This window comes from Anopheles nili, chromosome 2 (genome assembly GCF_943737925.1).
Source record: "Anopheles nili chromosome 2, idAnoNiliSN_F5_01, whole genome shotgun sequence".
In the NCBI taxonomy this organism is placed as follows: domain Eukaryota; kingdom Metazoa; phylum Arthropoda; class Insecta; order Diptera; family Culicidae; genus Anopheles; species Anopheles nili.
The window spans coordinates 26,537,066-26,667,859 of record NC_071291.1 but is presented as its reverse complement, the minus strand read 5'-3'; the positions used below and the strand labels follow the sequence as shown (position 1 = coordinate 26,667,859).

Sequence of the window (130,794 nt, the reverse complement as noted above, 5' to 3'; positions counted from 1 at the left end):
TGTGAACGAAACTGAATGTAGACATATGCAACACTGTAACGAAACAAAGCTTTCATATCTTCGATGATGAAAATTCAAATACAACAGGAAAACGCTCGGTGAAACCAGAAAAAGCAACGATCCGCAAGGCTCGTTAATCCCAAGTATAGCAAGTAAATCAGGACAGAGCATAGTAAAGACATGATCCGCACTGTACTAACATCAGCCAACAGCAACAACACTCTCGTTTAAAGCGCTAGATATATAATTAACATTGTATAGGGTCCAAAGAGAAGGCAAAACCAGCAGAGGGAAGTAAAGAATAATAGCCGTTAGCAATCGGTTCAAGAGTTAAGCAAAATAAAAGCAAAAACCAACAAACAAAACATGGAATCGATACAAAGATGATGGAAACATTGAAACAGTAAATAAAGCAGTAAATTAATTATGGAATAACTTTACACAGCCGGTGATTCTATATTTCCTCTATATTGATTAAATTGATTGAGTGAAAGAAAAAAATCCACTAAAATCCTAATCCTAAAATCCTTTTTTTAAGAACTCAAGTGTGAATTGTGTGTGAGTAATAAAGATCATGACCTCGTGTTGTTGTATGTAAAACTGCCAATTGTCCGAGATTCGTCTTAATGTACATGGTTTCCTTTTATCAAATTGTTTTCATTATATATTTCTTTATTTGAGCACCGTTATCTTTTTAGGTATGCTTATGCTTGACTGCTTGAGAAGAAATTATATAATGTTGTTAATTCAATATGTTTATTTTATATTTGCATATACCCCTTGCTAAATTTAACGCATTCCTTGTATTATTCCCATGTCTTTTATCACACTCTTGAAAATAGTAAGTACTGAACCCTGATATGTAAACATTGGAGGAGAAATGAAATGAAATATACTCTCTTTTATGCTTCCCTTTTTATTAGATTTGCAACCGCGTTCTATCTATCTCCCTTTTGCATCTCCTTCGGAGGCTGAGCTCACTACATGCTAGCGCAGCTGTCAAAATCGTCAAATCTCCAAAGCAATGCAATGCAATTTCGTAGGGACTTTTGTTTATCATCATCCCTACAGTAGCGTAATTCGTTGCCAATTGCCAGGAACAAAAAATCGATCGGTTATTGTGTTTACATAATCAGTGCGTATCTGGAGGTTCCCATCTGCTCGGTAAGCCAGGTTCTGGCTATCCTACGATGGATTCACCGCCAGCGAAACCTCCGCGGGGTGTTAAATATACCAAAGAAACGGTAAATATTAGTAGCATAACGCCAATAGATCAATCATACCACGAAAAAAAATGATATGGATGATAGTGCATTTCGAAGCTTTGCTAGAATTCACAGTTTGGATTGAGTGCATGGCAAGAAAAATGAAGTGTTTCTTTCAGTAGTGGGTGGCAATGATTCAACGTCCTATGCTGTTGGTTATGTTAGATGATGCGTCATCCCCTTTATCGAAAGTGGGCCGCACCAAACCCCAGCACTAACCGTTAGATGATATGCGAGTAAGCAGGATAGAATGTTTGAGCCATCCTCTCTGAGATAGTGAAAGAGCGAGCGACTGGGAGAGATGAAAACAAACGTACGAACCGCCGGTCCTACGCATAACATAAACGCAGCTGTCAAACGTCAAAATCGCGATGCACATGCAGTTTGGATGACACTTGTTTATTATCGTACTCTTGCATTTTCCCTGGTGCTAGTTTCGTTCTCTCTAGTGGAGTGCGTTTTTCAAAAGTTTTCTTGCCACACGAAGTTTTAGCCGCCTCATCAAGTTCCAGCGCGGCCTGCATAATGGTGAGCGTGGAATATGATTGAGCTAAGTTGTCCAGCATAGCAGTGACATCATCATTGTGGCAGGCCACTCGGAATGGCGAAATTCGCGATAAGATAAACGACTCGTCCAGTTCAACGTGGCAAACCACTTTACGCTTCCGTTTTTATCATCTTCTTTCCACAGAGCGGCTGTGGGCTGCTGGTTTCCGTGATCAAAACCCTCGATGCTAGTGAAACGAACGAACAGCGCGAACGGGAAAAGCTAAAGATCGAACGAGAGTTCCGTAAAACTGATCAACGCTTGAACGAACTCGTTTCGCGCAGCGATGGCGACCTTACGCGTGTCATGCAGCTCTTCGGCAAGGTGTCGACCGAGGTTACGGCCTCCCGGGAACGGATCCACGTCGTGAAAGAAAATCTGCAATCATGCAAGCAGCTGCTGCGATGCCGGCGCGACGAGCTGAAGAAACTCTACACCGATGCCATCCAGCACAAGTACGTGCTCGAAATGCTGGATCATATCACCGAGATTCGTAAGGTTCCAGTACAGCTGAGCGCTTACATGGCGAAGAAGCATTACCTACACGCCACCAAGCTGTTAATGGCATCAATCGAAACGACGGACGGCAAACTGAGGGGCGTTGAAGGGTTGAACGATCTACGGCAGGACTTCCAGAACCGTCGCCAACAACTGTACGCCAAGCTGCTAGAGGAACTGAATAAACATCTGTACGTGTCGAGCACGGTTGACGTGCTGCAGAGCTTCCAGCGACAATCATCCGGTCGAAACAGCCAGTACGCAAATGGGACATCGCCGTTTCAGAGAAACGTACTGCGCCGCTCCGCCGAACGGGTGGAGGCAAACACGAAAGCTCGCAAGGCGTTGTTTGAGATCTCCAAAAATGGTAGGCATCTCGCCGGATTCCTGGCCTGTAGGTGTGACACAATTTAATCGTTTGCTTGCTGAATTTACAGGATTCCTGGATGCGGATAAGAGCGAAATCATCGAGGACACGGAGCTGCTCGATCCGGATGTCAATTCGTCATATTTTTTGAGTATAATTGTTGAATGCTTTGCATTATTACAAAAAGTGCCTGAATCGATTGAGGTAAGCGTACCGGGTTTTGCGCAAAAAGCTGTGTGTCTAAGCATCCCTCACGTGTTACGTATGTTTCTTTACAGTCAATAAAAGTACAAATGCAAAGCGAACTACTGGCGATCGTCACAAAATCTACTCAGCATATTAACTCGCTTGAGCATCAGCAGCAGATACAGCAACAGGCGGCTATCGGTGCGCCAAACACTCCATCGTCTTCGACTGCTATCGCGTGCAATGGTACTTCGACCGTAGCAGCGATTGGCTCAGATCCGGCGCAACCCACCCAGCCGGTACCGATTCTCGAACTGCTCGAGCTAGTCTTTAAGCAGTTCAAGCTGATCGCCAACGCGCATCAACAGACGCTAAGAAACTACGGCAACGTCATACAGCGTTACAACATTCCGCAAGTGAAGCCTTACGACATCATCGAGTACTGGGGCCAGGCGCAAGCCGTCCTAAAACTCGTCCTAACCGACTATCTCGATATCCAGAACGACAGCGGGGACGAGGCACTACTATTGCGTGGTCAATTTACGGAGCAATCCACCAACGTTAACGCGTTCTTCAGCCGTCGGAAAACCCCTGGCAAGAAGCTGCTGTTTCGCTTCGACAAATCTTCGCACACGGCCGACGCTGGCGGATCGCTGGGGTCTGACGCCGAAGCAAACCAGTCGAAAGAACACCGACGCAATCTGTCGAACGTGTCAAACAGTACGCCAAAGGAGGACGTGCTGCTGAATAGCTCAGCGGTCAGTGCGAACTCATCACATCTGCTGAACAGCAGCTTCCACCAGCATCAGCCCTACTATTCCGGAGCAAAAGATGGCACGGCTGCGTCGGCGGCAGAGCGCAGGAAGCGAGAACGTGCGCTGGTTTGTCCAGCCGATGCGTCGTTGGTGCGAAAGATATATCTTCCGCTGATGGGCTACATTCAGGAGATAGAGAGTTTCATGAAGTGCAAATCGGGGTACGTTGAACGTCAACAGCCAAACAGCTGTCTGATGCACATTTATTGCATTATTGCCACTGTTACCTTTGCAGGCAGCCGTGCAGTTTAAATAGCTTCCTGGCGAACTACGTAAAGGACGCTTATCTGGCTCGTGGCCACAACCGGAATCTGCAGTTAACGATCGAGTCACTTTCGAAAGCGCAGGATGCGTGGCGAACCATCATCAGCCCGGAGGAGATGAAACGTTTGGGATTATCGCGACCTCTGCTTCAAAACACTCTCATCGTCGAGAATCGTATGTAGCCGTATGTTGATTACCTCGACACGGACTACAATTCTTGGTTATTTGCAGGAATTGCTGAAACCAAGAGGCTTATTCAAGATCTTCCCACCTACTCCGACGAACTGCTGAAAATGGTCTGTTCGCTGCTGAAAACGTACCGCGAGACGTGCCAGGCTGCCTACCGGGGCATCGTGCAACCGGAAACGGAAGACAAGCGAATCTACAGCGTCGCCTGGCTTAAGGACGACGATATAACGCGATTCTTGAAGTACGCTTCGTTGAGGCAGCGCTCGATGGGTTTTCTTTGAGGTCTTTTGCATAATTGAAATTGATTTTTTTTACTCGATCGTAGATCGCTACCGAACTGGACAGATCTGAAGCTATCGAACGCGCGATTGCGACAGTTGCAGCAAAAGCGCATGATCAAAACGGAACCCTCGGAGGAGGAAAGCCCAGCGCAAGTGCAGCAACGCAACGTCCGCGAGGCGGAAATGCTGACGAGCAATCTGGGTGAGGGTGGCATCTCCCAGCAGGAGATACTGTCCGACGTTGGCGTGCTGAAGGAGCTGGCCATACTGCAGGAAAGCATGGAGTGGTTCGCTAATCGCATTACCGAGTTCGCTCAGGATCTCAAAAAGCCGATCGTTAACGGGATGGTAGCGGCCTCTCCGGTGTCCACGCCCGGATCTCCCCTGCCAGCCGGAACGGCCACTATCGTCAACAGTCCGGTGATCGTGAAGGACGGCATGATTAAGGTGTTGATCAATCTGGCACTCGAGTTCGAAGAGCTGGCCAATACCTGCCTGTTGGTGTTGCATCTCGAGGTGAGAGTGCAGTGTTTCCACTATCTCCGCTCGAGCCCATCCGATCGGTACAAGGCGAACAATCCGAACAAAAATGATTCGCTCGAACCAGACGCCAAGGTGCTGAAGCTAACGAAGGTGCTATCGGATATGGATGAGGCGCTTAGCTCCACGCTGCATCCAAGGAAAACTAAGGTACCGTCCATTCGAATCGCCCATTTTGCACAGCTTTCACTCAATGGGTCTTTTTGTTTTGTTGTTGCTACATTTTAGTACGTCTTCGAGGGTCTTGCCCATTTGGCCGCACGTATTCTCATCATGGCCGCAAACTCTATGGAGTACATCGACCACTCGGGCGTCCAGCGGATGTGTCGGAATGCGTTGGCGTTGCAGCAAACGCTGAGCAGCATAACGGCGTCGCGTGAGATTGCTCTCGATTACGCACGATCATTCTACGAAATGTTTTATCTAGATCCTGAGGTAAGATATCCTGTTGATGCTGTCCGTACGTTGACTCGCAATAACGCTCGCCATTTTGCTTGCTTTGCAGGAAATTCTCACCGCAATCGTGGAGCGAGGCGCCCAGTTTACGGAGATGCAATATCTAAACGCGCTGCAGCTGATCTTTCGAAATCGAGGCATCGTCGATCCGGCAGTCGTTGGCACTTATCAGCAAAAGCTCTCGGATCTGCTCGGTACGAAACCTCCACTCGGGGTGACCGTTTAACAGACAGCGGTGATTGAGCGGAACATATTTGTACTCTAGCAATAACTGCCGTGATGAGTGATGTACAGACGATCGTTATTTAGCGTACCAAGAGTGTGAAGCAGCGACCTGTTGATAGGACGAGGTGGAATAAAAAGTTGCAATGCTGCTTGCTTGGCTCCGGTTGTTATATGCCTTCAGATGGCGAGCGGCTTGTTTTATCTGCTCTTGCTACATCCAAGTTGAGGTGAATCGCGACGATAGGTTAAACGAGCAACAATAACTACTAACGAAATCTACTACTCTCAACTAATGGTAGCGTTGGCTGTAGGCAATGTGCGTTATTTCGTGAACTGTTCGTGGTTCCTTTCTAATAGAATCGTTCCTTAGTGCCCGCTTTACAAAACTCCTACCATATGAATACATGCAGAAACCCGTGGATGATTTACTGTGATGGACGAAGAACCTATTCCATTGAACTGTACGCTCTCAATAAATCCCATTTCGTTTCGAGATGCATCACTGACGCGCTTGTTTCATTACCAAATGAGTATTACTACTTTGGTCTATTTTATGTTAATTACTACTTCCTCGCATCCGAATCTGTACACATATATTCGCAAAGAACATGCTAGTTACGTGCGATATCACATCAGCGCATAAAAACTTAAAGACAAAATAAAGGGGAAAAAAAACGTTTCGCTGTTTGGACGGGCGAGAGAACGAAAATTTTTCGCAAAAGTAACAAGAGTGCATACCAGCTAGGAGGTTACCTTCCGCCAGCTTGCAAAACTGACTAATAGATGGCGCTGTTAATTATAGCGCATGAAACATTTCAAAATTTGAAATATTTCAAAGAAATTTTTTTATTAGCGTCATCTATGAGTCAAAAAACCAACTAAAATTTCTCTTCAACGTAATTAACGCCATCTATTGGTGAAATCGAGAACTGTATCGAAAATTTGAAAAATTTCATTTTTAAATATTTCAATGATTAAAAATTTGAAAAATTTCAAATGTTTCAAAATTTTGTTGGTACCTCTTAGCTGGTATGTTCTCCTGTTACTTTTGCGTGAAAATTTTGATATTTTGCCTGTAAAGAATGCGAATAGTTTTTTCTTCTCAATTTGTTTTTGCCATTCGCAGCGCTGTGCACTCCATGGTTTTTTTGCTTTGCATGATCATGTTTTGTTCGATGTACAGACAAACGCAGTACTCATCAAATGTAGTCAGAATTCGATCGAAAACACTGAAGCAACAAATCAAAGAAATCATCAAAAGATCAAAAGGATAATCGAAAGGAGTCACCTGTGCCTGTTCCATGAACTAATTATTTGCCACAATTTTATGCTCAAACATTTTTCAATAAGCATTGGACGCTTCTTTTTCCTTCACCAGTAGGTAAGCAAAGCGGGTGAAAACATTCTGAATCATAATTGCACTAATTTTAAAGCATTTCCGAAGGTGTTTGCCCACAACTACAGCGAGATTAATTTCTATTTAGATGAGTAGAGATAAATTAGGGACGAAATATGAGCTTTTTGAGTCACAGACCGTAGTATATTCTGTAAGGAAAAATGTCCTTATGACCGTAAAGATGAATAAGCGTTTGTTGGATTTTTTTATATTTCCTGTCTCGTTCACACTCCTATTAGTGCTGTTATCATTCTGTCTCTTTTCATCATCAAATTCCCAGGATAAACATAACATGTTGTTTACTTAAAGTGGACTTTGGCGTTCAATTAAACGTTGCTTCCGCTTCAACAAATTGTATCCTTTCCTTCTCACGCCGAGCTGAAACTAATGAGATAATAAACGAATATTGGGACGAAGCATAGAGCATGCTATTAATGCTCAGTTTCATGCGGTTCCATCGTTTTCCGCAAGAAAATGCCCCAGGTGAACTGACCGAGCGTAGTTTGCGTAGAACAAATAAAAACACACTCTCAAGTAAACTCAAAACAGATCGATTTGAGCATAAGACAACAAATAAATCAATCCGATGCGCGTGATGCAAACGTGGAGTTTTCCCCCATGCGTTGATCCTACGATCTCGACGATTGTGAACGTGTCGTGAAGGTACGTTGTGTAAACAGTGCCACAAAATTACCGCACTATTTGTAGGTGGAAAACGCAACCATTCCCCCAACGATGACGATTGCGCCAGGGAAAATTCCACCCATTCCCGGTGTGTGGGGTTAACACGTGCAGCTGGAAATGCGATCGGACTGTGCGATCGACTCGGAAAAGTTGAGAAACTTTCGTTTGTTTATCCCTGGTTACGGTTCGCTTGGAGGAAGTCTTTCATTTTGCTGCTGAGCTACGGCACATCTTTGTCAAGGTCGTATAAACGACAAAACGATCAACGCCAACCGTGCCCTTTGTTAACCATGCTGCCCTTTCGAGACTTTTGCATAAAATTGCGGCCATATTTATAGAACAAGCTTATTTGCCCGCTTTCGTTCGGATTGATGTTGTTTTAAGGGAATATTTACGAGAGCATTCTTCGATTTCGATCTGCATTTACTTTTATTTTATTAATTTACAACTTCATTTATAAGATCATTCATTGATCAATCTATTACTAACGCTCGTGACACAGGCTTATCAATTTGTTATTCCACACGTTTTCAACTATCCTTTCAATACACATAGCTTTCTGCACTTCTGTTCCCTGCCCAGAATATCATTTTAACCAAAGGATTTCAACGTTCAGGATCAACACGTGAAACACGATTCATTTTTCCTACACAGCACCGAAGAATACCGTTGTTTATTCCATGTAATTTATCTTAAGTTGTAACAGGAGAACAAACCTGCTTATAGGTACTAATATTTCCTATCAAACTGTGGGAACTATTCCATTTTTCCAGTTATGATCTAGAAGAAAATATCCCAAATCCCGCTAAAGGAAAAATAAAAGAGCATACCTCCTTGCAGGGTAGTATTTTTGCCTATCGTATCGCGAAAACTACCCCTTTTTTTCTCAGCAAGATCGCGAAGAAAAACATCCTTGAGACCATGATTTGTTTTTCTTTCTTATCTTTCTCATTTAGTTATTCGTTTGCTACTTTTTATTCACTGACTCACCGTCGTCGTCGGATTTTGCTACCGAAAAGAAGGCAAATGATAACAAAAGAATGCAGGTGATCTCGTTTGTCACTCAAGAGATATATCGAATAATCTCCTCTTTTCGGGGGTCCTAAAACTTTTAAAAATTAACCACCAAACTTGGACCATCACAAACCTATGTGGAAAATGTGGGTATATACAAATATTTACACACAAAAATATATATCCTTATACAAAAATTCATTAGCTTTAAAACCTTTTCAAAATTACCTAGAGCAGTTGCTTCGCCACTTGACTAAATCGCATGGTCGGAAGAGTTGCAAGTGTATTCCTTAAACATATGCCATTCTTGCATGGTAGACTTTATGGTTGAAACACATTCCACCAACACCCAGTTTTTCCACCCTCTCATACGCACCACCATAAATCATCGAAGCGGCACAGATTTACGCAAAAATGAGCATTCATTTCCGGCCAAATGTTACATGCTGTCGCTTCAAGGCCAATTCCAGCGTACGCTAATACGCCTTGCGGTGGTTAAAGACGGTGTCAAGACATGCCCATTTTGCCAATTGAAGAACGAAATGCGCCTTTAAACGTGAGCCATCGTTGTTGAACGGCTTTCGGTGGCAAGAAAAACAAAAAAACAAAAGCAAAACCACCCCGCCAAATGATAAAAAATGCCCATAACTGAACGATCCCGTAGAAGCGGGAAAAACTCACCCACCCGGGTTTGGAGCGGCGAGATGAATATTCCGAGATAAAAAATATGAGAGGCCGTTTTTCATTCGAGTCAATTGTTCTGGCGTTCGGTGCTTGGAGGATAAAAAAAAGCATCCTCAAGCATTGTAACCATCGGGACCGTTTTCAACGTTACCAAGCTCAGAAAGCATTACCGGCGGTGGTTTAATTACGTGAAAGTGGAAATGCGCTCTTTGCATCCAAAAGAATATTGTACATAATTTACGCAGCAAAATACATGCTACGGTGTAGAGGAAAATGCTGCCCGTATTTATGAGCACAATTTATGATTGATCCTCACATGACAGGGAAGCCATAACCCATCGCATCCGATGCTAAATTACGGCGCTTCATTGCACACAAAAAAAGTAAAAACTTCCCAAGGTTGGAGCAATGTTGATTCAGTGCGCTCATCGAACAGGTTGGTTTGATTTTCCACCCTCTTCGCGAGTGCATCAGGCAGCCGCGGGCAGCACAAACGACTTGCAACGGAAATGCAGTGAAAATGCAAATCAAAAAGAAAACGACAAACAAACGAACCACGCTCAGGCTTTCCAGCTGGCGAAAAGGTGGCATCGGTAATCAACGCCGAGAAGGGAAATAAATTTTACATTAATCATGACTCGCGCAAATACCTTCTGAAGTTTGACGGCAGGTTTTTCTTTGTCCATTTTTCTTTTCCCTTGTTGGCGAGCTGTCGTCTAGTGGGGGAGAAAAAAAATGTATATTTTCACCATTTCCACTGCCCGGAGTAAATCGCATAAATCATACTTACTTGCAGCTTTTCATATTTTATTTTTTTTGGTTTCTAAAATTGCATACAAATCCAAGCTTTTGATGGACATGAGTTTTTGAGAGGGTGTTTCTTCTTGAATGATTTTTTTTCCATGTTGAATAAGTTGTACTTATGAATATTATCACAGCATTTTAAACTTATTGAATTGATGTATTGCAAAGTAGGTGAAAATGATATGCTCTAAAACAGCTTTATAGTATAAATCAACATAAATTGTAAGTGTGTATTTTTTATCATTAGCGTGTCCTTTCTAACATTTGATAGTTTATCGAAATGATTATAAGCATCCTTTCCAAATGATAGAAGTAACCCTTTTGATCCGTTCGTCTCTAGAATCTTAAGGTTCTGATAAACTAATTAATATTATATAAAAACTATCTTAAGGTTACTTTGCACACATAATTCCCAACGGGGCTACAACTGGCATTTAAATTGTGCTGGCACGAAAAGTGCTCAAATATCGACCCACACAAATTGCTCCGGGTGTCAAAACATCACTAAGGGTGGTATCAAATTTCGGAACCCCTTCGCGAAACGGGTGTCCTTGTTCGGGTCGCCCTTTATCGCGAGAGAAATTGCTCGTCCATCCCAGGGTGTACTTGGGAATGAAGCAATTATCGGTGGCAAATCGAAGGGGAAGACGCTTCAAACCCGACACCCGTGACGAGCAAGCGTGCAAATGTGTACCAATTTAGATGCAATTATTACTTTTCCCTCCCACCCAAACGCACCCAATGGCGGAGTTTATGAGACTGGTGGATTATTAAAAAAAAACGGAACCACTCGATGTTACACGCTTTCATTTGCTGCCAAATTGCTAAATTCAATAAATTACGCACGGCACGTTCGTGTGTACACAAAAAAAAAGGTCGACATCATGCTGGCTGCGAGTTTAAAGGACGAAACATTTCGCTTTTGACTTCTATGGACCGTAAATTTGCAGTCCTACCTATCAGCACGCACAATCTTGAGCAATGCTGGTCCTACGTAAACACACATTTCCTTTTTTTCTTCCTTTTTTATTCATTTCCACCATTCGTTTCTTATCTGCCGTTCTGACACTCTACATCACCGTCTCCTGGGTATTGGTTGCTCCTAGCAACATACGTGAAAGGACAAACGTGCGCTGTTATGGGTTTCCTTTTATTTGTTCCGTATTTGTTGCTTGTTATGATCGAATTCTGCAAGGTGCAGAGGCTCGGATGCTTTACCTTCAGAACCAGAGGCACTTCTAACCGGTCGGCTTCTAACCGTGCCAAGGATAAATGCCTTTAGAAAAGCTTATGCCATAAAACAGCAGGTGCATAAGCCGACGCTCGCCAGTTGAGGAAAACAAAAGAAATCCACTCGGTAGAACGCGCTCAAGGTCCCACTCTGAACCGCGCGGGATGGCGAGCTAAACTGGTCCAATTAACTTTAAATGCATAAATTTCAGCTTGATAAAAACTTGCAATTAGAATTATCGTCCACCGCGAACGTGCAAAATTCATCCACGTCCATCAATCTCGCATTATCACCTCGTCCTCGCGCAGGTGCCCGCGCGATTCGAGCATAATTTAAACATTATCTTTCACCATCCTCATGAAATCAGATGAGCCCGAATCGGCCGCACAATGAGAACTTTCCCATGACGACGTACTGCAGCCCGTTTCGTTGCATAATAATGCAACTCTGATTCGCGTGATGCCTGGCATGGCCTACTACGGTGGAAGTCCAGCACTCGATGCTACTTTTCTCTGACGCAAGGACGATGGTAACATTTTAATGAAACCCATCTCATCATCTCGGCTCGGTGCGTTGGTTTCCGTCTCATTTTCCCATTGCCACCGACGGGATATGTCCGCTGCATGTAAACCAAGCACGTGTTCCTGGTCGGCTCTCCGAAATAAGGGCTCATAAACTGAAAACGCGCAGTCGTTTTCAAGCAACCCAAGCACCCCCTGGGAGGCGACATTTCCTTTGAAGCGAAGTAGGCCATTTCAAAACGAGCGTACGGTCGGCAACGGGAAAGGTGTTCTTTCAAATGAAGTAAAAGCTGATTTTTCTCCTGGGACAAAGGAAGAAGTGCGCATTTGTCACCGTGGAAGCGCTGAGGGCCTGCGGGAAAACAGGAAACGGCACTTTTCAGCGCCAACGGTGGCGTCTGATGGCGTGAAAAACCCTTCTCGAAATCGCATTCCCAGCGTTCAGTCCCGCGGGACTTGCGTTGCGTAAATGTGTGATGCGTTCATGCGTTGACCTACTGCTCCGAAAAGGGCTGTCCAGGGCGCATTCTTTCACCGATTCCGTGCGCTGGAGAAAGCGGGACAGAGCGCAATGTGCCAAAACATGCTACATGAGGAAACTTGTGAGCCCTAATTAAATCAGGCAACGATGCACCGCCACCGAATCCGATGCTCGCGAGTCCGTTTATTTGGAAACATGCGTCACTTCCTGGACCATTTGCGAGACCGGGACCGGGCGTATGTTGCACAACCGATAATTACCAACAATTACGCCGATGGGAAGCACAACACCGCAAGGAAGGAGACACCTTTCCCTCGGGCAGAAGCGCGGTTGACTTCAATTATTCGCATCGTCGAATCGGCCCACCTGGCCCGGACCTGTTGTAATCCGACCCAGAAGCCCCTAACGAGCTGGAAGACACCGGCAAGGTAATTGTTGACATTCACGGTATTCGCGCTTTGGCCAATTTTGCCCGGCACGTAACAGAATCCTTTTTGGATTTCGTGGCCACGAACTGAAATCAGAAATACCACCGGGCCGGGTTCGGGTTTCAGTGTGCGTTTTCGGCATGATCGAATGATGAAGCCACAGAAATTGGCGGCATTTGGAGGCCTGCCAAAAATGCGAGAACAAACCGGTACTCGAAGACGTGCGTCTACGTGGCGTTTCGTTTTGTGTGGGAACGCGTTCTTTGTGTGGTTGAGGGTTTCACGCGGGCTTAAAATTAATTTTGACACGATTTACGGGGCATTTAATCGAGGGAGCGATTATTTTTGTCCGGCAAGTTGCATATCGTAAATGCGTGATCTCTCGAACATGCTCGATTCCGTTTAATGATCGTGTCGGGACTTTTCGATAAAAATCAAAGGTTTAATCAAAGAAAAAAAATGCTCCTAATTTAGACGCTCCCACAACAAAATAATTTCCCTCAACACCTCTATCAACTGGTCGCCGGTTGTCTGGGCTTGCGAACAACGAAACTTTTACACACCACGCCAGAATTACGAATTTCATTAAATAACTGAAAATCACCCATCTCAGGCACGGGGCGATGGAATAGATTTCCAGCCGTCGAAAAACCCTAGTTAGTTAGCGGTTGCATATTTATTCCGTTTCTCCTTTTTTATGCTTTATCCTCGACGTATCAGGCTTTGAGTTTCCCAGCATCTCGCTCCCGCATCGATTGGCTAATGCATATGCAAATACAACACTCCACCGTGCAGGTTGCATCGTGCTACTTCAGCAAAAAAAAAACGAAGGAAAATTCGCCAAAAGTAGTCGAATCAGCGGCGGTCTAACAGATGGCAGATTTCTCTCACCATCACGCTTCACGATGCCGAGGGTTTCTATTTCGCGTTGTTCCCTTCCATCTGCCTTGCCCGGGCGCGCTTTGGTTCATTCTCAAACACCCCCGGTTCAAGGATTCGCTCGCCACGCGAAGGATGCAAATGCAGAATGAATGCGCATGAACTTGAACTCCCTTCGCGTGGAAAACCGGCCCAACCCTTGGCAACGGAACGCCGGCGGAATTCAATAGGGGCGAGAGTGAACAAGGACACGGTCGCGCGGACAGGAGCCAGCCTCACGCGTGGGAGCTCGCAGAGATGAGAGCAAGATAAAACAAAGGATCCCTCTTCGCCGTGCGGCTCTTCGAATCGAGTTTAAATCTTGCGAAACCGTAGCCGGCTCGTCCTTGTCCGGTTCGGTTTGTTTACCGGCAGTGTACGATGTGGCGCACGTTGGTGAGAATGGGAAGGCAGCATAACACACCGGCGCGCAGGGCCAGCAGCATAAGCATAATGTGGCAAGGCCAAAAACATCGCACACACAATCCCTTAAAGGGCGGCGGTTTGTTCGCTCACGCTCTCTCTCTCTCTCATTTCAGCTCATCCTCTCGCGATACAAACAAAAGCGAGAGAATAGAGCTAAGAGCAAGAATTTCGTAGATCTAGAAGGTGCACGATGGGTTAACTAATGTGATTTGAATTATCGTTTAAGCATTTCTATAGCACTATATAAGCATTCATGATTATTACGGTACTAAATTATCTTTCTTTCAAATGTAGGACAGTAAATTAAAAATACCAGGCATTGAATTGCTTTTTATTTTTACGTGATACATTTAGGTAACATGTTCGTGTTTAAAGTTTAATTTAGTATAAAATTTATGTTTTATACATACACAAATAAAAAGTCACTGTTTGAATAAAGAAAAACTACAACCATGTCCATTCACCTGGACGACTCGTGACAGCTGTGCCGACCGGGCGATGTTTTATGCTCCCGCGGTGTATGCTCACACTCGCTCATGTTTATTCTTCCACCGTACAGCATCGTGAGCGGGCGCACGGACGTGGAGCGCAAATTTTCCGCCGGCCATCAAGCATACTTTCCGTCATCCTTGCGCGCTAAGCAACGTGTATTTGTGTACGTGTGTGAGTGTGCGTGGGCGTGCGGTGAAGGTGCGCGCGTGTGTACGAATTCGAGTTGCCATCGTGGGCCAGCGTCCTGGTGGTCGAGTTTCGCGATCCTTGCCGGGTTGTGTTCGCGCACGCTCCCAACGCCAGCGTCCAGTCGCCGTGGGAATTCGCCGACGCATCCTTGACGGGGGTGGAAGTGACCGTGTGCGTGCGTGTGTGTGTCCGGTGGCGTGCCGGATTGTGACGACGTAGAAAGGATTCCAGCGCGCGGTGGCCGCCGTACATTCCGCCGTTTTGAACCGGGCATTTTTGGCTTCGGTTCGTTTGTTTTGCTAGCATTTTTTTTGTGGTATACGCGACGCGATTTTTGGCATCAACCAAAGGAATTTGGCTCCGATTCAAGGCAGTCACGGCAGTAGTAATGATGTGCGCGCGTGAGGGCGTGTGTGTGTTGGAAGTGTGATGTAAAAATCGACCGAATGTTTGCGATTCACCGGAACATCGTAGTAACACGTGAGTGCTAGTGTTTTGGTTGCCGAATCGCTCCAGATTGTGTAAATCCTGTGAGTCGGTAGAAAAAAGGCTCAACATCGCCTGCTTAAGTTTGGCGTTAAAAAACCTTGTGAATTTTAACAAACCTCTGACCAATTCCCGCCGGAACAGAGTGCGTTCGACAGTTCGTTCTGATTTTGCAGCTCGTTGCACTTGGGTAGTTCGCAAAAGTTCTTTGCATTTTTGCCAACATGGGAGGGTGTTTCCCTGCCGTCATCGAAGAGTGCCGTTGCCATGGTGAACCGCGTTTCGGGTAGGATTGATGGCTGATCGCATCGGGGCAATCTAAATTTACAACAAAACAAATAGCGAAAAAGTGAAGTGTCACGTGCCAGTACTTGCGATTTGCGTTCGCTTCCGTGACACCCGCGCTGACCTTCGGCGATATCGATTTTCCCAGGCAGGTGGTAGGGTCCTTAGCGGCTCTCGAAGCGACCCTAACCGGTCCGGTTCCTCAGCTCGTGCGTCATCATTTTCGATTGGATGGTGCACTCGACTCGAAAATGCGCAGTTTTTCCGTGCAGTGCTAAATTTGCCCACATGCCATACATTTTGTGCAAAAATTACTAAACGTCCACGATTCTCTTAGTGAATAGAACACACGGTAAAGCATTCGTAGTGAAGAACTGCACTGGTACATTGCAGAAATATAATCCTTTACACATCATTCAAGGAATACTAACTTGTGTAACTTTGTGATTTTTAAAAAGTGCATGTTTTGTGGTGGCATATTGCATAGGTGCATAGTTTAAGTTCAACATAGAAGCATCACATTTCGTGTTTTTAAAAACGTGAGAGTGCAGTTTTAGCGCATTTCCAAAGATTTACGAATGTTCTGTGCTTCGTGACGGATATTTCAATTGCAGCAATCGTTCTGGTATGTCTTTTGTTGTTTTTCATTGATATTTTAAATAGTTTACATGATTTACAAAGCAATTGCATGGGTCAGCAAGTAAGTCAATAACGGTGTCCTTCATGCATCAGCCATTTGATCTTCCACGCTCTATTTAATTGCAATTATTCACGAACATCCACAACCCAGTCACAGCGTGCAGGATATTGGAATTTCTTTTAATTTTCCAGATGTAATGATATCCCAGAGAGCGATTAATATTGCAGCGCAATTTAAAAACGCATCTTTGCGCATGCAAATATGGGAAACTCCGATTGCCGTACACGGAAGTGAATCACCAATTACCGGCACGTAATCGGTGGGATGCTTTTTATACTCAGAATGGTTCGGATTGCCCATTTTCCGATGTGGGTCATAAATTATTCCTCAGATTCCATTTCATTGACCAATTGAAATGTGACGGTGCTGCATGCAACACATAAAAGTGGATAATAAATATTGATTCGGAACAATTCAGGAAAAGTTTCATCCCCAGTGAAATAATTACAGAAGGGCAATATTTTATTATACTTCGCGGTAGAGCGATTTTTTTAAAAGCAAAATAACCCATAAGCGTTTTCCGCGTCTGATTTATCCCTCTGTTGTGTTGTGAAGGGGATTATTTGAATTCTACCAGCTCAAATTTTCTTCATTAACCCGATATTGGCGGGTTATAAAACAAACTTTTTCCACCGCCCAAGCACATTTTTTCCTTTGTCAATTTGTTACGTCGTAGATTTGCTGACGAACGCACTCAATGGTAATAGTGCGTTTCCCCTGGCAGGTGTGATGGACGATTTCGTAACTGATTCCGCCGAATCATACTCGAGATTCCTCGGGTCGCCGGGAAATTTGATCATGGCACTTATTGGCTACCATAACAACACCGGCGTGGCTCGGGTTCATCTTGAGTGGACGCTTTCGTCCTCTGCATCCTGTCGGCAAGCATTCCACCGCAAGCATAACACTCCAGCGTAATTCCGTAACTGATAGGACTGAATAATTTATTTCATTTGCCGTGGAGCAAAATGGCGAAATAGCGGCGGTCAGAAAATACGTTTGCGAGACGATAAGCAGCTTGAGAGCTCGGTGGCTCCAACATCTCGTACCGGTGAAAATATAGTTCCCGATCTCGCCTCCCACGCGGAAGGACCGTGCTTTATATTTCCACGTATTTTCTGACAGGACATCTTGCTTGCTTTGGCCAGCAAAAATCACACCGAACGCTCCCCCGGTTGTGGTTTATTTTGGGTCGTGAAATAAATTTCCGTCCCTCAATCCGAACGCGTGGAAAGCGAAAGAAGGCCACAAACAAAATGTTACGATTAGGCGTGCTCCATTGAAAAGGAAAATAACGCCGACAGCTATGAGGCACCGAAACCCGTGCCACAAACCGTAACGTACGGCTCGTGAGTGAGGCGTCTTGTCCTGCGAGGATGGAAAATTGGCCAGAATGGGATGGGAAAACACGTCTCACGTGATCGGCGGTTGGAACGCGAACGCCACTATTAACGAACACGTACCGGCACTTTTACATGTGTTTCATTAGCACGCCGCCTAAGCGACACGGCCACGGCGTGCCTTCTTTCTCCAATGCCATAGTTTCACCGCTCCGTTAGCTACAAATTACCCTTTGGCAAGGCTCCGAATGGGTTTTTGTTTTTGCTCCTCGGCCGAAAGCCTTTTTTCTTCACGAGGTGCCGATCGGACTCTCGTGATAAAAGTTGGCAAAAAGGAAACCACGCCGTCAAGAACGTTACGCGCGTGATAAGGCAAGCGAGGAGGCACTTCCGGTCTTGGCCAACCACACCAAATCCCATCATCACCATCAGCATCGTCATTGACAGTTCGTTTCGAGCGCGGAAAAGCGAAGTGCGCGCAAAAATGGCGTGCGCGCTTTCGACGCGGTAGATCTGCACCGGTTTACGGGTCCGGCATTTGCGCTAATGATTATCTTCGCAGCTGATAAGCGAAATGGAGATGGATATTACGCTCGCTTGCTTCACCATAATGGCGTTTTGCCAATTGTTTCTGCTTTGATGTCTCCACCGCACGACATGCTCTTCGAGGATTCTACGTTTCGGCCAATTTTTTCCTGTGTAGAAGCACGACGAAAATGATCCTTTTATCTATCAATAAAGGCTGGATTTCGTACACGTTCCATTCCGTTCAAAAGTTTACTATTCTCCTGTATAAAAGCCCTATCCCCATTGTTTTAAATCTTGCCGAATATGCGTTTTTGCCAAACACTCATGAAACGAGCTTTAAATTTCATTTATTTCACCAGTTAGGCTACGTTTGCATTTCACCACTACTCGGCCATTTAGGTGGAGTGGAGCGTTTCATTCCATTTGTCGGTTTTCGATTTAACTCCATTTAACAAATGCATACATGCGTCCTGCCTGCGTTCGCACACGCAAAAACTAATTATTCTCCACCGCTTTGTAGTACCGAAGTTCGCTCCACCCACGACAGCTTGTACCATATTGAAATTGGTTTTTGTTACGATTGTGTGTTTCCTTTTTTCGTGAGCTGCAATCTGCTGCTGCTGGTGGCCAAACAAGCCGTTGCGAAATAAAACGCATTCAACAGCCCAATGCGTGCGTCGGTGGCGAGATTATGCCCACCATCAGGACCCCATTCCATATCCCGACCGGTACAAAATGAAACGAAATGGGCAAAACAAAAGCTCCGCAATCGAAATGATGCACCAGCCAGAGCGAGGCCAAGTTGCGTCGTTTTTTGGACCAGGTTTCTAAAAAGTGCCACAATGTACGCCTGCCAGCTCGCCTTCCCGCGGATGCTCGTGCAAATGCATCCGATAGGCGGATTATCGCCGGTGCGGAATTTAACAAATGAATGAGTACGTCCGGTGGCTTGCCTGAGTGTCCGGCCGTTCTCCAATGCACCAGCAGATGGAGGAGAAAATGGTGTTTGGAAAATGCCTCGCGCGTCATCATACACTCACTCTCCAATCCCCCGGTGGGTGGTGCTCGAAGCATCACTTTAAATGTGACTAATTAAACTACTCGCTGACAGGTTGCCGCTCGAAAGCTGTTTTCGTCGTCTGGTTGTGTGTCGAAAGGCTAAGCTAGGCTAATTTCATCATTTGCTACATTTAGTGCACCATGTTGCACCACCCGTCGAAAGGACGAGCCACGAGGAATGGAGATGGAAAAATTGTGTAGTTCGATGTAAATGATGTTGTTTGTCTGGAAGGGCGGGAGTGTTTTAGGCATGTTTTGGAAAATAAACCATTCAATCTCCTCCTGCAGTATATATTAAATGGAAGCGAATTTTGGTTTATGTATAATGGTATTCGTGTTTCCATAACAAAAAGTCAGCATGCGTGTGATAAAATGCATAATGAAGCTGTCCTGCAACGATCAGCTAGTCAATTCTCAGAGCACTGGAAAACCGTACGCCCATTATACTTCGATTTTAAGTTTGAAAACTTTAGTTAATGGCTGTTCGAAGAAAAAAAACACCAATCTTGGTTGAGACCAATTGTGCAGAATAATTAATTCGATCGTTATATTGCGCCATTTATTTGCAATGTGCTCTCTTTGTGCAAGTACGATTTAATTATTTTCGCACCTTTTTAAAATTAGACAAAATAGCAAGAGAGCTCTTTCAGCAAGAGCTACATCCATCGCATGTATTGCTGTATGCTTTAACAGCATACTTCAAACGATCCCAATGCGCATCAATGTTCTACAGAACAATAACATCTATGAAACAGTAGGCTACATGAACGAACGTAGCCTTGGCAACAGGAATTACGATGAGCAAAACCAGCTGCCGGGACTTGTTTTTATCACCTTTTCGAAGCTTTCGAAACACCACCAATGCCCAGCCCATGTTTTCACAAGCTTCGTTCGATCCGTTACCCTCCGACCGGAGAGATGCGCCGGCAAATGGAGGACTATCGGACAAACCGGACGTTGCTGCACCTTGCGTTGGTTGAAAAGTTGCGTCGAATAATCGATCTGCAGGACTTCCGGCCAACACATCACCGACCGGGTGCACCTCTGACAAAGCAGGAAAAGGCTCACGACTGCCTGCCGGAGCTCGTTGTCGTATGGATCATGTGATGATTCGATGGTAGAATGTTGCATGCCCACAGCCCAGCCTTGAACGGTCCGGACAAAGTACGAAAGGGGTTTTATGGGAGGATGCGCTGCTGACACGAGCATAAAGGTGTGAATATTTACGAACATTGGCTCTGGCTGCCTGCATGCTGGAGAACTTCAGGCATTTTCCAGCCCACCGATTGGCGTAATCATTATGCATTCCTTTTTGGCCTGTCTTTAGCCGTGTCAATGTTCCTATTGTTTGCTAAACTTTTCCCAGCATGAAGTTTAAGAACAGTGTAGCATATTTTTATTCGATTTCGATGCTGAATTTATGTGATGAAGCAAAAATGGACATTCAATGAATGTAATAGAACTATTGATCTGTTTCGTTTCGATGATTCGAAGGGCTAGTGGCGATCGGATACCCACCATGAATGTCGGCAATGCGCAGTTTTTGTCATGCAGTAAGCTCTATCTAAATTGAAATCTTAATTAAACCAGTTTGTGAGCATGTAACAATATATATATATGTCATCTTGTTTCTCTTTTCTCCGCGAATCACTCCGTTCTCTACTCCGTGAACCTGAATAATACATCAATTTCTTCACAACGGCTGAATTTTGTTGTTACTGTGTTTTAACGATGTGCCGTTGTTTCCTTATTTTTAGCAAAAATACTCAATCAGAATGACCTCTTGAAACCACCCATACGTATCACTTGCTACGCCTATCCGAATTTGATACGTTGATGGGGTATTCCAGTAACATTTTATGCTGATCTCAAGCTGATGATATTGCCCGCATATTATTCGACCAAAATTTATCCGCCACACTGTTCGACCTCGCCGTTTTTTCCTCGGTTTTCGCTTCTTTCAATAGCTGACCGGCGTAACGAAAACCGTGTACGTAAGCAAAACCCACCGAGTCAGAGAAAGCCAGATTATCCAACGAAGAATGGAGCATCCAATTCCTCATCCTCCTCTTGGCTGAGCTTATTTTCGTTCCTGTTCGCATCCCGGCCGGTCGCTTCTGGCCGGAAACCGGACGTTCTGGCTGGAAAGGCACGACCAAACGCGCCCAGCCGCTTCCGCCTGCTGTGGCAATCGATTTTCCATCGAGCAGCGTCTTTAGAACGGCAATTTTATCTTCCTTCCGTGGTGAGAATGCAGCGCCATCGGTTCGCCTTTTTCTCCGTTTACTGCGATCGATTAGGAAAAATGTGTCGCCCTCCAGTGCGCTGCCATCACACGGGTCGTGGCTTCGGAAAATTCCCAGTGAAATATAAAAACAAGGCCACACTTCGCCCTTCTACGGCTATCCCGGGTTTTGAAGTTTTTCGGTGAGGCTACCAACACCCGGAATCGTTTCCGATCTCTTATCCCTTGAATAAATATTGTGCTATCTGCACGTTTTCCCGGAGCATTTCGGGGAATGGAAATCAGCGAAAACCTTAGGTTTTGCTCGACTGCCCTGCTGCTCCGGGAGGACCCGCATTAAAGGGAGTGGGAAAAAGTTTTGGCGAAACAAAAAAATGAACAAAAACTCACCCTGACACGACTCATCCTACAACAGCACAAACAGAAAACACACCGTCGTCGTTCCGTTCTGTTTGCCGTGCCGTGCCGGAAGGGCCCGTGGTGGCGTGGCCAAATTTTCGCGTTTCACACGTTGCACAAATGCTGCACAAATTTTAAATTATGTTTCCGCTCCCGCATCGCTTCCGGCGCGTTGATTCACAGCCTGAACGAATCAGAAACGGTGCGATTTTCCAGGGGCAAATGACGAACCAGCAGCCTAGCTCTAAAAAAAAGGCAAACCCCTTTTTTGCTATTGTTTCTGTTTGCCAATTTTCTGCTCTCACGTGCGGGAAAGGCCGGCAAATGTGAGGCAGATTTTGATTCACCCCGTTGTTCTTGTTGTTGTTGCATTCGTCCTTTCACCTCCCAAACCTTAGCGACTCGGCATAGAACTGTACCGTCAGCCAGGGGGTGGGTAAATTATCACAAGCCGGTTGAACCCCACACTCTCGCAACACAATGCGCACAATAAGGAAACAGGCGAAAAAAAAGAGCCCACCATTTATTGCGCCATGCGTCGCACCGTACCGGGGCTAATGTCGAAATAAAACGCCCGGCAGAGGAAAATTAAATTCGTCCTGTGCAAACTCGCGACCGGTGCCCGAGGTGGCAAGCGGGAAAATCATAAGTGAAAAGTCACGTGAAACATACTTTTGCACCACGCCGGTACATGGCAGGATCGGTGAAGTGTGCGTACGTGTGTGGGGCCATGTTCTGCACTTGTTTCAGGTGTGTGTTTTTTTTCGTTCGTCCTTTTTTCTTACGTGTCGACCGATGTTTGCACGCGTACTCCGACGGAAAGTTTAGCCGGCGCTCGTTTGAAGTTTTATTATTCCACCGAACCCCAACCGGCATAATCACGTGGACACATTTCGCCGGTAGATTACCGCTGCCATCGCGTAACTTTCCCTGGTTTGTCATTTAACCGGGGTGTGCTTGGGGTTATCGTGGAGGACAAAAAAACGGCATCGCAGCTTTCTCGTGTTGCCGTCGGCTTATTCCGTGCCACCGGAAATGGTGGGAGGTCGGGAAGATATTTGTATGTCCTGTTTTCGACAGCTTCGCCCACCAGCGCCCGTTGATGGGAATAAAAGTTTGATTTATGCTCAACCACCCGTGCAAATGTGTTGGCTGGGGTATGGTTTCCTAAATAAAAAAAAAACAAGCCATCTAACTCTGTCGGAAACTCCGAAAATTCAGCTGTTTTTTTGGTTCATTTTTTTTTTTGGATGCGCTGTTTGGAACGAACAAAGGTGGTGCATGTTCCAATTTTTTTCACCAGCTTCATTTGTTCCAGTTCGTTGACTTTGCGCCTTCGCGGTCGCTCGGAAGGTCCTTCACATTGGGTACAATTATTGATATGAAGTGCAAGTATAAATAATATAACCGACGATGATTGGCGTCATGGTAAATAAGGTCATTTTTTATGTTTCTCCCCAGGTTGCCAGGCTTCGTTACCAGCCACTGCTATCTGAACCAGCAGGGAGAGGAATTGAAATAGTTCACCTATGCCACTCGAGGGTTTCGTTGAAGTGTGCGCATTCGCGTTGGCATTTGTCAAGTATCCTTTTCCGACTGCATGTGTACAAGGTACCGCAATACACTTCAGCACGAGTGCTTCGGTCGCCTAATTGTTACTGTTTCGGAGCTGTGCCAGCGTTGAAAAACAATGGTTGAATACAATTTTTAAAAAGTTAATGCTCTTCATGCTAGCAACGTGCTTGATTTTTGGTGAATTTTAATGTCGGTACTTGACGTAAAACTCTCATACATTTGTCTATTGTGCTACAGTATTTAGGGGAATTAAGCAGTAATAATTAAATCATATGATAAGCATGCGGAAATTTTCTTCGGCCAGCATGCATGAATCATCGACTGCATTGCACAAATCATACGGCGGTTCTAACGGCACCGGACGGAACTTCACTGCCATCGATAGCCGTTTGGGCGGATGCGAGGGTTTCATTTCATTTCCGGTGAAAATTCATCCTCATGCTCCCCGATAGGAGCTCTGCAGGGGGTTGGGGGATAGAACGTCAAATACTCCCAACCAAAAGCGACCCCGCCATTTAGCCTCATCAGCATACTTCGCCATTGCACGAACCAAACCTGCGTGACCTTTTCTGTGATCCTTTTGTGGGTGTGATGCAAGTATAGCCTGAAAACGACAAGCCCTCGATTCAATATCCGCCACCTCCCAAAGGCTCGGTGTCCGGACCTAATGGGGCCGGATGCTCGGTTGACTTGCCGAGCCGCGCAATCAGAGACTCTCAATTGATTTCAATTTAAATTCGATTTCCTCATTTATTGGGCCCCCGAGGGCATTAAATAGCACGGCCCGGCGTCGGTTGCCAACTTGCTGACGCACCAGGGTCCTGCGACACTGACGTATTCTCGGATGCCGGGTGATTAGGGCACCCGCAAGGACGCTCTCCGCGCTTATGCTCGTCCTGACGATCCTGATGGAATTCGCAACGGCAACGCAAGAGAGCCAAAGAAAATCGCGTTAATTGGGATCTACTTCGGGCATTTCTTGACCTTGCAACGCCGCTTGATCGAAAGGATGCCTTTTGGTATGCTTTTTTATCTTTTTTAATTTCGTTAGCTTTGAAAGAGGAGTTATGAAAAAAATCTCTTTTATTCTTGTGCAAAAACCAGAAAATAACAAGGAATCGTTTTCTCGGGACAGCAATCGAGATTATATTTTTTTGGTAATCCCTGTGGTATTGAATCATCGATTTCTTTCGCCACTTTTAGGATATTTCGATTATTATGTTTGACCAACGCGTGTATATAAGCTGCAAGATGCTGAAAAACGCAGGGCAACCCCTATTTTTTCCGTTCTTGAAAGAGAGAATCGCTGCCACAATACACTGTTAGCGTGAAGATTCTCCCCTCCGAACGATACGGTATCGTATTCTTATCGTTTATTTTTCCGCTCAATCCCACACTCGAGAAACGAACACACCATCTACGACAGCTCGTGGAACAAAAAGAACTTTTCGATCAGCAAGTATAGCAGTCGTCACGGTACTCTCGTAACAACTCCCTTCCTAAAAACATGCCAACAGCGTTGAACTTCCAAGATCAAAAGTTAACGTCTTGCAATTGCTCCGCAGCGGGAAAGGAAAACACAGCCAGTTAACTCCCGACTTTTCCTGACAGGAATGGTTTTTGTGATGCGCTTGAGAAGAGTCTTTTAATTTGGTTAAAATTTCAACCATTTTGACAACACCACACACACCCAAACACCCGCATCACCATCAAAGCGGAGTGGGTGATGAACCGTGCGGCTTAGTTGTCATGCTTTCTACGGGGTGTGTAAGGACAAGAGGACTTCAAATAAAATGGAATCCCAGCCACGAGTCAGCAGCACACTCGGTGTCTAAGTGCCATCCCTTCGTTCGTATTAGATCAGAAGTATCGTCCTGGCGTATTCTTCCTGCCTTCCAGGTTTGGGCTTTGGGATGGTACTGAAGTGACGATTCCGGTTTACCATGGTTCCCCTCCGTCGGTTCAATATTTGCACAAGCTATTTGTAATGCGAAATTGCAAAACTCGAGTGGATGCTATCGAAATTTCATCAAGTTCTTCACCCGCAGGATGTTTTCTTTTTTAAACCTTCTGCAAGAGCCGACTTTCTACTCTGGCAGAAGTCTGGGCTTGCAGTCGGATGAAATATTCATTTTATTCCACACCGCCACCCTGCTGGATGCTGCAGCAACATCGGTAGTAACAAGAGCTGCTCCTCCACATCAACCCCAGCTTGAACTCGGTGAAACCGCAAGGGTAACCTCAAAACGGTAAGCAACGAACTGAGCCTCCGAAGTCTGCCTTCGAAAGCAACACACTGGCATTGGCTTACCTTTTCGTGCCCTGACAAAGGAGTACCGTCTTATCCGGTCAGCACCGGACATACTGCTTCTCGTTAGGCAACTTTGTAACGGAGAAGCGAGTATTCGTCGTTGGTCGCCAACGACAGGAGCAGAGCGGCATCGGGTGCCGTACAAGCTCGTTTATTGACTCATCGGAATGGTAACGCAACCGATGCATGTGCATCAAGGATGCACCACAAACAGCGTTGCTATTGCGGACGATTCCCTCCAATCCGGAATTCTGGAGGTAGGAGCTGTCCAAATGCACATCCAATAGTGAGGTGGAGATAATTCGTTTATTCTGCACCCAAACAAATTTGCGATGAAGGCTACCAGTGCTTTCGTGTCCGTGCTTTCGATGCTGCAGGCGTTTTAAAGTGGGCAAGAAGTTGTGGCTTTAAATCTGTGCCTGCAGTGCTCCATAGGATCTACAAATATCTTGATGAAGTCCTGGGGAATACGAGCATTTGCGTACGTATCCATCAATTTCGTTAGCCCGATAGCCTGCCAATTACTCAGCAACATTTACTCGATATCCCCCGAATCGATTCTCTTCCGGTTCCGGCGCTCGATCACTCTTAATTAGGCTCAGAAACTGTGAACCGTGTGTCCCTGGAGGCTGCTTTCATACAACACATCCTGATGCCTTGTTCGGTTGTACGGTTCGCAATCAATCATTTTATTTAGAAAAGTTGTTCCAACCCACCCATGCTTCGTTCAATGGCAAAGCTGTCCATTCGCCTACCGGAACCGACCTTTAGCAGGACGAAGATAGATTTGCCTGTGACTGTGACTTTTAATGCGCCCTACGGCCAAAGACGGGTGTCATAAGTCTGAACTAGTGCGACAAAGGGCTGTGTGGAAAAGTCAGACTGTGGCGTTTTTGCCAGTCATGTAGCCAGGACCGGAGCGCTGTAAGACACGAGCGAGAAGCACTTGTTATGGTGTCGAATTCTGGTCCATATTGGATTACCTTCCCGAGTGGCAGTTGGGCGAAGATGGACCGCTTTTGCACACATACATACACTCGGCTCAATCCGACACCGGGTGGTTGGGTGGGCTGCCAGATTGACGGGACGATGCAAGAGCGCAAATACGCACCATTTGCATACGAGGTGAGCAATCCCTTCGAGGGCGTTCGTTTGCGTTACGCAATACAGCCGGCGCCGCGTGTTGCTTCATTACCACCTGCGAGGAAGAATTTTGATTGATAAATGGCTTAATTTCAGCCGTCAGCGCCAGGACAGCGTCGTCCTATTACACCACGGTGTCACCGAACCGTGGCTCGTAGCCACGCGAGCGTTTCGTGTGCGGTAATTGGATCGATGTTGAGCTAAATTTTCGTTAAATGGTCATTTCCCTGGCCGATCGCGTCGTTACGGGTGACATCAATCGGACCTCGCAGCGGGTTCGGTTACCAGCGACAAGCTCGTTGATTTGTGCGGAACAATTTCTTACGAATTAGTTGACATTTAAAGCCAATTCGCGTTCCCCTAAGGCGGTGACATTTCACGTTATCTTTGAAAATAACTCAAAACATTGTACACTGTTTGTGTTCGGTTCATTGACTCTACAGAACCATTCCTCGATTTGAATGGTCTTTCGGGGAATTGTGACATCCTAATTGACGTTGATGGTCGGTTTATTTTATAACACGATCAAAGTAGGCTCGCATTCAGAATACAAACAGCGTTCAATTTTCTCTCGCCCCGTCGCAGGCTTGCCAAAAAAAAAGTCCATCCTTCCCTGAGGGGCCCGTTATTTATCGATGCCACAGGACGCACGGATCGGATCGGGCAACAATTTGCTTATTTTGTTGTTACTTTTCCCGCATAAATTATCCTACCGCATGGAGAGTGGCAAAAAGAAAGCACCAAACGTACCAGGGTGTACCGGCTCGATATGATAACCGGTCGTTGGACCTCGCGACCGATGCTCAAAAACATTGTACACGGCCAGTTGCCTGCCCCAGCCAGCTTCAGAGGCAGCATAAACACCGCACACAACCGTGTGGCCAGAAAAGGGTGGCTTTGGTTGGGGTGTGGTCGGATGACCCCCGCGGACTTTGCGCTACTCGCGGGCGCCAATGTTGTAAACAATTCCAGCATAATTAATTTCCGGATGCTCTCTCGCGGTCCGCCCCGTTTCAATACTGGGGTGGCATTTTCACCATTCGTCCCAGCAACTGGATCGTGGCGTGGCGTAGGGCATGGTACGTGGATGCATATTTTCATGTACGGCTCAAATGTACGCGTGGCGCCCTCCCACTCGCGATGCAACATTAATTTCCTAGCACGCGCTCTGGGTGGCGTGGGTGGGCTCGCGATGTCAAAACAACGATTCGCACCCACGATTCGGCTCGAAACGAGCTAAACAAAACATTAAAAACCATGGGCAAGCGTGCGGGAATGAATAATGCGCTTCGTTCCGGCGGGGGAGAGCGAGCACAAGCGAAAGCTGGATCGCGGGCGGCGGAAAATGATCGAGCAAATTTGTTCTTGCCGCCATTTAATCGTGCAAGGATGGGTTCGGTTGGGCAAGCGTTAAACGCACCAATAAACTGTTGTGCTGCTTCCCCGAATCACCATACGCCGAAAGGTTTATCACCGGGATATGGAGGGAATTAAATTGTTTTATTTCGATACGGGTATTAAATTTCATTTGCCGTTTGATTATAAATTCGGCCGGACCAATTGAACTGTCTAAGTTATTACGAGTATTTTACACGAAATGGCGTATAATAAAGCATGATTTAGTACGGCACTTTGTTGCTGCTACCGTTAATTAATATTATTCTTGCTTTTTTTCACTTATTTAAATAACCACATTCTACTTAATGCCTTCAAGCGTTAATTGCAATTCAAGGACTCAGATCCTTCCACAGTAAACCACTGAACAAAAGTAAAAACATATCGATTTGCTTCATGAGCCGCCTTCATCGGCTTAATGATTAATTATCCCTTTTTTCCAGTCATCCGTCCACTCACTAATTACACCCCCAATTCACCTGAATGCCGCCCACCAAAGCGTCATATCTGGCATTATCTTTTTTTTTAATCAACTCACCGGTTCCGCACTAATTGTATTCCGCTTAGATGTCATTTAAATAATGCTTTCCTCGCACGCATGACGGCTGCCCAGCGCGGACAATGGCATAAATTTTAAACCAACCTCGACCGGCACTCGTGGTAAAAGGGTCCCCACTCGAGCCTCCGCAAACTATGCGCCACTTCCGGTTGTTCGTTGTTTCGCTTCGCAACAACCCAAGCCCGCTCGTTGGTACGCAGTCAATGTCCATGGTCCTGATTCGTGCGCGGCATGGTTTCGCGTGTAATGACTCCCCAGGGAGCAATTGAACGCCTGCTCATCGTTGGCACGTCCTCGCATGGGACGCGTTCGTGTACGATTTTCATTACCCAACGGCAGCTTCCGACCGCGGGTGGTGCATTTTTGATGTCGGCAAAACCACCAACCGACTGGGCGGCCAACTCACTTAAGCCAGCCCACGAGAGGCGACATGTTCAACTAATGGCTTGTTGGGGACGGGTTTAAATTCGAACGTACCCTGCCGTTATGCGGAGCAATGGCAGATGCACGTACACCGGTCGAACACTCGCAGGATGCGGGTGCTTACTCAAAGACGGCCACATTTTGAAGCCTCGCACAGAACTATCCTCTAGAGCTCGCATGAGTTGCCAGTCGAACGCTCGAACACCTTTTGCTTTCCGAGAATGCTGCTCGTGACTAACCCGCTACGTAAGGATTAAAAAAGAAGGTGTAAAAGAAGGGAACCAATCCTCGATATTGGTCGAAATGAAAATGCTAACAACCGATATGGGCAGCACGTGAACGATTCTTTAAAAACGGTGTTTCCAAGCGAACCGTCAGCTAACCTCAAAAATATGTGCGTCATAAAATAAAAACTCTAAAAAAAAGGCCACGCCGATCGTCAATCTGTACCGCGCTGGAGAAGCGAGATCTCGAACATCTGCTCTCCGGTTTTGTTATTGCCTCGATGTTCTGTTGTCCTTTCCCTTCGTACGCTTTTGGCGGACCTACGCCTTCTCCGGCAGGACCGGTCCATCAACACGGCGCTCCGTCGTTTGCGTGCTGCCTTCGCACGGATCGTACCGAGCCGTTTTCGATCGAATCTGGCTCGAGAAATCAGGTTACACGGTGAAACGGTCAGCAGCCGTTACATGTTTCTTTTTTTTTCTTATCTTCTGGTGTTCTCCTTCAGGTCGATTACCTGTCCGGCAAGCGGCACAGAAGGAACAACCAAAGCAGAACCGCCGGAACGAATCGAATTCGGCCGCAGCATAAATTCACCAAAACCCAGAAGCGCAAAACGGATTCCAAACGAATGAAAAAAAGCGATTGAAGGCTTCGAAGGATGCTCGGTCGGTCTCGTCAATCGCGGCCAAACGGGCTGACTTGCCTGCGTGCAGATGAACGAACGCATCTCGTGAAGCATCTCGAGGGCAAGCGATTTTCGCATGGGGCTACAATTGGCGACCAGATAGCGTGTTGGAAGAAGTCCGTCGCTTAATTGGTACCTTCAGGTCGAGATACACGTCCGGTGGACCAGGTGTACGTCCGAGGTTCTCTGTCAAATATCACGTTCTGCGATCGCCACTGGCGTGTCCTCAGCTCCAGCTCATCACAAGCGGCACATGAGATGGTGTCCAGGCTGTGGCTACCGTGGGGAAATGTTGGAAATTTTAACGAAACTATCAAACGATCACGTTACACGGCGCACCGGGTGCCGTAGATGCCTAATCCTTAAATGGGACCCACTTCAACGCATCCACACAGCCGGCAGACTTCGGTTTGTTTGCCGCCCTGAGGTTACCGGCAGATGGCAAATGAAGTGCTCGCGGACGGACCCAGGTAGCTGGCTGCTGCGTTGGGCGCAACAGTTGGAAGGCGTACGTGAAATAGGGATGTGCGATTTTTTTTTGTGTTTTCTCCGCTCCCTCGTTTTTGTTTTCGGAAGACCTTTTTTGTCTGATTTAAATCAAACTCTACGAGGGTCGGGTTGATGCTGTAGGGTTTTCTGCCGCAGCACGGCCTGCTCTCGTTATCACCGCTGATTTTTGCATCACTAAACAGCAAGGGGATTTTTTCCTGAGATGAATCGCAAACTCCTTTCGATTATGCCTTATTACGTTTCTCCTTCGTGCCGTCTGCAAATGAGCTCAATATCACAAATCCCCTTCATCTCGTCCGATTGATCGTGAAGGCATGACTCACCATCCGACATGAACTTTGGTCCACCCGACAGGAACCGAAGAGTCCTTCATTGCGAGTAGCCCTGGCACAAACTTTACACATCACCTTCCGAAGTTTCACATCCTCGAGACGGTTCCCTAATTTACCGAATCCCCACGCTACGGACCCAACCAAACAAAGGCTCTTTGCCCATTCGACCAACCATTCTTTGGCATAATCAAAATCAAGCCGCCAAAGCAGCGCGCAAGGACTCGTCCCACCGCATACATTACGCTCGGTTGCGTTGAAGTTGCTCCGTTTTGGTCTCGTTTCATTGCGCTTCCCGAAACCTCGCAACTTCTCGCATTATGCTCCAATTTGCAGAAGCGATTGAATTCATTTGGGTGCACCGATGGCAAACGGGCGAACTTTGGCCGTTTCAGGGTTTCCTTTCGAAGGCTCCGTTCGCATGACAGCCTCCTTATGCGTTCCTTACGCCCTTCTTAGCCCACGGCGGTGGCTTAGCTGGAGATTCACCTGCACAAACACACACACACACACCCCTCTCTCACTCACCAACCGTTGCGTCCTTCACCGGCATCCGTTTCGCAGCCGTTCAGTTGGAACGCATTTCCATTATGCTTTTGCTCGTCGCCCTGCCAAGGAGCCAGGTTGTGCTTCGCCTCACGCTACTCATGCTTTATGCGAGCCTACGCTTGTAATCCCGGTTTGTCGGATTAAGAGTGTAGTTTTGGGCCGTGGGCGTGTGCAGACTGGCAACACATCTACAAGCATAAACCCCTTTCCAAGGCACAATAGAGCTCGCCCGCCCTCGGGGTGAAATCTTCGGTGCTTTTTTTTTTCATTGATCTCCTGCACGTGCACGGTCCGTGTGCCGTGTCGGTTTCTTATCACTTTTTTTGACAGCTTGCAGCGGCACAAATTGATTCCGGCCTCGATGGCGGCAACGAAAATGGCGGGGGTAGAAAATATCAGAAGTCGAAGGGTCAGCCGTTCGTTTCCTTCTCTAGCACACCACGCACGCAGCTGCCTGTGGGCTGATAAAAACGGCCTTTCGGATGGCCCGCGGGTGAGCTATCATCACGAACGCAAACCCCTTGGCACGTGCTCCTGGGGAGGTTTGCTTCAGTGCACGGTACGGACTTTTAAAGTAATTACTTCTTGTTGCCCGGTGGCCACGGAAATGCAATTTGTGTGCCGAATTCCGTCTTTCCGATGGGCCGTTGTTGTTTATCGCTCACCGAAAATCGACTCCTGCACTGAGCCCCTTCAGAACGAAGGAAGATTATGAAAGTGGGACACATTGCGTGGCCAATAAAATCCGGAACAGTCCGTTCGATCCGACCTCGATTGGCCGCTTATCAACTAACCGCGTGCACGGTTTCGGAAGTTTCCGGGCACGATCAATTATTCATCCGCCGGAAGGAAGCAGAAAACTGCGGCACACTTCGGCAGCCGAGGCGTAATCCGTTTAGGGACCGACCATGTGACAATCTTCCGCCGATCGCCCGGTGACGATTGTTGCCATCGATGGCCCGAAGGAGATGAATAATTTATGACCACCTTCCTTCGCCTCATTACGCGTGTTCTTCCCTCGGCGAGGCGTTCTATCGGCGGAGTTATGGTTGTCGTTTGGTTCACACAAATTCCTGTTGTGCTCCGATTCCGAACCGGGAACCTGGTGGCCCGTGGAAATATTCTCGACCTTACCCTGAATCCCATCGCCCTTCGTGGATGTGGACGCGCTATGCCACACAGCTCGAAGAGGGGCAATCTAGTTCATCACACCACATGACATCTGGTTTGGTTGGAGGTGCTTAAAATCGAAACCCTACGACCCTAGATCCTTGCGTTCGGGGGGTTCATTTTTCCCATTCGCATCGTGGGCCATATTTCTCTCGAAAAGCGTCTCCCATCCCGAAAACGGGTGGTTTGGAAATTATAGACCGATGTCACCCGCGGACCCGCATATGTCATCACCCGGGAAAACACTTGGTGCGATCTTTCCTGATAGGGAGTCCTCTCGCGGTTCGGTTTGAGCCATCGGTGGGCTTCCATTTTTGACGCCCTTGGCCAGAGAGCTACCCCTCAAGTTAATCCGCACGTACACCCATATGCATTAGAACACGGTGTGGCCTTCCGGACGCCCTACCGTGCCAGCGTTGATGCCTATTTTTAGCCGCTCGTTTTAGGAAGCACCACCCCGTGATGTGGCACAAGGCAACAAAAAATAAAAAAGAACCGTGTGCTGGGGCGTGAATGGTCGTGAATGACTAACTAATGACCATAATGAATGAGTTGTCACAGTTGCGTGGCTTACAGGGAACTTCATCGCACGTAAGGACATTAGCTGTCGGAGCTATGGAAAGGCCGGAAAATGCAACACGCCGAGACCGACTGATTGTCCTGCCGGCGTGCGATGGTAACCGTTTGAATGGATTATTTGATTACCACTTTTAGCGGCATGCGATCGTTGCAATGGAGTTTGTATGTTCCGATGATAATTGACAGCGATGGCCGGGCGAATATCTTGTTTTAATTCTCGCAAAAATGTATAAAACATACTTTGAATTCAATTAACTACCCTAGTTACAACACGTCTTGAATGGATTGAATTATTTTAATCTGGTTTAAAATGTCCCTTTACCAACCTTCGAGTGATTTATTCTCCTACTCTATGGATCGCATGATTTATCTTGTTTATGATACCCTGGCCAGAAGGCTGCCGCTGTAAACGGCTATAACCATTCCAACAATGACATTAACGTTATGGTCCGCAATAATGGCCGCTTTGAGGCTGTTGGCGTTAAAACCAAGTCACCTCGTGTTTGCTTCAGTAAATAATAAGAACGTACAAAATATGCCTTCATCCTAAACGAAGGCAATCAAGGCTTCTTTCCAAATAAGCGTCCTGGTAAAGCGTGAGGTAAAGACATGGTGGAAAAAAGAAACACATCCCCACGAACCAGCTTCTAGATCCGTTTCGGAAATCACCTAGCAGGTACGAGAGCTGCGCGAAAGTGTGCACCTTTATGAGACGGTGAATAAGACCGCATGAAAGCTACCGGGGGGCCAATGCACAAGGATGCTTTCCCTAATTTTTCACGAGTCTTTATTATCTTGATTTTCTTTCCTTCCGGGATGTTGTAACGAGTGAAGCATCAAAATACCCTGTGGCAACGACACAACCGGCTAGAACTGCCTGCTCAATTTTGTGAGGGCGTTATACCTATACACCTCGAACTACCGGGAACGACTGACGCATTATAGTGCCTAGGTTTGGACGATGACTTGCGATAAATATACTGAAAATTGCACGCATCCGCGTCTTGCTTTCGTGTAGCAGTGCTTGAGAGGACGAAGCACTAAGAAGCGATATCCGGTTGTATTCAAACATTTGTGCGTCTTTTATCCGTCTTTTCGTTTGAATACCTTCTTTCTCCAACGCAGCTGTTGCCATTCACAACAGTAAAACTCGATAAAGTCCAAGTGGCACTTTATCGTAGGGTGCTTGGGAAGAATTAATGGAAATTGGAGCTCAGAGTTTGTCTGCTGTAAGAGACATTGATAATGCACAAAATCGTTTGGATTAGCAAAAAGAGAGATAAACAATTTTATCAACCCAACCAGGACTATACAAACCAGGACCAGGAGAACAAAGAAATAACGAATGCGCGAAAATACTGCTCCGTTTTCATCGTTTTATCTGCAGTGCACAACATTTCGGGGTTAACGGCACAGGAAATCAACTTTTCCTTCCAATATATACTATCAAAAACAAGAACAGCCTGCCAGGGCAGATTTCATGAATACAGATGACCTTATTTCGGTCCTTATCTAATCGGATGCCAACATGGAACAAAGCGCCAAATGGAAGAAGCCTAATAGCTCCGAGTCAAGGATGAGGCACCGATGCGGAAGACACGTACCAGGTCCTGAAGGTTTGAAATTATCTGTAGCCAATTTCCGTTCATTTTGTCACGTGACCGGGAGCAGAACATTGCTATGCCATGTAACGTTTGGTGAGGAAAAACTTCGGTTCTTTCCCACCGTGCGGTTATAATTTGCTTTGCTGTCGGAAGGTCGCTCCAGAATTCGTCCAGTGGGATGAAATTATTTTGTCCGATGTCGTAGGTCGAGTAAGTGAAATGCGCGATTAGTTGTCAACAAGATTGATAGCATCAATTGAAGCCTTCTGGGAAGGATAATGGAAATTTAAAGTCGATCTCATATGCATTATATGTCTTTGACCTACGAAATTTACATCATGGGATTAGCAAAACCATAATTCATCAAGATAATCGATCAACGTAATAGATAGCTATTAAGATAAGTTTTCAATTCCTACCCCACTGTCCCGTTTCTTACTGCAAAGCTATAAACAAGCATTCAAAATATAGAACTGCCAAATCGTGCTCTTTTTTACCGCTGTGCACTTGCGGGATATGGTCAGGGTTTGCCAGTCATTAAGACGAAAAATGCGTCCCAAGTGTGTTTAAATATCTGATGTTAAATTTTATGTCTCTTCTTGTAAGGCGAAAATCTTCCGTGGCAAGAAAATGTTGATAGCTTTTTTGCTGTTTTTTAATTCCCATTCCGGAGAATTTTCAAGGGTGTAATTTATGCAATATATTGGAAATTATTATCCTTGTTTTCTATATCACTGGAGCAGTTGGCATTTGGCAATGTTTTAATGAACTGTGTTTTATTTTTTTTCTTCAATTGCAGCTCCATTTAGCTGACCATTCTTTTGGGTAACTATCAATATCATCGGTAAGTATTATAATGTCTACCATAATTTCTAGAATTTATAGAAAATAATTTATCGTTCGTGAGCATCATCCTTTAAATGTGCAATTTAGTACTTTATCTTTCATATTCAACTATACTATGCTGTCAAAACTATTGAATCCCTTGTGATGTGTTGAAAGTAGAAAACAGAATATCGAAAAAGTTGTTGTAGTAAATGGCTTCGTTTCGAAACTGTGACTTTCTTCATCGGTCCCAGAGTGCACATCATTAAATAAAACACTCGTTCGATTCGTCCACTTAAGACAAACGATTCAATTACCAAAACACTACCAAACCACGCCAAATAGTCCTTCTCGCATGGGAAAACATGCATAATGACCGCCAGCAGCGCCATAAGTGGTGCCTAAAGAAATATTGTTATTGCATCATTGCGTCGACTATTTGCCACTTCAATCGAAGCGCAACACTCCTAGCATAAGCATATGCGAACATCAGAAGCATCCAACGTCCACTTGAATTTACCATCCGTGCTACTATCGTGCTGCTCGGGGTGCAGCAGCGTTTTGCACCAACGACGCAGACCAACAAGTGTAGTGTCGAATTTATGCTTTCCTTTCGGGTTCACGCTGGTCAACCGATCGTTACCCTCATAATGGGTCTCGGTCTCGGGCGCGGTTTCTTCCGAAACCATTTCGAGTGGTTTTCCCTCTGTTCCAATAGCTTTACCTTTTCCAAATCTCACCATTGGAAGTTCTGGCGGTAATCAGAGCTTCTTTTTTGTCGTAACATCATCATGAACAGTCCTTAAGCCAAAAATGTTCCCCAAAGATACAAAACATACTCCCAGGTATTTTGAATACTTACGCATGCGACCTACCACGTTCAAACGTCCGTTACTGAGTCTACGATGCGTCTGTTCGTTGTACTCAAATGTAGTACATGGCAGTCTATCTCTTAACAGCAAAGAATTAAACAACTTTCGATAATTTTTTGCTCGCTCGTTGTTCGGTGCTGGTAAGGTGTTCTTTTCTTTTAAAAAAATCCCGCATAATCCCATCACAATCTATTTGTGTGACACATACGAATCGATTTTTCGAACAGTCCCGGGCGCCATTTTGCTAATCTACAGCCAGCCATACGGCGCAGCTCGCATCCAGCGCCATCACCGAGAGCATGGCGGGCGCCACATACAAAGAGCGTGACACCGAACAAGAGAACGTGTGTAGAACAGCTCGCGCGCGCCACTCGAGGGGTTGCTCAATATGAACCCCATCCGGGAGACCGACCCTGTCATGGATTCACCACCATAGACTCCCTCGTAGGGTGGAATCTCGCGCACCATCGACGAGAGAGCAAAACATCTCTCGCCTAATAGTGACCATCGAAGCAGGCTGAAAAGCAACCCCTGCTGCAACCCCTAGCGACCGGACGAGCGAGACAGCACACCACGGGGGTGAGATTTCGCATAAAGAGAGCGAGAGTAAAACTCACCCTGCAAGAGCACGGTACACGCGAGAGAGAGCCCGGTCGCCTGACAGCAGTAGCACAGTTTTGACGTCTTCGAACCACACACATTCATCTACCTACACTGGTGCGGGTTTACGTGATTCCGCCACTTGGAAGGGCGAATTTTCGGGTGCAACATTACGGACACCCCGGTGCACGGACGCGCGCCCCTCAGTGAGTTTCGACGTCGTCCAGCATCTTCCGGTTCCGGTTTGGGGTTGTGGGTGGTGGGCGCGTGCTGGTGCAGTGTTGCTCGCGAAACAAGCTACCGGAACCAGCGCGATTGGTGGTGCGATTTGGCTGCGTGGCGTTGGTGTTCGTGCCGTGCCCGGATCGGGGTGGTTGCGCTCATCGATTTTTTGCGCCCCCGTATCGTTGGGTTTTGGGGCTACGATTGCGTCCAGGGGCAACTGAAAACGGTCGCTCTATCCTGCTGATAGGCTGGTGCAACGGCATTCGGGAGCCAGTGGGGCCAAAGTCAATTGGGTGGTTGTGCGTACTGTGTGCGTGTGTATTTTTTTTTGCGCCTGCCTTATTTCGACATGGACCTTTTTCGGGAGATTCGTCGTGCGTGTGCGAGGTTACGTCGTTCAAGTGCTGCAATGAAACTGACAACGAGCGTGCAGTGGTGTTGTTCTGCTGCTATCTCGAAACATATGTGCCCTTTAAGTGAGAGCTGCATTGCAAGCATGTGCTGAAGAAAATAGGTGTCATGTATCAATTAAAAACAATGCGCTCATTTTCAAGCAATGTGTCGCCTCCCTCCTAGCGGGTGTGTTTGTGTGTTTCCGTCGGTTTCGTTGTATGACGGTTTCGTGGTGTACTTTCGGCCCCCCAATTATGCGCGATTGCCACCCCCTGTACAATATGGATGAAACCCGCAGCGGTTAGGGTTCGGGGCTCATGTGTGACAGTGTTTAATAATGACGATAAATAATACAATCCATCATTCCACCGTGCAGTACACAGCCAGCAAAAAAGGAGTTCAATAGACTAGGGAAAAAGTACACACTTGCACACCACGCCGCGGTAAACGAGCCGGTCGTCTAGCCGGCATCGGGAAAGTTCGCGCGATAAATTTCCCCCACCACCCAGCCTCCCTAGCATGGCATCCTTCGATCCGTCAACCTCCCACCCCATGATGCCGGCTTCCTTCTGTCATCGATGCAAACCATCGAGAGCGGGAGCGACAGGCCGCTCGGGGGTGGCCTTAGAAGGGTGGCTATGCTGTGCGTTATGATGTTCCAATATCGCACACCTGTGGTGCGAGGCCGAGACGAATGCTATCTCTCGCACATGTCGCCTGTTGGGGAGGGTATGGTGCGAACTGCGTTCTTTCTATTTATTTGCTTGCGAAGACTATTTAAAGAAAACCGCAACCGTCCGTCGAGCAGACGAGCGAGCGAGCATGTAAAGCGTGCAAAAATATAAACGCACACCCATTTACCGCCTGTGACGGTTTGTGGCTGCGGTATCAAGATGAAACCGGACGTGAGAGAGGAAAGTGAGAGAGCGAGAGATAAAACTGGCGCTTGAAAATGAGCGACTGAGCATATTATGCTTCGCACGGAACGATGCTAAGAACGAATCAAATGTGTTTTTGTTGTTATCTTGTTTGAAAAATATAATTGAATTTTCTAAGTACGGCAAGGCCGTTTTTATACAAATAACAATAACATAATTGATTTTTTTTATTTAAATATAAATAATGTAAAGAAAACATAATATCAATAGAATTCAATCCAACTGAAATTCAACTCAAATTTCTACTAAAGTCTATTCAAAGCTAATTTAATATGAAAGTGATTAATACTTTTAATAATATAAAGGCTCAACTTTAGTAATGCTAATATCGTGGACAAAATGTTCAATCTCCACAGGAAATTATAGTGACATATTTTAAACCCTGGAACATTGTTGTGGGAAAAATTCAACAATAAAACTTGCTTCAACATCATCATAAAATAATTTCCAAGGTAAAAAAAGGCAGAATAATAGCATTGATTTTGTTCAATTCCATCGGCGCTATCAGAATGAAAAAAAAAACAGTATTTTTCCCTCGAAAAACGTAATACATATGTTCTACTTATTCAAAATGAACTGTTATACGATCTAACTGTTATATAACCTATTTCAAATTTACTTTTGTGATCCTTTGAATGGAATCTAAATATTTATCATATGTGAAGTGTTCCATCATCAATATTTAAGTTTTATGTTTTTTTTTAAATCGAATGTGATCATTTCCTTAAATTATACTTATCATAAAATTTTTACAATATTTTATATATAGCTCCAGCAAGCATAAAATAAATTTGAAATACATCATTTCTTATATTTAATAACTAATTTATTGTTACTATGAATATAGGTAATAATATAAACACAAATTTAGGAAATTTGCTGAAATTCAACATATCGCGTTGAGTAACTTTCGCGTATACCAAAAATGTCATTATTATGAAAAAAATATATCATGCTTCTTGGCTATCAAGTTTGCCATCAACACTAATGCAGATTAAGATAGCTATTTTAGAACGCTCTTAAAGTATCTATTGGATTTGCTTTTATTCGGTAGAAGATTTTTCACACCGAAATAGGCTAAAGCTATCCGCCCTCGCTATAGCCGCTCCTGTGAATGTGCTGATGCAGCCTAAATCATATTTATCATCTTGGCTTAGCCATTAAATATGAATTATCACGTTCGCCGATATGGAGCAAACAAGCCCAAGAAGCGTATGAAATATCGTGCACCAGTCGCTGATGCACTCGGCGTTAAAATAAAGGCAAAGTAACATCTTCATGCAGTGCGCTTATTGGAACCGACGAACCGTTGCGAGCGTTGCGCGAAATTTCATTTTTCATCCACCGCTACTTTAAGATCCTTCTCGTCTCAAACCCGAAAGGTCTAAATGCAGGGCACGCTTGGCAAGCCAGTAGCATTTGGCAGACATTTGAAATTAATGGCCATGCCAGAATCGTGTGACACGCGAACGGAGAGCCCTTGACAAGGGCTCCCAATTCCCCAAGAATCACACCGATCCGTTCGTGGACTTATCATGATACGAAGCACTCCCTTTTAGATGGAGCCCACGGAGGCTGGTGAGTTTGAATGGGTTCGGAATGTTTCGTTCGGAAATTCATCACCTAAAGAAGCTTGCAGGACGTGTCATTTAGTTCGCAGGATATTGCCAACGCTATCGCACCAAAGCAGCGTTTTTGGAGAGTATGTTTTTCAACGACTGGCCCGTGTAGCGTTAGAAAAAAAAATTATTTCACGATTCGCTTTTTGCAGCAAAAACGCTATGAGAATGCTAATAAACGATTGAAAGAGTTATATTTATTGCTATTGGGAATGAATTTCTGTACATTTTAAGTGAGGTACTTTTCAACTCTTGTCTAAGTTGTTTTTTCAATGATTATAACAAAGTTAATTCAAATTTACCTAACGAATAATCGACGAAGAAACGTATGATCCGCAGAGGAAATTTATGTTCAGGTAAATCAACATCGCGTTTTATTAAGCCCGCGTCAAGTATTTTTTTTTGTTTCACCCATTTTATCTCCCCCAAAATAAGCGTTAATCGTTCTTCCTTCCGGTTAGGACGATTGGTGCGTGCCAGTGACACCTAAATTAAAGTTTCTCGTTTAGTAAAAAGCCACTACACGAGTATGGCGCACGTTGACACAGCGGGAACCTTTCGTCGAAGATGTTAGAGAAAACGTTGCTAACCGCAACTGCAAATGAAATACGAACTGGTCGAACCGAGCCTGCGTACGCGCGTGCTGTGCAACAAGGCAAACAAACGAAGAAAAATAATTGAACCGAACTTCGATCGATCACGTCGCGTTGCGTTTCCACGGACGTCAAGACGGAAACTAGCGTCTGTCGCTCAGAAGAAGCGCTTTGCGGGCGAGCAATCAAACTTTCCTCGAGAGCCCTGCGTAGGGAGGAAAATCGAGAAAAGAAATTAGGAATCGGGTCTGTTTGGTATCGAGCGGGCCCTGCCAGATTTGTGCGCTGCACCTAAATGTTTGATGTTGCGAGGGCGTTTTGGTAACGCAGGCCTTCAGGGTCGTTGCGTTTAGTTTCCCGGTGAAGGTGTGTCCCCCCATGGCAAATGGAGAATCGGGAAGAAAACAGCGCACCTTACTGCTGGAAACCCGAGCGATTTCCCCGCCTAGCAACGAAACTAATTAAATTTCCCATAATTAGCCCGCCGTTGCCATCGTTGATTGCACAAATCTAATTTTCGCTCCAGAAACGGCAACGGGGGACGAGTTCCCACTGGGAGCGGAATCGAAGCGGAAAAAAGGAAAGCAACTAATCCATCCAGCGTTTGCAGCCGTGCAATGCAGTGCGCGCGCTGGACGGTCAAACTTCGTCCTGACCGCGGTTGGGGGTTGGGAGATTTATAGAATTACTCATCCATTCGAAGCTCCCCCCTTTTTTATGGTCTCCCCCGGAAATGGCCCGAGAGAGTGCCCTCAAATGAACCGGAAACGAGTTGGATATTTATGAACCAAGCGCCGGCCCTTAGCTTTCGTAAGAGCGGCGAACGGCGCCCCATCGCTCACGGCCAGCTCATTTCCATTGTTTTTCGCGTGTGCAATAATGCTTCGTTTTTCCATGCCGATCCGTACACCGAAGCCATTGACGTTATTAGTGAAAAGGGTTTTTTTACTGTTTTGTTTTATCCACTTTCCTGCGGCCGCGTTTCGCGATCGCGTGAACCAACACCGTTGAACCGAGAACCGTTCCTGTCGAGAAGAAAAGCGGCTCTCCACCGGTGAGGGAGAGAGATAAGCTTCGTAGATAAAGTTTTTCCTTTTTTATTGCTTCTGTCTGAGTTTTCACCCCTCTCGGTTACCGGCCGGTCGCTCGGAAACACAGTGTCCTTTTCCGTGCTCCCGTTCGAGCACGTTCCTAGTCGGGTTGGATGGAAACCCTGGGTGATTAATGCATTGCTGTAAACAATAAAAGGGTTCATTTGTCGGGTTATCCCGAGACGGAGCGGAAGGATAGAAGGAAACTTTACAGTTTCTCCTGTCCGGAACCGGTGTAATAATTACCGGGACATATGAAATACCTGCATGCTCCGCCGGTAGACTGGCATTATCGTCCGGAAAAGCGTTCGAAAACCCTCGCGGGAGCTGTCGCACGACCGTTTGTTTTTCCAGAACCAAAACACGGCTCTCGGGGATTGTGGCATGGAGTGGGTACGATATGGTACAAGCTAATTTTCATTCTGGTACGCCGCGGAATAGAACACTATTGCGCCCCCTTTCGGAAATCATTGGGGGTAGAATTTTTCATTATTTTTTGCATGCGATCCATTCCTTTCTTACAGCTTGCTGCTCCGACGGCCATTTTGGACGGGGCGTAGGTGCCCACCCATTTTCTCCGTTTTTCTTGCGTTTTGTCGTGCTGTTTCACTCACACAAACAGAATGTCCTCGGTGAAGGATACGGCGTCATTCTTCACGCGAGGCAACTCGGCGCAGTTCGAACACGTGCTCGCGCTCTACCCGCAGGTGTTGAAGCTGAAGGCAGAAAACAAGTGCAAGAAACCGGACGAGTTGATCCGGCTGGACGATTGGTACCAGAACAAACTGCCTCAGCTGATCAAGAAGCGCGGCAAGGATCGCCACATAGTGCACGAGGAGCTTGTCAAGACGATGAAGTGGAAGCAAACGCGCGGCAAATTCTTCCCACAGCTGTCCTACCTGATCAAGGTGAACACGCCCCGGGCGGTGCAAGCGGAAACACGCAAAGCTTTCCGCAAGCTGCCCAACCTGGAGCAGGCCATAACGGCATTGTCTAACCTGAAAGGTGTCGGGACGACGATGGCATCGGCGTTGCTGGCTGCAGCCGCCCCGGAAACGGCTCCATTCATGGCGGACGAGTGCCTCATGGCGATACCAGAGATCGAGGGCATCGACTATACGACGCGAGAGTACATGAACTTCGTGCGACACATCCGCGTCGTGACGGATCGGTTGAACCGCGAATGCCATCCGGAAGCATTCACGAGTGATGTAATGCAGGAGGAACCAACGAGCTCAGCAAAACGGGCTGGTAATGGCGTTGGCGATAGCCCTAACAACGACGATGAAGACGGTTCCAGCTCATCCGATGGTGACTCTTCTAGTGATGCGCCTGTGGCAAAAAGCAAACCGGAACAAACGACTAGCACAGTGCTGAAACCCCACGAAAGGAAATGGTCCCCACACAAGGTAGAACTGGCTCTCTGGACGCACTACGTAGCTAGTGAGTTGCAACCGGATCTGCTAGAGAGCGTTCCGGAGGAAGGAAATCACACCGATGAGGGCGAAATCCCTGCCACGAGCAGTATAAACACCGACAGTAATCCTACAGAGGACGGCTCGCCCACGAAAGCCTCCAACGGAAACGCTTCAAAATCGTTGGCCATGACGGAGGGAAATCACGCGATCGAAGAACCTTCGGATGAGAGCAACTGCGATGCCAAGAGCACACTCGGATCGGACGACTCGTCTAAGGACCTCAAATTCGGAGTAGACAGTTTGGACGACTGCACGAAGTCGGAGGATAGCATGGAGCACCCTAGTGTGGCCACCTTGAGCTGCAGCACGAGATCACCTTCTGTTAATGCTCGGAAGACTAGTGCAGAATCTGCCAATGCGAGGTCAGCAAACGAGTCGAGCGATGTCGTCGTGGACCGAACACCTAAGCCATCGATTGATGATGAACTGAACAACTCCACAGAGGAGGATGAGAGTGATGATGAGCCCCCTTCTAATAAGAGAACTAAATTTGGCTAGAAGTCTATTTAACCAGTATAGACAGTAGTTAGCTATTGGAAGTAGATCTTTTTTTTTCAAAAGCTCAATGACATGATCGATACCTGTAGTACGTGAAGTGGTGTGTACCTTATCTAACATGTGCTCTTGCAACACCATCTACAGTTTGCTTGATTATTCATCGAGAAAGACGATTGATTGGAAAAGAACATGTTTATTTTGACTACCATCTAATATGTGTAGCATTGCCAAGGACATTCCAGTAATCTTTGAGAAGAAAGCAATGGTCATAGGAATTTTTTCATGCGTCTAATGCCAACGTTGTCGTGTAAAAAGGTTTTAATTTAGATATTATTAGTAACTATTTAAGCTTGCAATGTTTAGCATGTAGTATTTTAAGTAAATTAACTGAAATAAGTATTAGGTATAAGATGTTAAGTTGCTAGAACGTTTATCACACACATGATTTTCGTCAACATTAAGAAAAGCTACGTATTTATTAAACAATCTTTAGCTGTTCAATAGTCATATCTTTATAATATAATTATCAAATTTAAATCGCAACCACTTTCCCTGCAAATCCAAAGCAAAAGATAACCACCAACACGTTCAATCCAATTAAAATGCATCTTTATATAGCAAATCGTATATATCATCCAGTTACATTAGCTAGAATCCTTCCGATGATTAGTGGTGGAAACGCTTTTCTTGTGTTTACCTTGTAATTTGAGCTATTTAGACTCCTTAACTTTATCAGGTAGACGGCACTTTTGAAAGAATATGCTTCTATTTTCTTTTTAAAAGAATATGAATACTAGTCGAATTTAAGACACAATACCCCTTCTCATTGATCCGGTATTTTGATGAAGAATTCAAGAACAGAATTTAAAGATTGGTCCCTAGAAAACGATCAGCCAAATAAAAGTATAGTTAAAATTAAATAATTTTTCATTTAGTTCAGCAGGAATTTATAGAGTACGTAAGTTAGCCTGCTAAAATACACAAAAGGTCAGGTATACTTTTACCCAATTGTATGTAGAAAGAAAAAACAAATGTTTTGAAAATATGCACCCAATACGATAGGCATAACAATCGCAAGTAGGAATATATACAAAGTAATAAAATGTAGATTTAAGTAATATAAGGTAAGCTAATACTGTAATGGCTTAGTAATGATTTAAGTAAACAAAAACAGTAGCTGAAAGCAACTCAAAACAACCATATGCAGAAAAACCGAAGCCTGATCCGACAGCAAAGCTAAGACAGCCACAGAAGAAATACAAAAACGCGTATGAGCAAATGAAAAAAAAAATACAAAAAAAAGCACAAATCACAAATAGCCTTGAAAATAAGACAAAAACATTGAGTCCTTCAATTTTTTTTATCATTTGCCTGATAAAAAATTACAATACATACCTGCAAAGAAAAAGAAGGAAGCAAGGTTGAGATAAATGAAGAAGAATCTTAATACAACAACCCAAATAAATCGGACAAAATGCTACAAGGGCAACATTAAATAGGGTAACATTGTTCTTCACACGATAATGATACAAAATTGGAGAATTTTAACAAAAAATACCAACAAACAAGCTAACAAACACAGCCGCGAATGCAAGCGTATTGATAGAATTGATACCACGGCAAAGAAGTCGAAGGCAATAAATTATTACTAAACAAAATTCTATTAACACGTGTTTGATTACTGCGACGATAATGTATTCTACATTGCTACTTTCAAGGATGATGGTGCTCGCTACATCAAACAAAACATTGGATTGCAATTAAAAACATTATATTCATTACAGGTACTAGCAAGACAAACTGGGCTGAAAATTGCATCAAAAAAGTAAAGGTAAGTTTTTTTGCTCACTTTCGCCAAATTAAAACGTTATAGAACGATATCCTTCAGAGAAAAATCGATGATGCTCTGAAGCTGGTTATTTTGAGATATGCATACCTTCATTAGACACGCAACGTCACTTTATGGTTACCTCCTGAGAGAGGTGCTCAGCAAACCGTTTCCGGAAATCGTTTGCGTGTATTGAATTCTAAAATTTACAATTCGGCTCCCCTCATGCCCTCACGGTCTATGACTCAGCAATGGGCCTCAAGACACTAGACGATGGCTTTTTCGTCGATTGATTTTCCGCATTCCCGAAACGTTGTGTGCTCCACCTCCTGATTATTAACAACTCGACCGCTTTCGGAGCAGAATACGGAAGTAGCTCTTCTGCTTCCGAGCAAAATGATGAGAAAAATAAAAAAAAACAAAACAGACGAAAACCTTCACTGGATGGGCTTCTTGGGAAAAGCTCATCAACACCGTTGGAGGTGTAGCATAAAAGGTGCGAACTTATTTATCCCCACTCCGTACGCAGACGATCTCGAAAGCAATCCCGAATCCGTGCCGGTACGTGATGGCTTCCAAAAATGTCAATCATCGGTATGCACGACCGTATCGAGTTGGCTTATAAAGATGTTTTTTATTGCTCTCTCCTTCTCATCTACCCGTTGGCGGTTACAATAATTTACGAGTTTTTTGTTAACCATTTTCACTAAACTGCCTATCGTTAAACTTTTCTTGCAACATTTTTTGAAGGAATGATAAGAAAACATATTTATGAGAGTACTTTATGTGAGAGACATATACATATTTTACATCTTATATTATTTAAGTTATCTTTCATTAGATGCCAATGAATATGGTAGAAACGAATAAATTTTCTTGCGAATTTATAGAATAATTTTATTTAGGTTAGGTACAATTTAGGTAGAAAGCTTTCGTGCAAAAAACGTACCATTAAAACTGATAAAATCTTACCGATCCTTCGTGCGACAGTTTCTGCCCGGTCACGTTACCATCGATCGAAACCAACCCTTGCGTCTTAAAGTGACCCTTCTTTCTATGGCTGTCAAACCCTAAGCCCTGACTTAAGCGTTTGCGTGATTTTTCAACACACAAACAACTAAATCTCAACCCCCGCCCGGTGAAGAAGAACACCAAACAGGATGGATCGTTGCTTCGGGTCAAAGGATAAGCAATCCTCCGGAGGGGGTCATTGTTCTCTTAATGACACACTCCTAGTCCTGGGCGTACTCCGAGCCCGTCGGGCTTTCGTTGGCCTCATTCTCACCATTCTCTAGTCCCAACGTCTGTCACCGTCCTGCGGAGTGTAATCAAATTAATGGTTATTGACGGAATAACGCGCCAAAAGTACACAAACCTCGTACGAGCGCGTGTGTCGACACGCGGGTCAAAGGTGACAAGCAGGAGTGGAAGGCAAACAGCAACCGCACTAGAAAAAGCCATTTGTTCCCCATCTTAGATGGGTGGAAGGAGTGAAAACAGGGTTGACACCCCTTACTGAACTGCCGTACGACGTTATCAGTCGTGTTTCGCGTGAGGTTTCTTGAGCCGGGAAAACTACTTCCAGCCGGTCCACGGGATCTGTGTTGGGCCGGTTCATATAGAATTTAATTTCCATCCCAACGGCTCAAGCCCCACTCACTGTAGTCCTTGCCGAATGGGGTGCCGGTAGTTTTTCGACGGGCAAACCACCAGCACCACCGAAAAAGGGCCGGGTTTCCGAGCAACGGTGAGCGGTGAATTAATTTGCTAGTGGCTACGCCCGGGAAGGGCGAGATAAGTTACCCACCATGGGGTCCGCTTTATTTGTCGTGTGTGGATGGTCTCGGCTAGCATATTCCGAAGGATAATTGGATGCGACGGAAAGTTTTTCCCTCACACGGCCCGGCGTAGTTCACGTATGAAATTTTAATCGCCGACAGTTTGTTTTCCCTTCGGCGAAAATTTGTCCCACAAATTAACTCTTTCCAGTCGCTTCCGGCAGAGGAGAGAAAGAGAGAGAGAAAGAGAGAGAGAGAGAGAGAGAGAGAGAGAGAGAGATAGAGAAAGCGAAAGAGAACAGGAAATGTGTGTGAATCCTTCCCATCATCATTCCCGTCGAGCTGTCATCTTCCCGGATCATGGGGCAGCAAGGATTAACCTATTCGCCGTTTGCTACTCTCTAGCTGAACGTGGTCATTCGTCTGAATCTACTGTTTCATCCCTTTGGCGTCTTCCATTAATAATGCCCCGCCCAGCAGCACCAGGAAACGGAGAGAATGTCGTTCCGAAATCTAGCATAGCTTTTTTCGTCAGCCATAGTGGATTTTTATTTTGGCCATGCCACTGGAATGGACGAAAGCCGGGTCAGCAATGGGAATTCCGCGTATCCTTGAATATGTTCCAGGAAATCCACTGGTAGTGATAGGAACCCAGAAAAAAAGCGTTATAATTCATCGTGGCAGGAGAACGTAGTTTTTCATTCCTCTGGTGTGCATTTGTCCGGAGCAGGAACACCCATTTGCAGGTTATAACTTGCCGGACGTGCCTCGGAACTACTGGTAATGGCTCCACAGTTTTCGGCAAATGGAAAGAAAGATCCAATGCTACAATTGTTTTATGTCGCGGAAGCTTTTTGATTTATCTGATTCACATCACTAAATTATTTCTTGCTAAAATTTTAATATCTCCATCAGATCGGGTTCATTTCCGTATTAAATTTTGTGCCGCATGCCATTAAATCACATCCTCGGATGTACACACCACCGAAATGTCGTCACAGCATTTCATGAAACGAGCCATGCTTCAGTAAAACGTTGGCTTCAGTAAAACTTTGCACAGCAACCATGCCATGGAAAATGAAACGGTTCACTGGGTGCACGTTTTTCGAGCTTAATTCAAACAAACGACGGAAAGTGAGTTTCGCTAGCGAACCTGGCAATTCCGGCAAGAATACTACGTGAGGATCCCATACAGAAGTGACGGCATTCGACGATTGGTTCGTTCATTTATCATTTCACGCTCCACGTGAAGCAGGACGAGGAGAAGTACGATGAGCTAAGTTGGGGCAATTTTCCCGACCGCCACGGAATGTGCGGCTGTAAAATGCCATTAAATTTATCATCGAACTTCTTTGATTGCATCGTGATTGCTAGCTTCACGTGCTGGAAATATGTCTTGATTGATCCCGTTCCATTCGGGATCCTTTTGTAACCCTTTTTTGGAGTGAACAAAGGCATGCAATAGGTAGGGTGAGGTGTTCTGTGTTTTTCTTTCTACTATATTTGGTTTAGTTACATTTCGTAGTTCAAATCATTACGAGTTTCAACTAAGGATGAAATTTTTTCCTCTTTATTCTAAAACTCGTCGACAAAAACGCAATGCTGTACGACGTGCAAAAACGCTGAGATCTATTCGTTTTCAATTCACACAAAACCGTCAACTGAACACAAAAAATGAGAAAAAACCTGAAGCGTCAAATTCCATCACCCAAATCGGATTTAAATCCGCGCTGGCAGACGATTCAAGCGATTGAAGGATACCCATTTTCCAGCGTATTGCCAAAGGATTGATGTAAAGAGGCGGGTTTGCTCGTTTCCCCTTTTGCAGCAAAAAGCCAATTTTTCACACAGCGCCCAATAAAAGCGTCAAGAAAAAAGCGCAGGGAGCGACCAATCCCAAAAATGTCCTCCGGATTGAGGAAGCTAACTAGGGTAGCACGCAGGCCATCCCGAAAGCAAGCAAAGCAATGAAAGGACTTCACCGCCACCGACACAACCACCACCATAAAGAAATAAACCGACTTTTGCAATACCGACATGATGGCGCGGATGGTTATTGGTTAAATTTTTCGTTTAATGTTTAAATGCTCGTGCGTATCGTTACTCCGCACCGCTACGCTTCGAAAATGGTTCCGTTTTATGGGCGAGCCCCGGGTGTATCGGTATTGATTCAGGGTGTGGTGCCACAATCGCAAGAACAATCGATTCCTGCGGGTGTCACTGTGTGTACGCCTAGCACGTCTAGGAATATTTCTAATTTTCAAACAAAAGTCTCCCCAATTCCACCACCCCCAGGGAGCGTTGTGTCTATTCATTGCCGGCGTCTAAACATCCTTGCCCGAGCAACCGACGCTCTCGGTGAAATGATGCCGGTGGAAGCCGTTCCGTTTTATGGAAATTGTTACGGGAAAACCACCGCTCCGGAGCCGGGTAGGCTCATGAAAATACGTCGTCGCTTCAACATAACGCATAAACACCTACCCCTCCTGGCGTCGTTCGATGTCCAATGCAGACGCCAACTCGGCACGGGCCAAAGGATATGCGGTTCCGTGCGTGGAAAGGATGAATATGTGCACGTTCGGTCGGTAGGCGTTTGGCTTTTGTTTAATCGAGCAGTCAACTGCGAGAGCGGTGGTAAGACAAAACAGGACAAGAGAGGCAGAAAAAGAGAGAGAGAGAAAGTGAGACGAAATTGCAAAAAGACAAAATTGAACCGACACACACCGTGCGGTGCGGTTATGTGGTGAAGTTGGTGAGGATGTGAGGATTTTTGATGAATTTCCCAGCAAAATCAGCACCCGTCAGGATGGGAAAGCGAATCCCAGCACGCTCGGTACAGGTGGGGTTAGGTTTTTTTTTTCTGTTGTCATCTCCAACGCCAGGATAATGTTTGACGTGGGGAAGTTACACAACGGTACCATTGACGTCCCGTTCGAAGTGGGATTAGCACATGGTGGCACAATGGAAAGGCGAAATAAAACGTAACCCACCACATTCAAATGACACGGTTCTTCTCGTGCAGCAGCAGGGAGTCTGCAGGAAAAATTCGTTTATTACACTTGAAGGATTTCGAACCCTCTGATGAGCTCGGGGATGCCTTCGTCGAGTTTTCCTAGACGTGTCCTTTTGTTTGTGATCTGTCCCCGAAGCCACTCAGACGGGACGCGCGACTTGCACGGAGGAACGGAAGGAGAACGGGTCGTTATGAATTTTATTGATTTATTGTGCCTCGAGTTAGGCAACCGCCTGTCAGAGTGGAAATTTTGATACAAACGCTCCACCTGGGGGTTGTGGACGTGTGGGCTTTTCTACGCTGCTCTTTGTTTGCTTTATTCCAGCCCGAGCTAACGTGACAAATTGGAATGCATGCACACTGCTCGATTGAATAATTTAATTTATATTTATTTATGCCGGGCTATTGCCGTTGAATTACGTATAACAATATGTGCGAGGATGGTAATATCATTTAAATGAAAAAAAAAAGTTTACAAAAATGTATTTGTATTTGTATTCAAAAAACAAGCTGAGATTTTATAAAAAGTTTTTGTGCTCCATCTTATAATGTTATTTATTGAGTCAGCTTTCATAATTTAACAATGTTGCGAATCAGTTTCATGCTTCACTTATATCAATCAATAGTGTGGAAATTTCAAAGGCTCGTTTAAATATTAGCTACCAGGCACCGATAGTTCATTGGTTTTCACAAACATGAAAAAACACCCGCCTTTCCGAATCAATGCGCGTTCCGTTGATACGACACGTCAAAGGGTAATTGAGGGTTTTCCCCGCGTTATCGGAAAGCAAATCAAGCCAGACAAACAATACCCGGATGCATGGGGTACGAATGTAAATCTTCCAAACACCGACCAGCGGACTGTGTGGAAATCAGCCCCACCATGCTTGCGTTCTAGCTGCTGGTCGGTTTACGACTTGGTTCGCATTCCGAGGACGAACGCACCCGCAGGCGGAAGGATAAACTTTATTGCAACGAAAACGAGCGATAGGAAAGCTTCGCCTGCCGTAAACAACAGCTGTCGATCCGTACCATTGTAAACAAAGATTCAGCGAGAAAAAAGGCAAACGAGAAAAGGAAACCGAACGGTTGTCAGGACGACTCGAGGAAGTGTTTGAACAATGGCCGGATTCAAGTGAGAAGCGAAAGGGAACGGTAAAAAGAGTTGTACCGATCGCGGCTGTAAAGTGTTTTGCATTGCACTTTGAACGAACTTTCATCCCCCACTCTTTAGCCCTTGAGCCTCTCATCCTATCGTCACCCGTACGTCACTGGCAGTGCTTTTCTCTGGTTACAAGACATCGGCTCGATTGACAGAATTGGAGCGCATCTTCGTCGTTACTGTCCTTTCGTTGTTGGGCTCGATCGGAGATTCGACATGGTTCGACGCAGAAGCAAGAGTGGAAGCCGGGCGAAGGATAATCAAGTTTCAAACAAATGGACCCGGTTCAGGGCAACGGGACATAAATCATTGCTTCTTTCACTTCGCATTCGTGTGTTTGTAATTTCCCGCTTTCTCCTGTCTGCCCGAGGAAAGGCTCAGATTCGCCTGAAGGCACAGCGCAAACAAATAATCACGACTCCGGTTGATCCCCGACATGTTGTTCCAGCGCACTCACCACCGGAAGCCGAAGGACGGAAATGGATGGCCTTTTCATGCGCCGCCGTATCCAATTGCGCCCCGATCCGGGGATGGAGTTTTAATCCTTTCGAGTGTCCTCGCTGATTCCGCCACCGGTTGCTCCCTACCACCGTCACCATGCCGTGCAGCAGTCCTACGCACGGAGACGCTGGTGTTTCATGCCCATTTTTCATTCCTTGCTTTCCACCGACTTCCGGTCACCAGGGATTACTCCTTTCCGACGTTTGTCGAACGCAACCTCGAAAATGGCGCACGTACAATTGAACGCCGTCAAACAGGCGAATAGCCGAGACGACAGAAAACGGAACCACCTCACCCGGGTGTCGTCACGAGCACTAGACGAGGCGCTATCATTTTAAAATGCTTTTTCCCCCCGTGCTTCCGGTACGCTACGATCAACGAAAACCAGCCGAACTGGTCCCGGAGTCGGCCGGAATGGTCGGTCACTTATCGACAGTCCCGGCGAAGGGAGAAACGGCCCACATAGGGCACATTATTTATCTTACTTTCGTGCCGTGATTTTAATTCAACCATTTATAGTCCTCGCGAGCGGCGGTAACGACCACCGTTTGTTGCGCCATCGTTTGCCATTCCAATGTGGTCCGAAACCACGAACAGAGAGTTTCAGGGCTGTACGACCGCGGCAGTTCCGTTTGCGGAACACTTCTGCCTGCGTTTTGGCGAGTCGAGTTGGGAAGTGGAGTTCTACTTTTTTTGAACCAACATACAAGACACGACATGATTGCAATATGATTATTTACATTCCGCTTCGTGCGGGTGACATTTGGTTAGGGATGCGGTTCTGTTAGTTTCGTTGTTCCAACCAGCTCCCCTGGTGTGTACGATAGTGCGTGGCTAGAGAACATTAAATGGCGGTTCAACACGTACGCGGTTCATGCTTTGCCAGAACTTTTCCCTACCGCGGAATAGATTATCATAATGCAAACGGGTTGTGTAAAAAAGCCTGCTTGCTTTACAGTCGTATATCTTTAAAGTTATGACAAAAGTCCATTTATCTTCCGATCTCTTATCAATCTAACTCTTACAGACATTGTTGAGCGTGACCACTCGAAATACGAGCAGATGGTCTTCTACAACATTCAAACCCTGAAAACAAATAGCGTCCTCACAAAGGGTGCAACAATATTTCGAATGAAAATTTAATTCCACCACAAAATATTTTACAAACTCGCATCACCTGCGCGTTACATTGACGTTTTTTCTGTTCGTTGGTTCGTTGGTTGCAAAAACATCGCACTTTTGCGCCGTGCAATTTCCGCATTACGCCAGCATCGTTCGTCCGCATTGTTTCTGCTATCTGAAGCGCTTCAGCGAATGATATTACTTATCAGCGGGCGGCTCGCATTGAAGCAGACCCATTTTTTTTCTACTAGCCACAACAAGTAGATGTATAAGCCTTTCATCGCCGTAACATGAAGCTCGTTCTTGTACAAGCCGCTTTTCTTCAGCTCTCCTTTCAATCCAATCAACCTTTTCCACTGTGCCGCTCTGTTCCGTCGTTTTGCCGGGGTGAATTTTGAACAAAATTACGTTGAAATGCCTTTTATTTTTATGACCAGCTTTTTGGTGGTTATTTTATATTTTCCCATTAATAATTTTTCCACTTCACTTAAACCAAAACGAGGTTAGCTTTTAGGTTCTAGTCGCAATTCAGCGAACAAAAGCATAACAAAAAAAATTATCAATTAAGTTTTTTTTAAACCTTGAGTTTATTATAAATTATAAAATTCTAATTGAAAAAAATTGCTTTTGAAGAACCTTTCAATGAAATGATTCGAAATCACGTAACAATTTTCTTTTCCCAGCATTCTTAAAAGGCGTTATATAACGATTTGCAAAAGAGTTTTGCATAAGAGTCACTTATACCGTCCAGGCTCGTGTTCTTTAATAACCTCCCCAAAACAATTCAACTTCACCGCTCAAGCTCCGCTACAGCCGTCATTCATCCAAGCCCCATCTAAAGGATATCCTTCCATCAACAACACAAAAACACAATAACTGCTAAAGGTGTCAACTTGACGTACGTCAGATACGATCCTGTCCGTGTCACGACGGCCATCGCCAAGGCGCCCTTTTCCTTTCTCACGTTTTTGACAGCACCACATTCCCCCCGGGCGTGACGGCATCCGACGGTTCAAGCCGACGGATTTGGTTTCGCTCAACTTCGCGCATTCAACATGGCAACGCATGAGTTCCTATGATCACAAGGGAAAGCGTGGGCCTTATCCCCCAAGCGAGTGTTGAGGGATGGGCGATACAGCGTAGCATAAATGCCTGCACAATTATACCCTCCACGGTCCATCCGTCGTGATAAACCTTCCCACCATCAGCCACTTGGTGTTTTGTATCCCGTCACCGCAACGGCACAATCGGTTCGACCTTTTCGGAACCCCACTTGCGTGCATCAAGCGTGTCAGCACCAGGCGGCTCCATTGCCGGGAATTGCTATCCGCCTGAAGCTTGCCGGTTGTCATCCGTGGCCATTTAAAACCTGAGTGGAAATGTTGAAACTGTTGAAGAATAAAAACCCAAACACGCACATTTTTATACGGCTATGGTGAGAGCTGACTTCCCGGCATTGCGCTGAACGCGTTATCATCCGTACATGTGCTGCATTCTTTCCGGCATCACTGGAACATCTGCAGTTTCAGGCGCCTACCGACCTTTCGTTTCACTTTTTGGCTTGCAAACCCCACAGGAAACCGCAGCCTTAATGCAGCGCCTTTTCAAATATGCAACAGCGCACCCTATCACGGGTGCACTCGTATGTGTGAGCAAAAACAAAACAAACCATGAAGGCTCCTCGGTGCTTCCCGTGCAAGAGGTAGTACACGCTACAATCTTCACCATGCCATTCACCAAAAGCGCTCTTTCATCAGCACGGAACCGTGGATTGAATGTCTGTACTGCACTTCGTACGGTCCACACGCAGAACACCATCGAAAGTGAAGGTTTGAACGATGGGGAAGGCATGTCCTTTTGTAGGTTTTGCTTCGGCCAGACAAAATAAGAGCATCTTGCCAGCCGACCCTGGCTGCTCAGCAATTTTCCATAACGTCAGTGTCATTGTCAGTGTCACTTTCGCTTACACATCAGCAGCAGTACTTAAGCCCTTGTCTCTATTCGATTGAGCTTCCACTGCTGAAAACTGTCTGGCATCATCTTCACAGTGCCGCAGAAAACACACATTGGCTGCGGGGAAAATTTTCCGGACGATATGCTCGACATATTCACATTGGGAATTTGCATCGATCATAAGGCATTAGCGTAATTGTGTTTGCCTCCGTTTATGCTGATGTAAACAAAATAATCTGCTATGTTTCACTTTTCTGACGTCGTAGCCATCGTCGAAGCAGGCCAGTAGAAGTCTTGATTACGATTCCTAAAACTCTAATAGAGCTTGAACAAGATACTTACGTACATTACGTTACATTTTACTGACATCTTTACAGCATTTAATATACATCCAATACGGGATGTTTATGAACAAAAACAGCAGTCAAATTTTTGGAATAATTTATTTTTCTAAATCTCCCTCCCGATCATGCGCCCAATCAACTAAGCAAGTGATACATTACATTTTCATCCCCCCTTAAATTGGACGTCTAAGGAAAATCCCATTCTTGCCTGCCTGCGTGCACCGTTGCCCACACGAACTTGATTACTGTGTCCATCAAAGCGGGACGCCAGAGATGCCCAATTTTTCACGGAATCTCCCACTGTTCATAGCTGCCTGCAGCAAAGCCACTTAGACCGCTTCCGACGGGGGGTTACTTCTCGAGGCAAATGTGCAAATGTTCTCGCGCGTTGGCGTCAAAGGACAAAAACAGAGTCACTCAAGCCATTCTTCCAACGCTGCGGACGGAGAGTTATTATGGTGGTACCAGAATAAATAGCTATTTTTCAATTTTTTATCACCTCTTCAATAGATCCTTCTCTTCTGCAACCGTTTTAGCAAAAAAATTTAAATTAAATGTTCCCCTTCTTACAAGTACAAAGGATTGAAAAGAGCACAATTACACACACTGAAATAAAAGAGTGCTAGAAAATCATTGCACATAATGTTTTTTGGCACTCGAAGCCCCTTAGGCTCATGTACTAAGCACTAAGTGCAGCGTTCCCACTTGTGACTTTTTCGTCGTTTGAATGTAAACCTATTTAACGCACGGTTTATATTTCTTTTCCACGTCTTGATGGAAAGCTATTTTTAATTTGAAATTCTTCACGTTGACAAGTCTGCTTGAAGTAAATAATGCTCACATGGAATGTCGGTGGAGCACCCACTGCATACACCTGTGCTTCTACTTGTCTCGAAAAGGAAAAAAAGGAGATGTAGGTGCTTATACTTCTGATTACTTTTTTGGCATGGTGGTACATAAGATGCTTTCTCAAACGAGCGTCCATGAAACGCTATTGAAAGAACACGAGCTTGAATACATAAGGGGGAAAATAATACGAAATAATCAACCACCGGTGGTAGTTAGTTTCATCATTTGGGCTTGTGTGTATTATTCTGACGATGTTTGCCTGTTGTTTTATATAGAAATAAGAATCCACAACAATGACGGTGAACTGGAAAATGTTGTTTCATCTTTTCAAACTAAATCATTGGACTGCAGTTGGATTGAATGCAGATGCAACTTAATAAAAATCATTTCTCGTTCATTGGCAATGGAGCGCAATCAATAAACATCAATAAATGACTTCTAGTATTGCACTACCCTGATAACCAATCGATGAAGCTCATGCTTAGTGAGTTGAGGTAACGTAGAGGAATGTTGTCAACCTTCTCAAAAACAATCACGCTCAACACAATAGCAATATGACTGCTTGATATTACTTCAATTAAGCTAAACGCATATAAGGATTCTTTAAAATCAATTATGAATACCTAGAACGCAAAATTCACTAACAAACACAAAGATAAATATATTTTCCATGCAGCACAAATAATTTATGTCCTTGAAATGGAGCAGCGCTTTTAGATACACGCTCTGAGACTTAAGCATCACAAAACGCAATAACGTCGGATTAAGATTTTGCCCGTCATCGTTTGCGTTTATTGCGGAAATAAATCCTCTCCATTGCCGGCTACAAACGCGAACTAATTGCATAACTTTCAGCACTAGTCGCGTTTACGTGGCGTTCTACGTATCCCGGACACCTAATCTTCCGTCATAGATTATAATTATGCTGCAACACTAATCCCAAATAAATGACCTTGCCAGTGATTCGGTTGGCAAAATTGTGAAAACCTTTTTCCTCTCGCCGGGTTGCTTCTTGCGCAATTTTCGACCCTGGCGCTCGTAACCGTTTCCAAAGTTCTGCAACATTTCCTTCCTCGCTTGCAAATATACTGATTTGTTTATGGCTAACTACGGTTATGGTCACTTGCTGGGGAACTTTTGCGGTGTACTTCCGCAATGCGCTTTAGAAGTTTTACTCCACCTGCTTACGTAGCAATGGGTTCACGAAATATTAGAAGGCCAAGGAAGGAAACCGAATGACCAATCGTTCAATGGATAGCTTTATTATTTGACCTTACATATATTACAATTGAAGTTTTTAAACAAAAATATTTAAAAAAGCTATGTTTTTTGCAATCGTAATTTATTTCAAGCTACTTTTCAAAATGTTTTCGTAAATTATTTAATTTTTGCTTTCAGTTTATTAATTTCTAAATTAGAACTGCTACTCAGTTCTTGTCCCAAGCCCATAACTCACCCGTCTTGGTGTTTCGATAGTGTAATACGCTTAAAAGATGTCTCAACGTTGCACATAAAAAGCGTAAAATCGTATTAAATTGAAGATTAATCAACTCTTCTCCGTCATTGCAAAATTAAGCTGATCCCTAAAGCTGAAAAGGCTCTTCCGTACTAGCCAACAAAACAGCCGAGAAGAGCTAGGGAAAATCCTCCAAAAATGTGTGCCTATTCCATAGACCGTGCAATGGATTGAATATTATCGGACGATCGATTTGGCAAACACTCGATCCAGCGTAACGCATCCTAGACCGGTAAGCCAACTCCAAACCTGCAGCCAGCCTTTTTTCCTCCGATACTAGTTGCTCGCTAAGGGTCAGACGACTTTACCAGAGAGCATCGTCCACTGGCTGTAAAGACCAAAGGTTGCCAAACCCACCGCCCCAAGGGTATCTAAAGCTCAGCCCTTAAAACCAATGCCAAACCATCATGCAAGTCCTGCGTAGGTACTGCACGGACGTCTAATGTGTGCATATGTGTATGCGTGTGTGTGTGTGTGGAGTCATTCACCGTACGGTAATTGAATTAAACTTGAAGTGCTCCTGCGGCAGTATTCCGTTCAGCATTGTGTTACTTGCTGGTGTTGTGGGTGGACTACCGGGCACTAGTGTCCTGCCTAGCTGCACGTTCAAGTGGACCAATGGCGTTACACCACGTCGCAACGGCTGGGATACGAGAGTTCGGTCGTTATCCTCGTCGTTCGTGCCCGTCAATGATAGTAGGGATTGTAGTAACCCACCCAAACGGCTCAGACGAGATGTTATGAATGCGCGTCTATGGAACGCCAGCCAAATGCGTCCGCTTTCACGTCCTTTCACAGGCTGAAAAGTGTCTCTTGTCGTTTGAGGAAGAAGCACGTACTGGATGAAATATGCGTTTGGGTGATGCTCAAAACTCAACCATCTTTACATGATGCCATTCGGGTGAATTTCCCCATTCGATCAGCCTGTCTAAAACACAAAAGAACTTTTGCGCAAAGCAATAAGTTGGGAGCGACATAACAAAAACCTTCATCACATTTTACTAACACTCTGGGTGCCGTCGCAAGCAAAATAAATACCAACGCAAAATAGAACCATACGTTTCGATACGCTGTTACCCCGTTCGAAAAGTTAACCAAATTAGCATGTTCTATTTTAACAACGAATCCATTAACATTCCGCCGTCCCTCGGTACCGCTTCATCAAAAGAAAGCCCACCTTGTTCGAAGCGTTGTTGGCACATGTTGTTGTTTACGTTCATTACAGCAAACCAATTGTGGTGGCTCCGTTTCCCACTCCGTTCGATGCCCCTTCTGGTTGGTTACGTTGGAAACTTTACGTACAAGCCGCTCGCAACCACGCCGCTAATTGCATTGCGCTGGTTTGTGCTCGGGTTCGCCGGAAGGAAAACACGCTCCATTCTGACTGACGGAAAAGCCATGGAGCCAAGAACCGGTGCTCGGATGGATTGTGAAGCCAATGCCAACATCGGAAGCTCTCGCGGTTCGCCGTTCAATTAAACCACCGTAATTGTTTAGCTTATTTCGAAACACCTAATGGAACCATATTCATGAAGCTACATGCTTCCGCGATATACTACGTAAAGCTTCAGAGAGAAGTTTACGGAGTTTTTTTTATTTATTCTATAAAACCGTACAATCAAAGGTCAAGATTTAAAAGCTCGGATACTTTATTGTAATTTTTTTTAATTCGAAATATAATGAATTTGTTGAGTTTGTTTATTTTAATTGATAATTATATACTCTTGGAACCACGTAGATCTAAACAATCTCCGAAATCGTTGAATACCTTTTTCCATTGTATCGCATTGTCCTCGTTCATTGCACAGCAACTTCGTTGCAGTACGCGCCTCAAAGGACATCTCTTTCGTGCATCAGTAAATCTCACTACACAATCACGTCGCACGGCGAGTAATAGAACAGTTACAACTCCGTCGTGCTATCAGTTGAATAATCAACTATCCCGCCTCACGTCTCACATTACCTGCTTCAAAAACTATCTACGGATTTTATCAATTACTCACCCACCCTCGATGACCGTTTCGCAACATTTCGAAGTCCGTGTGCAGGTAAGTAAAATTCGAAAAGGTCGGTGCAATTCCTGCGCTTCCACAGAAACCCGGCGACGTCTTCCCGAGGACGACCGTGGCATGCGAAATTACGACTAAAGGATTCTCGTTTCTACCAGCTAGACAGCAATGGAATGAGCGGGCAAGTGATCGAATGAAATTTATCCCTGGCTGGTGCCGTTTGTCACGTTTTGCACCAGTGTAGGAGATCATTCCCGGTAAGGGATTCCTTTGGTCGCAAACCCCAATGGCATTCTCTCATTCCATTTTCCATAGATTTAACAGAACTACGACCGATTTGATTGGTTGGTCCGGCCTGGCTCCCTGTGGCGTGGTTAAGGATTGGAAATTGGATTAATGTTTTATACATATGTACCCTCACAGTGCAAATCGTAGATTGAAACTGCACCTTATTCTACGCGGTCGCTTTAAGAGTTGAGGATAGATTAATTTCTATTTCCCTTAGATGAATTTCACCTACTTGGATGAATGCAAAGTACGATCTACAAGCTTCGTCATGGAAAGTTGAAAACTATTATCAGTTCTATACATTAGTAATTTTATTCCGCTGTATTTAGCGTGATATTTAAAGAGAATGTATGAGAGCTTTAATGACATTGAAATTTACGTCGCAGTTTTAGTTTCTTTAAAAACTTTAAAGCTATCTAATTGATTAAATATGTTTACTAGACTATATAAAATTAAAAAGCAAGTTGTAGAAAACGGTTGCACCTGGCTGAACGAATAACTTCAACTTATCCAACACCACAAACACATCTCAATTCACAAAATGTATAACTCGAAAAACCAACATTCCATGCGAACTCAACACGTTTTTAGTATGGGCATTTTGTGGACACTTGCTTTTTGTTGAACAAGTCGCAATATTTTGTACATGTGACGTGAAATTCAGTGACCAAACCACATTCGTCAAACGAACTAAACTGGTTTAAAACGTGGTTTGAAAATCATTTAAAAAACGCTTCAAACCCGTTACATATTCAACCGTAAGTAACGTGTCAACATGTTGGTTGAAATTGCTGCACTTTATCGAGCATGTGTTTGAGTTTTTTCTCTCTGCCTTGCACGTGACCATGTTTCGTTCGTTGGTTTGCGTTTCGAGTGCTTGAATCAATGATTTTTTGGCGGTTGATGCGAGCAATAAAACAGAACCACTCGCACACTTATGAACCGTCCGAATGTCCACGCACGTGGCGAAGGACGCATGTGAATTGCAATCACAATGTGAAACATCATCATTTCAATCCGAACGTTTGGCGTAAGATCAACTCAGCACCATCCAAAACCACGGATAGTTTTGATTCATCCCTGTACGATCGGGAGGATTTTTTTCCCTCGTTAGTGACGTGTGCTAACTGTACTGACGTTTGAACCAAAATGGTTGCCAAAAGGCTGAAAGTATGGCAAAAAAACCGCGAACCAAACGTGGTTTGCTTTCACGCCTTCTCTCGCGTGAAAGCTCGTCCACTGATGACCGTCGGATCGCGCGTTTCCGATGGTTCGTGTGGTGTAAGCAAAAAAATCAATGCATCCCAGTTGCGGTCTGCAAACGTGGTACAAACTTGATTGAGTTTTTCAGAAAGTACTACTCGAGACACGTCTGTCGGCCTTTTATTTTGTGTACGGTTAAAACGACGTGCAATAGGTTTAATTGAACCAGCTGATCGGAATGAACTAGGTTTGGTGTGTTTCCGCTGATTCCGTTGGCTGAAGAGGACATTCATTTTGAGCCGTCCCTTAGGTCTGGTCAATACTTTCGAATGACATATAAAACAGTTCGGAGGAGCATTCATTAAAATTAATTGCTATCGTTGAATGGCGCTTGGGGCTTGGACGACCCACGAGACGTTATTTAAGTGGAATTAAATTCAACATTTTCCAACAATAGCGAGCTTGTAGTAAATGACAAAAATAAAAGAAGAACGAAATGCAGTTGCGACACATGATGGAAAAGAACACCCCACGCAAATATGGTGGCGCTCCGAACTGCAATCGATATCGATGGAGGCGCCTGGTGGTTGTCCTCGTGACCGTACCCGGCGTCTTCCACATTCGATTCGATCACGTTGAGTTACAGTTACAATAGCCACCTACACGTTGATAACCATAGGTAAGGACTAATGTAGAAATAAAAAGGAAAATCTACGTTCGACGAACGTGTAATACTTTTTGTTGGGCTTAGTGCCTCTTTGCACTGCAAACCGTTTGAGCCTCCAACGCCTGTTGGGTACACAAAACTAGCATTCCTTAGCAAGAATCCAGCTTTAACATCCCGTCTCAAAACAGTAAAAAAACGTTTACTGTAAACTGAAGAATTTTGCGTTCCAATTTCAAATCCCCTTTGCAGTCTACGAAAAAGGCAGCAGAAACGGCATAATAATATCGATTGCAGCATTTTGGGTCGTTCCTCTGCGGAATGTGTTCATCGTGATGCGAATTTTATCACGACCGCACAGCCCCGTCTGGTTTGTGCCCAAATCCTGGAAATATATCCTAACACAAAGTGGCATGAAATATGACTAGTCTGAACGGATAAGCATTTCCCGTATTTCACTCCGCCTTCAAAGGGCGTTCGGATATTTTCCCAGCAAACCCCCTCGGCTTGAGATATTGAAAAATAGACATTCTTTATCCGGCAGCGCACCCGCGGGGGCCGAGTGCAAAAAATCAAAGACACCGGGATCCGTTTCAGTTTTTTATTTGTATTTTATATATTTTTCTTCGTCCGCAAACCCTCACCGACCTAGTGACCGAACGTTGGTTTATTTACATAAGGAAGCATATTTTTGCAATATGTTTTGCGAACGGCAAATAAAAACACCGTTCAATGCGGTCTCAGGAAAACAGTTTGTTTAGGCCCTGAGAAACATTTGTTACGTACGTCTCGAAAAAAAAATATATTTTTTTACTTTATAAGCCTCAAGTTAAGGTGATTCGGTTGTATTCGCACATACAACACTCGCACCTATCTATCACGCTTGCCCTTGTGAAAAGGAACCTTTTCACCGAAAACATCCGTGCGTGCGTATTGGTTACTCAAAGGATGAGGTTTATGCCGAAACCGTGCTGGTGGCAGGCTCGCTGTTGATCCGCTTTTATTTTCCCGCTCGTTCATGATGCTTTCGTTATCACCGGCAAAAGTGGAAAACGAATCAACCCCTCCACCTTGCACTCCCACCTACAGATGACGACGATAAGACGATAACGAACGCCGACGACGATATGGATCATGATAACGTTGATGATGATGTAGATTATGATAGTAATGGATATGTTTCTCCCGCTCGAAGCCACCGTTCTTTCAGTGCGAAGGGGATTAGTTGGCCATGACTGATGGGGACGCTTCCGGTTGGCTCACACTTCGGAGGTTATGTCGCAAACCGAGGAGACGACCCGACAGCACTCGGATTGACGCTGAAAGTGAGTTTTAATGGTGTGTGGTATCATGCGCGTGAGGTAACACACGCCCGGAAATCGGGATGCCGGAACAGAACGACAACAGCTGGTACTACAACACCGCTGAAACAACCGACGAATCGTCATCCGCCCGCCAGATACAAACATGCGAGCACATATTTATTTACCCTCCACAGACGGCCGCTCGTCCAGAAGGCGCATCTCGATTCCTGGGTTCTGCTTTCCCTAACGGAACATGTCCAGATCCTTCTTCGACGGCGACGAGATTCATTTGTTTTGCCTGCCCCACGCATGAAGGCTGGCTGTGTCAGCAAATCAGTCCCGCAGGACGAGTGCCCGATACCTCTAGGGGTATCTCCTGATCCTAGATCTGGATGTGGACAAACGCAAACAAATGCAGCAATCAGCGCCACCAAGCCTCCACAATTTTGTCGCTCACAAACGTCCCAGAGCCGCAAACAAAACGTCGGTTGGATTAATGGACTTGAAACCGGGGATGTTTTCTTTCTTCTTTTTTATTTTCACTCAACCTTCTCCGCTGGGACACGTGCAGGCGTTTATGTCGGGCATCGAGCTTAGCGTTACGTGATATATGTCAGCGAACTAGTCCCGGGCTGAGCCGAACACGAGCGCGTCTGTCGGTGGCGTCTAATTGAACGGCGTTCTCTCTATTAGACGATGACGCGGGAAGCAAACAAGTGACTGTCGCTTTTAATTGAATTTCGATGAAATAAAAAAAAACTCTAGAAAACTGTTGCGGCGGGAACAAAAAAGCAAGAGCGTAAGTAAATGGTTTGTGCCATCTTTGCACAACCCCAAACTCAAACCGAAGCGCTGTTTGCAGGAGTTTTTCCTTCGTTTCGCTGGTGTTTTTCCTTTCGCAATCAAGTCCACCCGCAGCTTTTGTTCACACGCCGTCAGAGCCCGTGTTTGCGTTGGCACTCGCGAAATGAAATGATTGGCACTTTGTGCAGGAATTTCGGTGGCAAAGATTTTCACCCCCACCTGTTCCATTTTTTCCACGTTTACCACCGAGTCGAGTTTGCGATACGGTAATGGCCAAATACCTACACCGTGGGATCGGTTTTTTTTTGTGTGCTTCCTTTGCGTTTCGTGAGCCTTTTGAGGTCAGGCAGTGTGAACCCAGGATGGGAGAGTTGTACCGAGTACACAAGGGGCACGAAATCAAACAGCTTCCCCACGGCATTGTACTTGATTGTTCTATTATTCCCGCCCGCACACGGTTCTTGTTTGCTTCTTCTCCGCAACGCCACCCCCGAAGTGGGGCAAAAACAAAACATAAATAAAACATAAAAACCCCGCCCCCCATCCACCTCGCTCACTCGACGGTAAGTGCCCATTTCGGCGGGATTATGGCGTCATAAAAAATAAACACCAGGACTCGGTCAGGATCTGGCGCTGGCGATTCTTCCACAAGCAAGTAGGACATCTCGCACCGTGCGAGCAGGTAAGCCATCATCCGCTGGCTCGGTATTTGACGCTCTACCCGTAGTGTAATTGTAGGTTTTCGATGATGTTACAGTTTTCCGGCGTGCTCCAGTGCTTTTTGTTCACGTCTCATAGGATCCATTTTTTTTTTGCTTTCTTTAAAGTAAATTCATGGAGTGTAATGAGATTTATCTACGGGATCGATGGAATGGGAGCAACGAGGAATAGGAAATTGTGCTTAGCCGTAATTGAATTGAAGTCTTTTATCTCCTCTAGCTGGCAAAGATCCCGCGGCTTACCGGAGGTGCGAAAGTTTATGGTCGCATTTATCGATCTTAGCTGCCACTCGAAGGCGTTCTGTTCTCAATTTTCCGATTTTTACAGTCTTTCCGAATGGCTGGAAATTGTGCCCTTAAAATCAATAACGGCCGACCCTAGCTCGTTTATGGCGGAATTTTAAAGCTTCGTAAACCAGGTCACACAAGCCGTCGTAAACAGTTAAATTTGATGCAAACCACGAATGGTTCTGTTGCCTATTTTTCTTATCCATACTTCTCTAAGCGATCCGTCGTACGGTTGTCGATTGTTAAGTAAATACACCACGTCGGTAGTAGTTAACCCGCCATCGCCACGCCATCTGGAGACCCGTTAATCAACCAACCAAAACCGGGCACCGGCGGCAAAACGCGGCTTGATTACGGCACTAACTAATAGGATTATCGACTGCATTATGTCATAATTAATTTTGGGAAATCCGCCCAGCGGCAGTGGTTTTTCGGCTTCTCGCCAGTTTTGAAGGAAACCCACCAAAAGCAATAGCAATAGTGTACCGTGTCGAATGAAGCTGTAAACCGTTTGCTGGTGTAATGTAAAACCCACCCGTAAGGAAGTCGCCAAGAGCATGGGGTAGCATAATTTTATTAAAAATTATTTTTACACCCTCACGCGCACCCTGCTGCAGCCCGAGAGTGCCGGGAGCTTTTTATTCCGCTTGCGCCTTCCGGATGCAATTTATCACTTCCGTGCCGTGGTAGAGGAAACCGTGCCGGAAACCGCGAACGAAACGCAACCGCGTCTCACTCGGACGCGAGGCAATGGTCCGCAGGGAGGCCGTGGAAACGATTTGTTAATGAAATTATTACGAACCAGTCAACATGACAGCCGACGGGAGCCAGAGGACGGTCGTGCGGTCAATTACGAGTATCAAATTACGCACCAGTCGAATCAATCACAGTCCCTGGGCTTTGTGTGCATTTTTCAATTTCCCTAATGAGAAACAATGAAGACGTACGGCAGGGGTGGATGGAATGAGTGGGAGATAGGATAAAAATCAATTATATTTTCACTCGATCCCCAAAGCAGCCCCACTGTGAGGTGTAAATTAGATCTGACAGCAGGATTTCATTACCATACGACCCAAACTAGAGGGGGATTCAGCTTCCGTTTACTTCATTCTGCTGGTAATCATAATTTTACGCACAACTCACATTTCATCAGCACGTCCAACCCAAAAGCCCCCAACACCCGGACGTTTGTCAATCAGCTCGCTTCTTAACTCCCTGACCGCATCTCGCGCCAAAGACGGTTTAGCATCAATTTCTCATCAACCGCCAAATTCGCGCACCGGAAGCGTTTGACAGTGATGTCGCGTTTCGATGAAAGCGTTCATCTGGAGACCGCTTTCCGGTGGCGTTAATGATAATTGATTGGCTTATTATTACGAGCCAAACTCGCCGGTGGCTTGTCGGTGACGAAATGGGCATCTAATTACGATCGATTTTTAATTAGATATTTAAGCGGACGCACAGCAACCGGTTAAATAGAAAACCATGCGCCAAGTGGTGAAAACATCCCTGGCTTAAATGCTCCCGAGAACCAACCGGGGCTCATTTCATTTCTTTCGTCACTGGTTCTCGTACCGTTGAACGGCCAGCTTGTTGTTGCTAGAGCCTGCGCCTCCTCGAAAGTGCCAACAGCATCAGGAAACGCAGTACGGTTAATGTTTTCATTAGTGGATGGAAAACTTTCGAGATTACTACCGACAACTGCACTCTGGTTCGCCCATCCAGGCCGGTCCTTATCGTGGCACAGTTTTACACGCCCGAGAGATGGAGCTCATTTTTTCGTTTTCTTCAAGGGTCCTCGAGGTGGAAAGTGGAGCGAAAAACTATGCCGTCACAAGCACAAGGAAATGCACATCCGCTCGGAGCGGTCGGTAGAGCAATTTGGGTGAAAAAGTAGGTCGGGTGAAGTTGGACTTAGCGTCGCGTGAGGAACCCGGTCCGACGGCTTCCGGAAGCAGCCATCAATCACATCGAGTACCGCTTCCGGTGGGATTTTTTCCCCATCTCGAGACGGTGCCGTCTAAAGTAGTTTTTCGTGCAAGTGGTCCGAAAGCAGGGGAAACTTTCAACACCGGAGGGTGGGCAACAAGTGGCCACTATTTTATCTCGAACTGCACCGATGCAACTGCCCAAGCGCCTGAGAGTAATTTCGAAATGGTTGCTCGATTGGCAGTCATTGGAAGAAAAAGCAAGAAAACTTTAGATTGCGTTTATAATATCGAAAATTAAATAGTTTTCGTAGTCGTATATCGATCGGTACTGAGGTATACGGTTGAATTGTAAATATTTGAACACGCAATTGATTATGTTGCAATCTAAAAAGGATTTCTGAATCGATTCATCAAATAGGACATCTTGACGTTAGTTTACCACGGAGTTATGCCAAACATTTGATAACATGCAAGTCGACGTAAACTTTTAACAACTTCGTAAAAGAAACTATTATTCTATGTTTGTGGACTGAAAAACCTTATAAATAATATTGTAATAAATTGTGCATTTTAACAAACATATATGCTTTGATTTGACAAAATAAACGTTATTCGCAACCAATTGGATTCTTTTTTGTGTCCTGATCCTTTTATCAGAAATTTCAATTCAAAGAGAATATCAAATTCTAAACATATTCGAAACTCACGTTCGTTTTATTTCTCATGTTTGCACTGTAAATCTTAATCGCTTATCGTTGCAATTTTAGTTTCATTCATTGCGATTGTTCATTCTCTCGCGTCTCCGATCGTTAAAAACACGTTGGATGGATGGTAATCTTTTCTCTTTTTCCTCGACTTGAAATACTTCTCCAAACAGTTGATGTTCTTATTTTCTTCTCCAAGTCACTGTTACGTTTATCGCTTCGCTCGACAACTTGCACTGAATCAACATGCGCATCGTGCAGGACGAAACACGCCGTGATGCTGGTCGCGAATTATGTAAATAAACATTTACTCGTGGGTCGAGTGGAGCACCATGGAACGGAGTGGTACGATGGAAAGTTATTTTTCCTTCTTTGGTGATATTCGCAAATCTCTCCCAAGCTGCAGCGGCACACGAATCTTGTCTGCTTCTTGCAAACTTGCAGCACCACAATCATAATCATCATCACGAGCACCAGGATCATCATTGTCGGTGTCGTCGGAGTGTGTGCTTTTTTTTTTCAGAAACCCCATGCAAAACTCCAGTCATCGTAAAGAATTGAAATAATTTTCCCATCACCATCGCGCAGGGTAGCATTGGTGAAACAGAAAGGGGATGGAAGGATATCAAAATTTCTACACGAAGTACCGTGATCAGGTTTGGTCATTGCTTTTTTTATTCACCCCATTGCTGCTTTTTCCCATTCTCGACCAAAGCCAGACGCCATCGAACGTGCAACTCCCGCCTTAACACGGTGGACCAATTTTTCCCTCCTGGTTTTCTGTTTCCATTCATTTTCGCGCTCTTGCCAGACGTTTTTCTTCCCTCAAAATATGCAGCCAGCGTCGCTCGGGAATCGATCGATCGCCCGGCGTGAATGGAAAGCTGCTGCAAACGAGTCCGAACCGTGTGTTTCTTTTGCTTCGTCTGGTCGAGCTTCCTCTTCACAACATGTAGTACAATTTACGTTTCCAGGGCGAGACAAACAAACAATAACAAAGAGGCAAACGAATCCGCCTGGCCACGGTGAACGAGTCCAGCCCGGCCCGGCAAGGGGAGGTTTTTCCAATCGAGATCCTATTTTATTTTTAGCTCGTGTCTTTGAGCAGCATTTCGGCACGGTTGTGGGATCGGGCGAGCAATCTTGAATTGTTGCCGCTATTACGTCCATTCATATCAAACCCGCAACTCCGTGGGGGAAAAATGGTACCCAAACTCTAGGGCACATCACTTTGGCACATCTGGGCTAATGGCTCATGATGAAGTGGGCCACATTGTGCACTTTTTCTTATGCTGCCCGGCAACAGAAGAGGAAAGTTCAACGAACGAACGAACGAACGATTGGCCGGTATGGTTTCGAGACTGTTGCCTTTTTCCAGGACAAATCGGATACCTCGCCTCCGGTGCACACCTTCGTCAATCAATGGAAAAACCGTGCAGGGACCAGCAAAAAGGACAACTTGTTTTTATTCTACCACTACCCTCCTGTGTTGGAATTTGCTGCCATTGTGTGCTTTGTATCTTAAATCGACATCGATTAGGAGCAGATGGAAAGACGGGTGTCCCGAAAACAGACGGCTCACAAATCACCGCGTCGAAAAGGGACGATTTTTCTGTGCATAAATTATTCGCTCACAGCCACAAATACTAAAATGTTGCTGCTGATACCGCTTATTGTTTGAAGCTGAAATAAGCTCGCTTCCCTACGGAACCACTCTTAGTGATTACAATTTCCGGATCAAATTTCACATTCTTCCACGTCCCAGCTGCGTTTTGGATTGCGCGCGGCATCACAAGGAGCGTTTTTCAACCACTGGCGTGGGCTCAACGGAAGGTTTTAATAAAAAGGCTATATTTACCACGTGCCGCATTATGTGCGCCCAGCTGTTCCGCGGCAATTCTCAACCCAACCGAGAGGCGCTTGTTTTTATTTCGACTTTTCTCTCCCTCTCTTTCTTACTACTGCCCCCCCCCCCCTTTTCACAACGAAGCACGTTTTCATTAAGCTACAGATTTTAAAATGGAGAAATAATTTGCGCATCTATTTCAGCACAGAGCCGGCATCTCTGCAGGATCCTCCAAACGATAATTTTCCATTGTCTAGCGAAGCGTGCCATACTGATTTTGTTTCGTTTTATTGTATTTTTCTATTCTCTGCACAGATTTCCACACCATCACAACCAGCGCACCAGTCCACCGCAGCCAGCGGGAGTGCAACGATGCACACCACCTATCGAAGGCAACCAGCGAAGGGTTTGCTGCAGAACACTTAGCCTGCTGGCAATCAACCGCTAACCAATCGCTCGCTAGCAGCTTACGGCATGCGCCTTCAAACGCCCAATGCTCGGGTCCAGCGGCTCTAGTCTCTTGTTCTGTCACGCGCGTGAAATTAGGATAAAATAATAAACCACATCAACCTCGTTTTCCTGCCATCGTAGCGTAGCGCACTTTCTCACAGCCGCTCTAAGCCGCTTCCGGAATAGTACAACTCACTTCACACACCCACACGATGTCGATAACGGGCTCGCTGGTGGGGTACGAGACAGGAGGTGATTTGTCGATGGTGTCGAAGAAGAACCGATCGTTGCTCAACATCACCGCCACATCGAACGCCTCATCGAAGCAGTGTCAAAGCCTGAACTCGAGCATATCGCACAGCAGCGTCGTCCTGACGGGTGGTAACACCTCAGCGACGTATGTGGCCGGTACGGGGTCACTGCGCCGCCAAACCCAACCACCAACCGATACCGACCCTGGCAAGTACCGGCGCCGACGGCTTCACTTGAACACGCTCTGGTCCATCTGGTACGGTATCCTTGTGACGCTGCTGCAGGGTTACCTGATCGTGCAGGGTACGCACCGGTACATCGGCTTGTCCGCGGTTAGCTGGAAGTACGAGAAACCCACGACCGAGCTGGACATTCAGATCGTGTTTTGTGGGCTGGTCGTGCTGTTTCTGCCGCTTCTGCTCGCGTCGGCTCTGTTCCGTGTCGGCAATCTCGCGAACGATGGCATGAAGCTAGCATCGGGCACCAAACTATGGCACGGACCTTCAGCTTCAGCCGGCCATGACGGTCTCGAGGAGGAAGCCTTCGAAGGAACGCTACGGTAAGTCACACTCAGTCTTTTTGGCTTCGAAAAATTGCAAGGAGGGTGCTTTAATTGACTTATCTAATCGAATGGCGGGTAGATACTTCTCGAGTTCCCGGTGGGATAGCGCTCTAATTGTGTTTATGTTCGCTTTGTTGGACAATTAATTGTACCGACATGAATCCACGGTCCCGGTTCCATCGAGCGCCAGGCAGGAAACCCGAGCACAAACAATTTTCATTATAGTCTCATTACGCCGCGGCATCAGCACTTTTGATGACTTCGTCGCTCAGCGAGGACTCGCGCAAGTCACGCGGTCCGCGAGATTACCCACGGAATCCGACATCATCACGTGACGTGTCTTGAAGTTTCGCACCGCAGGATGCGCTTCGATTCGCGTGACAACCCTAGTGGTAGGGATCGCTGAGCATTCCAGCACACCGAGCAGCATCATCAGCAGCAACTTTAATTAAAACTAACGCTAGCTGCCGGCGTCTCTGGCGGCTTTCATTCTGGCTTCACCGACCGACAGTTAGAGCTCGCGAAGGCGAAACTTCAAGATAGATTCGGTCGTGGCGTCCCCTAATCCTTCCCCGAAGTTTCTAAGCGCCATAATCCTTGCGTTTCCAGCAGGGAAGTCATCCATGTCCCCCAGTTGGATTGGAATATACAGTTCCGTTCCCACGTTTAATTTGAAGTAGAGCTTCGCTTTCGGCGCTTCGTTTGAACCTCTTTCGCTGAATTTTCCCAGTCCAGGCAAGAGAAGAAAACGCCGCAAAGCGCGGTCGGTAGCGTTCTGCTGATGAATGTTCGAGCTATGCCTAATAAGCAAGGCAGCAGCTGCTGGATTGGAACAGAACACGTTGCCGCATTTTAGTCAGCAAAATAAAATAAACCTAGCTGGCGGGCGTACGACTCGAAGCTTTAAATTCCAAACCACACAAGCCCGAGAGGTGGCAGAGCAGATAGGCGAACTTGCAGATGCCGAAGCTTGCCAGCTAGTTGAATGTTTATTTTGCGCAATCGGATGAATTTGCAGCGTCGGAGGGCGAAATGAAAAACGGATCTCGAACCGTTCGCCCCGTCAAAGTCACTACCAAGGGGCACATTTCTTCGCCATGCACTACACGTACCGTGTTTGCTGCGAGGATTTTCACCCATTTTCACTCTATCAATCTAATCTGCCCCATGCGCTCCATCGGTTCTCCGCCTGCTTGCACTGGAAACCATGGATGCTTAATTCATACCACCCCGCTATGCCCGGGGGCTTGTTTGGTTTCGTGCCATCCATTCAAGCCGCACTAGTTCCCATCGGCGAGACATATTGCAGCAAGCGTGCGCCCGGAATGCTACAGCTTCATGCTGCTGCCGTTCGTTTCGAGTCTTCCATGCAGGGCGAGCAAACGCCCGAAGCTCTTTCGTTCGAAATTATGCGAACGAGAAAACCTCCATAAATCATGCCCGCGTAGGGAAATGCATACGAAAGGATGCCGCTCCCGGAGCGTCATCACAGAAGCGACCATCCGTTGGGAGATTGTGAAATGCATTCGCGAACGATGAAATGATGAACTCCGTTAAGTGTGTCGTTAGAATACGGAAAAATAGAGAAAACATAAAATGCTCCTTGCTTTACTTTACTCTAGTCTCTTGCAAACCTTATCTTTTCTATTTTTTCAGCAATATTTTGTATGAATATTAATTCAAAGCGTTATTTAACCATTCCAGCTCGCTGTGGATTCACGGTGGTCCAACGTCAGCGTTCATACATATCATTACCGCAATCTGCCTGCTGTTGCCTCGGCTTCTACTCGAGGCAAAGGTGATCGAAAACGCCCTTCTTCCGAGAGGTAACGTACTCCATTGATTTATCCACGCTGTTTTAGAAATGACTGATTTTGATTGTGAAATGTTTAGCTTTTTTACAAGAATAAGCTCGATATCCCCACAGAGCTATCCCGCGCTCTCGTGAAACTTTCATCTCTCCTTTGGTGTGCTTTTTTTCAACCGGTACTACACGGTGAGCTTCGGCATTGCTGATTGTTTTCATCGATTCGCTTTCAAGTTCACTTCAAAGTCCAACATTTTTCTCGTGAACGAAATATTACGGCCACAAAGAGGCCATATCAAAAGCGTTCCTTCCATGCTCTTGATCATCTGCTACGGTCGTTCGTTGTTCGTTTTCATCGTGCTGTATGATGCTGTTCTGCACACTGTACACAGTAGGGGTGAACTTTCTGAAGCACCGCATTCGTAGTATTGAGAAAATAAACAACACTTGCCGGTTTGCTTGCATGTCACAGAAAGCAAAAATATTGTTCCATTTCGTTATTGATATTAAATTTGTGCCCAACATTTATAATATGCTGGCTCCCAATGCTTATACAATGCGGTCCTTTTGCATTTTCATAAGCTAACTTCATGTTGAAATTGCACTGTTTGGAAACCCGTAGCCGCCTTGTTTTGCCAGTAAAAAAAATGCCAGCGTCTGGGAGACGAACAAATTCTCCGAACTGGTACGCGAGTTCTGGAAAATGCCAGTTCAAGCCACTCGATGGGAAACCCCGCGACGGCAACTTGGAGTGTTTTCCGTGGTGGGGCAAATTATTTCAAGCTCATTTCCGACATTCCTCGAAGTAAGTTTTAGAAATGCACGCCCAACCGCATTGAGTATGAAACGAAATACGTCGTGGCCTTGAACGCTGGAAAATGTACTTGCAAATCCAATTACCGACATGGGAGTGCTGGGAAGAAAACACCACATAGGGAGCGATAATGGAAATGGGATCATGTGTTGACAGAACACGCCTGGATGCTCAGAATATCGTGACACATGTCTTCATTGTTATTGTGAAGCATAAAAGTATAAAAAGTGTTCACACGACAACTCCAGCAGGATGTGGGTTTTTAATTTTATGCAGTGCAACGAGTATCAGTCTTTACATGATGGCCTGTCTGAAATTTTCCACTGTGTATTCAAACTTCCGTTAGATTTAAATACTTTCAATATCTTAGGTTGCATGCTGCATTAATATTAATATTACAAATTCCTTCCCAAATACCGCGCTCTCAAGCCATTTGCTGGGTCAAATTTCCTTTATAGTAGAACCTTAACGAGAAAAACTTTATTAAGCCATCATATTACTTCACGCTCTCCCGTCCGTACAAAAACCAGTGCCCGCATTCCGCGCTAAGCACACCCAGCGAAAACAAAGCACCCGTCCCATGTCAATAAACAATCGCCTCGTAATCGCCATCCTGCTCCGTGAGAGAGAGAGAGAGAGAGAGAGAGAGAGAGAGAGACCGGTACTCAGACCGGTGGTTTCACGCATCCTTTGCTCTCAACTGTTCACCCCCGGAAGCAGGAAGCACTATTTCACCTGCGAAAGTTTTCTAATGGAAAAGCTAACCGAAATTAAAGACGACAATAAATAAGAATGAATTAATGTGCAGTTGGAACGCAAACGAAGGACACCCGAGTGCTTTCGCCGACCAATTTTCCCTCCCTTAGCTCGTTACCGAGGGTCTTTACGTGTGTCTAAGTGTGTGTATGTGTCCTTATGGAAGAAGGAAAACTGTGTCTGGAATTTCCATCCATTTTCACCCGATCCCAGCAGCAAAGCAGTCCCCTGCACAGGTCCACACGGGCATCGATCCGTGTGCAACCGGAAGCAGATACTGCCGGTTTCCATTTGGTGGGCGATTAGTTTGTTTGCCGGTGTAAAATATAATTCCCCAATTTGTTACGCCAACCACTTAGCGCCCACGTTCTCTGACGCACCGTGCTGTTCCTTCGCGAAAGCTTTAAAGCGCCCGACTCAGCGTCGCATTCCGCTTTCCGGTGGGCCAATGTTTCCGGTTTGGCGAGTGCCTTGGGAGCCCGCGCGTGTCATAAGCCGGTGGAATAATCTGTTTTCCACCTTCTCGGAAGATTGTCTCTAGAGGGGTTCTGCGTGCCGGAAAACAGTCCGTAATACCACAGACCAGTGCCTCCATCAACACCAACGGAGGGATGTCACCGGTGATTTTCCAGCGACAGCGCGCACCTGATATGGATCCTGTCAGGCTTTATTATTGTTGTAATTAAATTTTCATCCCATAGCTCGGGAAGGGCGATTTTGGTGTCGGAAAATCTCCCACCCACTCAGATGATAGCGATGATGTGATGCTAATTGGATTGGGCAAAATGCAAAAAGCTTTCGTTTGTCACAGGAATGAAAACAAGTGATACGAGCCAATAATTGGATTTTGGTAGATAATATGCGAGATATGCGAGAGTGCTTCGCCACGTTCCGCGAGAGCTGCGCATGACGCATCATGTAAAGGCAGCATTTACATCGCAGCGAGAATTACTTCATATTACATCATAATGCAAGATCGGCTCTCGATTCAGTAATATTAAATTATGTGCCTGCACCCGCTCTCGGTGGTACGGGTACAAAATATCCGGTTGCATTCTGCAATCCGTTTGGTCCGTCGCCTCCCGGTTCGCATGCGGTCAACTATCGTCCATCTCAATTATTCTAACTTTAGCCATCCGTGACTCACCGGGCTCGTGGTGTCGGTGGGTCCGAAATGTTTCATTTTCAAATTAGCCTAATTGGATGAACACTGCTTAGTCGCCCGGGCGTGTACCTTGCAATCGGATACGTTTCCGTGATCGTGCTTTCCCTTGGCGAAACGAGAACATTCTGCTGGGCGCGAATCACATTTTCAGCCAGGTGCAACAGTGCATGTGCAAGAATGGGTCATGTGATTGTATTTATTGGTAATTAGCCTTACTGCTCATTTTGAGCAATTTTACTTGCTCGAATTAATCGGCGAATAAGGTTGTAATCGTACACGAGAGATGTCTACAATTTTATAAAATGTTCCATAAATTGTATGATTTATGGATCTTCAAACCACTTATGATTCAAACTCCTGCTGCTATAAAGTTCCATAAGAAGATTAGCGGGCATTTTCAGCTTGTTTTAGCTTTCTCAATAAAAACGATGTTTTTATAAGCATTCCCCCAGTCGCCCCAAGGGCTAAAGCCAACATCCAGTTCCCCTTTAAATCCCCTCTTGATAAACCCCTCGTTACATTCGGTTCGTTCCTCGACAGCATCGATATGAACTTTTCGCCCTCTTCGACTTATCTGTCGCACGTCGTTCAACTGCGAGAGCGAATAACTTTTGAGTTTTTTCCCGACTTGGGGTGTCCTCCAGTTCGGCAAATCACCATCATGATTTAAAAATAAGTTTTCCTACAGCCGACGGCACTGCAGAGATCCTGCAGCACGATAGGGAACTCCCGTACCCAATCACATTTGATATTAGCTGCGGTGCGAGGCGAAACAGCCCGACAACATCTGGCTTCGTTCCCTGACACGCGCCATAGGATGGACACGCCGCCCAGGACACGTTGTCGAATGTGTGCGTCTTCTACATACGGTGCTTTACGCCCATTACGCGCAGCCAGGATTGATTTACAGCTTCTTGCACGACCTGTGCCTGCTGGCCATTGCAATCCTTGATGGTCATACCGATCAGTTCCGGTAACTAGCACAAAAAATATGGTGCAAAAGGCTTACATTTTCAATAAGATACATGATTTATCACCTGCATTGCCTCTCTGGAATGGGAAATTTATAATAAAACGAGCCATACCAACATGCTATTTATCAGCCAAGTAGATCTATTATTTTCTAATGCTCTGTAAACGCTCTTAAGTGTAATTACAGTTTGTGTGCCTCTATGCTTCTCGCAAACTCAAACTTTTGCAGAAAATGTCTCTTTCGTTCAACCTTTCCACAAGACATCGACGAACATCTACGTACATGTCCCTAAGCGGGGTCTTGCCTATTTCTCCACCCTATTTCCCGCAAGGTACGAAAGGGGGCCACTAGGCCCGTTCCTTCCCCGAGGGAAATCATACCAGGGGAAACTTTTCTCATAAAACACATCACTTTCCCCCAAGACGAAGCGACCATCATCCAGCAAAATGAAGTCACCCATCCTAGGCGAACGACCAGAAGGGGTTCAACGGGAAGGTAAATGGAAAATCGATAGCAGTTGGTTCGACAGTGACCTCGCTGTTTGATCATTTTCTTCCGAAGGTGCAACCATGCGAACAGCCGAAAATTAATAGCTTTTAAGCTGTAATTTGCTACATTTTGCCAGAGCGCAGAGGCACGTAGAAGCATTTTAACTACGGATGGGAAATGTGGATTCTAAATTTACGTTTTCTACCTTTAAACGACGGATGTAATATAAAAGGAAAGCCAAACATTAATTTTTAATGCTCAAGTAACAAATATTCCTTGACGCATTTTGCTACTCTAACACCGATTTCTAACAAAACATCAACAACGCTACGTTTGAACCAGCACCGCGGGACACACCTGCATTTATATGTCCTTCGCTAGGACGTAGCAACGGTTGCACCGATGTCGAAACCGTAACGAATACTAACAAACGACAGCTGTCAAAAGAATACTGCTTCCGGTTGTGCTGATCAACGGAGAGCTGAGGCTTTCAATACAGGAATTGATTGCCTGAAATCTGTCCACGGCACCCATGCAAGCAATCTGCAAAAGAAGAAAAACGGATTTGATGCATGGCAGGTGCGCCTTCGTTCATGTTTCAAAACGTGCCTGATGTTAAGGTGCAATAATAAAATGGCAAAATGTTATTTCTCTAGGAAAATCATCAGCAATTCACCTTAACGGAGGAATTCGTATTGCGTCTTTTAGTTAAATATTTATTTGCATAGTATAGCAAAAGTTAGTTTACTTTTCACCCTTATTAAAGGTGGTTCCTAGGAAATAAGATACCTGCATAATTACATGCAGTTCTTTTCGCAAGCCTGCCTAGACGCCAAAAAGGGAGCGGCGCGCAAACTAGCCCAACAGGAAATCAGACTCCATGAAGTTCCCAACACCATAGCCAACTATTTGCTCCACCTCGAAACGCTCCCGTTTTGATCAATGAGGGTTGGAAAAGTTTTCATCCCCAACCGAGCTCTAATTTTTCCCAAAAACTAACTAACTTCCGTCTGGGAACGAAGAAAAGTTACACCAACCACGAGCCGACGCAAATGAGGCCAGAAAAAGAACACTATCAAGGTGAGCCTCTGCAGCCATTTTGTTCCTTCCGAGAGTTTTTTCAAGTGTGAATTTCGTTCGCAGTACCAATTCCTCGCTAAACATAGCCTTATTTCGCTCGCTTTCACCCATTCTGTCGCTCGCACGTGATTGGACCACGACGTTGAGTGTACGAGTGAAGGAAACCTAGCCGAGCTCATCGCAAATACCTGTCCTTCCGGTTCGTTTACGGCGTGACAGCTTCTTGCAGCCAGTTGTCGTGCCCGTGGGACGACATAGCTCACGGCAGAGTACAAAGTTTTCTCGTAAGATGCTTGTTACCGGAAACTGTCGATGCGATAAGGAAATGTCGTCATTGTGGCGAAAGGGCAATGTACTTACTTTGTGCGAAAGTCAACCCCACGAAGGTACAGGACAACAGAGAGTGCAGTAGAAATAGAAGTGTACGCTTAGGGTCGAAAGAATGTCAGCAGATTTTCTGTTGTTGCTTTTAATTTGATAAACATTTATCTAACTTCATTCGCAGAGAGCCATCTATTTGAGGCGAATGTGTTATGCTTAATTTTACCACCATAATAGTATTAAAAACAATAGAAAGGCTAAGGCATTAACGTGATGTTTACATTGCAACTGCACCATATTTGATATCCGCAGTAGAAAAAAAGTAATGAAAACTCCTTCTACGCGATTGCATCGATTTCCGCTTTCTGGCTGCAAAATTCGTATCAGACTGTCGCAAACAAAAAAGAAGGAAAAAGCGTTTCGGTTGAAGGAAATTGAAAAATTGGTTCCATATTTTTTCACTCACCCGTGACGTAGAAGCAAAAAGAAAATGATTACCCAAAAGGGACGATGCAAGCGTCCGTTTTTCGCTCCACAATACGTCGTCTTCCGACACCTCCCCAAAAACCAGGAACCCAGAGTGGTGAAGCTGATTTGGGTAATGTAAACACAGTATGAGCACGAGATACACGCCGTGGAAAGGGAACATTGGAATAAATAAGCATAAGGGCTTAATTTTCTTAACCCCTTTGCAAATTTCTCGTCAACGCAACCAAACATGCCGGAGGTAGATAATCGTAAAGGTAGCTCAACCGAGGAAAAGTACACACCAAATTGATTTTCTTTTTTTTTCCGATCCCTTCCGAAGCGTAGACAAGGGTTCCTGTATGGAAGATGGACATCTCTCGAACTCCCTTTTCCATTTCCCGATCCCAAACGTCTCCACCCAATGCTTCCCATCAAACTCAATAGATTTGAGGAAGTCAACTGAAACCATACCGAACCGGAAAGACAAGGCGTTGGTCGTGATGCAATACACGTGATGCTGTTGAAATTGTCCCCATCCCGTTGCAAATCAATTTCCAGCATCAATTTTCCATGCACAAACGGTGAAAGTAGGATAATCCAGCGCATTCTCGGTTTCGGGCATTCATTGCATCGTACTGTGGAAAATAAATCACAAGCAAACCCATTCGAGCTGTGGTGGCTTGCGCAAATACCGCCCTACAGGGGCCTGATCCTGGCCAAACGTTCAACCGATTATCACGTGTTGGAAGACGTCGACCTCAAGCAGAACCACACCTGAAGTCTGGATATAATTTACGCGCTCATAACCGGATCCGAATCACTCGAGACTGGGACGCCTTCGGGTGGGCGAACCGATGATAAACGGTTTCAATTATAAATGCCACCCGAGAGCCCCAAGGTGCCCCGAGGTCCTGGTTGTGGCGCGCGATGGCGCAACGTAACGAAGCATAATTGCGCTCTTGAAGAAACAAACACAATCGTCTAGTGCCATTCGTCCGTAGGCATTTGCATGCTGCACCGACTGCAAACGAAACAACCGACCGTGGGTGGATCGAAAAGGATTTTAAGCAGTCTCTTTTGGTCACGCTGGTTCACACCGCTTGATTCTAAAGAATGGTTTTGAAATATTTCGTTACAAAATTTCATTCAATTCCATCGACCTCGGTAAGCCAAGGACACATGAATTACCGCATGGATTCAATGTCCCATCCCATCTGATCGGCCTAGATACATTTCAATCAACCCACCCTCGGTTAAGCTGCACATCATCCGCCTCGGTGTATGTGTCATTTACAGTTCTCTTCCTGCCGGACTCCTGCCGGGCCAATAAATCCCATTGTCTCCAACCGACATCAGATCGGTCGGGCGATGCGGGATAATCTCCTTCTCCTAGAACGGTTTGAGCGGTTTCACAAATGCACCAAATTGCCGCAATCGCCTGAGATAAGCCTCCGGCCTCGGCACCTCGGTGACCGATAATTCGACACACACGCACACACGCGCCAGCGCGCTGTTCGTCCTCCGCGGCCCTAAAAGGGCGGCATTTGCATAACTAATGATGCCTTTCTGACTGACGGGATCTGTTTCGGATCGGCTGTGACTGCCTGCTGAAGGCAATACGAAAGGATACACCGGAAGCTGGTGTGGGCAACCGGACGAAATGTGAATTGTACGTATGTATGTGCGTGAATGTGGATTTGCTGTGCTTTGAAATTGGACCATCAACTGCGAATGGGCCGCTTTGCCAGCAACAAATGGAAGAAAGCACAACTAATGAGCAGGAATGCGCTGATGATGGGATTGTTTCTCGGGATTTGGGCTTTTGATCGTCTGTCACTGGAAGCAGCATTAAAGCGAGCCCTATTTTCAATCGATGAAACCTCTTTTGTTACTATGTAACGTTTGCCCATGCGAGAAGAATTGAAATCTACGAGAACGAAAGTTACCCCAACCTTCTAAACATTGCGAAAAGCCCACTCATCTGCAGCCAGCCTCCGTTGGGTACAATGAAATGGAAAAACCAAAGACCCAATGGCACAAAGGCGAGTAGCGCATCGTTAAAATCGTATCGCCCACCGAGGCTTAACCGGCTGCAAACCGACAGACGGGCAAAAACTGAGCTGGAATTGAAAATGCGCCAGGAAACATTCAAACTATCCTGCACCCGTCGTCCTGGCTGAACTAACACGAGCCAATCAAAGGCTAACGGGATAAAAGGCAATGATCCAATTTAAACGAAAGGACAAAAAAACCCCTCAGCGAAACGGTTTGCCTCTTTTGTTCGACCAGAAATGGAAAATAGAGGAATAATCTAAATGGACGGCACAAAAAAGGGGCGCAAACCACACCATCACAACATTAGTGCGAGAAAATAGAAACGAAACAGAAAAATCGAAATCAAAAACCATACACCAGCGCTGCACTCTGCTCTCCACCGGTGGAAGCGAATTCAATCTCCCCTTTTTGTTCTTTTGCTTCATCGTTTTTTTTTCTTCCCTGCCTTAATCAGAGCCTTCGTCCATCCGGTAGGATTATGCCTTATCAGTAATGGTCTTATTAGTGTTGTTTTGTTTTTCTCATTCTTTCCCGTTCGAATGCTGGGCTTTGATAATGCTCCCCAAGGACTCTGAGCTTGCCGTGCATTGTTTTCCAAGCGCACACAGTCTCATTGCAATCATGCAACCTCTATTTCTATCGCTTTCCCCATTCTCAGTTGCTAAATTTTCACTTTCACACTTCCGGTTTGCCCGCTTTGTTTTAGATCTGCTGTTGAATTCAGAATAAAGTTTTTCTACCCGAGCTTTCTGCTGACTGTCCTGGTGATGCTAACGCGAAGGAAAGTGTACAACTTCGCCAGGAAGCATCCACTCACCCGTCTTGAAACGTACGCAACGAGCGCAGAGAACGACACCGCAAAGGACAGAATAATTATAATTCGATGAGATGAAATTGAGAGAAATTATTTATGGAACAAAACGGAACGTAACACTAAAGTGCGGAAAGCAAAACTCTTAAAAGCGTTCAAACGGGCGGCTGCATGCTTCCAGCTGGGGCGAAAAACTTCGTCTTGATGATGACGCTCTTCCGACACCGGTGGTCTAGCACCGCTAGGATGGTATTTTCCTTGCGGTACCATAATTGTATTTTCCACAGACATTTTAGCTCATTTCGCTTCCCGTTTTTCCTCGGGCGCCCTCCCTGGACGATAAGGAAACGCCTCTAAAGGGAAGAGGAATTCCGGTGGAGTTTCATGAAGGTGAAAAATCGTTTCCTGCCTCGAGTAGCTTCCTCGTTGTGCGGTACGACGCTTGGTCGCGCTTAGTGCCTCACTTTGTCGTTTTGTTTATTTTATTCCCGGAAAATGGCTTTCCCCGTCCCCGTGGGTGCGCGCGTTGCAGCGTGCAGCGTGGCATTTTTCTCGCACCCAAGACAGCAAGACGCTTTAAATGCAAATCGCGTTTCCACTGCTGCATTTTTCGCGGCGCGGTAGGGCAAGTTTTTCGGTTCGTTCTTGTTTTATGTTTATGTTGATATAAAAATGGCGCTCCCTCACAACATTGGTGCGGATAATGGGCCACCCGTAGAGCGCTATTATTAACATCCCGCTCCGTCATTAGTCTGCGGGATAGTGAAAATAGACGTTTAGAAAAAATCGTTTCGAGAGTATTAATCGGTTAATTAATTTCACGTTTTGGGTTTAACAGAAAGAGCTTGATACTTAATATTAACCAATTTATTAAATAACGCAGCTTATTTACCTACTTTATTGAACTTTTCAATTACTCTTCAAGACACGCCCGATTATTCGGTGTGCTCTTGGAATAAAGAAGCCTAGCGTTTTAATTATGTATTTTCTCTTTCGCAACATCTCTCACCCCACTGACCATGGCAGATTGAGATAATTTGTGCCGCATCCTACGCCACACCTCGAACAGGCACCATCTTCCCGGTGACAGACGAAAAAGGGATGAAAACCGATGAGCCGGGAAAGGCAGTTGTTAAAATATCCTAATTAAAATTCCTACCCCAAGGCGTGCCAATCCGAGGCTTTCATCGATTGTTACTTTCACCGTACTCCGTGCAGAGTTTCCCATCCTCCCAGCTTTTGTCAGATGGCCGACACTTCTCGCCTTCTAAATGGTCGAAACATTCCGGAACCGACCGAAGGATAAGGCGTCGGTTGGGCTGTAAAACGATTTTGAGGCGATGTTTTAAATTCAACGTCTTCAAGGCAATCGCCTCTTCCGGGTCAAGTTTGGTTGCCTTCTCCATTTGATGGGTTGATTTTCGGAACTCTCAATCATAAACGTCGCCTTCCGAATGGGGCTATACGCTGTTAAGGCACCACAATGGCATGGTAGCGGTTGGTGAAGTTGTCATCTGCCTCCCAGGGACGGATCGTTGCCCTTTTTTTTTCATTCTTAAAAAAGTCGTAAAGTTTTGGAAAACACTAACAAGGGTCTCCATTTTAAAGGCACTCTCAAGTGCTTCGCACTGGGTCTGGGAGTCGAATAAGGGGTGCCGTCTTCGCCGAAGGATATCGCCATTTCCAAGCCACAACCCCATGCCAGATAAACGTGAATGGAAATAAACAACTCCTATCGTTAGTCCGATGCTTATCGACCGGATTTTTGCTACTGCTTATCGCCCAAGGAAACGAAACCATCCTTCGGGATGATGCGCCTTATCCCAACCGAGCGCCCTTTAGCCAAAGGTTGTTGGGCCTGTTTTTTATTAGCCTCCTCCCAACCGGCCCATATCCCAGGGACAGCTCCCGTTCCCCGGAGACGTTTGGGTGAAATAAAACTTGTGTAATCATCCTTGGAAGACGAACTATCCTCACGGCGAAATGGGGAAAGATAACTTACCCCCGTGAGGCGAAGGTCGCGTGGGTGGAAACAAAGGGCACAGAAACAGGTCCGGTTGATTTACAACCCCACCAGTCGGTGTTTCTAGCTGCTGGAATTCGTACCCGTTCTGCATCTCTCGGTTGCACGGATTATCGTTCGGACAACATTTCCTTTCAATCCCGGCTGTCGTTACGTTGCTTATCGAGCAACGAAACATCCCTGATAGAGTCCTTAAAAGGAGTCGAAGAAATCATCCCTCGTGCACTCATTGAAAGCAGTACAGTTACGTTGTAACAGTTCCAATTTCGTGCCCCTCCAAAACTCCCCCTTTAGCAGCCTTCCGTTATTGCCCAGGAAATGGGAAACAAAATTCGTAACAGTGCGTACCCTGCGGCAAGCTCGAGATCCTAGAGTTCGAGTGTAACGTGTTTTTCCATTCAACATCAGGGGACCGGAATACACGCTTCCCGGTATGAGTATGTGCAACGACGGAACGTCACAGAATGCCTTCGCATTGTTTTCCCGGCGGGGAAACATGCAACGTGCACTCGGAAAGGATGTTGTTTGTTTTTGCGCCCAGTCTCTCCGAGAGTCATAAAAATTTCAACGCAATCAAGATCCCTTTAATGGGCACGAACACGTTGCTGGAGCTGTGCGGAACCACACGAACGAGAGGTGGATAATAATATCGATCTTACATGTACGCGCTATCGGGAGTCTTGGTTGAGCCCCGGGGAAGAAATTATAACATACAATGAAGCAATATTGACCTGGAATTTCGAATGACTCAGCAAAGAGGAGGAATTACACTTGTAGCTCCTTTTGCAATCGATTTTTCTACATTACAATTGCATTGCATTACCTAGCAATTGATGAACAGAGCTTAGAAGTTACATTAATCACTTCTAGCAATAGTTATCCTTATCAAGAAACAACAAAAATCATTCACGTCAATTTGTTCAGCTCACCCCACGAAGCTTTGCTCCAGCTGCTGGCCCGTGCTCGAGTTGGTAATTATTTTCATTTCCCGAATTTTCATTCGTGTTTCATTTTCAACCCTCCAACGGCTCCTGCAACAAAAGCCCGCACACAATAAATTGTGACTATCCGCGATTTCCCGGTCCATATCGCTTTAACGCACCACTCGTTCGACTAATCGGCCCAAACAAAGCCCACCAGCTTGTGGTGAGCTCACAAGCCTTTCGCTGGAATCGTGCAATGTTGATAAAATAATAAACCTGCCAACCACCCCCATCCGGGAGCACTTTGATTCGAACGTATCGTATCACCCGGCACGGTTTCCTGGAGTAAGTAAGAGCGCCCTGAGAGTGCGATTTTCCCCATGCTTCCTTGCATCGCTGCTTATCGGCTCGAGGGCGCTAAATTTCCTGCTCGTTCCGGTTCACCTTTCACCCCTGCTGCGCCGTGTTCGTTCATTCGCGCCAACCAAAGCGATTTACTCGCCACAACGGGAACCGACGTGGTTGCTTTCACTTCACAGCACTCTTCAGATTTCGAACCTCACCCATTGCGGCCGTACAACGGTGGGCGGGAGTGCTCGAAAAGAAAAGCAGCAAAGAGACGCGAGACTGGTCTTCGAACCGAAAGTCACCAAGCGCTACGGTGAGGAGAAAAGCCCATGATAGGCTTTTTCCGGTAGGGATTTTCCGCCGGAACGAGCCGCCTGAAAAGGAGCACGAGCCACTTCACACCTTTCAGTTCCGCTGCCGGGCGCGTTTCCGCCGAACCGCTTGAAGCCATTCACGGGGCGCGCCTATGGATGGGCCTCGAGGAATACAGTAATTAAATAACGGGATGAGTGCGTAAAAAGTCTTGATCCTGTCGCAATCTCGCAGGCGAACGCGCGCACGTCGCAAAGCGAGAGAGTGGTGACGAGATTATGGGGTTTGTTCCGGCTTCATGTTTTACTTAGCCTCGTATAGCGCGGAATAAGTCGTTTTCAGCCATTTTTGAAGCCGGTGCGGCATGAAGTCAAAAGAACGCCTCAAGCGGCCGGTGGGTGGCTGCGAAAGTGGCAAATTTGCCACCCAAGCTGTCATCGGTCTGAAAAAGGTACTCATTGTCATAATTATCCCCACAATCATCCCCAACCAAAAACGAGTTCGAGATCAGAAAATCTAAGGATAATCCGTCCTTTTTCGGCTAAATGGCTAATCACAAATCTTCGCATAAAAGCGCAACCGAATATCGTTTGTCTGAAGTTGATGAAAGTCTTGCTACACGATGTGTTGTTTCAAATACATGCGGTTGAAGCTGACGTACACACGGTATGCTTTCCCGGAAGCACACGACATGTGCGTGCATGAGCAGGGAAACGATTCAATCAATCAATGGAAACTTATAATTGAATCACGCAATCATGTAACGCGGTTTGTTTTCGGGTCGTTTGGTTAATAACTTTTGCGCTCAAAGTTTCCCAGCTTTAGCTTGAAGAAAGGATGCTTTTTTCCTGCAACGCAATGTATGGTAGAAAATAAGAACATAAAAAGATAAGCTTTTCTCATCACAAACAAATCACCAACTACAAAACTCTTTTTAAAATCCTGCGTATCTGTTGCTGTTCTCAAGAAGCCATGAATTGCTGACGCAACTTATGTTCCTGCCAAATCTTGGTTGTTGTTTCCACTTTGCCGCCTTATTATGCACACATTTTGCTTGCGGGCGTAAAGAAGATTCACTTCCCTCAGCTGCTTTGAACCGGCCGCAAGTGCTTCGTGCGACATTTTCATGCATACCAACCCCTAGCCTCCTGGCTATAGTGAGGAGGTGAAGGACTTTTTAAATATGATCCTTCAAGTCGCCTGTTGGTAGCAGCACCCTGCTTATGACGGTCGGTGGGGATTTTCTTGTTGTTTTCTGCTTGATCCAACACTTATCCTCCTTTCGCTCGATAGCTACTTGTATCTTTTTCGTTTTTTATTTTGTCCCACAGAAAAGTGGGCTCATTTTTGACTCCTTCTGGTGCTAGAAGAGAGCGCCGCGGGAAGAATTTTTGGTTTTCGCTCCTCACTGGAAGGATGATCTTTTCTCAACTTTTCGACAAATTCTTGCACCAAACAACGATGTGAGATTATCCTTTTTCTATTACTTTTCGACTTAAGGATTGGGTGTGGTGGTTACTTGGAGAGCACCGTACGCCCAACAGCAGCAGAAGGATAAAAGATAAATGGCGTAACGAAAATATTTTCACGTCTTTTCAGTGGTCGGGTCATATTTTTGAATGTGTCCTTGCGTGTTTTTTTTGTAATTTGGTCGTGAAAAAAATTATAGCACATAAATTTCTATATATTTAGGCAAAGTACAAAAATGGAAAGAAAAATTTATGCAAAAATTCTTTTTAAATTCTAATCAAACTTGCAAGACTTGCAAGATATAATAGAAATGTTATGTAAAGTTGCATTATTTCAACCTTTTATTAAAATCAATTCACTTTATTTCCATTCATGGCTTGATCGAGCAAGCTGACAAGAGCCGTACAAGCTCACCTTTAAAATGCAAGCATTGCAACAGATGCTAGGTATCTGTTAGTTCAGTTTACAATGGAACGTTCCTTATGCATAAATCATTTCCAAGCGAAACTAACGTTTCTCTCAAATATAAATCCAGCCGTCACAAGAATCAGGTAAAAAGGAATCATAAGCTTTGGAGCAACTTCGTTTATTCATTCCTACCCCTAACCAGCTATTTAGATCAGTTTTTTTTTTTGCTACTCGTTCTGCAATGCTCAATCTTTCTTTCCTTCACGGGACGATCCATGCATTTAAACGGCACCGCCACAGCAACGATGACAACCAACAAGAGACATCATTAAAATCTGTTTAAGATGACAATGGTAAAAGCAAACTCAATTTCACTAAAGACCGTCCGCATGGTGATGGGTTGACTGCTTTCTTTCTCGCGATTTTCCTTTCCAAATCAACACCGAACCCGTACCCGAAATCATGTCGATCGGGGAAGAGTTTGCTTCCATTGCCGGATGCTTGAGCTTTCTCCCAACTGCTTTCTTTCGCACGCGAACTTCCGACGCAGTATTTGTGTGCACACACAGTTGATTCTTACATTGAAACAAGGGTATTCCGTCCCAAATGGCACGGCTTCGTGGAAAGAAGGCACTCTTCGTCCCGTGAAATTTATGCCAACTGTCGGGCTGTCGGGTACGGTTTGCCTTGGCCACCGGCAGAAGCTGAGAGTGCACGTGACGTTAACCCGATGGCGAGCGAGCGGTTTGGCAAAAGCCGTTTCGGTAATGCCGGCATGTTGTTTCTGCAAACAACTAGCCTCCGGGATCCGGTGGCCCTTTGGTTCGAGACCCTCGAGGGAAACGGCCTGAGAAGTGCTGCGAATGGAACAACGTTGTTCAGCACCGAGTCATGTTATTGTTTGTACTCGTCTACTTCCACCTCCGGCCAACGAACGCAACGTGTTTTCGCGAATCGACAGCAAACCGGGGCTGTAACACCCTAAAAAGCCGTTCTGCTGCACAGATGCGTCATCCTGTAACGAGGCAAATGAGACACAAGTCGCGCACCGTAGATGGTTTGTGTTGGGAAATTTTACACCCGAACTTTGCGCAACGATGAGTTTTTCAAAACCATTTGACATGAACGTAGCTCTCACACTCCCAGGATGTTAGCGTGCCAGGAGATTAAGGCGAATGATTTCGATTGCGCAAATGTAACGGTGATCAAGGCACTGTTAGCGTGCCTTTCGCAGTTAATTCAACAAATCACCGCTAATCTCTTCTTAAGCTGAAAGCGTGATTCGATGCGAAAGTATCCGGCTGTCCCTCTCAAGAGTCTGATTGGAAACATATGGTCAAAGTAATCGGAATCGTCGAGAAGCGAAATACCAGGCAAGACCCAGGGAATTAACTACGACAAATAAAACCCACACACAAACAACATAATCCCGTTACTTTAATGATTGCTGCTCAACATGTTAGAGTTCCGTGATGTACAGCTTGAACGGTATGTTTATATTTTGTTGTCTATTTATATATAGCTACGTTGTTGGTAAACCTTTAATTTTGTAATTCTTTTACTACTCTAGTTGCAAATTATGGCTAATAGTGGAGGCGCCTGGTCTTTGTAATTATCTTTGATGGAGGCGCGTGGTAGTTTGTACCGCTTTCTTACACCATGAAACGTTCAACAAACCATCAACGTAACCACACCCTCAGTCTCTTCATTATTCTGTCGTAAAAACTAACGCCTATTGCCGGACGGTAGTGTCAAATAAATCAGAATTACGGAAATTACATGACCCTAACTCCCCTCGAATTACCTTTGATGTATGCCAGCTAGCCAGGAAGTAATGCAGCGTCCGAAAAGCGTGTAAAGCCTCTTGCCTTGTGCTCAGAGAAAACGGACTGACCAACCGGCTGAAGCTCCCATTCGTTTCCTAATCAGAAATAGATCAGTTTTAATTGCCTACCCACACTAACGGTTCAGCGTTCCCCCTTCTGTTATGCGGGACCTTTTCCGAGAAATGTCACCGACATCACGCTGGGGATGTGCTTCGGTTAGGGTTGCTGTGAAAGTGGTACCATGCTGGGAGCCAGATGTAGTTTTCGTTTGCTCTCTCTCTTTCTCGTCGCTGCTCAATTTAGCAAGTTTGCAACGGAAGCAGGGAGGCAAACACCGATTAAAGATCCCCCAAGATTGAGCCATTACGCATTTCTCGTTCCCTCGACCATGCGCTTGAAGAGGGTACGAGTCAAATAAAGTTTCATTCAGTAGGAGGACATAAAAATTGAATTGGATTTTATCTCATTACTTCCGGGGTTCTGCCCCGCTAAATTTATACACCTGCCCCACATCGATTAGATACTGCTATTATAGGTTATAGGATAGTGTTTGAATTTGGAGATGAATTTTCCAACTCTATTGTTATGCTACAATCAAATTGAACTGCTTTTAATGACCTTGTTAGATCATCAAACTGTATTTTAGATTGATTGTGAGCTTTAACTACCGAGTTCAAACATAGTAAATCCAACCTATGCTAGTAGGATGGATTATTTGACTCACTCGCTATCGCTATTTTCTTTGACCTAATTTAAACGCCATCTTGTATCAGCCATCAACCGACACAACCAGTTCACACTTTAACCCTCGCTCGCTCCCACAACCGATTCCAGTAAGCAGAAGCATTAAAAGCATCGTAAAAGATTCAGTTTCCAACACGAGCTCCGTGCAACCGAACAAAGTTGTACAACCGCACGGCAAACGAGCTTCGAATCAAGATATCACGTTTTGTGTCCCTTCGCCTGCCGGAGGAACGGTTTTCCACGCGAATGAAACATCGCAACATGGTGCTCCCGTTTCGACTGGTGAAACCAGTTACGAAAGCATCATAAATGGTGTAGAAATATTTATGCGCCCTTTCTTCTACGGTGGTGGCGGGAAACATTGTTTCCCGATGCACTTCGCCTCGTAAGCATTGTATTTCCTTTTTCTTACATCTGGCGAATAAAATATCGATCCGTTTATCGAACAACAAGGATCTTCTTCCAGATGTCCTTGCACGGAAGAGTGTAAAACATGGAAGGCAGCATTTTGCCACCATCTTGCTCAGGACTCCACATCACACCCATTGTCCTCGAGTGACAAAGTGCATTTCTGAGATACAATATTGCGAGAAATAAAAATAAAGAATTCTCCTCTTCGGATGCACTCGGAAGGTACAACGGTACCACTCAAACACACACACACACACATAGAGATCACATCCTCGTGGCAGGCCAATCGCCGTCGGAACTCGGTTTCGTTTCCCATTCAGATACGGGGAATCATTGGGGTAACGGAAAACAGATCCACTGGGGTAGAAGAAGCGGAAAATTGAGTTTCCTACATATCCCTGCACCATTTTCACGGCTGGACGACCCTGGCAGGGATGCAAACGTCCGATCTATCCACGTGCAATCGGATCAGTGACGTACTCTCGCCCTCCCGATGTCGATGTACAATCGAATCTGATTATGGTTGCGAGAAGCAAACAAGCGCGATTCGAAGCCACTTTCGTTGCATCACGGGGACGGAAAACGTGTTTGGTCTACAAACTGCAAGTAAGCAGCCATTTGAAGGCCAAAATGGGCTAAGAAGCTAATACTTTTTATGAACATAATCTGTGAGTTTTTGATTTTTTTTAAATAACGAATAGTTTTTTCACCAACTAGTTTATCCAATATTATGCGTTTTATTTTTTGCTTAAAAACGCCCTCGCTATTCTCTCAAGTAGAAGGCTTACCCTGATTAAGGGTTTCATTAATTAAGCCTAGCACAGGATCGCAGGAAAAGGCAGAAAAGCAACCGGAATAGCACCTTCCGCAGGGTGGAAGTAATTAAGCTGATTATTTTCCGCCTAACCGTTTCAGACAAAAAATGCACTTTAATTCCCTGAAACAGGGATAACTTTTACCCAAACCCAATCAAACAAGATCAGACAACCGCCGGTCGTGAAGCATCAAGGAATTCAGCACCTTTCGCTGGCACGCTAAAAGTCATCCCAGACAGTCCCAGGGACCTCCTTCGTATCCTTTCCCATTCCGACACAACCCCCGGTATGCGACACCCTGTGAAAGTTGCAGAATTGTGCAACGGAAAAATGTAATTAGAACTAATGACTTCCATTCACATTATTGCGCTCGACCGGACGCCAGCCGGTTCAGTACGGTGAATGAACCAGGTTTTTTTAACCTCCAATGTGCACCTATTTTTTGCATCGTTCCTCCGTCCGCTAAGGGTGGGTGTCCGTATCCTCCACACCACGGCAGACCGTATTGTTCGAGGAAGGATCTCGTCGATCCGAGCGATATGAAACAGAGAAATCTCCCACGAATCGGTAGCAAACCATGGCAGCCATACGCTCCAAACGGCTGGTGGAATGCAAGCGTTCGTCCATTCATCGGTGCATTCATGCAAACGCCGTTACCAGTCGGTCTGCCTACCATCCCCTTATGCAGTTAAGTTTTCCTATCATCGTCGCATCATTCTAATATTACAAACGATCGGCACCAGAGCACGACGACTGCAGCAATCGGACGGGTTATGGAATGAAAACTGTTACGTGTCCTTTGGGAGGTTTGCATTTAAATTTTCACACTGTATCTAATTTGAATTCCATGGTGGTAGAGTATGCGACTTTAAATTAAGAGCCACATTGAAATATGAAATCTACTCACAGAGCAGTTTGGTCGTAAATGTCAGACGTAAATATCGTAAGGATATTGTTGAGCGAACAGTTGAAACATCATTTGAAAAACAATTTTATTTCGTAATAAAAAAGCTGAAGTCACACTCAATACTATTGGTATTTACGGCCGTCGTTGAGATCTAGCTTAATTTAGCACATTTCACTTTAATACCATCGTATAATCCGCCCACCAAAAACATCTCCTTAACTTAGTGGACAAAAAATCATTTCTTAATCATTAACAAAATGAAGGCAACAAAAATGTGGTTTGAAGGAGGATAAGCAAACAAAAAATAAGCACAACTCGGCTTAAAAGACAGCAAATAAAAAAAAACAAGTACAAGAAACTCTTTAACGAAGGTGTCGAAGCGGATACAAAAAAGTCACTTCAAAAAACAAGCATAAAAATGGATGTAAAGTAAGTCTGGAGACAAAAAAGCAGCTGATAAATAACAAGCTCGCATATAACTCCGTTCTATCGCACGCTTCATCAATGGAAGTAAACGAGAAAGCAAATCATGCTGGCGGCTATTCAGTTGCCCTTACAACGCGCTTTTCTTAGGCCCCTTTGTGACGCCCCCATGATGACGTTTAATTAATCACGTTTCCTTCTAACGCCCCTCCCGCAAAAGAGCCGATATATTTTTACTCTACGCCATTTGCTGTGTATTTTTGTCCCGGTTTCTGCTGTCCTTGTGGAAAGAAATGTACTCTACATTTTCTTTTGTTACACTTTCCCGAATCGACCGCTTTATGCACTAGGAAAGGATACCGCGGTCGGGAGGGCTACCGGAAGAGAGGTAGTAAGAAAAAAGAACGAACGAAGGAATGGCTCCACCGACGGATTCGGTTGGAATGCGGTGAAAAGAATGTTGTAGCCTCAAGCGATTTGTTATTACTTTCCGCGTTCACGCTTTCCGACACGGCTTTGGCGTCAAATTGAAGGATTAGATGTGTTCACTCTGTTCTGTTTAGCGGGACATCGTCTAATAAGGATACACACCATAATTATATTGATTTCAAATTGAAAATAACTTATAGTATATCGTTAGTTGAGAAAATTGCACAAACCCCGTCGTTTTGAAAAGTCCTATTTTCCTGCTCAATTTTCGATCACTTCAGCTCAACCACCCAACCACCCACTCAAATATTGACCAACCACTTCGTAAGCCTTCCGTTTACACATCAGATCACGAAAGTTCAACGAAGCGTAGGCCAAACGGCAAACAACAAGGTCCCGTTCGTTCGACACGCAACCCCTAGGCGAATCCCGAGTTATCCGATGGACAAACACCGCGCAGCCAACGTTCTCCCAATAGTGCGAGCAGCTCATTTAAATCCCATCACTTTTCGTATTCTCCCGCAATCCCACAATCGATCGAACCCTTGCATCCCCACATGCAAACGACCGCGACAGGATGCGTAAAGTCATGGTGCCCAAGCGGCAGCAAGCCAAAGTGCACCACGGTGCTTGACCTCAGACGTTGGTCTCCTCTCGACCTGATTTTCGAAGCAATTTAATTGCCATATCACTCGGTCGCCGGTATCACCCAGCACGATCATCTGCATGACGAGGCCACCCGAAACAATGAGTCTCAGTCCTGGGCCCCGTTGGCGAAGACAGTTTGCTTTGCTCGTTTACTGAATTATACATCGCCTCAGGGCTGCAGCGAAACTTCCTTTGCAGCTTGAAGCTCGAGAACGCCGGAACTTAAAAGAGAATTTTTAAACTCTTCCGTTGAAAGTGTGCCATCGGCAACGTGCTGAGGTCCCACCGATGTTGAGTTCGTTAAGGCACTCTGGCGGCGATGAGTCGTGGTAGCTTAGGGAGCCATTCCTTTCCCCTGGCAGCCCGCTTGATTCCCACGTGGAAATGAAGCTAATTTATTGGCTCATCCCCGCCGGGGGTGAAAAATGCCGCTTCATCAAGAGAAAAGCGCTCATGGTCGCCTTGGGGGTTTTCCTCGAACGTCACTGTGAAATTGGTGCATGTTTTGCATGTTTTAGTGGCAAAGCTCATTCAACGAACCTTGGCTTGCAGCGGTGGAGATTTCGTCCAGATTGCGAGATTCGTCCTTATCACTCGCCAGTCGTTAGTGGTGCAATTTATTCAGATTTCATTCCTGTGCGCAAGATCAAAGCCTTCTTTTAGCAATCGTTTTAGCTTATAGCGCTTCACGGGGCGTGTGCATTTTTATATATTCTTTTTTTTTTATTCTCACTTTTAGAAAATGTTTGGCGCACGGATCTCGACTTCATGGTCACGCACAGCGATCGATTGGTGGTGTTGTCGTTCATGACCTCTTCGCCTACCTACGCCAACTCATCCACGGCCCGGCCAGCTTTGAGTGAGCTAGAGCGTAGGCTTTATCGCAACGGTTACTTCGAGCAAAGTGACCTGGTGGAGAAGTTTTCTGACTATGATGACGCTCTTGGCTCGCTGGATACGAGTGATGAGCTTTTCCGCACGCACGAAGCACTCGAGATGGGCACCCTGTTCAATGGAGGATCCTCGATTGCCATCTCGACGATGGAAAACTTCAACCCACAAAGCGTCGACGACACGTCCTCGGATCGCACGTTGCCACCGGTACGCAGTCTTATCACGACGAGTACCACGGCCACCCCGGTCAGGTTGAAACATCCTGGATCTTCCGCGAGCACAAGCCTAGAACGATTCGGTGGCTCGTCCGGCAGCCGAGAAAGCCGTCGTAGAGAACCACACCGCAACGGGCATCATCGGAAGTCGTCGGGAAACGGAAAGAGCCACCCGGCCAGTAAGGGAAAGACTCACCACGCCAACCATCACGGTCAGCATCATCACGAACAGGCGCGGAATCGCTACGCTGAGGATATCGACACCCGGTTGGAGTTAGAAGAGCAACGAGAGCTAGACTGGAGCATGCTGAACCAACCGGAAGGTACACCAACTCTCATCGAACCATCAGGGCCTGCTAAAAAAGGCACTGCATCAAAGGTGCGACCATCCAGTTCAACTATCGCTGCCACGGCATCAACTGGGACGATGAGAAGCAGCCCGCCAAGTACGCGGGCGCCCACAACTACACCAATGACAACCACAACGACGATGACGACGACGACAAAAAAGGCACCATCGGCCAAGGACAGCGACATCCACATACTGAAGCCAGTTAACCTGCCGGAGAACATCATCCCATCCACGCCGGTCACGACCAATTCGAAGATCATCGAAATCAAACCCAAAACCTCCTCTGGATCAAGTCCTGGGAAGCCATCCTCAACCGTGAGCCGCAAAAGTAAGCGCTCAGAACCGCGCACGCCGATGGGGCAGGACTTTAGCAGCGAAAGTCTCGAGAGCATCGAAAGCATCCCGAGCGTGGATGAGGACGAATTCATCATCAAGGACGAGAACGGTATGGAGATCAAGCCGGCCTTCTTGATCGGGGCGGCACCTGGCAACCTCACACTACGTCCAATGCAGCTGTCCGGTTTTCCGGCCATCCTGGCGCAGGTGTTTGGATCACCGATCGACCAGCAGTTCAGCGCTGGATCAGCTTGGGCCACCGTACCGAGCATCGAGTTTGTCAACCTGGCCATTGCACTCGCCGTGTGGGCCGTTCGTTATCCGTCCGTGTTCTGGCACACATCAAAGTCCTTCGCCTGCTTGTTCAGCCTACAGATGATCGCGAACGGGGTGGACATCCTTCTCAGCTTCGCAGGCGCTAGTGTCCTGTACAAACTGCAAACACTTGGGCAGGCGTTACCTCTGCAGGCACCAGCACTAATCCTGAACGGCACCGTTACGATCGCACTCACCATCCTTGCGCTTATCCTGACGATCGCATCCTCGATGGTGCTATACCTGTACGGGCATGGAAAGCTGGCGGCAAAAGTGCGCGATCGACGCATGATCACGGCGAAGCAGAGTGCGGATGTGTGGGCATATTTTGCGCACTGTTCTTCCTTGTGCTTCGTCCTCGCGCTGGCCGTCGTCAAGGCTCCATTGATGCACGATCTCAGCGCCACCTACCGAGGAAGTTTGGATGGAGCCGTTCTAGCTGCTGGTAAGTGCCGATCCTCGCCCTTCCGTAGAGGTCCGTAACGGTCCGTAACGATAACGCTGCGTTGTGTGTATGCATATTTCAGCTCTCGGGTCCGTGATACATCTGTTCCTGTGGATCGTCCTGTGGCTGGGACTAACGGCCAAGCGTCGCTGGCACTTCAAACTACCTCCACTCGACGGAAGCCGCCTCGGAGGAGCATCCGGTGCATCCACCCAACCACTGCTCCGTGGCAATGGAAGCCTACGATCACCCAACGCTGCGCAGGTTACTGCCCTTCAGGGAGGTCACGGCCCTGGTGGAAATGGCGGTGGACCCGCTGGTGCCGGTTCCGGTTCCGGAGGTGAAGAAGAAACGATTTACTGGCCTAAAATCGCACCGAACTCGCCCAAGCTGAAAGTAACATTCAACGAAGTAACCAGTACGTCCACCGAACACGCTCACGGTCCCCATGAACAAGGCAGCAAGCGGTAAAGCCTAAACCAAGACAAGTTCTTCGAAGTTTTGAATCTCATGCTCGTTTCTGCACTATTAGTCGTGTGTTTATTTTTTCTCAATTGGCTTCCTTTTTGACGAGGATCTTTTTTGGCTTGTTCAGAGCGTTCTAGCATGTTTTGTTTTTCCTAGATCAGTTTGATTTTATCTCCGGTAGTTCTATGTATGTTTAATGCATCACATCAAGTTTCACATAAGTTAGCTATTGCACCTATTGCTTATAACGAAATTAGCAGCACTTGTTTGTACAGCAAAGAGCTGCATAAAAAACGATCAAATACGAAGAGTATTTACGGAATCTTTACGACTTTCGTACAACCGACCATTTTTGTAGTATGCTTGTCTTTGTTTGTATCGTTTGTGAGTGTTTGTCAATTTGTTCGAATGCGCAATTCCCTCGAACGTACCACGCTAACTTTCTGCTTGCCTTTTTCCATCGAAAATCCAGCCATCCGTCCGGTGGAACCACGATACGTATGTCCGGTCTTACGGGGGAAGCTGACGACGGAGACTACGCTACGCTAAGAGGTCCTGCTGGTGATCTGCTCCATCTCGGTCCGTACGAACATCTCGCTCCTTCCGGTTCACCTCCGCCACCTCCACCACCACCACCCCAGCTGGACGATTGCGATCTGCTAGATGAAGCCAGCAATAGTAACACGCTCGTTGGCAGTTGCAACGACCACGCTGATGATACCTCTGAAGAGGGTAAGCTGTTGGCTTGTGTGCGGGACGACAGCGTAACGTACGCATCTACGCGAGATCTGGAACCACCGATCAGTCGCACGATGTCACGTGAGACGTTTATGCGATCGCCGGAGCAACTCAGCAGCCCCCTAGCACCAGTCACCGTCACTGTTCACAATCATCTAGAGAATTCGGTAAGAGAACACGAGCAGCTCGACATCCGGAGTGGTGCAGGACTAATCCGGAGTGTTCATCGTTACCTTTCAGGGTCTTGGATCAACACCCCGGTGCCTGCGTAGGGCTGATTCTGGCATGCCAACGGAAGCATTGACACCCCGGTCCGATTCCACCTCGACGGAAAGCTCCACCTCACCGCCAGATTGCCGTGACGCACCGTCCGAAACTTCGAGCGGTGTCCACTCGGGCGAGGAACGCGACGAGGTAGTCATACGACCCCGTTCCGGTCCCTATAAATCCATCATAAAAGCACCACCACCTGCGATCCAGGAGGAACCATTTGGACGTTCCACAAACATGAAGATGTCCAGTTTCAACAAGGATGGTACGAGCGCGACCTTACCATTATCGCGTGGTGCCTCCGACATGCACCGATCGGACTATCCCCAATGCAGTACCATGCCACTTCCGGCAGGCTATCATCAGCAGCATCAACCGCATCATTACCACTCGCAGGCATCCTTCACGCAAGCACCACCCGGTACTGGAGGCGCTCGACAACCGGTGCAACAGCACACAACCCTACCGAACGGGTTGCGGTACGCCACATCCTCGAACCAGTTCCTGAAGCGGTTACCGTACATGAAGAACGCAGAGTCACCGTACGGTCACTTGGGGCTTGGAGCTGGACACCATACGTTCTCGAAGCTTCTGCACGACCCACTGGGTATGCCGAACCAAGGTGGCATGCCGGTGCATTCGCATTCAAGCCATAGCACCTTCCTGCCACCGGCGACCATACCGGAGGATCGCGATTCAGCCAACTACTCGATGATCTCCGATCAGGACCGGGAGATGTACATAAACGCGGCACAGATCAACGGAATGCAGCTACAGCACTAGGCGCTCATCCGCACGGCTCGAATTCATCATGTCGCACAATTCGTTCGCGAAAACCCGGAACCCGGATGCATGCCGGAGTTTCGTGTTCGGTTTCTATCATTTCGCGCTCTGTACAAAGCCCCATTCATTACTAAATGCTCGTCGTACTCTCAGAAAAAATAATTAACGCATTGCTTATAGCTAGCTCACGTAGCGCGTGTACATAACCAATAGAATAGTACGCAATCTAAGGCTTTCCCCTACGGGTGGTTTCCAACCGCAATCTGCGGAGGAGTTTTATCGTCGCGCAGGGCTCTTCTATGGAGAGCGAAATCTGGGAGCATGCAGCTTCCGAGACTTGCCACGTGCTCGCGACATCAGTAGCATCAGTATCCCTCATTATCATCTCTTTCCTCTTGGAGAGCGCGTTTTCCAAACGATTATCCGACCCTTTGTAGACTGCACCGAACAGGCATATCCACACTGACCACGATGGAACAAATGGAATCTCATCATATCACTGTACTTGCTCCGCTCGCCTATGGGAAAACATCGCGAACAGAAGGTCCATCGTAAAAAGGGCGCCATATAACACGTGAGATAAGAAACGGTGGGATGTGACTATATTTTAGCGCCCCTTTCAAAACAGAGATTAACAATTTGAATCACCAAAGAAATTGAGCAACCGAATGATGCGTATTTTGAACCGTTTATACTATTACTAGAAAAAAAAAGAACTCATTCACTACCCATTAAAGGCAATGTAGGCTCCCATCAGCCGCTAGATGCAGAAACCTGTAGAATCAACTAGCTACTCATGTGAACCAACAACGTGGAACGAAACATATTCAACCATTAGCGCACTCCCCCATTCACACGCTTTAGCACACAACTTATGCAGTACCTAGGGGGGAAAACCCGATATTTTCACGGCCACATCTACGCAGCTCATCTACCTACGAGTAGTGGAAAGCGAGACATTACAGGAATATATCGCGGAAACATAGCGATTCCTCGATAGGAACCATTTGCAGCAAGTATTGTAACCACAGGACAATATGAACATGAGACCGATTTTTGCAATTCCACTCAGCCGCCAAAAGCGCGCGCCATAGTGGAACTTTATCGTATTTAGAACTACTAGGTGTAAAACGCAGGCTATTGAAGTAACAGGCAAATACAATAAACTAACTCATAAGCACGGTCCGATGATGGAGAGGAAATAAATCAACCACAAGTCACGCAATACAACAGTACACATCAATAAACCATCATTCAAACTTACGGTCAGATAAATCAGGCAATCTCAAGGGACACTGGCCATCTAGCGGACATCTAACGTAGTCGATAGCGTCATGAAAGGTACTACTCGAGCAGAGAAAAAAGGCCATCGATTCAAACTCATCATTTCACCTCAAGTATGTTCATTGGATCCTTAAGGCGCATTGTCTTTAATGCACGCTCTATTCGGGGCAGCAAATGGACAGCTATTTTGCGGGAACGCTGGTGGAGAGTTTACGTACGAGGTGCATAGTTAAAATTTACAAGCCTATACGAATTCCAACATTTGTAACGTCAAATTTACAGCAACGGGCAACGAATCGGGAGTTACCTTTTACAGACAGACGGTGATACCGACAGGAGGAGACTGCAGCGATCACTTTTAAGCTAGACCGCCCCGTAAGCTCCCTTAACGCTAGGCAAACGGTAAACGCTAATATACAGATCCTGAAGAACCCTGCAAAAGCTGTACAGCTCTCGCGAGTATGGGAGATTACCATTAATCGATATTACTTCAAAGGCAACGGCAAACACTTGGCCAAGAAGCCACTATACTCGAGTAAACCCGTCTACGGTCTATCCTATTGCTACTATGATCATTAATTTGCCAACAAGAAAGCGAACACAACGTGTGGCTTATTCAACTCTTTGTCGAGGCGAGCGAGAAAGCGGAATCGTATTCGCCTGATGATACTCGCGTGCTTTTCGGGAAAGAAAATATCAGTGGAACTTTTTTTTGCCGTGCTTTTGAGCTGTTTATGGGGCGTTGTTGTCCGTGCTGTGCGAAGCAAGGGAAATAGGATGTTAGAAACTAGGAATAGAACCGGGCAAGAAGCGTGCAGGGATGGCTTCGGGGAATGATTTAGGTAGTACGGCATGAAGCAACATTTGGGTTTACTAAGCCAGACAAGTAGGTTGCCTGTAAAAGAGAAAAAGCTTATTTATATATAGACCCAAATATATATATACACGCAAACATACATATACATTTATGAAAGTAAGCAAACAGGTACGGAACCTACGCCATTACAGAATTAACAAGATACCCTGATGGAAGGACTTTCACGAGGATAAGTAACCACCACGAGAGACAGCCTACAGAAGGAATAAAGCACTGTAATATTTATTTGAAAGCTTCATTCGGTACAGCTAATTGGTTTACCTGATTTAGTAAATGTGAGATTAATCATTTTGTTATGTACCTAGCACATTTTGAATGTCGTAGAAGAGGAAAATTGGTACGAAGAATTAATTTTACTTAGCTGTACACTAACTAACCAAGTCTGGTTAAATCGTGTGGAAAAACCTCATTGTCTCATTGTGATGTGGGGGAATATAGATTGCGGGATTTTCCAATGCGAGAGAGAGAGAGAGACAAATGAAGAGAACTCGTCAACTGCATCGCAATTGACAACATTAAAATCACACCATAAAAAAACTCAAACAATTGGCAGTTTTATTTTGTTTTTCGTTTCTCAAAATTTGTTTTCGATAATGTGAATAGCACGCTGGTCATGCTGCTCGATACCTTCCCGGCTGCAGAGGCTGTAATCGAGGCCAAACTCAAGACTGATTAGATTGGTTTTTAGACAGCATGGCAGATTTTGGACCGGCATGATCGTAACGGTAATGAAACGAGCTTTTATGTGTCTTTAGCTATTAATTTTACGTCTTTGTTGAGCGAATTAAATTAGTCATTCGGTGCGGATTTGGCTCTTGTTTGATTTTATAAGTCTTACTAAGTGATTCAAGCGGTGTACAATTTTTTGTTATGTGTAATAACGAAACAAAAATTATCGAGTAATCGATCAATAAAAAAAGGTGTGGAATTCTCGGACGGCCTCCTGAAACGGAGTCATGGATCCTTTCGAGGTATGCATCTTGAAATAACCACAGCATGGTAGCGAACTGCTAACTACAAGAAAATTCAAACCAAATCACAGAAATAAACCACCGCTTTATGTAAAACGTATACGCCAAGCCAGATCAGATGATCTCCTTTAGCTAATTTTTTTTTTGCAACAGATCCAAAAAGCCGAAAATGTTTAACGTCTATACTTACCAGATCAATACCCTTTTTCTTTAAACCAGAAGTCGTCATAACAAACACGTTTGAATATTCCTTTTGATCCTTTTTTTGTTTTATTGATCGCATTAAAAACGCTCAATCTTAAACGAAACGGAAAGTGTTACCAAGTAAGCAAAGCCCAAACGAAGAGCCACTCCTTCCCCTCTGGTACCGATTAGTCCATGCGTGTTTTCAGCTTCTTAACCGTTATCTTCTCCTTCTCGATGATGTAGACCGTCGCTCCCCAACCGGAAATGGCATCGCGATCGAAGGCATTCACTAGCGCCTGTGAGATCACCTCGAAGAGATTGTCCGGTTCCAGCTCCGGTTTCCACAGCGTTTCGCACATTCCGTACAGCTGTTCAGCGCAGGTTCCGGCCACGACGAAATCGTTGGGCAGATTGGGGCACCCAATTAGATCCATGTTGCAGATGAACGGCTCGTAGGTTTTCGGATCCAACCCAGCGATCACAGGCTCAATGAAGTACGGCCCAAAGCGCTTCTCGTACAGGAAGTTGGACAGCATCGCAGCGAAACGCTCCGGCGTCATCTGGCGGTTTTCACGAATTTCGTACAGGTTCTTGCGGAATAGCAACCGCTGGTAGACGGTCAGAATATCCGTCTGGAGGCCGACCAGGCCCAGATACATGTGTGGATTGATTTCGAAGACTTTCTCAAAGTCTGTCGAGATCGTCTGAGCCTGTACGCCGAACCGGTGATCGGTGGCAATGGCCACACAGTTCTTGCCCTTCATTGCTACCACGCAACCTCCGTTGTACGCAAGAATAGACATATTTCTACTTTATTTCCCACCTGCAAGTAATCCAAACTGCACAAACTGTACACTAACTAGTGTTTCCTAAAGAGTAACAGCAAATCCGTACAAAAATACAACGAATTGCCGCAACGTTAGGTTAGCTGTTTACTTGCACTTTTTTGACAGTCATGAGAAGACAGAATTTACTGACAACTATTAACAGCATGACAAAGGTGAGTATATAATTTAAAACTTGTGTACGTTCCAATCCGAAACGAAAGAGCATATAAATCCTATCTAAAAAAAAGCAACTGCTCCTAAAATACACAAAACTGTACCTCTACATGATAAATTTTCAAATAAATTTCTAAAAACAAGTTTTAAATTGAAATAGAATGCATCTTTGATTTTTTGATAAAATAGGTCAAAATATATTTAACTTCCCAAATTTCTTATTATAATTATAATTGAAATAATGATTATAATTGAATACCTGAAATTTTACTTGGAAAAGCAATAACACCACTTTTCATGTAAATCCTTTGAACAGTGCTGTGTAAAGAAACAAGTACGTCAATAAACATAAATCAATTAATTTTTAACGTAATCTTTCGTATGGATTGAATTATACGAACGCCCATCCCTCGATTGCCATGATTTGACAACTGTAACGAAAAAGAAGAGGAAACACGCGCATTAAAGCCTCTCGAACTCGCTTGCCATCGGACGCGGTTTATCGGTGAATTTTCTAGAATCGCAAATTGCGTTTTTGCTGTGCTATTACCCAAAGTTTCTGCAATGGCTGACGACAAGAAAGATCCGAAAGGTTCGGAATCCGAGCATATCAACCTCAAGGTCCTTGGGCAAGACAACGCCGTCGTGCAATTCAAGATTAAGAAGCACACGCCGCTTCGCAAACTGATGAACGCCTACTGCGACCGAGCCGGGCTTTCGTTGCAAGTAGTCCGATTCCGCTTTGACGGCCAACCGATCAACGAAAATGACACACCTACGACACTGGAAATGGAGGAAGGTGATACGATTGAAGTGTACCAGCAGCAGACCGGCGGCGATCACCATGCCATTCAATGAGCTTTGCCCCAGTGGAAGGAAGAGTGAGGTCATTATTTCATGCCTGATGCTCTGCTACAACCGATTGGATGCGCATCGCTAACTTTTAGGCTAAGTGTGACGGTTTAAGCCACTTGTATTATGTAAGCGCTTGAATTTATAACAGAATAAACACCTTATACTAAACAATATCATTTCTGGACGGATTTTTTTATATTGCGACAAGAAATCTCCATCATGGATGTGGCCTTGTCGCTAGTTAAGACATTTTCGCTCGAGTCGCCTCTGACACCGTGCGTCAGGCGCGGTGTCTGTCCGACTGTCAAAAACACAAATCTGGCATATGGCGAAGACAAAAAAAAGGGACTATACCGCTTGTCCAGTTGTCATCTCTCGTGGTGCATTTTCGTGAGGATTGGCGTACTGAAAATTACGAAATTATTGGGTGAAAATGGCTGATGGAGAGGTAAATAGTAGCTTGAACGGTTCACAGAAATTATCTGACAAGAGCGTCGTATCCACAAACGCCTATATGTGGATCTTTCACTCATCTTTCCATCGCTACTTCTTCGCCGACTATATGTTTGCTCTTTACAGCTTGCTAAGGCCCTCAAAGACTTGCCGAACCGAGTGCTGAACGTGCCAGTCGAAGAACGGCCAGAATTGATTCGGAATGTGATCGCCGTTTTGCCAAACGCAGGTAATCCTAGTGCCGTGACGTGTGCTATTTACATCACAAGACCGGTACGAGCATCGTCCGAGACCGTCTGTGATTCGTGTCAATCTAACCTCAACTTGGCATTATCTCTCTCGCTCGATGTATGAGACAGGTTGTGAAATCATGTTTTGACCATGTTTCCCGTCTGTCCCCAGGTATCAACGCTACTATCGTGCGAGGAATATGCAAAGTGATCGGCACGACACTCACCAAATACAAAGATGCCGAATCGCAATCGCTCGTGAAAGAATTGCTGGTCGCGGTGTTAAAGCAGCATCCCGATCTCACGTATGAACACTTCAATGCCGTACTGAAAGCGTTGCTCACGAAGGACCTGGCTTCGTCACCCCCGATAAAAGGTGCCCAAGCGGCAGTATTGGCACTGGGATGGGCCAATCTGATTGCTCTCCACGCGGACCACGAGACGGCCGTGGGGAAGAAGGAGTTCCCAAAGCTACTCGAGGTCCAGGCGGGCCTGTACCAGCTGTCGTTAACGTCGGGTGTGCAAAAGATATCCGATAAATCGTTCAGTTTCCTGCAAGATTTCTACTCGAGCAATGATGAACTCGCCCCGCGGTATTTCGACAGACTTCTGGCGTTTGAACCGTCGAGTGGCGTGATCGTGATGCTTTGCACAATCCTTAGGTATTTACGGCTGAAACATGATAAAGTAGAACTACTGGAACAGCACAAGACAAAGCTTTTGGATCACCTAGTAAAGGGACTGATAACGGTCAAGACGAAGCCACACGCGAGCGACATCGTCGCTTGTTCCATCCTGCTGAAGGCTATATCGAATGATGAGCTCCGCACGGTCGTCGTTCCGGCGCTGCAGCGATCAATGCTACGGTCGGCGGAAGTGATTCTTCGTGCGGTTGGTGCAATAGTTGACGAAATCGAGCTCGATATAAGTGACTATGCGTTGGACTTGGGCAAACCGCTGGTGCAAAATCTAGCTTCGAAGGAAGAAACTGTCCGACTGGAAGCAGTTGAATCGTTAAAGCAAGTCGCGCTAAAATGCAGTGCCCCCAATGCGGTGGAAGCTTTGCTCAAGGAAGTGTTCGCCGTTCTGAACGGTTCCGGAGGAAAGATTACCGTTGCTGAGCTCAGGATAAACCTTTTGCAGGTATGCCCCCATTAGCGTGCATTCACAAATAAACTAGTTACCTATACGAACTTGTGCAACATTAAACATTCCACCTTGTAGGGCGCCGGTAATCTGAGCTACAACCAAATCGCTCCTCAGAAGATTCAAACCATTCTGCCCGCCGCTTGTGAACACTTTTCGAAAGTGATCGAGTCCGAAATCCAGGAGAAGGTTGTCTGCCATGCACTGGAAATGTTCGGACTCTGGACCGTGAACCATCGTGGAGATATTCCGTCAAAAATTGTGCAACTTTTCAAGAAAGGTCTCGACGCGAAAGCGCAACCCATCCGGACCAGCTACCTGCAATGGTTCCTGTCCTGTCTGTACGATGGCAAGCTGCCAAGCGGTAGCGATTTTACCGCAACCCTGTCGAAGATCGTCGAACGTGCCGCGCAAAACCCAACGCAGACACCGGTCGTCTCGGAGGGAGTAGGAGCGGCCTGCATTTTGCTGCTGACGAATGCGACCGTTTCCGAGAATCTGAAAGACTTCTGGAACATCGTGCTCGATGCGAACAAGTCACCGTTCCTGAGCGAGCGATTCCTCTCGACGACCAACGCCGAAACACGGTGCTACGTGATGGTAATCTGTGAGCAGCTGTTGATAAACCACCGGAACGAACTTAAAGGTGGAGGCTCACTGGAGCCTCTGATCCGGGCGGCTATCGTGTGCGCAATGTCCCCGCAGGCAAAGGTTCGCCGGTACTGTCTTCCACTGATGGCCAAGATCGTGAACAGTACGGATGGTGTGCTGCTGGCGAAAGATTTGCTCTCCGAGCTTACGCGCTATGTAGAGAGCGTCAAGATCCTGTGCGAGGGAGAACCGAATGACGACAGCTTTGCACCAGGCCAAGCTCTCGTCGACGTCGTGTGGACCATTTCTGGTGTGGAGCGAGTGGGTAATCCAGACGGTCAAACACTGGCGCTTAGTGCACTCCTTTGCTCACATCATCCGGCAGCTGCTTCAATCAAGCCAGACCTGTGGGAATGTATTCTGGAGAGGTACGGCTTGAATGGGAAGCAATTTATCGCGCTCAACACGACCCAAATCGAGGAAGTGTTCTTTAGCGGGTATAAAGCAACGACCATGTTTGAGAATACCCTTGCGACACTGTCTCGCATAAGTCCAGAGGTGATACTGTCCGTGTTGGTAAAGAATGTGACCGACCTGCTAAACAACTCGCGTATGTCGAACGTGACTGATGAGGAGTACTTTACTTATTTGACACCAGACGGGGAACTGTATGATAAGAGTGTTATTCCAAACAACGATGAGCAGGTTCAGACTGCTCATTTGAAACGAGAAAACAAAGCATACAGGTAAGGGAAACAGTTAAATTATACCTCCGCTCCTTATAAGTTGCAGCTTGGCGCGTGCATATTCGATATTTATGCATCGTTGTCATTGGATTGTTTGTTTTTCAGTTATAAAGAACAACTGGAAGAGTTGCAGCTTCGCCGCGAACTGGAAGAGAAGCAGCGCAAGGAAGGCAAATGGAAACCGCCACAGTTGACACCGAAGCAAAAAGAGGTGATCGACAAACAACGAGAAAAGGAGAATGCGATCAAAGATCGACTGCGTTCGCTACAAGACACGATCACGAAACTGATATCGCAGATTGAAGGAGCCGCCAAGGGTACCCCGAAGCAGTTGCCATTGTTCTTCCCCGCACTGCTACCCTCGATCCTGCGCGTTTTTTCATCGCCCCTGGCAGCGCCCGCTATGGTGAAGCTGTACTTCCGCCTCAAAGACATCTGCTTCGGTGAGCAGCGCGTAGAGCTCGGGCGGGACATAGCGATCGCGACGATCCGCATGAGTAAGCCGCATTGTGATCTAGAAGAGAGCTGGTGCACGACAAACATGCTGGAACTGACCAGTGACATTCTCGTGTCGCTGTACGACGAAACGATCGATATGTACAACGTGCACCGGGAAGAGGATGCCAGCAAGCACTACCTCTTGGATGCGCCAGCTTTCAGCTATACGTTCGAGTTTCTGAAACGTGCGCTCATGCTTCCTGAGGCGAAAAAAGATGAAAGCCTGCTGATCAACGGCGTGCAAATAATCGCCTACCATGCGCAGCTGAAGGGCGACACGGTCGATGGCAAGGACCTTGGAGACGTGTACCATCCGGCTTATATGCCCAGATTGGAGATGTTGCGCTTGCTGTTACGACTGATCCAACAGCATAGGGGCCGCGTGCAGACGCAAGCCGTTGCCGCCCTGCTAGATGTAGCTGAGAGCTGTTCCGGACGGGAATACACGGCCCGTGCCGGTCAGCAAGAAATCGAAGCTCTGCTGGTTGCGTTGCAAGAGGACCTAGATGCGGTGCGAGATGTGTCGCTGCGCGCCCTTGCCATCATGATCGACGTGTTGCCTTCCATTGCGGACGATTACGAGCTTGGATTGCGCTTAACGCGTCGCTTGTGGGTTGCGAAGCACGATCTCTCGCCGGATGTAAAGCAGCTTGCAACGGGCATCTGGTTGGACGGGGGCTACGACCTACCGATCGTGATGGCCGATGAGCTGATGAAGGACATCATCCATCCCGAACTGTGCATCCAGAAAGCTGCCGCTTCCGCACTGGTATCCATCCTTGTCGAGGACTCGTCCACGATCGAGGGCGTTGTGGAGCAACTGCTCGAGATCTACCGCGAAAAGGTGGTAATGATTCCGGCCAAGCTAGACCAGTTCGATCGCGAGGTCGAACCGGCCATCGATCCTTGGGGCCCGAGACGCGGTGTTGCAATCGCCCTCGGTGGTATCTCGCCCTTCCTTACGCCCGAGCTCGTCAAGAGCGTGATCCAGTTTATGGTGCGGTTTGGCTTGCGCGATCGCCAGGAGATCGTCCACAAGGAAATGTTGGCAGCGTCGCTTGCGATCGTGGAGCACCACGGAAAAGACAGCGTCACGTACCTACTGCCTACGTTCGAGTACTTCCTCGACAAGGCCCCAAGCAAGGGCGCGTACGATAACATCCGCCAGGCAGTGGTTATTCTGATGGGTTCGCTAGCGCGCCATCTTGATCGTGAGGACGAGCGCATCCAACCGATCATCGATCGGCTGCTGGCGGCTTTGGAGACGCCATCGCAGCAGGTACAGGAAGCGGTCGCCAATTGTATACCCCATCTGATTCCGGCCGCCAAAGACAAGGCGGAAATCGTGAAGAAGTTGTTGCAACAGCTGGTCAAATCGGAGAAGTACGGTGTGCGACGTGGTGCCGCATACGGCATCGCCGGAGTAGTCAAGGGGCTCGGAATCCTGTCGCTCAAACAGCTAGATATTATGGCCAAGCTGACGCATTACATTCAAGACAAAAAGAATTACAAGTCCCGCGAGGGGGCGCTGTTTGCGTTTGAAATGTTGTGCAGCACGCTGGGTCGCCTGTTTGAGCCGTATATCGTGCACGTACTACCCCATTTGCTCCAGTGCTTTGGCGACTCCTCCGTGTACGTACGCCAGGCGGCCGACGAATGTGCCAAGACGGTGATGGCAAAGCTGTCGGCTCACGGGGTTAAACTCGTGCTGCCATCGCTGTTGAACGCCCTCGATGAGGACTCATGGCGCACAAAAACGGCCTCAGTGGAGCTGCTTGGTTCGATGGCGTTCTGCGCACCGAAACAGCTGTCCTCCTGCCTACCCAGCATCGTACCGAAACTAATGGAGGTGTTGGGCGATTCACACATCAAGGTGCAGGAAGCGGGAGCTAACGCACTCCGCGTGATTGGTAGCGTTATCAAGAACCCCGAAATCCAAGCCATCGTCCCAGTGCTGCTAACGGCACTCGAGGATCCATCGAGCAAGACATCGGCCTGTCTGCAGTCACTGCTTGAGACGAAGTTCGTGCACTTTATCGATGCACCTTCGCTTGCGCTTATCATGCCCGTGGTTCAGCGTGCCTTCATGGACCGGTCCACGGAGACGCGCAAGATGGCGGCACAGATCATCGGCAACATGTACTCTCTCACCGATCAAAAGGACCTAACGCCATACTTACCGAACATCATCCCGGGTCTGAAGACATCATTGCTCGATCCGGTTCCGGAAGTGCGTGGCGTGTCAGCCCGTGCCCTTGGTGCCATGGTGCGTGGAATGGGCGAATCATCTTTCGAGGATCTACTACCATGGTTGATGCAAACGCTCACGTCCGAATCGAGTAGTGTCGATCGGTCCGGCGCAGCCCAGGGCCTCTCGGAGGTCGTCGGCGGGCTGGGCGTGGAGAAGCTGCACAAGCTGATGCCGGAGATCATTGCGACGGCGGAGCGAACGGACATAGCACCACACGTGAAGGACGGCTATATTATGATGTTCATCTACATGCCATCGGCGTTCCCGAACGACTTCACGCCCTACATCGGTCAGATCATCAACCCCATCCTGAAGGCGCTCGCCGACGAGAACGAGTACGTGCGTGACACGGCACTGAAGGCGGGTCAGAGAATCGTAAATTTGTATGCCGAATCAGCAATCACGCTGTTGCTGCCGGAACTCGAAAAGGGTCTGTTCGACGACAACTGGCGCATCCGGTACAGCTCGGTGCAGCTGCTGGGTGATCTCTTGTACAAAATCTCGGGCGTTTCGGGCAAGATGACCACGCAGACGGCATCGGAAGACGACAACTTCGGTACGGAACAGAGCCACAAAGCGATCATTCGCAGTCTCGGTGGTGATCGGCGTAACCGCGTGCTCGCCGGTCTGTACATGGGCCGTAGCGACGTGTCACTGATGGTTCGACAAGCGGCCCTCCACGTGTGGAAGGTGGTTGTCACGAACACGCCCCGGACATTGCGTGAAATTTTGCCCACTCTCTTCTCGTTGTTGCTCGGTTGTCTAGCCAGCACGAGCTATGACAAGCGCCAGGTTGCGGCTCGCACGCTTGGCGACTTGGTACGCAAGTTGGGTGAGCGTGTCCTTCCCGAGATTATCCCGATTCTCGAGCGTGGTCTTAGCTCGGACCAAGCTGACCAGCGTCAAGGCGTGTGCATTGGACTCTCAGAAATCATGGCTTCGACCTCGCGGGACATGGTTCTTACGTTCGTCAACAGCCTCGTCCCGACGGTACGCAAAGCGTTGGCCGATCCTCTGCCCGAGGTACGCCACGCCGCGGCCAAGACGTTCGATTCACTGCACACGACGGTGGGCGCACGTGCGCTCGAGGACATTCTACCCTCGATGTTGGAGAGTCTTGCCGATCCAGATCCGGACGTAGCCGAATGGACACTCGACGGTTTGCGCCAGGTGATGGCTATCAAATCGCGCGTCGTGCTGCCGTATCTGATTCCGCAGCTTACGGCCACGCCTGTCAACACGAAGGCACTCTCCATCCTGGCGTCGGTGGCTGGCGAGGCTCTCACAAAATACCTCCCGAAGATCCTGCCGGCTCTGCTGGCGGCACTGGCCGCTGCCCAAGGCACACCCGAGGAGGTCCAAGAGCTTGAGTACTGCCAGGCCGTTATCCTTTCGGTGAGTGATGAGGTCGGAATCCGTACGATCATGGACACGGTTATGGAATCGACCAAATCGGAAACACCGGAAACACGCCGTGCTGCTGCCACACTTCTGTGCGCATTCTGCACGCACTCGCCTGGTGATTACTCACAATACGTACCGCAGCTACTGCGTGGACTGCTGCGTTTGCTGGCTGATGGTGACCGAGATGTGCTGCAACGCTCCTGGGATGCACTGAACGCCGTCACAAAAACCCTCGACTCGGCACAACAGATCGCACACGTCACGGACGTCCGACAGGCGGTCAAGTTCGCCAGCAGCGATCTTCCGAAGGGTGGCGAACTGCCGGGCTTCTGTCTGCCAAAGGGCATAACCCCACTACTGCCCGTGTTCCGTGAGGCCATCCTGAACGGGTTGCCCGAGGAGAAGGAAAACGCTTCCCAAGGACTCGGTGAGGTGATCAAGCTGACATCTCCAACCTCGCTGCAACCGTCGGTGGTTCACATCACCGGACCACTGATTCGCATCCTTGGCGATCGTTTCAACGCCGGTGTGAAGGCGGCCGTACTAGAGACGCTTGCGATCCTGCTGCACAAGGTGGGCATCATGCTGAAGCAGTTCTTGCCTCAACTGCAGACCACCTTCTTGAAGGCACTGCACGATCCCAGTCGCACGGTGCGCATTAAGGCAGGCCACGCTCTTGCTGAGTTGATTGTCATCCACACGCGGCCCGATCCGCTGTTTGTGGAGATGCACAACGGCATCAAGAACACGGACGAATCGGCTGTGCGTGAGACCATGCTGCAGGCGTTGCGAGGTATCGTGACTCCAGCCGGTGATAAGATGACGGAACCGCTGCGTAAACAGATCTACACCACACTGGCCGGTATGCTGGATCATTCGGAGGATGTCAGCCGAACAGCGGCAGCCGGATGTTTCGGGGCGTTGTGTCGTTGGCTAACACCGGAACAGCTCGACGACGCACTGACGAACCACATGCTGAACGAGGACTACGGTGATGACGCCACATTACGGCATGGTCGCACAACCGCGCTTTTCGTGGCACTTAAGGAGTTCCCGAGCGCCATCGTGACCACCCGGTACGAGCCCAAGATCTGCAAGGTGATCAACGGGGCGCTCGTGTCGGATAAGATCCCGGTCGCGTTGAACGGCGTACGGGCAGGTTGTTACCTGCTCCAGTACGGCATGACAGATGCCGGAGCGAAGCTGTCCACCACCGTAATTGCACCGTTCGTTAAGTCGATGAATCACAGCAGCAACGAGGTGAAACAGCTGCTCGCAAAAACTTGCACCTATCTGGCGCGGGTTGTCCCACCCGAGAGGATTGCACCCGAGTATCTCAAGCTCGCCATTCCCATGCTGGTCAACGGAACGAAGGAAAAGAACGGTTACGTGCGGTCCAACTCCGAGGCGGCCCTTGTGCACGTGCTCCGGTTGCGTGACGGTGAGGACTTCCACCAACGCTGTGTCACGCTGCTTGAACCGGGTGCACGTGATTCACTTAACGAGGTTGTCAGTAAGGTCCTGCGTAAGGTGGCCCTCCAAGCGGTCGGTAAGGAGGAGGAGCTGGACGACACGATCCTCACGTGATGGGCGATTGGTGACGAAGAACAAGGAGAAGAAGAACAAGGAGCAGGATCTTGGCGAATGCAACGACCACCGGGGAACGGGGGGAACGGGAACGCTTTGGAGGTTTTTTGCGATGCGTGGTGTCCCCGTTCCTCCCGCACCATCATCCACATCCAGTGGCATCATCATATTATTCGGTTTGTATTATCGCTACTACTACAACTACCACTACCACTAGTACTGTCGTACAATATCAGAATCGGAAAATAAACTCACGCAATCGTGTACCGTACGCTGCTTTTTGTTTCTATTGCTTTACACCGATTGCTTTCGATGCATGCCGGTTGCAGATGTGAAATGGGGTGGAAAGAACGGAGCAGCGGCAGCCTTTGACGTCGAATTCTCGATAAGCCTCCGAGTCGTCCTTGAACTGGCAGAGTAACACTGATATGCGTTATGCTACTTATGCTCTATTTTCCGCTCCATTATGATCTTCGGAGGGGAGGAAAAGGTTACAGATTTAGTTTATCTCCTGTCCTATTCAGTCGCTATCACACACATTGCGCCTTTTGCATAATTTGCGTTGTTCCGCTGAAAATCTTTCTTTCTTTTCGATCAATGGCTTGTGATATTTGAAGAAAAAAGTCTACCCAAACACACCAAAATCGACTCTAGGTTATTAATGATACGTTTATTATACTATATAATATGTCCACTGTTAAACATTCCACGCTTCGTTTTACGTAAACCAACCCCACCTGTCCTCTCGCTAAACATTTATAACAGCCAACTACGCATGCAAACGGATAACTTCATGCGCCTATGAAACATTTGTGGGTGTGTGTCATTATCATCATAAATTCGATACTCCAAAATCGATGAGCCAAACGGAAACAACCAGAACGAGGACCTGCGCCAGGAGCAGATAGTAATCCCGCGCATTTCCGGCCGCTCGATATGGTACACGCACACTCACTCAGGGCGTGCGCACAGGACTCCGAACGAATCAAAACGTCAAACGAAACCCACGGTTACGGAAGTTTGAGTTTATAAGCTCGAAATAATCACAATCGGGATGACGGCTGGGCCGCCGAAGATTTTCGCTAAAAAAAGGACGCTAAAAGAGCGGCTAAGGGTGCTTAAGATGGCGGCACCCAACCACCAAACCGTCGCTCTAGCTCTTTAGCGACGGCGAAGATCAGATGATCCTGGCCCGGAGCGGCCACAACCTGGCGGGAAAAGAACACACACGTGTGAGAGCGAGTTTCAGGTGATTGTGTTTTGTCCAGCAAACGAGCACTTACCTGCACACCGATGGGGAGTTTCTCTCGATCGAACCCGACCATGCAGGAGGCGGCCGGCAATCCGACGGTGTTAAACACCATCATGTACGTCGTGTCGACGAGCTTGTGGAAGATGCGATAGTGCCGGTGGGCCGTGTTCGGGAAGCCAGGATAGATAAACACCCCATCCGTCCCGAGCAGATCGATGAAGTCCTTGCGGAGTTTCTCGGTCTGCCCATCGAGAAAATCGAGCCGGGACTGCGGAATGTAGTGGTTAACGATGTGCTGCATCGGTCCAATCATAACCGACGGCAGATCGGAGTCGGACCGGCCCAACAGATACCGCAACAGTTCGCGCTTGATCGTCGTGTCTGGTTTTCCGTTCGCCTGCGGGCTGTAGATCGTCTCGATGTTGCGCATCCGCAGCATCTTGCAGATCGAGATGTCGAGTGTCCAACGGAGTCGTTTTAAGTGGACACGCTGGGCGTTTAGGTGTGTGGCCACATCCCGAATCGCACGTACAATGTCCGGATCAATGGGACGCGTCAATCCCGATGGACCGTCGTTTTCCATGTAGTAGCATCGAATCGCTCCCGTCTGAACCGGACGGTCTAGTGTAACGGATGCCCCAGCCGGATCACACATCGCACCCAGCAACAGTGGTAGATCCTCGGCATACCGGCACATGGCACCCGGCGTGAAAAAGCTGCCCCAGTTCTCGTCATCACACGACGGATGATGTCCGTACGGAGACACGACGTACGGTGATGGTTTGTGGCCAAATACGCCCGTAAACATGGCCGGAAGTCGAGACGAACCGGCGATATCGGTCGTAACGCCAAGCAGTGATCCTGCGGACGCGATCAAAGCAGCCTCACCTCCCGATGAGCCTCCGGCCGTACGTTGCAGGTTGTACGGGTTGCGGGTCAATCCGGTACACTGATTATACGTCTCCCAGCAGAGACACAACTCGGGAGTGTTGCTCACCAGTAGCACCACACCACCGGCTTGCCGGATCTGCCGCACAACCGGGGCATCTGCCAGAGCGACCTTCTTTTCACGCAACTTCCGGCCAGCCGTGTTACTCATGCCCTCAACGGCAAGACTCTCTTTGATGGAAACGGGCAACCCCAGCAGTGGTTTAGTACGGGCCAGCTCTTGCACCGGTCCCAGACTGCCATCGGCCAGCTGCCGATCGATCTGACGTGCCTCCTCGAGAGCATCCTCGAACCGATCCTCGACGATGGCGTTTAGGAGAGGGTTCACCTGCTGACAGCGATCGATGTACGCCCGCAAAACGTCCTCGCTGCGGACTTCACCCTTGCGGATACGCTCCGCCAACACCGTGGCCGATTGTAGCAGCAGCGGGTTCTCGATCGGGGGCAACTTCCGGCGTGCTATTCGGCCACTCACGCACTGCGAGTACGGCATCACGAACCAGCTGAAAACGCACATGGCTGCCCGCAGCAGCCGGCGAATAGCGTAGCTCATTTGTCTGTTTTCGGGAATGAAAGCGAACAAAGGGGACATTAGTTGAAGGATAACGGAGCACCGTACTGGCATAGTGTCCTTTTTGTGTCCAAGGAAGCAGCAGTAAACGGTTCCATCTATTCCGCCTCTCACATACACTGGGTGCTAATAATAACCATCGGCGCGCGTTAATCAGCGAGCAATAAATCCCTGCCTAATCGAAAGCAAAGGAATTCACACTTAATGCTCGTTCCATAAACCACCCTCGAGTGGTCACACGCGATGGAAGCCCACCGGCTAAGAAGGTGATGATACCACGAATAGCCCACCCAGGAAAAGCCCCTAAGAAGGTAAGATCCGTTTTAACGCTCTAATCTAACGACGCAGTTCGTGACGGTGGCACTAGAAGCGGAAACTATGCATTACTAAGTGAAGATGGTTTTTTTCGAGGTGTAGGTTCTTCTAGACCTCAAGGGTGAGCCTCGTGAGCTGGGGAGTTGTAACCGTATAAACCAGATTCGAGTGTGTTGCGCGGAATGCGATCCATCAAAACCGTGCAGCGCCTAAACGGATGCCTTCCCTTTTTTTTCTTCTTCAAGTACCTTCAAAGGTGGACAATAAATCGCGATTTATTGTAGCACAGCCTACCGTGCGTCAAGATCAACCTTGGCAGCACGAATGGACGGATAACTGAGTGTTCAGAGAGGAAAAGGCCTCACAACATGGTGGCCTATTTTATGGGCAGTTCCACGAGGATCCGTTGCATGTGTCCCATCACGAGCCTACCCGTTTAAAGGACCAACCACTCTTGAGAAATGGTAGCGATATGCATTACTCGTACTTATCATACACTTCACTGCAGGATGCACCTCAAGACGCGATTTTTTTTTCAACGAAACGCAAGCGATCTAATGGGGCGACCTGAATACGATCAGCTGCGAGTGTGGGGCATGCAAGAGAGAAATGTACACGGTGTGCCAGTTGAAAATGGAGAACGAAAGGTGCAAAACAAAAACAAATATTAGTGGCCATTGTCTCGGAACGGGAAGCCGCACGAGACGAGCTGAAATTGCAGCAAAAAACCAGTTTGAGATTGGGGTAATCAGAGGGCACTTTTTGGCGTTACTCGGTTGAGATGGTGTACTTAGGAAAAGGAAAGCACTTGATCGATCTGCCGACTCTCGAGGCTGGTGGATCTTTTTCACAAGCTTACGCACGCACACACACACACACACATACACACGCATACACAGCTGTTCGATCGTAAAGAGGATACCTATGGTTTTATCCTTGGTCCTGGGTATCCTTGTCCTCCGTTAAAATGCACTTTTCGAATGCGTTGTCCAGAGGAGAAAGCGATCCGTTCGCGTACTCAGAAAGTCTGAATGTCGCCGTGTTTCACTGACTCTAGTCTGCATTCACCGATGAGGCGAAGGCACGCACGCACGCCACGAAATGCGCCCGCGAGCTTCGTCGAACGAATGGGCGAATGAGCGCACTGATCACCAGTACCTCGCGCGATCATTGCGGGTTTGATCATGAGGAGCTGGGAGCATGAAAATATGCCGAACCGGTACCGAGAGCTGTACTCGGTCAGGTGAATCGAAACACTCACTGAGAAGATCTCTTCCACGTTCACGCGTTGTTTCGGCGAGCATGGGCGAGAAATCGAGAGATCAAGCGAGCGATCTCCTTCACACCACGGCATGTAGTAATGGGCGATCGAGTGACGTGTGCTGATGAATTACAGCCCATCGTGGAGCCCATCAGGGGTCGAGCTAAATGCATGCGTTCATATCAGGCGGCACCAAACTTCGCCGAAAGAAGCCACATGTGGGAGCAAAAAAAGAAAGAGGACCATCAACAATTATACAGTCTGCAAAAATGGTATGCTATATGTTACACGTGCGAGACAAAAACAACCCACTCGAAGCGATATAACGACTAGAAGGAAACAACCAAACACACACAAAAAACTCCACAATAAGGAGGCAGATGTACGAGGCACATAAACGACGAGCTGTAGGCCACGGTTTTGGTTTCGAATGGCCCAAAAAACCGGTCCCTGGTCGCACTGGCGTCCAAAAATAGCTCTCCCAACTCCTCGTCCCGGCGACCGTGAGCATAAAGTTTGTCGAAAAGTTTCGGCTATGTAAAGTTTTGTAATCTCAACATGACAAGCGTAGTTAGTGAAAAGGTACGATGAAGAAATCAAATCCGGAAGGTGTGATCGCGGCAACGCGGAAGCATAGAATGTGAACAACTTATCAGCGATGCACCTGCGTTGAGTTGCAGGCGAAACAATGCCGGAAAACAAAGGGGTTAAATCGGATATCGCAAAGATCGCAGTAACACGGTACGGGCGGTTCTCAACATTCTACGTTTAGAAGCAGACTCTTCACAGCTAAAAGTCCACACTTAGGTAACTGAAATGGGAGATGACGCTTTCAACGCGAACGAAACGAAAACCCGCCGCTTTTAGGAACAAAAGAGCGAAAAGCTTGGGGTTTTAAAAGCCTGATAGCTCTACCGATACGCCTTTATGCAGATGACCGGAGTTCGCAGCCAGTTGCGACATTATCGGCATTTCTTTGAAGTGTGCTTGTTTTTTAATGCATTAACGATATGGTAAGTTCTGCGAGTGGAGGGATTTTTGATTTCAAAATCAGACACCTGGACTCACAAAAACCAGTCGCGACTGATAGATTATTGTCCTGCTGTAGTTTCCAATGCCATTTTCTTCGCTCAAAACAGGTAGAAAATCGAACTCAAAATGTATCCAAAATAGAGGAATTTCCGGTGAGGGCGGTTTCGCAACGGATAACTAAGGAATTACCAACATCGCTGATACGATGGAAAACAAACAAACACGAAACTTTTGCCTCGTAATTTCGCGTTTGGGAACGTTCAGCCCATCGATCTCGTAATTTCAACGGCCTTTCGCTCGGGATCGACAAGCACCCTAATGCGATCGTGGCCTCGGTAGGACGTGTTGCAATCGCACCGAAAGTCGACGCTCCTTTTCCCCCGAAAGCTCAACCCAAAACCGGCCCTCCGTCGACCGCAAAGCTCTTCGGAAGCTGCCATACCGACGAATCGAACCGCGTTGATTGATAATCCGCTGTCACACGTTTGCAGACAATCTGCCTTCTTTCCAGGTCAGAATACGAACGCGAGATCGTTCATCATGCAGGGTTGTTCCATCGGCAGGTGACTTTCGTGGGTTAACCAGCTTTTGGTTCGCCTGAGCGTTGTTGTGCTTTCTGCATGAATGGCGTTTCATAATCATCGCCATTTGCGAGTGTGGTTGGTCCCACGTTGCGGTGCGAAATTGGAGAGGGAAAAACTATGGTGTCCGTGCAAATAAGAAGAAACCAACCCCCCCATGGAACTCGAAAAGGGCGCAACAGTGAGCCCTCGCGAGAAGGCAAAACCATGCAAACCGTGAGCTACCTTATCCTATTTGTCTGTGTAATGACACCGGCAACGGGCGTACGAGTATCCTGCCCTGTCAAGGTCAGACAAACTCTCAACCGAGTCCTTTCGAGGGCTTATGCAATGGATCGAACCTCGCGATTCCCTGTGAAAGTTACCCCCATTGAAATAGCGTGCCAAACAAAACGGTAACCATGGGGTTCGGTTTGCTATCAAACAAAACGACCAAAACATACAATCAGATCGTCTCTACGGATGACCACGCTGGATGGAGTTTTGGGACTAGCAATTAATCGTACATAAAGCAACGTAATCGCTACACAAACTCCTCGCATTTCTCTCACCAGACGATTTTATATGAGGTATTAAACGCACCAAATGACCTTAGGCTCGATACATGTGAGACGGAATTGGCACTAAAAAGAAGTGTGCCATAAAATTTGAATAGAAAACTCCCCGCAAGGAGATGCCGATTCCAATTAAGTCGTTCATCTTCATGAATGCCGCTTAAAGATGGATGCTCGCCGATCGTTTTTAATGCGATTCGTGTGACAAACCAGTTAAAATTTGCATGGGGACCTCTTCCAACAGCTTCCACGTTGGACAGTTGGAATATCTGATATAAAACAACAATACCAATTCTTCACCCCTGGCAAAGAAAAACCAGCTGCGGCTGATTTAGAAAAAAAACACACACACCCACATCTCCCAGCCCTAAAGCACCAGACCAGATTTGTGTCAATATCAAGTTGCCACGTTCCATTCGTCTGCCGTCGAGTTGGTGGCAAGATAAATGCTTAATTTGTTTGCCACTTAACCGTATCGCATTGACAAGATCTTTACTGGCCGGAAGTGGAGCCGCGTGCTCTTGTGGCTTCTTATAAGGTGCCTCTGTCTATTCGGTGTTCCCTGCGACATACTCTTCTATTCTGGGCTGGCGGAATAGTGCAGCAAGCGCATCCAATACGAACGAACGTGGGGAACATTTTTAATGCAATTCGCAATTGCTACTCCCCGGGGTTTCATCTGCATTATGGGTTTTCGAAGGATTTTTTTATGCGAATGAAATAGGAAAAAAACCAGTCTTGCACATGTGCACGTCATCGAGCGAGACGCGGCACGAGTAGATAATTATTTGCTTTGCACTTCAATAAAACGCATCAAAAAAGAGTACATCTCGCAAATGCGTCGTCGGTCCGTTCGCATCGTGCGAAAATTGCACCTTGGTGGCGTGGGCTAGTGCATCTTCTTGTGAATGCATTTTAGAAAACCTATACTAGAAGTTTCAGCTATTCATGATTCTATTCCTAAGTGGTATAAAGTTCATTGGGGAAAATTTCAAAAGCGGTAATAGAACGTTGCAGAACCTCAACTGACCCGTCCTAACTAAAATTTTCTGTCTCATTCTAGCTCCCTCTATCTCTTTCGCGTCTACCCCAACAATAACCGTGCACACGTCCTAATGTTTGCCGGAACGCGATCGATAAAAGCACGGACGCATTGGGCGGCGTTGTTTGTTTTGGGCACGATTGGCAGCGGTTGCACATTTTTTTGTTGCTTTCTTTTTGTCTTCTCGCCACGACCCTCAACAACCCTTTATCCATTAATTTTGTGGCCATTCGGAAGCGGCACAATTGCGGAAATCGGGATCGATATTTCCAGCAGTAGTCTGCGAGAGTGTGGCACTATTTTTCGGTGCTAAATTATGTGGATTCAGTTGCGGTGGTGTGCTATTTTCGGCAAGGACCCAACCTAAGCGCGGTGTTTTGTGTGCGTCTTGCGAAACAATTTCACTACCTCGTCTACTTTCACTCCTTAATGGTATTCAACTACTGATACGCTTCACCGGAGCCATCGGCCATCGGGAGGTCAGCGTACACGCGCGCTAATTATTCTGGTGGGGTTCGAACCTGTACCGCACAAGCAAGGGAATATTTTTTAAACCACATTAACCACAACAAACCATTCGTAAAGAGGGTGCAATGGGGGTGGGGGAGGGGAGGGTGTGACGGCGTTTTGGGGTGGACTGTCGGCCGATACGGACCGGACGGACCGTATAACTTCTACACTCCATGCGGTGATTGCACAGGTGAGCGAAATGAGAGAAAGCTCAACACGGTTAAAATTGGGGGTGGCTCAATGGGGGATGATACGTATCGAAGCTTGTACCCAGCATCCTTGATGACTGTGCATGCGATGTGCAAAAAAAAGCTTGTATTGCAACAACACACGAGCAGAGGAATCCGCGAAAAAACGCACACAACATACGCACTTACTGGTTGCATTCTCGAACCACTTTACGGTAGCACTTGGCGTAAATGAGCCGCAGGAATTCCACCAACCCCTTCAACGGCGAGCTCAGCGCCGTCGATGATGATTCCGGTTTCATTTTCATCACAAACAGTGTCCGCGCACACACGAAACTCTTCTGGGTTACGGTTGTCTCGGGATGCACATTTAATACTGATCGCCCCTTGTGAATCGAACCGTCGCTGAACGCGGTCGCACGAAAAATCGAATCCAACGCAAGGGTTGAGCTTTTTATGTGTATTTTGGTTTCTCGACCAACCCCTCTGTGACCGGCGAAACTGATGCCCAAGAAACCGAAAAAAAGCTTCACGAACTGCATCAGAAAGCTCATTTTTTTCGAATCACGTTGAACTTGAAAGAGAACATGCTTAAATTATTTACCGATAATAATTATGCACTTCACCGACATTTGGATGTTTTAAATGAATTTGAATATTCTAAAATGTTGTCGATTGTTTAAAATCTAGAGTTATGTTCAACATTCAATAATAAAGCCGTAAGTTCGGTTATCATTTGAAAATTTTGTGTGGCTTATACATACTGTGTCATTTTAGCCAAATCAATCATATTTACTTAAATCATCCATATATTCACGATTGCAGCGTTATTATGTTTGCTTGAGATGCCTTCGTTAAAGCTACCATCTAGACGCAAGTCGTACACATATCCCATTTAAACGTAGGTTAACAACGGTTTGTTTACGATTAACTGACACCCGGTTTGACAGCTTGCATTTGTTGTGTGTATTTTAACTGCTTTTGTTTTCTCACAGCGGTGCTGTTTTATGTTTCCTTTACCTTATTTTATATTGATTCATTTGCTTTAAAAATAACATAAAAGTATCGGTGAGGCACCTACGAGCACCATGTGATGAGTGATTCGGATGAAACAGATGTTTTGCTGGAGATACCACCGGATTTCTTCAACTGTGCATCTCCCGTTACGCAGACGCCGCGCTCTCCTGCCAACTGTGTATGCGACGCCGTGGATTGCTCATCCTATGCGTCCTTTGCACAGCGCAGCTGTGGGAACGCTATGGTAGGAATAGAAAATTATGCGATGGCAACTGGCTCGGCTGCGGAACGAACGGAGCATTATGTTGCGTCGACATCGTTCAAACACCACGAACATCAGGAGTCGAAGAAGGAACAGTACATGTTACACGAGATAGATCGGTTCCTGCAGGATGACGAGCATCATAAGCCGCAACAGCAGAAGCATGCACATATGATGCAACACAACGGTGCTCGCAGTCCTAATGGATCGTTGATCGATGTAAACAGTATGTCGATAAACGATTACCCATCGCTGACTGCGAATGATTTCAATGGGCTTGCCAAATCAGCCTCTTCCTGTGGTCCCGTACCGCAAAAACCTCCGCGAAATGTACACGGCGGAATGTCAGTTAAATCCACCAAAAACGGACAACTGCTTAATTTAAACGATATATGGCATACGACCGGCGGCCAACTGGACTACTCGAAGGCACTACAAGAGGAACATCTGCGGCGACAACACTGCGAGCGGCAAATCCAGTCATTGCGCATGAAGTTGCTCGAATTTGAGGAGAAAATATCCGTTGCTCTATCGGTGGACAAAGAAAAGGTGTTCATTATCGACAATCTCGAGCAAGAAACGGCGCGTCTCACAGCTCTGATTCGGAAAATGGAGTTGGCGCACATCGAAACGCACGAAAAACTGATGGCGGACAATGTGGAGACAAAGAACAAAAACCTTTTTCTCGAGAAAAAACTGGCGGATGCTTTGATTCTTGTGCAGAAGCTAGAGCACAAACGAGATATCTTGGAGACAAAGGTAGAACACCTTGCTACTGCGAACCAAGACGTGAACGACGTACACCGGAAGCAGATGGAAGACCTACAGATACGTCTCGCTAACAGCTGCGAAAACGAACGTCAGCTTAGAGCTCAGTTGGGAAAGCAACGCAAGGCAAACGATGAAATAAGTGAAGAGTTGCAAGTAGAAAAACAGAAGCTAGCGGACAGTGTACGGTTAAGAGCGGATTTTTGCGCACTGAAGACCAAATCGGACAGTCTAAGCAAACGATTCGCTGATGTCACGCGCGAGAATGGAACTTTGCAGGATCAAACGAAACACATGAAGGAACAAATTGCCGTTTATCAAGAGGAATCGGTAAGTAATCGTTTTAGTTGAGGATACATGATCTCTCTTTTCCATATTGACCAATGTCTGTTGCTTGCAGAAAATGCGTTTAAAGGAATTAGAAATACAACGGCATTCACTGAAAAAATCCTATCAATCACAGCTGGATGATGTCGTGTCCGATAAGTTGAAGGAACTTCAAAAGCAACTAACCACTGCCAAAGAAGACCTCAAGGAAGAGTTCAAGAAGAAAGAGCGCAACGTAACGGATCGAGCGAAACGACAGATCGAGCTGATCGATCAGAAACGCGAGGAAGAAGTTCGCTTGTTAACTGAACGGTACAATGAACAAGAATCACTGTACCGGCTGCAGCTAGCTAACTCGGCTAAGCGCATCCATGAACTGGAAGATAAGTTGCGTGCGATCCAGAGTCGACGTGCGGACATAGCCGAACAGCTGCACTCGATCATGGAAAATCAATGGAAGCAGGCACTAGATGTCCTGATGAGTCCCGGGCAACAGAGTGGCTTCAACAATGGTAATAACTATCCGGCAAGCGATACCAAATCAGGGAAATTTAATCGAATAACACTGGAACAAGTCGATAAAGATCGGTTAGACGGAGTGCGTACGTTGACAAACGCGGTTGTGGATGATAACGATTCTGTCTACCGCACACCGGTATCCCAGACCATCAATCGACGGTCGACTGAATCGATTGTGCCCAGCTTCCCAAAGGAATTGCTGCACAACTACATCGAGCTGCTACTGCAAAAATCACCGAATGATCTCAAACGTTTGGGGGAGGTACTTTCAAGTTGCCGGAAGCAATCCGAGAAAGATACGGAAAATCGCATTCCCAACGACACGCCATCTAATACGATGAGTAAATCGGCTTCAGCAACCACCCTCAACCAGGCGGGTCTTTCGGGGAAATCTTCCACCAAAACTCCCAGACCTTGGAAATGAAACTAATGTTGAGCATCATTGTTTTGAGCTGTATTTGAATAGTTTAATTTAGTGTAGATAGCTTCACACGACAGAAGTTAGACAAGTGTGCCTTTTCCAGAAGTATGGTTAATGTAAGGCTAACATGAAACTAGGCAGCAGAAAACAAAAAATACAATATATAATGATTGTACAACAGGTTTATCTAGTTTTAGCACGATATTAATCTCGAATCTTGCAATAAAATGACTAGGTTTTAACACTCCAACAGCAAAAATGTTTCGGATGTGCGTTTCGAAATGGTAAGGAAAATTATAGTTCTTTTCGTTTATTCGATTACTACGCAATGCAGATCATTTTCGATAATATATCATAATAGTTATATTACTATAATATTTCCCTTATTTCTCTTTATAGTTAATGCTTTCAATTAATTTAAACCATTACTTTTGGTGAGTTTCGTGCAGCATGCACCACGCGTTGGTTGCCGCAAGACCATCGTCTGGTTTTGATTCTGTTCCTAGCAATAACCGGTGACTGGACACCACCCTAGGAGTGAACCGAAGCTTTCCCTCGGTATTCTTTACACGAATATTGTAGTTGTATGAATATGTGTAATGGATGTCTGCTCCCGCGAGGCGTTTATCATACAGGTTGATTAGCGTTCGAGTGGCGTTCGCTCCGCCGTGTAGTGAGTGTATGTAGCGGCGATAGGGATGATACCCCTACCACCGAGCTAACGCTGAACAGATTAGCGTGGAAACGGGGGCAGCTTTTATGAAGCGGTTCCCTCAAATATGGCATACACGAGTTGTTCGACAACATCCGTCCTTGGCCAAAACTTAAACGTCTTTTGGAATGCTGCTGTCAGTTCTGAAGATGCATTTTTGTGCCACCGAGCTACTTGTTTTGTTAATCGATCTTGCCCTTGCGTAACGGTAGCGTCTCCGCCGTTGTGGTTCCACGTCCACAAAGAATTAAATAGCCGGACGAGGAGAAGTAGCGGTCAACAATTAATACCTATGAGCGGCATCGCGGACGATACAGCTTTACTCTAGCGAGTTCAACGTCAACAACTGTTTGAGGACCTTCGTCTGGGACGTTTCGCGAATTTCGCCCGCCAGAAACATCTCGTCCACTACTGTGTACACCTTATAGAAGTTAAACACCAGGTCCAGCTCGCATACATTGTGGAAGTACTCGTTCAGAACCTCGACAAAGTTGTGAATTGCTTCTAGATAGCATAGATTATTGTCGTTCACGTCAACGCAGATGCAAAAGTACAGACCCGCATAACGACGGTACACGATCTTGAAGTTCCGGAACTCGACAAAATTTGTGTGTTTCGCGTCCCGTACCGTCACCACGGCGTGCACTTCTTCGATTAGCTTTTGCTTTTCGTCATCGTCAAAGTTCATGTACCATTTTGCAAGCCGCGTTTTTCCAGCGCGATTCTGTATCAAAATGAAGCGAATCTGCGAACGAAAAGATGTGGGTGGAAAACGGAAGTTTGTTATCGGTCAAGTGATACAGCAGCCCGAATGAGTACGTGTTGTTAGAAGGGACTCCCTGTTTGTTTGCAAATCTTACCATCGTGAATGTTGACTCGTTTAAGCCTGCACGTGTAGCGGTGAAAAGGGGAAAGTCAACACGCGCTGCGCCAACTAATTTACGAAAACACCTTAATTGAAATGCTGTAAGAAATATTCCTCAATTTGATGAGATTGATTACAACCAATTTTTTCGTTCCATCTACTTGACGTCAAAGGTGAAGATTGTCAGCTTTCACCAAGAGGCCTTTTGTGACACTTGCGCCAAAAGGCTTTCAACGCACTAACAACGTAAAAACAATGAAAAATAGAAGCACAAATAGTTTTAGAGATCTTCTTTCGAGGTAGCGAAAGAGAATACATTTTTTTATAATGTAGTATATAAGGTACTCTGCCCAATTCTTTACGTAACGATCGATAATTTAAGTGAGGAGCAAAAACAAACTGGCATATTTGACAGTAGTTTACGTGGAGTTCGTGTTGTTTATTACTTGCTGATAGGAGCGCTGTAGTCGGTATATTTTCATTTTAAACTTAGTTCGGCCGCTGAAAAGATACCATTACCAGCAGTGAAGTGCTTCCCGTTGATCCAGGAAAAAAAATGTTTTCTCAAATATTCCGATCGGCTATAAAATTAGCTCCTAACGCCCGGGCAAATTCAAATATTGCAACAGCTAGCTCCGCCAAGCTGCAAGAACTGGCACTGGAAGAAAAATGTATCCTGGTTGATGAACACGATCGAGCTTTAGGAAGTGCTTCGAAGCGAGACTGCCATCGCGTGGATCCCGAGGGCAACATTCCATTGCACCGAGCGTTTAGTGTGTTTCTCTTCAACAATGCCGGTGATATGCTGCTGCAGCGTAGATCCATCCACAAGGTATGTATGGCATGGAGCATGATCGACCGATCGTGCCACTTTCTCCCACAGCACGTTGTGTGAGGATGTAGCACTCTACATGTATCTTTCCTTACGTCATGGTCTGAGATGCGCATGAATAATTCAAACGTTTCCAAAATGTGTCGTCCCATTGCTATGTTGATAATTCGCGCCTCAATGTGGTAACATTTCCATTACAACGACCGACATCGTTCCCTTGGATAGATTACTTTTCCCGATTGTTACACCAACGCATGCTGCAGTCATCCGCTGTATGAGTTTGAAGGTGAACGGGAAGAGCTAAATGCCCTTGGCATTCGGCGTGCTGCCCAGCGTAGATTGAACTTCGAACTCGGCATCCCAATGGCACAGGTAATGATAAAAATGCAGCAGGCATCGTGTCTATTTGAAACTAAGAACACTCTGTACAACTTATTTGTAGGTGCGACCGGAAAATTTTCATTACCTCACCCGCATTCACTATGCAGATCGTGGTGATGGAACCTGGGGTGAACACGAAATCGACTACATTCTGTTCCTGCAGAAAGACGTCGATCTCAAGCCAAACGATTCCGAAGTCAGCGAGGTTCGATACATTTCCCGGAAGGAACTAACTGAGACGATCAGTACTCTTGATGCACCTTTGACGCCCTGGTTCCGACTAATTCTACAACACCGGCTGCGAGTTTGGTGGGATAATTTACATCGAATCCAAAAATATGAAAACAAAAAAATCGAACGATTCTAGATGGCACAACGATACCAAATGGAGCATTATCATGCTAACCGACCGTCATACGGTTTTCAAAAGTTAACCCTATAAAAAATATAGTAAATGTTGTTCGGTTTAAGGGATATTTATGGTGAACAGGAACTTTATACAGAAAGTTTGTAACGTAATAATTGTTTTTATTGATGAACTGGAAGCTAATACGAACCTTTTCTTATAAAACTACAAAATATCAACCTGAAGTTAGTTATTTGCATCCGAATTTGAAAATTAAGCTGCAATGAAAATATTTTAACGTTTTTACGGCATGAACGACAGGAATGGCAACGCGACAGGAATGAACTTAATTTCCGCAGGACAATACCTATTAGTCATGGTAGCATATGTTGTTTGCCTCAAACTGAATAAATTTAGCGAAGTTAAGGCATTAGCAGACCACTTTTTTTCGTAAGCGTGTCAAAAAAAAAATAACTCATTAAAGGGCAAGATTAGTCATCAATGAACGATAAATCGATGTGATTCATTTCGCTTTATCAACCGATTTGGAACGAAAAAGTAACTCATTAGCCCGTTGATCAGCCTGCACGGTTGTTTACGGTCTGTGGACGAAAAGCCCATCGCCAAAGCTCAACAACACCGCGAGCAAAAACCGGTGCAGCCCCCACCATCAACGCGACTCCGATGCGAAATGTTACGACTCCTTCGAGCGACCGTTCACTCCGCGCGTGGTTTCGGCTCATTTTTCTTGCTCTTTCTCAGCTGCTCTAGCGTAAGTTTATCGTTCGTACGCACCGCTGAACCAACGAAAGCGCCGCAGAAACCGGAGAACGGCAAGATCCGCTGGCTGGTACAGCCAGTTGCCCACGAAAACCCGCCCGAAGCGGACACGTACAGGCTGCGTGCAAACGACGGAAGGCCTAAACGCCACGATCGGACCGTTTTGCGTGCCGTTTGTGTTGCACGGTTGGCGAGAAGTTGAACGTGCCTGACGCTCGGGTCACGCATGCGAGTTTCGCGCTTTCGTGTGGGTGGGCCCAAGGCATAACACGCACTGCACTCCGAAGGGCTGCTGCTGCACGCGATAGTGCCGCTACGAATTGCATGCAAATTTGGATGGCGCAAAGTGGTGCTGTGTTCGATGGTGACTGCTAAATAGCAACGCGTTAGTGATAAAAAAAAAAACCGAGAACGACGCTCGTGTTATCGCCATTAGAGAAGCTAAAGTGAAGCGAAAACACTGCCGTCGTTGCATAGTACATCACCGAAACTAGAACCCTCACCGGTCCACGACCTTGCCGTAAAAAGCCCAAAGTTCCCGAAAAGCTCAAAACCGGTTACAACCGTGCTGGCTCAACCGTAACACCACTGCAACGACAGCAGCGAACGCGCAAGAAGCAGAACAGTGCGTTATACTTGCACCGACGACCGTGGAAAGTTGGTGAAAAGGAAAGTCTGTTTACTCGTCGGTCTTGAGGCTTTTATGCACCGTTTCGGCGTGGTAAGTAGAACAGGCACGTAGCCCGCAGCAGGGTAGAATACGAGAGTAAAACCGGGCAGCCTGACGCTCTACGGTCCAGTCATTTTCCCCGTTGCTGTGGCGTTTTTTTTCGTCCCCATCCGCGATCGCACGATCGCAAAGAAGGTGGCTGAACAAAAGTTGAAAAGAAGCCCTTTACGGTCGAGGTGGTTTGCCGTAGCAACAGGAAGGACGTGTACGTTGGGGCTTCTCTCTCCGTAAGCTCAAGTCGATGCTCTCTGCAACATCGATCAGGGTTCGTGGCTTGATTCCTTTTTGTATTGAGTTTATGCACTGCCGCGGAGCTTCGCCTCGTCGATCGCCGGAAAAGCTGCTCCACCGACTGAGCTGACTACGACGACGATGCCGGTGGCATCGCAATCGGGCTCGATGCAATAGAAAGTGAGCGCTCCGTTGTTATCCGGATGATTTGTGTTTACTCGCAACTTTTACTTTTCTCAGCCCCACCGGTGAGGGTGCCACCGGAACCGGGGCAGTTTTATCGTTGCTTTTGTTGACTTTTTGCCACCCAAACGCGTGTGGAGCTCGAGGTCAGTAAAGTTGACCAAAACCCTCCCACAGCTTTCGCCTAATTATTTTCCTACCGACCCATTTGGCTACCACGCGTTGGTTTGATACTCACATTGCAATTGGATTTATTTGTGCAACTCTTTACGAATTCAAACACCCCATTCGGTCTAAATACGTCATGGCCGTCTGCTGCATTCGTGCTACTTGATATTCATGCTTCATGCTAGACGTTGTTGCAACGTTATTCGTGAGACGGAATCGATATCATTTTTCGCAACACCAGGGAGCGTTCGCTACAGGGGCATAAAGAGAGCGAAAGAGTGAGCCCCTTTTGGGGAGTGTTTTATTTCAGCAAAAAACTACAATTCGTAGGGTGCAACCCAGACCGCAAAGCTGGGGGTGCATTTTTAACGCAAGTGCATTTTTCTCTTACAATTTAGAGCTCGCTTTAGCTCTCTCTCTTTTTCTTTCTACTTGTGCTTCCCTTTGGCAATGGAATGCATTAGAAACATCGATTTTGGCCCATGTTTAGCATCAATTTGATTCTAGCAAAAGCTACTTCAACTCAGCATCCATGTGTGCAGAAAGGAGACAATCCTCATGTTTTTAACACCTTGCGTGCCAAGCGTTTTTTTAGGAAAGTGCACAAAATGCCACGATTCAAGCGATTCTTGCTTATACGTCAGAGCCTCGGTTGCACTGGCTCTAATTCTTAACGTTCTACGTTTGTGATGAATTTTTGGTTTTCTTTGCATTCATTCGTATTTTTATTCGGTCACAAATGCGATAAGTGAGAATAATAGCTGTTCTAAATATTCAAAAATTGCATTTTAAAATGATGCGTATTTGCCGTAACCCAAAAATGGGTGACATGGCGTTTTGTAAAAATTTACATCACCCACTTTTTGGGTGATGTGGCACTCAAGGTGTTAAAGAAGCGTGACATTTAAGCTTCACTCGTGCCCGATTCTGTACCAACTCCACTAACAGCTTAGCCTCACGAGCTGGAAAACGGCAGCACCTAGCGAGCGACATGAACGGGCAGCCTTTATGCAGCCTTCGTTGATACCATAAGCCCATTCGCCAGTCGCCAGACTGCCGTTGAGGTCTAGCCAGATGAAGAAAAAACTGTACGAAAGGCGTGAACCACTGTCGCAAGAGTACATAATGGTTGGGATTGTCAGAAACCCGTTTGGTGCACCAGCCGTTGTTTCAACAACCAGAACAAGTTCACCCGAGACGCTGACGTGCTTCGACGAGAGAACGGATTTTGGAATGGAAGTAAGCGGAATAAAATCCATTTTACTTTTTTACTCTCCATAAAACAACAGCAGCTTCGATTCTGACAATAGGTTCAGCTGTACTGTTGATGGAGCTTTCGTTTGTATCTTCATGAAGGTGATATGGCGTATCGATATTTTTCATCGATATTCTTGCCCTAGACCCTGAAGTTGTAACATGCGAGCGCCTTTATTTTCTTTCCAAAATTACCCATT

General features: G+C 46.4%; 10 protein-coding genes across 10 annotated transcripts; 7 read left to right on the top strand and 3 right to left on the bottom strand.

The window, feature by feature from the left end:
- Positions 1 to 1,190: 1,190 nt before the first annotated feature.
- LOC128730665 (exocyst complex component 4) lies at positions 1,191 to 6,133 on the top strand. The gene is given in 12 exon segments (XM_053823739.1): positions 1,191 to 1,244; positions 1,957 to 2,677; positions 2,748 to 2,881; positions 2,956 to 3,011; positions 3,128 to 3,164; positions 3,166 to 3,625; positions 3,695 to 3,839; positions 3,914 to 4,116; positions 4,174 to 4,372; positions 4,457 to 5,102; positions 5,181 to 5,387; positions 5,458 to 6,133. Coding segments are annotated over 12 exon segments (3,039 nt in total). The 3' UTR covers positions 5,635 to 6,133.
- Positions 6,134 to 42,779: 36,646 nt separating this feature from the next.
- LOC128720751 (uncharacterized) lies at positions 42,780 to 44,263 on the top strand. The gene has a single exon (XM_053814446.1). It carries the CDS (start codon positions 42,780 to 42,782, stop codon positions 44,130 to 44,132), a length of 1,353 nt encoding a protein of 450 aa, XP_053670421.1. The 3' UTR covers positions 44,133 to 44,263.
- A 26,357-nt stretch (positions 44,264 to 70,620) lies between these two features.
- Positions 70,621 to 98,464, top strand: LOC128731278 (protein tincar). The gene is made up of 6 exons (XM_053824386.1): positions 70,621 to 71,219; positions 72,927 to 73,048; positions 94,388 to 96,205; positions 96,288 to 96,672; positions 97,146 to 97,578; positions 97,652 to 98,464. The coding sequence occupies exons 1-6, from the start codon at positions 70,621 to 70,623 to the stop codon at positions 98,462 to 98,464; spliced, it is 4,170 nt and encodes a 1,389-aa protein (XP_053680361.1).
- A 3,389-nt stretch (positions 98,465 to 101,853) lies between these two features.
- On the bottom strand, positions 101,854 to 102,744 carry LOC128731284 (proteasome subunit beta type-3). The gene has a single exon (XM_053824391.1). The coding sequence runs from the start codon at positions 102,583 to 102,585 to the stop codon at positions 101,968 to 101,970; it is 618 nt and encodes a 205-aa protein (XP_053680366.1). The 5' UTR covers positions 102,586 to 102,744; the 3' UTR covers positions 101,854 to 101,967.
- Positions 102,745 to 103,266: 522 nt separating this feature from the next.
- Positions 103,267 to 103,803, top strand: LOC128730817 (small ubiquitin-related modifier 3-like). Its single transcript, XM_053823896.1, has one exon. The coding sequence runs from the start codon at positions 103,348 to 103,350 to the stop codon at positions 103,639 to 103,641; it is 294 nt and encodes a 97-aa protein (XP_053679871.1). The 5' UTR covers positions 103,267 to 103,347; the 3' UTR covers positions 103,642 to 103,803.
- A 268-nt stretch (positions 103,804 to 104,071) lies between these two features.
- Positions 104,072 to 112,782, top strand: LOC128731126 (eIF-2-alpha kinase activator GCN1). Its single transcript, XM_053824223.1, has 5 exons — positions 104,072 to 104,086; positions 104,218 to 104,320; positions 104,494 to 105,464; positions 105,546 to 106,804; positions 106,910 to 112,782. Exons 1-5 carry the CDS (start codon positions 104,072 to 104,074, stop codon positions 112,542 to 112,544), a joined length of 7,983 nt encoding a protein of 2,660 aa, XP_053680198.1. The 3' UTR covers positions 112,545 to 112,782.
- Positions 112,783 to 113,200: 418 nt separating this feature from the next.
- On the bottom strand, positions 113,201 to 121,170 carry LOC128730834 (fatty-acid amide hydrolase 2-B). Its single transcript, XM_053823915.1, has 3 exons — positions 120,988 to 121,170; positions 113,828 to 115,301; positions 113,201 to 113,752 (listed from the first exon to the last, which is right to left on the bottom strand). The coding sequence occupies exons 1-3, from the start codon at positions 121,104 to 121,106 to the stop codon at positions 113,663 to 113,665; spliced, it is 1,683 nt and encodes a 560-aa protein (XP_053679890.1). The 5' UTR covers positions 121,107 to 121,170; the 3' UTR covers positions 113,201 to 113,662.
- Positions 121,171 to 121,891: 721 nt separating this feature from the next.
- On the top strand, positions 121,892 to 124,237 carry LOC128720589 (uncharacterized). The gene is made up of 2 exons (XM_053814265.1): positions 121,892 to 123,175; positions 123,246 to 124,237. The coding sequence occupies exons 1-2, from the start codon at positions 121,892 to 121,894 to the stop codon at positions 124,113 to 124,115; spliced, it is 2,154 nt and encodes a 717-aa protein (XP_053670240.1). The 3' UTR covers positions 124,116 to 124,237.
- A 180-nt stretch (positions 124,238 to 124,417) lies between these two features.
- Positions 124,418 to 125,824, bottom strand: LOC128730637 (AP-2 complex subunit sigma). Its single transcript, XM_053823713.1, has 2 exons — positions 125,685 to 125,824; positions 124,418 to 125,569 (listed from the first exon to the last, which is right to left on the bottom strand). Exons 1-2 carry the CDS (start codon positions 125,685 to 125,687, stop codon positions 125,144 to 125,146), a joined length of 429 nt encoding a protein of 142 aa, XP_053679688.1. The 5' UTR covers positions 125,688 to 125,824; the 3' UTR covers positions 124,418 to 125,143.
- A 367-nt stretch (positions 125,825 to 126,191) lies between these two features.
- LOC128722906 (isopentenyl-diphosphate Delta-isomerase 1) lies at positions 126,192 to 127,423 on the top strand. The gene is made up of 3 exons (XM_053816631.1): positions 126,192 to 126,521; positions 126,747 to 126,893; positions 126,964 to 127,423. Exons 1-3 carry the CDS (start codon positions 126,246 to 126,248, stop codon positions 127,267 to 127,269), a joined length of 729 nt encoding a protein of 242 aa, XP_053672606.1. The 5' UTR covers positions 126,192 to 126,245; the 3' UTR covers positions 127,270 to 127,423.
- Positions 127,424 to 130,794: the final 3,371 nt, after the last annotated feature.

Coding starts and splice junctions, on each gene's coding strand:
- LOC128731278 (XM_053824386.1), top strand. CDS start 70,621: ATGTCGATAACGGGCTCGCTGGTGGGGTACGAGACAGGAGGTGATTTG. Junction 96,206..96,287: donor TGGAGCCGTTCTAGCTGCTG/GTAAGTGCCGAT, acceptor TGCATATTTCAG/CTCTCGGGTCCGTGATACAT. Junction 97,579..97,651: donor ACAATCATCTAGAGAATTCG/GTAAGAGAACAC, acceptor GTTACCTTTCAG/GGTCTTGGATCAACACCCCG.
- LOC128731126 (XM_053824223.1), top strand. Junction 104,321..104,493: donor CGCCGTTTTGCCAAACGCAG/GTAATCCTAGTG, acceptor GTCTGTCCCCAG/GTATCAACGCTACTATCGTG. Junction 106,805..106,909: donor CGAGAAAACAAAGCATACAG/GTAAGGGAAACA, acceptor TTTGTTTTTCAG/TTATAAAGAACAACTGGAAG.
- LOC128720751 (XM_053814446.1), top strand. CDS start 42,780: ATGTCCTCGGTGAAGGATACGGCGTCATTCTTCACGCGAGGCAACTCG.
- LOC128731284 (XM_053824391.1), bottom strand. CDS start 102,585: ATGTCTATTCTTGCGTACAACGGAGGTTGCGTGGTAGCAATGAAGGGC.
- LOC128730817 (XM_053823896.1), top strand. CDS start 103,348: ATGGCTGACGACAAGAAAGATCCGAAAGGTTCGGAATCCGAGCATATC.
- LOC128730834 (XM_053823915.1), bottom strand. CDS start 121,106: ATGAAAATGAAACCGGAATCATCATCGACGGCGCTGAGCTCGCCGTTG. Junction 115,302..120,987: donor GTGGTTCGAGAATGCAACCA/GTAAGTGCGTAT, acceptor TCCCGAAAACAG/ACAAATGAGCTACGCTATTC. Junction 113,753..113,827: donor AACTCCCCATCGGTGTGCAG/GTAAGTGCTCGT, acceptor TTTTCCCGCCAG/GTTGTGGCCGCTCCGGGCCA.
- LOC128722906 (XM_053816631.1), top strand. CDS start 126,246: ATGTTTTCTCAAATATTCCGATCGGCTATAAAATTAGCTCCTAACGCC. Junction 126,522..126,746: donor AGCGTAGATCCATCCACAAG/GTATGTATGGCA, acceptor TCCCTTGGATAG/ATTACTTTTCCCGATTGTTA. Junction 126,894..126,963: donor TCGGCATCCCAATGGCACAG/GTAATGATAAAA, acceptor ACTTATTTGTAG/GTGCGACCGGAAAATTTTCA.
- LOC128720589 (XM_053814265.1), top strand. CDS start 121,892: ATGAGTGATTCGGATGAAACAGATGTTTTGCTGGAGATACCACCGGAT. Junction 123,176..123,245: donor CCGTTTATCAAGAGGAATCG/GTAAGTAATCGT, acceptor TGTTGCTTGCAG/AAAATGCGTTTAAAGGAATT.